Source organism: Zalophus californianus, chromosome 2 (genome assembly GCF_009762305.2).
Source record: "Zalophus californianus isolate mZalCal1 chromosome 2, mZalCal1.pri.v2, whole genome shotgun sequence".
NCBI classification, from domain to species: domain Eukaryota; kingdom Metazoa; phylum Chordata; class Mammalia; order Carnivora; family Otariidae; genus Zalophus; species Zalophus californianus.
In genome coordinates this window covers 203271525-203405709 of record NC_045596.1, presented here as the reverse complement: position 1 = coordinate 203405709, position 134185 = coordinate 203271525, and the positions used below count along the sequence as shown (strand labels likewise).

At 47.3% G+C, this 134185-nt stretch overlaps 3 protein-coding genes and 2 pseudogenes across 4 annotated transcripts; 3 read left to right on the top strand and 2 right to left on the bottom strand.

The window, feature by feature from the left end:
* Positions 1 to 14795: 14795 nt before the first annotated feature.
* Positions 14796 to 90813, bottom strand: LOC113936884. The gene is given in 5 exon segments (XM_035726291.1): positions 14796 to 17150; positions 17153 to 18017; positions 67082 to 67568; positions 85569 to 86098; positions 90734 to 90813. Coding segments are annotated over 4 exon segments (1980 nt in total). The 5' UTR covers positions 86054 to 86098; positions 90734 to 90813; the 3' UTR covers positions 14796 to 17007.
* Positions 14820 to 15683, bottom strand: LOC113933913 (annotated as a pseudogene).
* Positions 33961 to 35665, top strand: LOC113935267 (protein TsetseEP-like). Of its 2 annotated transcripts, none has more exons than XR_004819926.1 (3): positions 33961 to 34108; positions 34608 to 34734; positions 34995 to 35665. XR_004819926.1 is itself a non-coding variant. In XM_035726292.1 (3 exons), the coding sequence occupies exons 1-3, from the start codon at positions 33974 to 33976 to the stop codon at positions 35477 to 35479; spliced, it is 819 nt and encodes a 272-aa protein (XP_035582185.1). In that variant the 5' UTR covers positions 33961 to 33973; the 3' UTR covers positions 35480 to 35665. The 2 variants fall into 2 exon arrangements, 1 of the variants encoding a protein (XP_035582185.1); XM_035726292.1 differs by having other exon boundaries at positions 34536 to 34734.
* On the top strand, positions 70966 to 71603 carry LOC118356736 (enhancer of rudimentary homolog). Its single transcript, XM_035726293.1, has one exon. It carries the CDS (start codon positions 70998 to 71000, stop codon positions 71310 to 71312), a length of 315 nt encoding a protein of 104 aa, XP_035582186.1. The 5' UTR covers positions 70966 to 70997; the 3' UTR covers positions 71313 to 71603.
* Positions 90814 to 117190: 26377 nt separating the features above from the next.
* Positions 117191 to 120769, top strand: LOC113933880 (annotated as a pseudogene).
* Positions 120770 to 134185: the final 13416 nt, after the last annotated feature.

Below are 134185 nucleotides of genomic sequence, written 5' to 3'. Positions count from 1 at the left end.
CCAGAGAAAGGAGCTACCTGGAACTTAGGACAAAGAAGGGGAGTCTTCTACTGCTGTTGAGAAAATGGCAACGAATTCCCCAGAACACCAGGCCCAATAGATGCCCTGAGACTATGACACCACCAAGCTAGTTGTACACTGGGCAAAGGAGTGCCCTGGACACTGGGCTGAGTGGGAGTCCTCTCTCTGGCAGCTCTTCAGCCCAAGAAAGCAGAGGGCAATTGAGTCCTCACAACACTGGGCCAAACAGGAACCTTCAGACACTCCAACTCAGGTTGGCAGTGGGCAAAGGACTCACTTGGACAACAGGATGACTGGATTCCCTCCAAGTGGGGGCCCTTCAACTGAGGAGACAGCTGGCAACTGAGTCGCAAGAACACCAGGCCAACTGGGAGATCTGGGTCGCCAAGCCTTCTGATTCAGCTTGACACTGTGCCGAGTCTCTCGGACATCAGCCTGAGCAGGAGACCTCTGACCCAAAACCCTCCACCCCATAGAGCACAGGACAATTGGGTCCCCAGGACAGAGGTTGGCTGGGAGCCCTGTGGTCATGACTCCTCCATCTCAGCTCTGCACTGCGCCAAGAAGTCCCTAGAACACTAAACTGACTGGAAGCCCTTTAACTAAGGCGACCCCAGGACAAGTGAGTCACCAGTTCCCTGGGATAGACTTCAGCTTAAGGTCATTGTGGCTTGTCACCTGGGTAGCCCTCATCTTTTGGGGAATATCCCTCAAGAGGAAAGGATACCAAGCCAAAAAGTGGAGTCAAACCAAAAGTTTGGAGAGTTTGAAATAGAACTCATAGCAGGAGATGAGGTGGGGGGTTGAAACAGAACTCATATCAGGAGACGAGATGGGGACTGGAGGGAATTCTAGAAGAGACCCCAGGCCCTGAATACAGAGGACACATTGGCAAAGGTCCTCCAGATGAAGAAGAGGTGCTCCATCCTAGAAGGAGTGGTGGAGACCATAGGAAAACAAATCAAGTCGTGGGGTGAGAAGCAGGCTCAGGTCTATAAGGTAGAGACATTTTTTGGGTACATCAAGGACTTGCTGGAAGCTTTTGCCTCCCAGGCAACGGCATCCAAGTGGTGACGTCCCTGCACACTTCCATCCAAGATGCCATAAATGCGGAGCTTGGAAAAGTTTGGTCATCTCCAGGAGTGAGAGTTTTAATATTTTTCAGAGGCCTAAATAACTTAAAAACATTATTTCAGAATAAGTACAGGAAACAACCCGTGTGACTGTGATGTATAGCCTGGGTTATTCTCACTACTGTGCTTTGTAAGTCATCACGTTCTCCAGTTGGTGGGCAGTGGCCTCCACAGCTCTGAGAGAGTGTCAGTGAATTATGCAGAGCTGACCCTGAACACATCCTTCCTATCCCCATCAACACTTTTAGACATCCTGGTTTCTGGAAATCAAGGTCAGCTGCTGAGGTCATCCGCATTCTGAAGGAAGGAAAAAATAAGCTGTAATGTCCATATGTAGGTATTTCTGCAAAAATGATTTTTGTCCCTAGCCCCATCACACATGATGTGGCAAATTTGTGTTTGGGCCCTGGCATAAAGTTTGCAAACTCTGGTCACCAGAACTATTTCCTGACTGCATGTCCCTGTGTGATGCAGACCTCTGAACAGTAAATGTGACAAGATGAGGGAACCAGGCTGGAGGGCGGCCAGAAGCAGGGGACCATTCCCTGCCTCTGGATGATTTCCTCCTGTGGGTGAGGTAGGTATAGACTGGAGTAAGGAGCCTGGAGTGTGGGCTCTCTGCTCTGAGCCACAGAAGCACTGCAGAAGTTGGGGTAGACACAGATTACTACTTGCTGCTCCATGTGGAGGGGTGGATGGACAGAGTAAAGAAGAGAAGGAGACAGGAAGAGGTGCATATGGAATACTCGGGTGTCTGTGGATATGGAGGAAGGTGTCTACCTCTAATATGCAGAGCTGAGATTCTGCCATGCATTGGACAGAAGGAAGGAGGAGAGTAGGGTTCCAGGTTTGTCTTCTCCCTAGAGTTTGTCCCCTTACCTCAAGGTAGGATGTGGGAGCTCAAGTGCCTTGTGGATATCAATGAGCTGGGTTCTGCCTGTGGATATAGTGGAGGTGGAAGAGAGCCTAGAGCCATGGTTCCTTGGGGGAGCTCAAGGCACTCTGCTCATAGTACCAGGGCATAACCTGATTAGAGCCAAGAAAAAGCTGTCTCTTAGGGAAGGTCAAAATGAGGGGGACTTGGGATGAGAGAGGTTAGTATCTCTAAGATGGATGGTGTCTGAACTTATAGGAGGGCTGCTGCTTTCAGGAGCCAGTGGGGAGGCTGCTGCAGTCCGGGTCACTTGGATTTGATGGGGAAGTGGATCACAGTGTGATCCCAGAGCTGCTAACCTCTAGTGGCTACCTGCTCAGACCCCACTTACCAGACACATGTTTCTGGACACAGCAGGATCTTGGAGGTGCTAGGACCCCACTTTGGGGGTGTGTAGCAGAGCAATTCACTCCTTAAGCCACCATTCCTTCACCTGTAAAATGCCGGCAACTTTTGGGGGGTGGCTGTGTGAGCAGGATGCAGGAGACGGCAGGGTTGGGGAGGGGATCTCTAAGGCCAGGGGACGGATGCTGTCCAGAGGAGGGAGGGCAGGCTGTGAGCCAGGTCCTTGCCCTGTCAATTCCTTCCCAAACTCAGAACAGCAGATTCAGAAGAGCAGTCTGTGTCCTGCCTCAGTCCTGTCCCACACCTGGCCTTCTCGGCCCCTTAGGTACAGCACATCACAGCCCAGCGCCTGCCCAGTCACAGACCAGACCAGGTTCCTCCTGCCTCCTACACTGCTGCTTGACACCCACACATTAGGGTCCTGGGGAAGCTTGGAGCTTCCAGGAGCCAGGGTGGGACTGATAGCTTTAGGGAACTATGCTGAGGTGTGTTGACAGGTAGAGCGATCCTATAGGTAGGGAGGGATTTAGGTCCATTTAGAGATTCAGATAGTACAGAAATGTCCCATCGCAGAGGCACTCTTGGCTCATTTTGCCCCAAGGTAACATCCTACATCACTGCAGGACACTATTCGCACCAGGACACTGACAGTGTGGTATGATGGACATGTCTAGGTCTGTCACTTTGTCATGGACATTTATATATTCAACAGCACAATCCAGGTATGGAACTACTCTGTCAGCCCAAAGATCTCCTTCATGCTACCCATCCCTGCCCATGGCATTCACCCCTGTGTTTTACATTTTGGATATATTGGCATTTTGTTACATGGGGGAACTCCTACAGCTGTGACCGGTGATGTTGTTTGGTTTCATTTGGGATAATACGCCTGGAATCCATTCACGTTTTGTGTTATCCTAACTTTATGACTTTTTATCACTGATTTGGCCTCCCTAGTTTGGAAATGCCACAGTTTGTTCATCTGCTCCCCTTTTGAGGGATATTTTTGTTTCCGGGATTTAGAGACTACAAATAATCCCACAGTGAATATTTGGCATATTGTTTTGTGGGATCTTAAATTTTCATTCTTGAGAATAAAGGTTCAGGACAGTGGGTTTTTGCATTTATGTTTTGCTTTTGCATGAGCAGTCAAACTGTCTTACCAGAGTGACTGTTCCATTTACATTCCCACCAGCAATGTAGGAGATCTGGCTCTTTCCAACATTTGATGTTTTTACTCTGTTTTAATTTAACGAGCTTTCCTAACAGGTAGGTAGTAGTGATTACTCAATCAGGTTTTCCTTTACATTTCCCTCATGGCAACTAATGTATAGTTTTTCTTGTGCTTATTTGCCATCTGCATGTTTTCTTTGCTGAAATGTCTGTTCATGACTTTTGCCCATTTGCTATTTGGATAGTTTTTTTTTTTTTTTTCCTCTCCCCTGGTTGTGTTTTAATTTTTTATATATAGAAGTTCTTTGTCAGATAAGTGGTTTGACCTAGTCTATAGCTTGTCTTTTCATCCTCCTAACAAGATCTTTACAACAACAGACGGTTTTAATCTTGATAAAGTCCAGTGTTATACCTTATGAATCCTCCTTTCTTGTCTTGTGTAAAAATGCACCAAATGCTAAGTTTAGAAAATGGCTAAACATCCGTAATGTATTTTCTCACAGTTCTGCTGGGTAGTAGTCCAACATAAGGCACCAATGTGGTCAGGTTCTGAGGAAGCCCACCCTCCTGGAGGTTTGTTGATAACCACCTTCTGGCTTTGTGCTCACATAACCTTTCTTTGTAGGTGTGCATGGAGAGTGCAAGCTCTCTGTGTCTCTTCTCGTAAGCATGCTAACCCCATCATGAGAGTCCTAACCTTGTGACCTAACTCAACCTATGTTCCTCCCAAGGTGACAGGTCCAGTTTCATAGGGGTTAGAACTGAAACATGTGAATGGGATGGGGGACCGAATTTAGTCTATACCATGTGTCTTGATGACTGTATTGGGTTCCCTCTATTTGGGTCTTGTTCATTTTCTTAAATTTTAGGCTCATGTCTTTTGTCAACTTTGGGAGATGATCAGCTATGTTTTCTCAAAATATTCTTTTTTTCCTTTACATTTCTTTCAAATACGTTTTAATCCCTACATTTCTTTTTTTCTCATTCTGGGATTCTTGTGACATGAATAGATTTTTGTTTTTGTAGATTTTTTTCTTCTCTCCATTGTTCATATGAGATACTTTCTGTTGTTCTACCTTCAAGGTACTGACTCCTCTGTTATCTACATTGTCCTACTAAGCCAGTTTACTGCGTTGCAAAAAATTTAGTTATATTTTTTCAGTTCTTTGTTAATTACATTATTTTTTATATCTTTCTGTCCTGAGACTTACTTTCATTTGATTCCATCACAACTGCAATAGCTTGTGGAAGCATTTTTATAATGGTTCCTTTCAAACCCATTGGAAATCCGAACATCTAGGTCGTCATTGATCTTAGCGATCTTTGGATTGTGTGGCATGGTCAAGATGATATTTTTCTGGACTTTGGCATGGTGAATGTTCTTGATTATCCATCTTGCCTATTTGGGGTCTTATGTCATGTGACTCTGGACCGTCTTCATTCTGGTGTATGAGCAGGTGGTGGGTCTACAAGAGCGTGGCTAGTACGAGAAGCCCCAGTTATGTGCCCAAACTAGAAGAAGCAAACTGAAGTCTGGCCAAACACAGCCGTGAGGTTCCAGTGCACCTGTGGGGAATGTCACATCTTCCTGTCATTCTTACCAGAAGCCAGAGATGACGGCTGCAGTATCAACAAGACATTTCCCCCCTCTACTTTGAGAAAGAGGGATTTGGCCAGAATGACCAGCAGCCAGGGGAGGAGACCAGCCAGGACACCCTCAGCTAGTGAGGGGCACTGAGAGCATCCTGGGGAAAGTGATGGCCAGAGTCCATGAGAGAAAACGAGTACAAAACCAAGTCCAGAGAGCCCCAAGCTGGCTGGCAGTCAGGGCTCTGAATCTAGAGTTCGGCTTAGGGGGAAAGGGGCCAAAAGGAGAGATGGTGGAGAGGCGGAGGGATTCAGTAGAAAGAACGTGGATGGGCTGGGGAAGCCTCTGAATCCTTATCACCAGCTGGAAGTTGTGGGGTGGTCTGACAGGGCAGGTCTGTTGGATGAATGGATCGGCAGCATGCCAGACACCCCACTACTGTAGAGTCCCCCTAAATCTGTCAGGAAGAGTACACTTGTCTCCCTCCCCCTGAATACAGGTGAGAGACATCTCTTGACTACTCTAGTGGTCCAGGGCATCCTTGCCGGGGTCCCAGGGCTGGGAGCTGCCATGATGCCTCCTGGAGGCAGGGGGCTTTCCCCCTGGGTGGAGTGCAACCCCACATCGAGGGTGGGGCTATGTGAGTGAGGGGTGGGTGACTGAGGAAGGACAGCTGAGGTAGGCCAGGAATACCCAGGAGCAGTGGAAGGGAGCGTGTTGCTAGCTGCAGGGAGGGTGAAATTGGAAGGAGAAAGCCCTGGGGCCAATCACCTCAGACTTTGCAGATAAAGGGCGGGGCATGGACACGCTTGAAAGCTGTCCAAATGGTGTCCACGGCTCAGACTCCCTTCCCGGGCTCCTGAGGTCGTGGCATAGCAGGGGCGGGTGTCCTGTCCTGTGGCTAGGACGGCTGGCCTGTGTTGCCACCAGTCTGCAGGGTGGGCGGAAAACCTGTGGAGATGGCTTTTTCTTATCCAACTGATAAGAAAGTGTGGGCGCCAGTGCAGGGCAAGGAGCATAAATGGGCAGGGGAAATCTGATAGACCATGTTTCCTAGGAAGGAAGCACCACGGACCATCTTGTTGAGAGCAACCCCACCTCCAAGATGGTGTTTGGACCTGGGGAGGAGACGTCCATGGTGACACCCTCAATAATAGTTTCCATAGGAATTCTGAAGTTCCGTGAGCAGTTGGAGAACTGTGGGTTTCATCCATGGAGGTGGAAGGCCCAGGCAGGGGGCAGGCTCCACATTTTGAATCAGGGAATGGCACGCTCCAGCAACTTGATTCATCCAGCAAACATTTATTGAACATATGCTGAGAAAGAATATCAAGTAAACAAAACAAAATAACATGACAAAGCACTTAATTCAGCCTGAATGGGAGGATGGTGAGAGATGTGATGTACAAGAGTTTTAGGAAGTTAGGAACTTTGAGATGGCAGGTAAAGTCTATAATGACACTGAATTCTGAGATTTCTCAATTGGCAGAAGCTTTTCCTCTCATCTGAGATTGAGTATCAGGGAGGAAGAAGTGGTAGTAAGTTAATGAGCAAAGGTGTGGAGGATGCAGTCAGTGTGAGCCATGTAAGCAGTGAGCTTCTGCCAGCTGTCCAGGTGGGGCTGTCCAGTGGGTAGGAGGAAACATGGGTCTAACAGGAGAGGAGCTTGGGCTGGGCATTTTTAGGTTGCTTCAGTAGGGGTAATTTGAGACCTTAGGTTTATGTTTAAAAAAGCGTTGCATGGATAGTGGCCTACATGCTATAGTAGGCCATCTTCTCTCCAGCAAACAGAGTTGGAAACTAAAGGCACATATTAAATTTAGGAAAGACTTTAATGGGAGAAAATATTCAACCAGAAAATCAATTACAGAAAATTTTTATAAAATATTTATTCTGTGTATTTGTGGCTCCTATGTATAGTTTTACAATAATGACCTTTCAATTTCACATCTGCTGTGTCAGATCAGTTTTAAGGAATTACTCTTGAAAGCCTTTGGCAAAACTGAGCTTACTCTCTGCCTCCCCCAATATCCAGACACTACCTTTTCAAGTCTGGTGTGTGAGTTTTAGGCAGTAGGCAACTCTTCAGTAACAAAAGTTGCTCATAAAATCAGATCAGGGGTCTGGAATTACCCTTCGACTCAGATATCTAGAGGCTGGGATTCCATGATGTGTCATTTATCTAGTGGACAGTGGTCATCAAAATTTTAGGTGTAGGACCTCTTACTTCCTTCCACAGAAGAATCGCTTCCACAGAAATCCACTTCATGAACATGAGCAAGGCAGAGCACTCTTGTTGAATGGTTGAAGTGAGGATGATAATCCTAAAGTCCTTCCTAAACCCTCAAAGAATTGGACCCTGCCACCCAGACACAGAATGCTGGGGTCCTCCTGATCACAGATGGGAAAGCTGTGTGCCAGAAGACACTTCTTCAGACATGGACTTCCTCATGCTCCTGCAAAAACACCTATCTCTGTGGACTCCAATGGGCCCAATGCACTGACGGTACTTTTGCTGTCTCGGTTTCCAGCGCTGCCAACAGCAAATGGTGCCCTAACCACTATGCTCTCAGCATAACTTATCATCCCATTTTCCAAACTCCTCATTGGCCAGTGCTCCCCTACTCCCACTCCAATCCAGACACACACTGGCACACATTATCTTTCCACCCACTTGACTATTCTCTATTCTCAGCACGGAATTAGCTGCCCTCCCTCTAACTCACCAAACCTTCTTTCCAAACCTGCCTTAAATTCTCATTTGAAAAAGAGGCCCTTACTAGTGCTTTACCTGGTAGCTCTCCACTCCAAGAAACACAGTGGGCCTTCTTTACCTTCTTTTTCATGCTTCCTTCTTTTAAATGTATCCTCAGATCACATTCAAGCACCCTCAACAAGAGTATGGAACTTGGCTCATTTTATTTACACCTATTGCTTCTGCTTCCCCAGAACACTGCAAAGATGTTTTGTTTATTTCTGTCATTTACCCAGAGAGGACTGTTGAGTCTCCAAATGTAATTGTTGATGTGACTATTTCTTCTTTCAGCTCAATCAGATTCTTTTTCTTGTATTTTGAAGCTCTGTTTTTAGGTGTACACACTTAGGATTGTTGTATTTTCTTGGTGAATTGACATTTTTCTTAAGAATTATTTATTTTGAGAGAGTGAGAATGAGAGAGAGAGAGAGTACATGAGAGCGGGGAGGGTTAGAGGGAGAAGCAGGCTCCCCGCTGCACAGGGAGCCCGACGCGGGACTCGATCCCGGGACTCCAGGACCATGACCTGAGCTGAAGGCAGTCGCTCAACCAACTGAGCCACCCAGGCACCCCGAATTGACTCTTTCATCATTATGTGATGTTCCTTTCTATCCATGGTAAATTTCCTTCTTATAAAGTCAACTTTTTCTGATATTTCATTTATAGTCCTACTTTCCCCTGATACCTAACCTTGACAACCACTCATGTGTTTTCTTTTTTTTTTAATTTTTTTATTGTTATGTTAATCACCATATATTACATCATTAGTTTTTGGTGCAGTGTTCCATGATTCATTGTTTGTTCATAACACCCAGTGCTCCATGCAGAACGTGCCCTCCTCAATACCCATCACCAGGCTAACCCATCCCCCTACCCCCCTCCCCTCTAGAACCCTCAGTTTGTTTTTCAGAGTCCATCATCTCTCATGGTTCGTCTCCCCCTCTGACATACTCCCCTTTTCTTCCTCTCCTGTTATCTTCTTTTTTCTTTTTTCTTAAAATATGTTGCGTTATTGTTTCAGAAGTACAGATCTGTGATTCAACAGTCTTGCACAATTCACAGCGCTCACCGTAGCACATACCCTCCCCAATGTCTATCACCCAGCCACCCCATCCCTCCCACCCCCGACCACTCCAGTAACACTCAGTTTCTTTCCTGAGATTAAGAATTCCTCATATCAGTGAGGTCATGTGATACATGTCTTTCTCTGATTGACTTATTTCACTCAACATAACACCCTCCAGTTCCATCCACGTCGTTGCAAATGGCAAGATCTCATTCCTTTTGATGGCTGCATAATATTCCATTGTGTATATATACCACTACTTCTTTATCCATTCATCTGTCGATGGGCATCTTGGCTCTTTCCACAGTTTGGCTATGGTGGACATTGCTGCTATAAACATTGGGGTACACGTACCCCTTCGGGTCCCTACATTTGTATCTTTGTGGTAAATACCCAGTAGTGCAATTGCTGGATCGAACGGTAGCTCTAATTTCAACTGTTTGAGGAACCTCCATACTGTTTTCAAGAGGGGTTGCACCAGCTTGCATTCCCACCAACAGTGTAGGAGGGTTCCCCTTTCTCCACATCCCCGCCAACATCTGTCGTTCCCTTACTTGCTAATTTTAGCCATTCTGACGGGTGTGAGGTGGTATCTCATTGAGGTTTTGATTTGGATTTCCCTGATGCCGAGCGATGTTGAGCACTTTTTCATGTGCCTGTTGGCCATTTGGATGTCTTCTTTGGAAAAATGTCTGTTCATGTCTTCTGCCCATTTCTTCATTGGATTATTTGTTCTTTGGGTGTTGAGTTTGATAAGTTCTTTATAGATTTTGGATACTAGCCCTTTATCTGATATGTCATTTGCAAATATTTTCTCCCATTCTGTCGGTTGTCTTTTGGTTTTGTGGACTGTTTCTTTTGCTGTGCAAAAGCTTTTTATCTTGATGAAATCCCAATAGTTCATTTTTGCCCTGGCTTCCCGTGCCTTTGGCGATGTTTCTAGGAAGAAGTTGCTGCAGCTAAGGTCGAAAAGGTTGCTACCTGTGTTCTCCTTTAGGATTTTGATGGACTCCTGTCTCACGTTTAGGTCTTTCAACCATTTGGAGTCTATTTTTGTGTGTGGTGTAAGGAAATGGTCCAGTTCCATTCTTCTGCATGTGGCTGTCCAATTTTCCCAACACCATTTGTTGAAGAGACTGTCTTTTTGCCATTGGACATTCTTTCCTGCTTTGTCAAAAATAAGTTGACCATAGAGTTGAGGGTCCATTTCTGGGCTTTCGATTCTGTTCCATTGATCTATGTGTCTGTTTTTGTGCCAGTACCATACTGTCTTGATGATGACAGCTTTGTAATAGAGCTGGAAGTCCGGAATTGTGATGCCGCCAGCTTTGCTTTTCTTTTTCAGTATTCCTCTGGCAATTCTGGGTCTCTTCTGATTCCATAGAAATTTTAGGATTATTTGTTCCATTTCTTTGAAGAAAGTGGATGGTATTTTGATGGGGATTGCATTGAATGTGTAGATTGCTCTAGGTAGCATTGACATCTTCACAATGTTGATTCTCCCAATCCATGAGCATGGAACGTTTTTCCATTTCTTTGTGTCTTCTTCAATTTCTTTCATGAGTATTTTATAGTTTTCTGAGTACAGATCCTTTGCCTCTTTGGTTAGATTTATTCCTAGGTATCTAATGGTTTTGGGTGCAATTGTAAATGGGTTAGACTCCTTGATTTGTCTCTCTTCTGTCTTGTTGTTGGTGTATAGGAATGCCACTGATTTCTGTGCATTGATTTTATAGCCTGCTACTTTCCTGAATTCCTGTATGAGTTCTAGCAGTTTTGGGGTGGAGTCTTTTGGGTTTTCCACATACAGTATCATATCATCTGCAAAGAGTGAGAGTTTGACTTCCTCTTTGCCGATTTGGATGCCTTTGATTTCTTTTTGTTGTCTGATTGCTGTGGCTAGGACTTCTAATACTATGTTGAATAGCAGTGGTGAGAGTGGACATCCCTGCCGCATTCCTGACCTTAGGGGAAAAGCTCTCAGCCTTTCCCCATTGAGAATGATATTCGCTGTAGGTTTTTCATAGATGGCTTTTATGATATTGAGGTACGTACCCTCTATCCCTATACTCTGAAGAGTTTTGATCAAGAAAGGATGTTGTACTTTGTCAAATGCTTTTTCTGCATCTTTTGAGAGGATCATATGATTCTTGTTCTTTCTTTTGTTAATGTATTGTATCACGTTGATTGATTTGTGGATGTTGAACCAGCCTTGCAGCCCAGGAATAAATCCCACTTGGTCGTGGTGAATAATCCTTTTAATGTACTGTTGGATCCTATTGGCTAGTATTTTGGTGAGAATTTTTGCATCCACGTTCATCAAGGATATTGGTCTGTAATTCTCCTTTTTGATGGGGTCTTTGTCTGGTTTTGGGATCAAGGTAATGCTGGCCTCATAAAATGAGTTTGGAAGTTTCCCTTCCATTTCTATTTTTTGGAAGAGTTTCAGGAGAATAGGTATTAATTGTTCTTTAAATATCTGATAGAATTCCCCTGGGAAGCCATCTGGCCCTGGGCTTTTGTTTCTTGGGAGATTTTTGATGACTGTTTCCATTTCCTTAGTGGTTCTAGGTCTGTTCAGGTTTTCTATTTCTTCCTGGTTCAATTTCGGTAGTTGATACATCTCTAGGAATGCACCCATTTCTTCCAGGTTATCTAATTTGCTGGCATAGAGTTGCTCATCATATGTTCTTATAATTGTTTGTATTTCTTTGGTGTTGCTTGTGATCTCTCCTCTTTCATTCATGATTTTGTTGATTTGGGTCATTTCTCTTTTCTTTTTGATCAGTCTGGCCAGGGGTTTATCAATCTTGTTAATTCTTTCAAAGAACCAGCTCCTAGTTTCGTTCATCTGTTCTACCGTTCTTTTGGTTTCTAGTTCATTGATTTGTGCGCTGATCTTTATGATTTCTCTTCTCCTGCTGGGTTTAGGCTTTATTTGCTGTTCTTTCTCCAGCTCCTTTAGGTGTAGGGTTAGGTTGTGTATTTGAGACCTTTCTTGTTTCTTGAGAAAGGCTTGTATTGCTATATACTTTCCTCTCAGGACTGCCTTTGCTGTATCCCAAAGATTTTGAACAGTTGTGTTTTCATTTTCATTGGTTTCCATGAATTATTTTAATTCTTCTTTAATTTCTTGGTTGACCCATTCATTCTTTAGTAGGATGCTCTTTGGCCTCCATGTATTTGAGTTCTTTCCGACTTTCCTCTTGTGGTTGAGTTCTAGTTCAAAGCATTGTGGTCTGAAAATATGCAGGGAATGATCCCAATCTTTTGGTACCGATTGAGACCTGATTTGTGACCTAGGATGTGATCAATTCTGGAGAATGTTCCATGGGCACTCGAGAAGAATGTGTATTCCTTTGCTTTGGGATGGAATGTTCTGAATATGTCTGTGAAGTCCATTTGGTCCAGTGTGTCATTTAAAGTCTTTATTTCCTTGTTGATCTTTTGCTTAGATGATCTGTCCATTTCAGTCAGGGGGGTGTTAAAGTCCCCCACTATTATTGTATTGTTGTCAATGTGTTTCTTTGCTTTTGTTATTAATTGCCTTATATAATTGGCTGCTCCCATGTTCGGGGCATAGATATTTACAATTGTTAGATCTTCTTGTTGGGTAGACCCTTTAAGTAGGATATAGTGTCCTTCCTCACCTCTTAAATCTAGTTTGTCTGATATAAGGATTGCCACCCCAGCTTTCTTTTGGTGTCCATTAGCATGGTAAATAGTTTTCCACCCCCTCACTTTCAATCTGGGGGTGTCTTTGGTTCTAAAATGAGTCTCTTGCAGACAGCATATGGATGGGCCTTGTTTTTTAATCCAATCTGATAGCCTGTGTCTTTTGATTGGGGCATTTAGCCCATTTACATTCAGGGTAACTATTGAAAGGTATGAATTTAGTGCCATTGTATTACCTGTAAGGTGACTGTTAACTGTCTGTTGTCTGTGTTCGTTTCTGCTCTTTGCTGCTTTTAGGTTCTCTCTTTGCTTAGAGGACCCCTCTCAATATTTCTTGGAGGGCTGGTTTCGTGTTTGCAAATTCCTTTAGTTTTTGTTCTGGAAGCTTTTTATCTCTCCTTCTATTTTCAATGATAGCCTAGCTGGATATAGTATTCTTGGCTGCATATTTTTCTCGTTTAGTGCTCTGAAGATATCTTGCCAGTCCTTTCTGGCCTGCCAGGTCTCTGTGGATAGGTCTGTTGCCAATCTAATGTTTCTACCATTGTAGGTTACATATCTCTTCTCCCGAGCTGCTTTCAGAATTTTCTCTTTGTCTCTGAGACTCGTAAGTTTTACTATTAGATGTTGGGGTGTTGACCTATTTTCGTTGATTTTGAGAGGGGTTCTCTGTGCCTCCTGGATTTTGATGCCTGTTTCCTTCCTCACATTACGGAATTTCTCTGCTATTATTTGCTCCAATATACCTTCTGCCCCCCTCTCTCTCTCTTCTTTTTCTGGGATCCCAATTATTCTAATGTTGTTTCGTCTTATCGTATCACTTATCTCTCGAATTCTGCCCTCGTGATCCTGTAGTTGTTTCTCCCTCTTTTTCTCAGCCTCTTTATTTTCCATCATTTGGTCTTCTATATCACTGATTCTCTCTTCTGCCTCATTTATCCTAGCATTTAGTGCCCCCATTTTTGATTGCACCTCATCAATAGCCTTTTTGATTTCGACTTGGTTAGATTTTAGTTCTTTTATTTCTCCCGAAAGTGTTTCTCTAATAACTTCCACGCTTTTTTCAAGCCCAGCTAGTATCTTTAAAGTCATGATTCTGAACTCTAGGTCCGACATCGTACTAATGTCCGTATTGAGTAGGTCCCTGGCTGACGGTACTACCTCTTGTTCTTTTTGCTGAGGTGATTTCTTTCGTCTTGTCATTTTGTCCAGAGGAGAATAGATGAATGAGAGAACAAAATGCTAACAGGTTTACAACGTCCCCAGCAAATATACTGTATACAAATCAGAAAAGACCTGAAACCAGGGGAAAAGAAAGGGAAAGAAAGAAAAAAGAAAGAGAAAAAAAAAAAAGATAAAAACAAAGCAGAACAATACAAAAAAAGCAGAATGTGATCAAATATGATCAGGCTAGTGCATAGATCAGTGCCACACACTAGATTTTGGGCGTATTATGGTCTGTTAGAAAAAAGTGCCTCCTAAAATTTTAAAGGAAGAAAGACATATGTACAAAATAAGGGTTGATACAATGAACGGATGGAAGATGACTGTAAAGATGAAAATTATAAAAGATTTTATAGAAGGACTTGATAAGATAAGAAGTTGTTTGAAAAAAGATCTTTTATTTCCGTATTTCCTGACCCCGTCACTTGACTGCTCCATTTTTCCACCTTTCCAACAAATTCCTATGCCAATGCCCCGTGATTTCATTCCAGAACCCAAACAAGGAGGGAAGATCTCCCACCTTATTTCCAGAACATGACAAAACTCTTAAAACTCTTGAACTGGGTAAGTCCAAATGCTGTGGGGTGGATGTCACGCACACATTTACCTGCCGAAGCTGGTTAAAACTTTTACTCCAAGGAACAACATTTGAGAGCTTCCTCAAGAAACCCAAGCTCTGGATGTCAGAGTCATCACAGAGAACAGGCCCCCAGAGATGCTGGCTCTTCACCCTGCTTTCTTCCCCCAACCCTCCCTGGCCCTGCCTTACTTAGAACTCCCAGGGCTCTCTCCTTTCACACACACACAGGGAAGAACAAAATGTGGCCTCACTTCATGCCCAGCACCCCGCAGGAGAAGCTGCCGACCCCACCAAATCCTGGAAAGGGCCTGGCTGCCACTGGAACTCAGGCCTCCTCTCCCTCATCTCTCACAGCTCCTTCAGACAGGGCCAGGGAGGAAGGCAGCTGCCCGTGCCTGACCCGGAGCACATACTCCAGCACTTGAACCTTGCTGGTTCAGCATGGGCCCTGGGACCCCACGGGAACTCGTAGCGGTCAGGGTCACTGCCAGGCACCTGCCGGTACTCCAGGTAACCTTCCTGCACTCAGACTTTGGTGAGAGCTCCCTGGGCTCCCCATAGACGATGTGCTCCTGACCGGCATACACCCCCATGACCCCCAGCGTTTCCCACACCTCCTCCTCGGGGGCACGGTCACCATGCAGGGGGCTCACCCCCAGGACCAAAACCAGGAGGCCGGTCTTGGGCATGCCATGCTCACCGCTCAGCATCCCATCACAGATGAGACCCAGGACATTGACCAGGTTGTAGGAGTGGTCACTACGGTCCATTTTCTTCACGGCCATGAGAAAGACCAGCCGCATGCACTCGGAGGCTTGGCCCAAGATCACTGGGAAGTAGTCCTGGTAATCTTTGCTGACGATCTCGAGCATCTCTGCCTGGCGGGTCAGCTGCTTGTTGCGGTATTTGAGGAGCAGGAACTCCACCAGGGCAGCCACTTTCACGTGGAGTTTGTCCTGGAGAGAGGTTTGCGTGACTTCCGGCTCCTCCCAGGTGCTTGAACCCTCCTCATCTAAGCTGCTGGGACCTCCTCTTCCCCAGCCCCCGACAGCTGTGCTTCCACCAGGCCCTGGGCCAGGCCTGGGTCTTCCTCCATTAGGTCCTGACCCCCGGTTTTTTAAAGCAGGCCCCCAGCCTCTGTCAGACCAGGATGCGGACATCCTGACACACCGCCTGTGGACTTGGCACAAACAGGCCTCCCAGGGCGGACAGCAGGGGCAGGCTTCAGTGCGTTGTCCCTGTTCTGGAGTCCAGGTCCCTCCCTGAGCCCTCCCTCAGGGATCTCAGCATGAGCCGCAGCACCGCTGATGATGCGGTCTCTGCTGTCTCCAGGCCTGTTCCCGCAGACCAAAGCCCTCACTGCCATGAGAGCCACGGGCAAAGACTGTGGACGTCGCGTCAGGCTACACAGTCCAGGGATTCCCCGAGATGGATCCTTCGGGTCCCTTAGCCCTACCCTCTGTTCCCCATCTGGACTCCCTGGATGGCTGGTGCCCTCATCCCTGCTCCTGAGGGCCACTCCTCACAACAAGCGCTCAGTGTGTCTGGGACACAGTGCAGAATTCAGGACACACCTCATGTCACCGTTGTCTCACCCAGAGGCCTCCCAGGACTGATTCCCTACTGGGTCCAGGGTCCTTCATTCCTCCCTCTGGTCCTCACCTTGACTCCTGACAGAACCTGGGCCCTCCTGCCCCCGTCCCCACGCTTGTGTGCGCGTGCTTGCCTTTGGCATTTGCACAATGATGGTCGGGAAGGCATCAGAAGCAAGAACCAGCAAACTTCTATCTCTTCAGCTTCTGACCCCTGTTCCTTGCTTCTTCCGTTCTTGCGCCTCTCCAACCCATCCCTAGGGCAATGCCCTGTGATTTCGGTCCAGAGCCCAAGCAAGTAGGCAAGGTGTCCAGGCTGGTGTCCAGGGCATGAAGAAAAACTTTTTCTTAAAGGTATTTATTTATTTGAGAAAGAAAAAGCACACACAGGGAAGAGAGAGAAGCAGAGTCTCCACTGAGCGGGGAGACCCATGTGGGGTGTGATCCCAGGATCCTGAGATCCTGACCTGAGCCGATGGCAGACGCTTAACCAACAGAGGACCCAGGAACCTCATGAACATGATACAACTCTTAATTCTTGGACTGGGTAAGAACAAATGCTGCAGAGTGGATGGTACTCACACAATCAGCCCCTGAAGCAGCTGAAACCTTCTATGGCAAGGAATCCCACAGGAGAGCTTCCTCAAGGACACCAAGCTCTGGATGTGGGAGTCATCCCAGGAAACAACCCCCCCCCCACCCCCAGGAGGCTCCTTGCCCTGCTTTCTTCTCCCAACCCTCCCTGGCCCTGCACTCCTTAAAACGCCCAGGGCTCTGTCTTCACGGGCACACACAAACACACACACAGGGAAGAACCAGCAAGTGGCCTCACTTCATGCCCAGCACCCCGCAGGAGAGGCTGCCGAACCCAGCACAGCCTGGAAAGGGCCTGGCGGACCCCAGGGCTCAGGCCCCCTCTCCCTAATCTCTCACAGCCCCTTCAGACAGGGCCAGGGAGGAAGCCAGCTGACCGCGCCAGACCTGGAGCAAATACTCCAGCATTTGCAACTTGCTGGTTTCGGCATGGGCCCTGGAACCCCACGGGACCTCATAGCAGGAAGGTCACTGCCGGGCACCTGCCAGTACTCCACGTACCCTTCCTGCACCCAGACCTTGGTGAGGAGCTCCCTCGGCTCCCTGTAGATGACGTGCTCCTGGCCGGCATACACCCCCATGACCCCTAGCATTTCCCACACCTCCTCCTCGGGGGCACAGTCACCATGCAGGAGACTCACCCCCAGGAGCACCACCAGGAGGCCAGTCTTGGGCACTCCATGCTCACCGCTCAGCATCCCATCATAGGTGAGGCCCAGGATGGAGACCAGAATGTAGGAGTGGTCGCTGGGGTCCACTTCCTTCACATCCATACCAAAGACCAGCTGCAAGCACTCGGAGGCCTGGCCCAAGATCACAAGGAAGGCATCCAGGGCATCCTGGCTGACGATCTCCAGCATCTCTGCCTGGCTGGTCGGCTCCTTGATGTGATACTTGAGGAGCAGGAACTCCACCAGCTCGGCCAGCTTCCCCTGGAGTAGGTTTTGGAGCCCCGGCTGGGCTTCTTCAGGCTCCTCGCGGGGGATGGCACCCTCCTCATCGGACCTGCTGGAGCCCTGGTCAGGCTGGCTGCAGGCAGTGGCTGCTTGGGCAGTGGGGGAGGGGCAGGCACTCAGAGAGCTCTGGGGACGACTCTGGAACCCAGCAGCAGACCCCTCCTCCGAGGGGACCAGAAACAGGGCAGAGCAGGAGCCCGATGGGGCGGCGGACTGGGAGGAGGCCAAGGTGGAGAAGGAGGAGGGGGTGCGGGGGACCTTCTCCTCCCCAGCCCCCAACAGCTGTGCCTCCATCAGGCCCTGGGCCGGGCCTGGGTCTTCCTCCAGCTTCCAGAGCTCACTCCTCTGACCCATGGGCATGGTGTTTGTGTCGGGCTGAACCTGAAGAAAGAGGTGGGATGGCTCCTCAGGGTGCAGCCCAGGTAGCAGAGGCCTGAAGTCCTGGAGCTGACAGTGTGCTGCGTCGGACTTGGGTGCTGAGGGGTCCCCTCTGGGGTGGGACGGGCGAGCCCCTGGCTCCAGGCACAGAGCAAGTACCTCACCTTGACCACTGGCACTCACCTGCACCTCCCCTGCTCTGGGACCTTAGAGGCTCCTGCCTCAGACCTAGGCCTCGACTCTGAATTCTGGAAGCCCCTGGAGAAGAGGAGGAGTCAATTCGGGGTGCAGACACGAGCACAGCCCCCGGCCCCCAGTGGGGCAGGAGGGCTGGGGCGGACTCTGTGAGGTCCCCATCCGTCCAAGCTGGGTGGTCCCCTCCTTGGCCCCTCAGGGGACTGCTATTTCCCCTGGCAGGGCCTGGGCCGCACCCCCGCAGCCTGAGGCCACAGGATCACAGCAAGACCGCCCAGCCCTGAGACCCCACAGAAGGTAAGCCAGGGGGCCCACCTCTGCCCACCCCTGCCAGAGGTCTAAGGGCTCGTCTCGGGATCCCAGGGACGGCCAAGCTCGGGTGCCGTCTGTGCTGGGATGGGCGCACCTCTCCGTCTAGTCCTTGACCCCACGGAAGGCCTGGGAATACTCCGTGTTGACTGGAGGCCACCCTCCTGGTGCCAAGGCCTCATCTCTGGGAGACGCCAGAAGGAAAAGTCAGTTGAAATAACTTGGCCCACCGATCGCCGGTCTCCCCATGGCTGGCAGCAGCCGCAGGGTATGCCTGGGCCCTAAGGATCCTGCTGTGGGAGGCATCCCCTCATTTCTCATCTGCCCCCCACCATCAGGGCCAGACCCAGAGCCAGGGCACCTGCCTCCTCTGCTACCGGAGTCCAGACCCTCAGGCCCGGGCACTCTCCATCCTGAGAGGAAGGATCTGGGGAGGAGGAGGGACTCAGCCTGACAGGCCCCACCCAGGGTTCCCAGGGCCTCCAGGTAGGGGCTGCACAGACTTCTGGGCCATCCCTTCCTGGTCCCAAGGGGTTGGTGGGGAGTCACTCACTCCTCCGTCGGGTGTCCCCACACTGATTTCTTGGCAGGAGCAGGGACTCCTGTGTGTCTCCCAGGTGCGCTTCCCCAGATGACCTGACCCCGACCTCTCCCAGCATGATCCTCACCTCCCTGAGAGCTCCGAGAAGAGGGTGAGGAGCCAGCACGTCCTCATCCACGGCCACGTCTCCATCCACCCCCTCAGCCCCCGGCAAGATCCCAAAGGGCTGGTAGTGGGGACAGGCCCCTCTGTCCTGGGGTGGGGATGCCCTCAGGCCCACAGGACGCTAATCTTCTTTCTTCCTGCCAGGGCCTGCGCTTCTTCCAGGTCCCCAACGTGAGACAGAAGGCATGTGCCCCTCAGACCAAGACCTCAGCTCCCCGAGGACTCCCGCCTTCTGGCCCATGAGACGAGCGAGCATGCATGCCAGGTTGGGCCCCCGCTGACCGATCCTCCCTGGTTCAGGCACGGCCAGACTCCGGTGCCCTGGCTTCTTTGCTGAGATGGGGTGGAGGGGGTACGGCCAGTCCTCCCCCAGGGTCCTCACCCTGACTCCCAACCGGACCCGTGCCCCGCCCCCGCGACCCCGCACTCCACCCTCACACACACACAGGCCCGCCCCACCCCAGGCCCGCTCCTTCTCACCACAGGCCCTCAGGCTCTAACAGCCAGATGTGGACCCCTGGACAGGAGGCATGGGCTCCTTCTCCACAAGGGTCCTCCTCCATGGCCTGTCCGTACTGCGGCCCAGTCAGTCCTCCCTCTGGTCCTCCCCTTCCATCCTGGCAGGACCGGCTCAGCCTGGGCGGCCCTGAAGCCTGCTCCTTCCACCCAGACCCCAGGCTCTAGGAGACGTGGCTGGGAAGTCAGGGCACGCCCTAGGTGACCATCTGGCCCCGGGGCCTCCCGGGACCAAATCTGTTCTCTGTCCCCAATCCTGCAGTCCTCCTTCCGGTCTTCGCATTTCCACCCAGCAACACGTGGGCCACCGCCCCCCACCCGCATAATCGAGGTAGTGCTCCATCCAAACGGCCAGGGGTTCTCGGAGGCCCTGAGGCCAAAGTGGCCACGCACTGTGTGGTCTCTTCCATCCCAGGAGTCTCCCATGGCTGAATCAGGGCCGCGGTCCTGCGGGCTCCCTGGGGAGTCCCTTGGGGGTCCTCACTTTGAGCCCTGGCAGGTCCTAGGCCACTCTGGCTGCTTGTCCCCAAGCTGGTCTGCCATCACCAAGGCCCTCCCTGCCCTGAGCCCCCCGGGTTAAGTCTGTGGCTAACACGTGTGGCCACGAAGCCCAGGGCTTCCCAAGGCTGAGATGGGGTGTCCAGGTCTCTCGGGCCTTCTTCTGATCTCCACCAGGACTCCCTGGGTGCCTATGCCTCTGCCTGTCCCTACTGCCTGCGGATCGGCTCCTGGGCACCAGGGCATCCCGTGTCTGGGACACCGGATGGGCAAGTGGGGGACACACAAGCGCACGCATGAACACAATTGGGGTGTCCCCGTCCTCCACTCAGGCCTCTAGGGACTGACTCTGGGCTGGGGTCCAGGGTCTCTCAGTCCTCCCTCTGCAACTTCAGCGTAAACCCCAACAGGACCTGGGCCTGCCCCTCTGCCCCCTGAGCGAGGCCCTGCTCCTTCGATCCACCAAGGACCCCAGGTTCTCGGGAGACCCAGATGCAGAAGTCGCCGCACTGGCCACGTGTCCCCATCCCGCCCAGGGGGGGCTCCCTAGACTGACATCATGGGTGGGCTTCTGCGGGGCTCCCCTCTGTCCTCCTGCCGGGTTTATCCCTGGCCTCCCCAAGCCACCCCCCCAGCACTGGTTGACCAGGGCCCTCCCCTCTGCCCACATGAGCATCTGCTCCTTTCATCAGGGCCTCACCTCAGTCTCTCTGAGACACGGACTCAGAAGTCCAGACTCACCGTGTTTCAATCAGCCCCCCTCCCCCCAATGGACCTTCCCTGACTGAGGCTGTGCTGGGGTCCAGGTTCCTTCACTCCTCCCTCTGCATCCTCACCATAAAGTCCAGCAGGACAAGAGGCCTCCCCTCTGCCCAACGAGGGAGGCCCTTTTCCTTCTGCCAAGGCATCCAGGGTCTTTGAGACCCAGATGCGGAAGTCAGGACTCACCACGTGTTCCCAACACCCCCCCCCCTCCGCCGCCCCGGACCTTTCCAGACTGAGGCTGGGCGGGGGTCCAGGGTCCCTCAGTCCTCTCTCTGCATCCTCAGCGTGAAGCCCAGCAGGACCAGGGCCCGCCCCTCTGCCCACCCAAGGGAGATCCAGCAATTGCACTACTGGGTATTTACCACAAAGATAGAAATGTAGGGATCCAAAGGGATGTGCACCCCAATGGTTATAGCAGCAATGTCCACAACAGCCAAACTGTGGAAAGAGCCAAGACGACCATCGACAGATGAATGGATAAAGAAGATGTGGGATATATACACAATGGAATATTATGCAGCCATCAAAAGGAATGCGATCTTGCCTTTTGCAACGACGTGGATGGAACTGGAGGGTGTTATGCTGAGTGAAATAAGTCAATCAGGGAAAGACATATATCATATGACCTCACTGATATGAGGAATTCTTAATCGCACGAAACAAACTGAGGGTTGCTGGAGTGGGGGTGGTGGGGGGGATGGGGTGGCTGGGTGATAGACATTCCATAGGGTATGTGCTATGGTGAGTGCCGTGAATTGTGCAAGACTGTTGAATCACAGATCTGTACTTCTAAAACAAATAATGCAATATAAGTTAAGAAAAAATAAAAAGAAGATAGCAGGAGGGGAAGAATGAAAGGGGGGAAATAGGAGGGGGAGACCAAGCATGAGAGAGGGTGTACTCCGAAAAACAAACTGAGGGTTCTGGAGGGTACGGGGGTGGGGGGATGGGTAGCCTGGTGATGGCTATTAAAGAGGGCACGTTCTGCGTGGAGCACTGGGTGTTATGCACAAACAGTGAATCATGGAACACTGCATTAAAAACTAATGATATAATGTATGGTGATTAACATAACAATAAAAAATTTTAAAAAAACAAAAACAGCTCCTGGATTCATTAATTTGGTCTTCTTGGGTTTTGGTTGTTTTATAGTTTAAATTTCATTTGTTTTTGATTAATCTTTATTTTTTTTCTTTCTACTGGCTTGGTTTTTATTTTGTTTTCCTAGTTCCTTTAAGTGTAATGTTATGTTTTTTATTTGATATTTGTCTTGCTCTGTGATGTATTCCTGTACAGTTATAATGTCTCCTCTTAGAATAGTTTTGCTGCATTCCAAAGATTTTGGATCATTGTAGTTTATTTTCATTTTTCTCCATATATTTTTTGATTTCCTTTTTTAGTTCTTGTTTCATCTATTCAATATTTGGTAGAATGTTATTTAGCCTCCATGTATTTGTGCTCTTTCCATCTTTTTTTCTTGCAATTGCTTCCTAGTTTCATACCATTGTGGTGAGAAAAATGCATGATACAATTTCAATCTTTTTGAATTTGAGACTTTTTTGTGGCCTAACATAGGATCCATTTTGGAGAATGCCTCATGTACTGGAAAAGATTGTGTATTCCAATATTTTTTAAATGAAATGTTCTGAATATATCCGGTAGGTCCATCTGGTACATCGTGTTATTCAAAGTCATTGTTTCCTTGTTGATTTTCTGGCTAGATAATCTATCCATTGATGTGAGTGAGGTCTTGAAGTCCTCTATTGTATTACTGTGATTACCTTCCTTTATGGCTCTTAAGAGTTGCTTTGTGTATTTCAGTGCTCCTATATTGTGTGCATAAATATATTGTTTTACGTTTTCTTGTATCTTTCAGCACTTTTAATGTAACATGCCACACCTCTCTGGCCTGCAAAGTTTCTAAGAAATTTATTGATAGTTTTATGTCATTTCCCTTATATGTAAGTTTTCTTTTCTAGTGCTTTTTAAGATAATTCTCACTTTATCAATACTATTTTGCCATGAGGTGTCTTTGTTTGCACCTCCTTGCTTTGATTTTTTTGGGGGGAGGGTTTCTTTGTGCCTCCTGGATCTGGATACCTCTTTCCTTCCCCAAATTAATGAAATTCTCAGCTATTATTTCTTCAAATAAATTTTCTGCCCCTCTTTCTCTCTCTCCTTCAGGATTCTTTATAAAGTGAATGTTATTAATCTTGATGATACGCTGAGTTCCCTTCACCTTGTCACATACTTTATTATTCTTATTTTCTTTCTTTTTTGCTGTTCATCTTTGTTGTTTTCCATTAATCCTCCTTTAGCTCCCTGATCCATTCCTCTGCCTCATCTTATATGCTATTGCTTCCCTCTACTGTATTTTATTTCAGTTACTGAGTTCTTTATCTAAGTCTGGGTCTCTTTTCAATATGTTCTGTCTTTGTCTCACTGAGAGCCTACAGTCTTTTCTCAAATCCCATGAATATCTTACAGCCATTACTTTGAATTTATAACAGTCATATCGATTATTTCTCTTCATTTAGCAATTTGATGCAGTTTTGCCCTTGTTCTTTTGGGATATATTCCTCCATCTCATTATTATGTGTAACCCTCTGTGCTTGTTTCCTATGTATTTGGAAAATAAGCTACATTTCTTGACCTTAACAGTCATGGCTTTTTGAAGAAGAGGTCCTGTGTTGTCCAGCAGCACAATGCCCCGGTTCACCAGAACCAGGTACTCTAAGGAGGTCTCTATGTGGATTGTGTGCACTTTACCATCATGACTGACTAGAGTTTCCTTCAGTCCATTTGGCTGCAATTGACAACTGTGCTTGTTACACCAAGAAGGTTTTTGACCCTGTGCTGTGAAGGGACCAGCCTGCTCCAACATGTGCTAGAAGTTGGAAGGTGACAGCAGTCAGGAAAATGCCTGCCTTAAGCTCATGTGCAGGGGCTACTTGAAGGATGATATCCTTGCCGTGTGCCTTGAGGCTCCCAAAGTGGGCAGTAATAGCAGTCATACCTGCTATGGCTGCCCTTGCCCCAATTTTTAATTCTATCTCATTATGATAAGGAAAGCTAGTTTGTATGACTTTACCCTTCTTAAAATGTTGTTAATAAATGTTTACTGTTCTTATATAAGGTCTATCTTGGAAAATGTTCCATGTTCCCCTAGAAATCATGCCAAAATTTCTATATATATTTAATATCTCTGGGTTTGGTATACATATATTTATAATTGTGAAATGTCATTATTATTGTTATGTGTCCTTTTCCTTTCTTACAGTTTCATGTTTGTGTGAATTTAGTATAAATGCCACTGATCTCAATCGGTTTCTACTTCAGCACAGTCTATTTTTTTTTATTGTTTCATTAACAATCTATCAACGTCTGTCCTTAGAACTAAGGAGAGTATCCTGTAGGCAGCATAGTTATTTTCTCTTTTTAAATCCATTCCATTCTGTCAATCTGTATCTTTTGAATGGGACATTTAATAGGATTACTGGTGGGAAAATAACTCAATGCCTTTTTGTTAAGTGTTTTCTTGTTATAGCTATTGCTGTCCCTCATTACCTTTTTTAATGCCTTCATTTTGTTGATTTTTTTAATAATGGGATGCTTTTATTTACCTCCTATTTCCTTTTGTCTGTAGTTTATTGATACTTTGTCATTACCATAGTGTATTTGTTTGCTGGGGCTGCCATATCAAAGTATCACAACCTGGGTTGTAATTAATAATAGTTAATTTTCTCACTTTTCTGGAGGCTACAAGATGGACGTCAAGGGGTTGGCAGAGTTGAATTTTGTTGGGAACCCTTTCCTTGGCTTGTAGACATCCATCTTCTCTGTCTGTCTTTACACGGCTGTAACTCTAAAAGTGTCTGTATCTTAAACTCCACTTATATGAAATCACGTATATTGGATGAAGGTGACCCATATGATCCATGTTGACTTAATTGCCTATTGGAAGTACTATTTCCAAATACAGACACTATAAAATAATGGAGGTTAGGATTTCAACATATGAATTAAGAGGGGACCCAATTCAGTCCACAACACATGTGGATTACAAAAAAATGACTTCTACAATACATTACGTTACTGATATCATAGATGAGATTTTTGTATGTGTGGGTCCATTAATATGTATTTATAATAATTTTCAGGTTTGGTTTTTCAAATCTTATAAAAGAAGTAAAGGTGGACTTCTGTGTGTTTTGGTCAAGTTCTCCACACACAAGTCACTTTTAAATTTCCTTAGACTCTCATCCCTGCATTTTTTTTTCTAGAATTCTTGGATTTGTATTAAATGTCTCTTTGTTAATGTCTTGCTTCCCCCACAAATTGTAGCTCACTGTTGCTTTAATGATCCACTGCAACTGTCCCTGCCATCAGAGGCCTTCCAACTATGCCACTTTACCCATCACTGTTCTGAGCCAGGGACAGACAGAAATCATATGGAGATCCGTCCACAAGTCAGTACTTTATAAGCAAGTATGTTCTTCTTTTGTCTAAATGATGGAACTGAGAATTAAGAAGTGTCCTCCTGACTAAACCACACTGCTCCAGCTGGGGGTATGGCAAGGGGAGGCACAATTCCACAAAATTTCCCAACATTTTGAGTAAGGACTTTTTCTTGGTTAAGGATTCACGCGGCTTTTGCACCTTTTTAGCTGGTTTCTGGAGTTCTGACAAAACTATGTTTGTCCATATGTTGTGCTTTATGGAGTGTCTGTGGGAAATGAGGGCTGGCACATTCTAGCCCACCATCTTCATGTTTTGTCCAAGATTCAAGGGACAGATGTGTCAGCAAGGTTTTAGTATGCCTGAAAGAATGTCATCAGATATACTGATTTATCTAATCTGTTCTCCTCATGACACATCTGCTCTTACTCCCTTCCTAGGATGTGATCAAAGGAAACCAGATACTGTTCCATGTCTATATTGTCATTATTTGTGTGAATTTAAAGGGGCATCTGTATCTAAAGTGATCTCCTGACTTTCCCTTGGTATGGTTTTTGGGCTCAGACACCCAAATGTGTGGATGCAAACTGTGTCTCGTGTGGTAGAAAAACAGGCATTTGTTAAGTAAGGTTGGGAGTCTACCCTCCAGCTGGGAGGAAGTCAGCCATGAACAGTGATGTGATTGCATTGGGCTGGATATGTGCTTGGAGAAATTTGCTGTATATAGTAGGAAATACCTTCTTTAGTTTCAGAGTCTTGTCTTGGTGGAGGGAAAAGAATCTTCACAGTAACAATCACTCAGCTATCTGATAGGTGTTTAATCTGCTGAGTCCTCTGAGGTAAGTGAAAAGAAATTTGCAAATGACACTATAGATAAAGGGCTGGTATCCAAGATCTATAAAGACCTTCTCAAACTCAACACCCATAAAAAATAATCAAGTCAAAAAGTGGGCAGAAGATATGAACAGACACTTCTCCAAAGAAGACATACAAATGGCTAACAGACACATGAAAAAATGTTCATCATCATTAGCCATCAGGGAAATTCAAATCAAAACCACACTGAGATACCACCTTACACCAGTTAGAATGACAAAAATGGACAAGGCAAGAAACAACAAATGTCGGAGAGGTTGTGGAGAAAGGGGAACCCTCTTACACTGTTGGTGGAAATGCAAGTTGGCACAGCCGCTTTGGAAAACAGTGTGGAGGGTCTCAAAAAATTAAAAATAGAGCTACCCTATGACCCAGCAATTGCATCATGGGTATTTACCGCAAAGACTCAGATGTAGTGAAGAAAAGGGCCATGTGCACCCCAATGTTCAAAGCAGCAATGTCCGCAATAGCCAAGCTGTGGAAAGAGCCGAGATGCCCTTTAACAGATGAATGGATAAAGAAGGTGTGGTCCATATATACAATGGAATATTACTCAGCCATCAGAAAGGATGAATACCCAACTTTTACATCAGCATGGATGGGACTGGAGGAGACTCTGCTAAGTGAAATAAGTCAAACAGAGAAAGTCAATTATCATATGGTTTCACTTATTTGTGGAACAAAAGGAATAGTAGGGAGGACATTAGGAGAAGGAAGGGAAAAATGAGGGGAGTAGAATCGGAGGGAGAGTTGAACCATGAGAGACTATGGACTCTGAGAAACAAACAGGGTTTTAGAGGGGAGCGGGGAGGGGGGATGGGTTAGCCCGGTGGAGGGTATTAAGGAGGGCACGTACTGCATGGAGCACTGGGTGTTATACAAAAACAATGAATCATGGATCACCATATCAAAAACTAATGATGTAATGTATGGCGACTAACATAATAAAATTAATTAATAATAAAAAAAAGAAATTAGAGTGCTTTGATGAGTTTCCTACAACATATATTGAAAAGGAAAATATGCAATTATATTTAAAGAGATACATTTCAGTTTGATGATTATGTAGTGTGAATTCTATTATGCATCTGACATGCATTTACTCAAGTGGGAGTATTTCTTAGGTGGCTATGTTATCATCATATTGCTTAAGTGATTTATGTGAAAAGAATATAGAGTTAAGTATTTGAGATTTATTTGGTCTTATATCACATATGAGTCATCCCAGGTTTAAAGACAAAGGGGATGAAGACCACCTTGTCACAGTGAGATAGGGCCAGAGTCTGGTACCAGTGTGTACTTCTAATGTAAGAAAGCATGACCCTGGAACATCCTTGTATTCTTGATGGGGCTAGTGAACCATTTTTTTTCTAGTAAACATTTTTGATTCTTTCTTCTCTAAACCATAACATTTTGCATTATATTAAGCACAAATTCATATCTAACAATATTTTTGAAATAATGAAAATATTTAAAACAGGTAAAGTATTTCAGGAATTAGGAGCCCTCAGTTTTCCATTATCGACGGACAGAATAGCTTTCAGTCTCTCTTCTCATCCCCAATGTGACTGGGTAAAAAGTCCATGTGGTCACCTGTGGAAAGCTGAAAGGCCTAACCTACTCGTCAAACCCTTGCTGCCCACTGCTGGCCTGCCAAGAACCCTGTCCCCTCTCTCCAGAGAAAACAAAGTCACTCGGATTGAGGGGGGTGGATTCTCGCATTGTGACCAGCGAGGGTGGGGAGCAGAGGTTCACTGAGGTCTGGAGGGCTGGGTTCTGGGGTCTCAGAGCTCAGAGAGCACGTGACATGTCCCTTCCACTCACAGATGGGAAATGGATGTCCAGAGAGGGGAGGAGTTGGCCCGCAACCACAAAACCCCATCTCGAGCTCTTCTCCAAGTGCCGTTTCAGGGGACAATCCCCCATTTCCAGAAGGTAGCAACTGGGGTTCCAGGCCCCAGATAGAGCCACAGCCCATACCCCATTCGAAAAATGCCCAGGTTCTCCTGGGGCTGCATGCACCCTTCCACCCAGCGACCACACGAGCCATCAGTGGTGAGGTTGTGGACAGGGGACTCGGCTGCCAGTTTCTCCCGCTCTAAAAGGGGACAGTGTCCCGCATTCTGGTGGACATTACCACTAGGCACCACATATGTCCCCTGCACTTCAGAGACCACTGAGGAAATGACCTGCCGTGTCCCTACCCCTGTGAGAGCCCCTCCCATACTCACCTTTCTCTTTCAAGAATCCCCAGCCAGCCACCCAGCAGGCCTAGGGAACTCGAGGTGGGCCTGCGCTAAATTGGGGCAGGCAGCCCCTTCCGATGAATTGCCCACAGGGAACGGGAGGGGTGTTCTTCATGAGAGCGATGTCATGGTGATCTAAACTGGGGATGTATTTCTCATGAATGATGATTTTCTCAACATATCTCTCCTGTTGAGGCAGCTTTACTGGCTTTTCATTCCCATACACAATTTCCCTTGTTCCAAAAATCAGTCTCCAGTCATATACTTTTCTGTGGGCACAGAGGCAAGCCAGGTCATCCTCAGAAAGGACGGACTTGACAGAAACCTCTGGTGACCATGATCCTCAGAGCCCTCCTCAGCAAGGGCCTGGGACCACCCACTCATGGTCTGGTTGCCACAAAGCCCAGAGCCCCGGGGAGACTGCGTACAGAGAGTCCTGGAGAATGTCCCTTTCTGGGAAGAGCCTTTCTGAAGACCCCCCTCCACGTGCTCCCACACGTACTTTTTGGAGAGGAAGCAGTGGGCAGCCGTAAGCAGCCAATGGGAGTTCAGCAAGGTGCCTCTGCACGCATGGTACATTCGGTTATTATGGGACATGAATACCTGGAGGCTGACCATCCAGGGCCAGGCCCCGATTGTTGCATCCTGCCCTCCGACGACACGGCCACTTCCCGGTGGGTTCTGCCTGAACCATAACCCACAGGGGGCACTGGGGAGAGACCAGGGGCACAGTTCAAACCAAGAAGAGGCACAGCCTGTACTCGCAGCTGCACGATGGGGGAATCAGGGCTAGGGGGCTGGGCAAAGTGTGGCAACCGGGAGTGTGGAGGGTCCGAGGGGGAGCTGCTGAGGAGAGGTGCTGTCAGGGTGGTAGGGAAGCCAGAAGCTGCAGACTTCAGAACTGGTTTTGAGGAGTATGAGTTCTGGGGTCTTGTGGGTGAAGCCCCAAGGCGAGGAAAGAAGGCACGGTAGGAAGCAAGACGGATGATAAGGGCCCTAGAAATATGGGAGATCCCGAGGCAGGGGGGAGGCTAGAGGAGGTGAGAGAGAGGTGTAATGGCTTGAGGTCTTTAGAGCCAATTCTGGGCAGGAGACTCAGGAAAAAGCCACAGGGGTGTTGGGGCTGCAGTGTGGGGTTGGATGGTGGCAGGAGGAGGGAGAGTAGCCAAGGCAGGTCCAGTGATCCCAGGTGTGGGGAGCAGCGGGGGTCCAGGGGAGGAAGTTCTGGGAACTGGGGAGAGGCCACAAGAGTTTGGGGGTAACTTGGGGTCTGTGAGAGTCTAAGGTGGAGGCCCGACCCTAGAAGAAAGCTATGACAACACCCTGGGGTCTTTGGGGTCAGCCACAGGAGGAGCACCTCACTATCCGTGGGAAGAAAGGGGTTTCTAAAAATTGGGATTTGATGTGCAAGAGGCAGTGAGGTCAGTCTCTAGGTGAGGGAAGGGCCCCAGCGTCTGTGCTACGGGAGGCATAGCAGCCCGGGGTCAGCCCTGGGGTCTCTCAGCTGATGAAGCTGGGAGCAAGGATGGTCTGACTTGGGAATGTGGGTCGCACCCGTGAGACCCCGGGGACTACTACGGCCCAAGCTTGGCCTCCTTCCTAGTCCTGGACAGAGGGCGTCTGGGTGGGGCTTGCTATTCAGAAAACACCCTTTCCACCCCCCGGACGTGTCCCTTACACATACTTACACAGGCGTTATCTTTGGCAACCACAGACACTGCCAAGGCCAGCAGAACGGCAGTTGGCAGCATCTCTACCATACTCCTGCCCCAGCCCGGCCTGGAAGCCCAGTGACCTCACACAGCTCTGTGGCCTCCTGACCAATCAGCATGGCTACATCCCCCTCCCCCACCCCAATAGTCAGACCAGGCAGGAGCCCTTTAGCTTAACCGGTCCAGGCTGAAACAAGATGCCAGCTTTCTGTACAGGCTCCTCTGCAACCCTCGGGTGATGGGGGCTCATGTGCAGCCCCCTCCCTCTGTCCCAAGGCCAGGATCTTCATTCCCAGTTACCCTTTGAAGGCTCTGTATCATCTGAGGATCCAGTTTTGTGCAGTGTCAGGGTCTGCCCCTCATGCAAGCTGCAACCACAGTTCCTGTTCCAAATCATGGGTTGAGGGGCAGTTCTGTCCCTCTGTGTCAAGATGATGCAGCATGTCAAGGTCACAGGGTGTTGGGATCACCAGATTAATCGATCCTTGACCCTGTGTAGGGCAAATTGTCTTTCCCTCTTCCAAGTACATACTATCAGCACATTTTTCAAAGAGCCACTTTGAATTTCTCTAATTTAGGACTACAAAGCCCACCTTTCTATTCACTGCTGAGTATCACAGGGTCTGGGGTTTCCTACCTGAGTGTCTCCAGGTCTCCTCTCTGGGACCTACATGCAGGAAGATGTGTCTCCTATACCTGAGGGTCAGGAATTCTCACCACAATCACCTGAATATCCTGAGGTTTCATTTTTCTGATTGTCAGGAGACGGCATCTCACCGACGGGAGCATGACAAATGCTCACCTCACATACCTGCATGTGAAGAAGTTTCACCTTCCTGTAGGAGTGTGAGGAGATCACACCTCCACCTGCATGAAGGGCAGTGTGCCCTCCTCTCCCTGAGTGTAAGTTCTCCACCAGACCATCTGAGCATCAACAGGTTGTCCCTCGCCTACCTGTGTGTCAGGACACCTCATAGCTTCTTCCTGAGTGTTATGAGTTTTCAGATTGTCAATTGAGCTTTATTCTCCTACTAACTTTCTAACTGCATGTCACACTTTCTCAGCTCACATAACTTTCAGGAGGTCACATGCCCTTCAACTGAATATACAGTAGGTCTTATATATCTTTACCTGAGTATCAGGAGCCATCATCTCCTAACGCTAAACCTAACCCCTACCCCTACCCCTAGCCCTAACCCTAGCCCTAACCCTAACCCTCACCCCTCACCCTCACCCTCACCATAAACCCTAACCCTAAACGCAGACTGATCTTCTCCCTGTCCTGAGTCGGACTCCACTGATGCCTCCAGGTTCACTGGCCCAGCCCTGAACTTAGCTGGGCCCTGAGAGGGAGTCTGCATTCCAGGGCAGCTGGGTGGGAGGGGTATTCAATGACCTGTGCGTCCCCAGATGTCCTACCCACCTGGCCTTGCACCCTAAGGCCTGCCACCCAGGGTGGGTGTGATTGCGGGGCCCAGTGGACTTTGGGGCCACAGAGCAGTCAGCTGTGGTGAGGGAATGTGGGGGACCGGTCAGGTGCAGAGCCATGGGGCTCGTGTACATCTGCCACAGGGCTGGGTCACCGTACAGCTGCTGTGTGCAGGTCCCCTTTGCATACCTGGCCATGACACACCTGGCTGGCCCTCTCGGTGGGGAGGCCTGGGTGCCTGGTGCACCTGTCCCCCACCTACCCATGGAGGAGCGGCCACGTTCAAGCGTTTCCAAGTCCAACCCTCAGCGACAGTTGGGAACCTGGGTCAAGAGAGGCAGGGACTGGCCCAGGACAACTGAGGGGTGCAGAGCCCAAGGAGCAGGGCTGCTCTCCAGTCCTAGGCCAGACCCAACCCTCCCATGAGGTTCGCTTTGGGGGTGAGACCCCCTCAGATCCTCGGGGAGAGCTACCCACCATGTCCCATGTGGGGACATGACCTTGGCATCCCCAGGCATGTAGAGGCATGTGCACCTGCACACCCACACACACCACTCTGACTGCCCAGCTGGGGTCAGAAGGGGAGGGCACCCTGGGAACGAGGTGGGGACAAGGGGGAAAGAAGAAAGAGGTTGGAGACAGCTGGGCCATGGGGCAGGGCATCAGGACTCCTGGCAAGGACCCAGATCCAGAGCATGGGGAGGGGAGACAGGCCAGGCTGATGGTCAGGGGTCTCCAAGGGGCCAGGGGGTTGCCAGGGCGCTGGAAGATGACAGGGTCTGGGTTCCGGTGTCCACCTCCACCCTGCGAACTTGGGAGTAGGAAGAGATACCCACCCCCAAGTCCAGAGGGCTATAGCACAAAAGGCCTCAGCTTACTCTGATGTCACTTGGGCTGCAGAGATGTAGTGTCCCAAGGGTCCCACAGGCTTGTAGAAGAGCCTGTTGGCCTTGGATATCCATCCCCGACCCCCTGTGATCCCAGTCTTGGGAAAATGTTTTCTAACCCCTCGAGGTCCTTCTCAGCAGAGGACAGACTCGGGGCTTGGGGGGCTGAGGACCTGGCTACGCAGAAGGTGGCAGAGCACTGGGCCCCCAGTCTGGAGACCAAGGTCAGGGCCCTCCTTGTTGCAGCCTCAGGGTCCCCATGTGGAAGAGGATCCAGAATCACTGCTCCGGTCAGGTTGAGGAGGCCTTAGGAAGGAATGGGGCACCAGGACCGGAGAGGGAAACGGGGACAAGGGAGGCTTCTGAGGTTTCTCACATCGCCCATGGAACCCACAGATCCTGCTCCTGGGAGAGACAGACACAGAGACAGAGAAGGAGACAGAGAATGAACACAGGACAGAGGGAACCAGGAGAAGTCATAGACTTTCCTCCACCAGCTTGGAAATGACATCCCGGCATTTTGTGCCATTCTATTCCGGAGAGCGCCGTCACATAGGCCATCCACCCTGGAGGGGAGGGGATTCCACAGGGATGTGTGACCAGGATTCAGGGGTGCCAGGGGCCACTGTGGGGACTGCCCAGCACACGGGCACAGACGAGGCCCTGGGACCTGAGCCTAACCCTAATGGGAGCCCCTGGAAGTCTGTGTTGTGAGAGGACAAGGTCAGAATCAGTTCATTCCTACCTTCCCACGGGGGCTGGGACACAGGCAGGAGGGGGGTGGCTTTGCCTGGATCCCAGAGCAGACCCAAGCCCCTCTGAGCTGTGTTCCATGCCAAGCCCAGCTACTTGGCTCATCCTTGCATTGCCAAGTATGCACCAGCCTCCTGTGAAGGCAGGTATGGAACATGTGTAGAGGTCCTACCCCTGATGGCGTCCCTAGAAGTAGAAGCCAGAATACCCCGATGTGCAGATGGGGAGCCTGGGGAGGCCCCGAGAGGCACAGGGTCTGTCCAGGGTCATAGCCCTGGGCACACAAGGAGTCCGGCATGAACCCAGCTCTGTGCCCTCACAGCAGGGACACGGGCTGCACCCAGTCCTCCCGGGGGCTGTGGGTGGGCTGTGTGGGTGTCACTGTATGGATGCGGCATGCAGGGAGGGTGAGCATTGAGCAGCAGGGGAGGGGGGCCTTCGGGGGGGCTCTTGTGTGAGGAGGAATTTAGGTAAGTAGACTCCAGGCAGTGGTGACCTCACTTCCCTGACAACAGAGCCCAACAGAATTTGGAACCCTGGTAACCAGGCACCCATATTCCACAGACAGCCCCCTGCCCAGCTAATTTCCTTGGAGATCCTCAAACCAAGATGCTCACATGCTGCTTCCCGAAGTCTGGAAGCTGCAGGCGGAAGAAAGCGCGCCCTGCAGACGCTGTTCCCCAATGGGGATTTCATGTCAGGGCTCCCCACCGCCTCTGGCCATTTGGCCAGAAGGACAGAAAGGTGACAGCAGGAGGCCCAAGGACAGCCACCCAGCCCCACTCGCTCTGATGACCTGTGTAGCCCCAGGTGCCCTCCCTGTGTGTGTGTGTGTGTGTGAGTGTGTGTATGTGTGTGTAAAGAGGGGTTATACAGGGTGGGGCCACCCCGAGCAGGAGCAGGCTGATGGGGGTCAGCTACCCGGTGGGCAGGTCATGTGCAAGGTCAAGGCTGGCAGTATGGGATGGAGTGTGTGGGCGCTGCCTCTTCTGCCCAAAGTTTATCCCGATAGCCCTGCAGGGATGAGTCACTGCATCCCGGATGCAGGACTGTGCACGCACAGGTGTGTGTCTGATCTGGGAGCAGCAGGGGGACTGGGCAGGAGGACAGTGCGGATGGCCGGGCAGGGCTGTGGTGCCTCGGGGCCGGCTACCGATCCCTGTGTTTGCAGAAGGCCATGGAGGACATGGAGAGGCAGCTGGCATATATGCCCTCCTCCCTGACAGAAGGGTTGACCCCACAGGCATCCCGAGAAACAGGTGCTGGGGATTGCCGGGCAAGACCTCCGACACCATGCAGACCACTGTCCCAGGTGGTCGTCCACCGAACAGTGGTCCAGGAGCCGGAGCCCCCGGAGGCCGAGGCCGAGGGTGAGAAGGGTGGGGCTGGGTGTTTGTGGTGTGTGGGGACGGGTCGGCGCGGGCCCACAGGGAGGAGCCCCCAGAGGCTGGTGTGGGGCCAGGAGCAACGACTGGGCACAGAGCACACAGCAGGTGGACTGCAGTTGGAGAGACATCCCCGTGAGGAGTCCTTCCCGGCTGTGGCTTCTCTGGGAGACCCTGGGCTGGGCTCTGTCTCTGCAAAGGCCCACAGAGAGCAGGCACAGGGGTGAGCTTTTCTCCTCTCACAGATGCTCCACCACCTGAGGAGCTAGAGCCGGATCTGGAGGGAGGGCTGGTGCCTGCAGTGACTTCAGGAGGAGACCAGGAGCCGGCAGGTGACCCGGCACCTGCCCAAGGAGAGCCTGGCGCTGTCCAGGAAGAACTGGCACCTGCTCCTGCCCCAGCACCTGCCCCTGCCCCTGCTACAGTTCCTGCCACTCCCCCTTCCCCCACCCCAGCCCCTGCCCCTGCCTCGGACCCAGATCCTGCCCCTGTCCCTGCCCCTATCCTAACCCCTGCCCCTACTCCTGCTCCTGCAGGGCTCCCACAGCCACATCCAGAGCCCACATCCCTGCAGGGAGAGCTCCTTGTACAATTACCCTTAGTTCCATCGCCAGAACCCGAGACCCCGCCCCATTGTTTCATCCCCTCCCCCTGTGTTCTTTCTCTCTGGTACATATTAACTGATATTTTATCCTTACATGTCCTATACACTGTGTATTATTTGTTTTAAATAAAATTACTTGTTTTCAATTGAACACATCATGAGCATTAAGTACATGCCCAACGCTGTGCCACCACACCCCAGAATATTGCCGCAGAATATCTCATTCCCCAAAGGAGTCCCCGAAACAGAAGCCCTCCCTGCCCGTTTCTCCTCCAGCCCAGACCATGGCAACCCCTAAGCTACTTTCTCTCTCTGTTCCTTTACCTATTCCTGATGTTTCTGTAATTGGAATCACACAATAGGTGCCTTTGTGTCTGCCCCCCTATTTTCGAAGGGGACTCGTTTTCTTCTGTATTTATTTGTCATAAAATTTCCCTCATTTGATATTGACATCCCCGATGGATTACACATCAGATGTAATCATAGATTACATAGATTACAATTCCTAAAGGGAATGGTGGGCACTATCTCGGGCCGAGACCCGTGGACCTGCTGGGACACCACAGCCTGACCCCAGACAGGACAGGGCTGGTTCCTCCTGAGACCCACACAGAAACCAGGGAAATGCATAAAGCTGGAAGACACACCGCAAAGGACAAAAGCATTGCTCACAACCTAAGGCCAGAGAAAGGTTTCACCTGACTCTGGTCCAACCACGCTCCAAGTCACTGGGTTCCACAGGGACGGAGACCAAACACATGCAAGTCCAAGGTGGAAGAGTAGGCACGCAGGGAATATGGGTCAGAGATGCGGGAGCTCCTGGGGAAGGACTCCGACAAAGGAAACCCTATGGAGGCAGCGCTGGTCACCCTCAGACCGGCAGGTGTCTGGTCTGGGGACCAGCAGCCCTGGGGAGAACGTGAGGAAGTAGAGGTCCCCCAGAGAGAACGGTGACAGGCACCCCTGTCTGGGAGAACAGTGAGCAGCATCCATCCCAGGCCACAGGTGCACCCACCCTCAGCCTCGGACTCAGCCCCGGAAACTCTGCCTCGGTTTTTCACACACGTATTGTCAGGAGTGTTCATCACAGCGGTGCTGGAGAGAGCAGGGAATGGAACAGCACTAATGCCCAAGGAGATGGATGGGATCCACGGTCCCAGTTCTCATGATAGAATGCCCTGCAGCTACTGTCCCGGTGTCATCCAGGGCACAGGATCCAGGAAGCCCCTCCTGAGACCCACCCCTCCTGCCACCCTGCCCCTGGGAACATTGAGAATTGTTTGAGGAGGAGGGGGAGAGGTTCCAGGATGACAGCGGGTCCAAGGAGAAGGAAGGTCAGCACGGGGAGGACAGATGGACGTGCCCTGAGCCACCATCCAGGGCCCGGGCTGTGATGCCCTCGGACCTCACCCCAAATAAGGACTCCTGATTTATGGACCCAGCTTCTGTGGATTTACTCCCTCCCTCATTCATTCTCTCCCTCATTCATTCCCCACCACCAACCCTCCCCTCCCTCCCCCTCCCTCCCTCCCTCCTTCCTCCCTCATTCAGCAGAGGATCTGGGGTCCCTGCTGTGTACTGAGCATTGGGGCTTCATCAGTGAGCACCCCCCAACCCACATGGTCACGTCCACTGTGGGAAGTGACGGGGGCAGTCCTCAGGGCTAGCACTGGTGATGAGCACCAGGAATCGGCTCCTGAAAACAGGCCAGTTGCACAATGCAAAGAATGGAAGACCCATGCTTAGCACTTCCTCTAGAAATATCTAGTCCTGAAAAGTGATGAAAAGTAAGTATACCCTAGACTTCATGCGATGTGAGTTCTCCTGGCAGGTACCTACTGATTCCTAGAACCAACAAAGAGTAAATCCTCCAGTGTCGACTGCGGTGTTGTGACCCAACATTTCAGGTCAAATGCCAGCATTTCAGCCGACATCTACAGGGCCTCTGAGTTTTCCCAAGGGTCTCTGCGATTCTCTGATCCTTCCATCAACCTCCTTGGGAAGCTCTGTCCTGTCGTCTTCCTTGTCTCCTGCCTCTTCTGGGACCCTTCCGTGGCCTCCCCGCCAGGGCTACCCCCACCAGGACTCCCTGTGCCCCCTGGCCTGACACCCACATCCCACGCTGGGTCCTGTGAGCCCGGTGCTTTTTGCAAGGACTGTGTGCTCCCTCTGGGGTCACTTGCCATCTCCTTTGAAGTGGCCTGCCTCTTCCTGCACTACGTCTCCTCTGAGCAGTCTGTGAGGATGGACGGTGTCCGTGTCACAGGCACGGAAGCGAGATTCCAAAGGTCCAGGAGACCTGCTCCCAGTCCCAGCGTGTGGAGCCTGGGTCAAGGATGGTCCGCGAACAGAGGAAGACTTGGGCCCAGGGAGACTGAAGGAGGATGTGGCACAGTGAGCCTGCAGGAGGAGAGTGGGCACTGTGGCAAACTGGCGTACAGGCCTGTTGGGAGATCATGTCACACTGGCTCTGTCCCCAGGGCTGGGGGTTGTCAGGGTATCCACCCTCCGAGGCTGTAGGCTGACAGTGACTGGCAGGAGAGGAGGTGCACCTGATGCAGGAGAGAACCCTCAGGCAGAGAGGAGGGGGCAGGCTCTCCCCCAGCAGCAGGTGCACTGGGGCAGGCTGAGGGCTCATCCGTGGACAGCAGTGCCTGCAACTGGGGTCTCCAAACAGACCCCCCTCCTCAGGCTCAGCACAAGCTTGTCTGGATGGACTTTGTCTCCCAAATACAAAGTCTGGCCCAGGACCCTCCTCATGCCCCGACTCCCAATCCTTTGACCTCAGCTCAAGTGACAAGAAATGGCCAATAGTTTAGGTGGGGTTGGGTGCACAGGGACATTTGCTTTTCTGGGCCATGCTGTAACATTGCTGGCATTTTAAAGATCTCAGGGCTTTGATTAAAAACTAAAGGAATTTGCAAACACGAAACCAGCCCTCCAAGAAATATTGAGAGGGGTCCTCTAAGCAAAGAGAAAACCTAAAAGCAGCAAAGAGCAGAAACGAACACAGACAACAGACAGTTAACAGTCACCTTACAGGTAATACAATGGCACTAAATTCATACCTTTCAATAGTTACCCTGAATGTAAATGGGCTAAATGCCCCAATCAAAAGACACAGGCTATCAGATTGGATTAAAAAACAAGACCCATCCATATGCTGTCTGCAAGAGACTCATTTTAGACCCAAAGACACCCCCAGATTGAAAGTGAGGGGGTGGAAAACCATTTACCATGCTAATGGACACCAAAAGAAAGCTGGGGTGGCAATCCTTATATCAGACAAACTAGATTTTAAAACAAAGACTGTAATAAGAGATGAGGAAGGACACTATATCCTACTTAAAGGGTCTACCCAACAAGAAGATCTAACAATTGTAAATATCTATGCCCCGAACATAGGAGCAGCCAATTATATAAGGCAATTAATAACAAAAGCAAAGAAACACATTGACAACAATACAATAATAGTGGGGGACTTTAACACCCCCCTGACTGAGACGGACAGATCATCTAAGCAAAAGATCAACAAGGAAATAAAGACTTTAAATGACACACTGGACCAAATGGACTTCACAGACATATTCAGAACATTCCATCCCAAAGCAAAGGAATACACATTCTTCTCTAGTGCCCATGGAACATTCTCCAGAATTGATCACATCCTAGGTCACAAATCAGGTCTCAATCGGTACCAAAAGATTGGGATCGTTCCCTGCATATTTTCAGACCACAATGCTTTGAAACTAGAACTCAACCACAAGAGGAAAGTCGGAAAGAACTCAAATACATGGAGGCTAAAGAGCATCCTACTAAAGAATGAATGGGTCAACCAAGAAATTAAAGAAGAATTAAAAAAATTCATGGAAACCAATGAAAATGAAAACACAACTGTTCAAAATCTTTGGGATACAGCAAAGGCAGTCCTGAGAGGAAAGTATATAGCAATACAAGCCTTTCTCAAGAAACAAGAAAGGTCTCAAATACACAACCTAACCCTACACCTAAAGGAGCTGGAGAAAGAACAGCAAATAAAGCCTAAACCCAGCAGGAGAAGAGAAATCATAAAGATCAGAGCAGAAATCAATGAACTAGAAACCAAAAGAACAGTAAAACAGATCAACGAAACTAGGAGCTGGTTCTTTGAAAGAATTAACAAGATTGATAAACCCCTGGCCAGACTGATCCAAAAGAAAAGAGAAATGACCCAAATCAACAAAATCATGAATGAAAGAGGAGAGATCACAACCAACAACAAAGAAATACAAACAATTATAAGAACATATTATGAGCAACTCTATGCCAGCAAATTAGATAACCTGGAAGAAATGGGTGCATTCCTAGAGATGTATCAACTACCAAAACTGAACCAGGAAGAAATAGAAAACCTCAACAGACCTATAACCACTAAGGAAATGGAAACAGTCATCAAAAATCTCCCAAGAAACAAAAGCCCAGGGCCAGATGGCTTCCCAGGGGAATTCTATCAGACATTTCAAGAAGAATTAATACCTATTCTCCTGAAACTGTTCCAAAAAATAGAAATGGAAGGGAAACTTCCAAACTCATTTTATGAGGCCAGCATTACCTTGATCCCAAAACCAGACAAAGATCCCATCAAAAAGGAGAATTACAATTACAATATTGGCAAGAGTATGGTGAAATAGGTACTGTCTTGCATAATTTTTGAGTGCACAAATTAATAAGACTGTATTGCAAAGAAAGTTGGAAAACTCTATGAAGTTTCTTAAAAATATTCGTACTCTCTGTTTTCAGTGATAACACCTCTAGGAATCTATTCTAACGGTATAATGTTACATAAAACATATAATGCAAAAATATACTAATCTAAAGTAAAATATTAGAACCACAACAGACATATTCAGCAATAGGAAAAGAGTCAATAAACCCTGTGTATTGCTGACCATTTGAAATGTGCTGGTTCACTTATACACAAATTTTTTACACTTCACTGCTGTAAATGTATTTTCTCTTCCCTATGATTTTCTTCATAACCTTTTCTTCAGTTTACTTTATTGTAAGAATACAGTATAAAATATGTATAACATACAAAATGTGTTGAGTGTTTATGTTATCAGTAAGGCTTATAGTCAATAGGAGGCTACTGGTAGTTCAGTTTTGGGGAGTCAAAACATATATGGATTTTTTATTGCGTGGGTGTTGGCATCCTTAACCCTTCTGTGTTGCTCAAGGGGCAACTGTATTTAACATTATGTCATCATCGAATAATATTGTAATGCTAAATTGCAAGGTCAAAAGGACAAGTATTGGGAGCCTGGGTGGCTCAGTTGGTTGGGCGACTGCCTTCGGCTCAGGTCATGGTCCTGGAGTCCCGGGATGAAGTCCCACATTGGGCTCCCTGCCCAGCGGGGAGTCTGCTTCTCCCTCTGACCCTCCCTCTCCTCATGCTTGCTCTCTCTCTCATTCTCTCCCAAATAAATAAATAAAAAATTTAAAAAAAAAAAAAGGAAAAAAAAAAGGAGAATTACAGACCAATATCCTTGATGAACATGGATGCAAAAATTCTCATCAAAATACTAGCCAATAGGATCCAACAGTACATTAAAAGGATTATTCACCAGGACCAAGTGGGATTTATCCCTGGGCTGCAAGGCTGGTTCAACATCCGCAAATCAATCAACGTGATACAATACATTAACAAAAGAAAGAACAAGAATCATATGATCCTCTCAACAGATGCACAAAAAGCATTTGACAAAGTACAGCATCCTTTCTTGATCAAAACTCTTCAGAGTATAGGGATAGAGGGTACATACCTCAATATCACAAAAGCCATCTACGAAAAACCTACAGCGAATATCATTCTCACTGGGGAAAAGCTGAGAGCTTTTCCCCTAAGGTCAGGAACGCGGCAGGGATGTCCATTCTCACCACTGCTATTCAACATAGTATTAGAAGTCCTAGCCACAGCAATCAGACAACAAAAAGAAATCAAAGGCATCCAAATCGGCAACGAGGACGTCACACTCTCACTCTTTGCAGATGATATGATACTTTATGTGGAAAACCCAAAAGACTCCACCCCAAAACTGCTAGAACTCATACAGGAATTCAGTCAAGTAGCAGGCTATAAAATCAATGCACAGAAATCAGTGGCATTCCTATACACCAACAACAAGACAGAAGAGAGACAAATCAAGGAGTCAATCCCATTCACAATTGCACCCAAAACCATTAGATACCTAGGAATAAATTTAACCAAAGAGGCAAAGGATCTGTACTCAGAAAACTATAAAATACTCAGGAAAGAAATTGAAGAAGACACAAAGAAATGGAAAAACATTCCATGCTCATGGATTGGAAGAACCAACATTGTGAAGATGTCAATGCTACCTAGAGCAATCTACACATTCAATGCAATCCCCATCAAAATACCATCCACTTTTTTCAAAGAAATGGAACAAATAATCCTAAAATTTGTATGGAACCAGAAGAGACCCCGAATAGCCAGAGGAATATTGAAAAAGAAAAGCAAAGCTGGCGGCATCACAATTCCGGACTTCCAGCTCTATTACAAAGCTGTCATCATCAAGACAGTATGGTACTGGCACAAAAACAGACACATAGATCAATGGAACAGAATCGAGAGCCCAGAAATGGACACTCAACTCTATGGTCAACTTATCTTTGACAAAGCAGGAAAGAATGTTCAGTGGAAAAAAGACAGTCTCTTCAACAAATGGTGTTGGGAAAATTGGACAGCCACATGCAGAAGAATGAAACTGGACCATTTCCTTACACCACACACAGAAATAGACTCCAAATGGTTGAAAGACCTAAACGTGAGACAGGAGTCCATCCAAATCCTAAAGGAGAACACAGGTAGCAACCTCTTCGACCTCAGCCACAGCAACTTCTTCCTAGAAACATCACCAAAGGCACAGGAAGCCAGGGCAAAAATGAACTATTGGGATTTCATCAAGATTAAAAGCTTTCGCACAGCAAAAGAAACAGTCCACAAAACCAAAAGACAACCGACAGAATGGGAGAAAATATTTGCAAATGACCTATCAGATAAAGGGCTAGTATCCAAAATCTATAAAGAACTTATCAAACTCAACACCCAAAGAACAAATAATCCAATCAAGAAATGGGCAGAAGACATGAACAGACATTTCTCCAAAGAAGACATCCAAATGGCCAACAGGCACATGAAAAAGTGCTCAACATCGCTCGGCATCAGGGAAATCCAAATCAAAACCTCAATGAGATACCACCTCACACCCGTCAGAATGGCTAAAATTAACAAGTCAGGGAACGACAGATGTTGGTGGGGATGTGGAGAAAGGGGAACCCTCCTACACTGTTGGTGGGAATGCAAGCTGGTGCAACCACTCTGGAAAACGGTATGGAGGTTCCTCAAACAGTTGAAATTAGAGCTACCATTCGATCCAGCAATTGCACTACTGGGTATTTACCCCAAAGATACAAATGTAGGGACCCGAAGGGGTACGTGCACCCCAATGTTTATAGCAGCAATGTCCACAATAGCCAAACTGTGGAAAGAGCCAAGATGTCCATGGACAGATGAATGGATAAAGAAGAAGTGGTATATATACACAATGGAATATTATGCAGCCATCAAAAGGAATGAGATCTTGCCATTTGCAACAACGTGGATGGAACTGGAGGGTGTTATGCTGAGTGAAATAAGTCAATCAGAGAAAGACAGGTATCATATGACCTCACTGATATGAGAAATTCTTAATCTCAGGAACAAACTGAGAGTTGCTGGTGTGGTCGGGGGTGGGAGGGATGGGGTGGCTGGATGATGGGACATTGGGGAAGACGTGCTACGGTGAGCGCTGTGAATTGTGTAAGACTGTTGAATCACAGATCTGTACTTCTGAAACAAATAATGCAACATATGTTAAGAAAAAAGAAAAAGAAGAAGATAGCAGGAGAGGAAGAATGAAGGGGAGTAAGTCAGAGGGGGAGATGAACCAGGAGAGATGATGGACTCTGAAAAACAAACTGAGGTTTCTGGAGGGGAGGAGGGTGGGGGGATGGGTTAGCCTGGTGATGGGTATTGAGGAGGGCACATTCTGCATGGAGCACTGGGTGTTATGAACAAACAATGAATCATGGACCAGTACACCAAAACAAATTATGTAATATATGGTGATTAACATAACAATAAAAAATAAAATAAATAAAATAAAAAAAATATATGCAGCCACATGTGTGGTCATGGCATTTAGAACAAAGGCATCACTATGATTCAATGGGGTCGAGAACTTTTTCATCAATTAATGGTGTCCAAGCAACTGAATATGCTTGGGAAAAAAATGAACCTTGAGGCCGTTAACCAAATGGTGGAGTAGGAAGTTCTAGGAGGTCAACCCCCAACTGATATAGCCAGTAAACCAGAAAAATTGATCAGAATCAACTGTTTCCACACTCTGGAACCTGACTGGACACACAGCAAGCAAGAGAGCACTACGTGAAAGCGGAGAGCTGGTCCCAGGTGGAAGAGTGACAAAGGCCAAGCAGCTGCCACCACCCATCCCTCGGGCCTGCTGCGCTGACCTCGTGACCTGGGCTCGAGGAAACAGGCTAGGGCCAGGGGTGGCGGTAGAAAGACTGCCCTCAAAAAGTCTGGGTTGCATATTTTGCACATTTAGGTCTCAGCTCTCTCAGGCTTCAGGGTTCCCTTGCTGGCATCTGTCAGAGATTTCAAGAGCTAGGAACCCCTTTGCTTTTCCTTCCATTTTTGGAGCCAGAAACTTAAGGAAATCTTTGTCAGGTCACTGTGGTCTGACCACAGATAACAGAACAGAAACATCAGCGACCACACACAACAAGGGATACGCACTTTGCAAAAATAGTTCGGAAAAGTTACAAACAGATGACTCTAGCCCCAAACAAGCACAAACCAGCAATCCCTGAGGAGTGGGAGAACCTGATTTCTAAAGTTACCACATTAAGATACTCAGAATGCCTAATTCTCATTAAAAAAAAAAAAAAAAGCCAAAGCAAACAAAGAAATGAGAAGATATGGCCCATTCTCATGAAACAAAGAATTGGACAGAAACAATCCCAGAAGAAATACAGACATTGGAATTATCTTAAATGTGCTCAAAGAGCTAAAGGAATTTATGGACAAATAATTAAAGGAAATCAGGAAATGATATATGAACAAAATGAGAATATTAATAAAAAGACGGAAATTATGAAAAGGAACCCACAAAACTTCTGGAGCTGAAAAGCACATTAATTAAAAAAAAAAAAAAACCCTCACTAGAGGGTTCCAACAACATACTTGAGCAGGCAGAAGACAGGATCAACAAACTTGAGATAAGGCAATTGAAATTACCCAGTTGGAGAGGGGAAAAAAAAAAAGAATGAAAATGAACAGGGCCGGGGCACCTGGGTGGCCCAGTCATTAAGCATCTGCCTTTGGCTCAGGTCATGATCCCAGGGTCCTGGGATTGAGCCCCGCATCGGACTCCCTCCTCCGTGGGAAGCGTGTTTCTCCCTCTCCCACTCCCCCTGCTTGTGTTCCCTCCTTGGCTGTGTCTCTGTCAACTAAATAAATAAAATCTTAAAATAAAAGAAAAATTTAAAAAAGAAAAAAAGAAAATGAACAGGGCCTAAGGAACGTGTGGGACAACATAAAGCATACCGACATATGCATCGTAAAGAAAAGAGAGAGATTTGAAAAAATATGCCTAAAAACTTCCCAAACCTGCGGTATCTGGATGGCTCAGTCGATTGGGCATCCAACTCTTGATTTCAGCTCAGGTCATGATCTCAGTGTTATGAGATCCAGCCCCACATCAGGCTCTGTGCTCAGCACGGAGTCTGCTGTCCCTCTCCCCGTGCACACACACACACACACACACACACACACATGCTTGCACAGGTTCTCTCTCTCAAATAAATCTTTAAAAACAAAAAAATTAAAAAAAAAAGTCCCAAACTTGATGCAAGACGTGACTACACACACCTAGCAAGCTTAATAAACTCCAAGCAGGATAAACCCAGAGGTCAACACTGAGACAGATTATAGGCAAACTGGTGAAACTTAAAGATAAAATCCTTGATAAGACAAACAGCCACTTTCTCATCAGACACCACTAAAGTCAGAAGGCAGTGGGATGACATATTTAAAAAGCTGTCAACCAGGATTTCTACATCCAGCAAATGATCCTTCAAGAATGAAGTTAAGACTCCTCCTTCTTTATAACTTCAAAACGGATGGGAGGCACGTGGGGAGGGACTCATCTGCCCAGCTCCAGCAGATCCTGTCCAGAACTGAGCTGAGGGGTTTAACGGGGGATAAAAAGCAATGAGGGGGACTTAGAGCCGTACTGTGGGGAAATGAAATGTGTGTCCTGGATTTGAGTGTAGAGAGGAAAACCTTCCTCTGAATCCAAGCCACACCACATCCCTACCATCATGTTTGGGCAAGTGGTGCTCCAGGCTCTTGATTGGAGGCAAGGTGAGTCAGCGCTTAACACAGGGGGTCCCTGTGGGGTGTAAATGAGGGGACACATCCTGGCTGTAGCTGTGAATAATCATCTGGCTTCAACACACATTCCTGCAGCCGCATCGGCTCATCCTCCATGCACTGCCCCTCCTCTTCACCTGCATATGCCTCCACCACCCCACATCCTTAAAAGTGTCTGAGGAGAGGCCAGGGGCCTTGACTTTCATGGATTTTAGGTTGAAGTAGAGCATTTCAGGATGATGGGGGTTCCGTGAAGGGAGGAATCAGGGCTTTCCCAAAACGTGTCTTCTGTGATCGCTGACCACCGAGCCGCCTGGCTGTAGCCTACAGGATCGCACCTACACTGCAGGAGGCCCGTGTGAACCTCATCGACCTCGACTTATGTAACTCCACCCAGTGGTACAACGGCTGCATTCCTTCAATGTGTGGGCAGGGTACCCTGAAGGCAAGATCGACACCTGCCAGGTAACGTCCTTTCGGGCGCCCTTTCCCTGTCAACACCTCTTTTGTGAATCCCTGAACTCCACTCCCACCAGGGCCCTGCTTCAGTGACCCTTTCCCTGGTCCCATCTTGTAGCAGTGAGGATGGGAGGTGACACCTGGGGCCCCAACAAAGAACCAGTCACCACACAGAGCTTTATCCCACCGTGACACAGAGATCATACCACCCGAACACCACCCTGGAAGAGAAGGCTTACCTCTCCTCACCAGAATACAAAACCTTCCAATCCACTTGTACACACATGCCCATGCATGCATAAAGCCTCATACGTGGACACATGGGTGGCTGATCTTCCCTCCTCACTGCAAGGAGACCTGTGACAATCCATCCCCTTCTCACAGCCACCTGAAGCTGTTGATAACAACTCAAAGTTTACCACCACCACTTGTGTTCATGGCAGCAAGAAGCCATGGGACTGAAGAAACTGTCCTTCCAGAGCCTATGGCCCTTCTGGGCAGGGGAAAAGTGGCTCAGACAGAGAGTGACTTCTGTGTCCTTCTGGGCAGGGGGACAGCGGCGGGCCTCTCATGTGCAGAGACAACATGGCAAACACCTATGTGGTCGTGGGAGTCACAAGCTGGGGGGTAGGCTGTGCCCGAACTAAGCGCCCCGGATTCTACACGGCCACCTGGCCCTACCTGAACTGGACTGCTTCCAAGATCAGTTCTAATGCCTTGCACATGGCTCAACTGCCCACCCCTCCCCATCCGACTTCTCAAGCAATCCCGGCTAGACAACCCTCTGCCCGCCCTTCTGCTCGCCCTCCTTGGTACTTCCAATGCCCTCCTCGACCTCCTCCCAGCCCCCCTGCATCTCGACCTCGACCCAAACCCCGGCCCCAACCCTACCCCCACCTATCACTAAAGCTCCCCAAGTACTTTCTTTTGCCAAGAGACTACAGCAACTCACAGAGATCTTGAAGGGGAAGACCTTTTCTAATGCAAAGGGGTATTACAAAATGGAGACCACAGATCTCCCAGAACAGACCGCCGCCTCCTGATCCAACCCCACTCCCAACAGACCCAGTGAGCCCTTTACTCCCAAGAAAACAAAGATGAAATAAATAAATATAAACATAGATATATATCTATATATATCTATATTTATATTTGCTTTCTCGACTTCTACCTACCTGCCCTCCCCAACTCAATCCAAACCCTCCCCCAGCAAATCTGTCCTCCCTCTGTCACCCTCCAACAAGGTGGAATTGCTAGTGTGTCAGTGGCAATTGTGGTTTCCTAAATCTTGATTTTTGAAGTTGGAGCAAGGCGATCTGGGGTGACAGGCCAGGTATGGTCTGGATCTCACACTCAGAGTCTCTGCTTATTAAATCAGTGCAGGTGGGCCCTAGAGCACTTCTGTGAGGTGAGCTGACTCAGAAGGAGGGGTGTGGGTCTGAGTCCATTGGAAGAATGACCCCAGTCTGAAGTTTTGTAGCGTGGCCATCTGATGCTCAGTCCACAGGGCCAACCCCAGGCAGGAGTCTGCCCTCAACCAGAATTGGTTATGTCCATCTGTGAATTCCTGAGAAAGAGATCTCGATGGCCTCAGGTCAACTGCCTACTCTGGTCAGGGCCCAGATCAAGCCTAAATGCTGGATTAGCCACTTGAGAATTAAAGATGGCAGGCTCCAGAAAGAAACCCCCGGGCTCCTGGCTGGGCAGTTGCTGCAACAAGCAACAGTCTCATACCTGTTCACCTGTTCACTGTGTGCACATGTTTCAAGTGCAAGATGGTCCTATGTTCTGGTTGCAAAGACAGATGGCATAGGGTACAGGAGCATGAGGGAGGAACTTTGGGTGAGGAAGACCAAGGACCCTGTCTTTTCCTGCTGGGGTTGCAACAGGGACTGATGAAGCAGGCATGAGTATTTTCAGGATTCGTCAGCCTGTCTGGGTTCAAACACACCCCTGCTTTACCCCTCATCAGCTATGTGGCCTTGGGAATATGGCCGTAGGGTTGTGTGACAATGAAATTAGGACAGATGTGAAGCTTTCAGAGCACAGCGTGACACGCCATACATGCTTATAGATGTGGGCTCTAGAGCCAGCTGGTGATGCGATGCTGGGTAACCTTATACTTATGCAGGGGCACTCGGGTGTATATTGCCTGTGCCCTTATGAGCCACTTATGACTCTATGTCATCTCCTTACGGCAGCTATGTTCAGGGCCACACCTCCCATTCCCACCTGGAAAGACTATTTGACAAGTTGTATATAGGCAAGCTTTCTCACCAGTAAAACAGGACAAAAAAACAATCAATGTGAGACACAGTGTTCTGTAGGCCTAAGCTCTAATCGCTGAATGACAGGCCACACAACCAAAGACATCTAATGTGCATTCCTGATCACCTACCTCATGCCTCCACCTTCCCCTTCACTTTTTACCCTGCTGCAATCAGTAGCTTCCTCTTTCTCTCTCAATGTGGCATTCTCCAGACCCTCTTCTCTAGGGTTATTTCAATCTCTAGTAGTTTCAAGTATCTCCTAAATAGTGATGACGCCAAATCTGCACCTCCACCAACATTGCTTCCCTTGGCAGCAGACTCGGGCAATGTCCTACCAGATTTGGACTAGTAGGTTCTGCCACACAGGGACAAATAACATATGAAAAACGAATACGTAATTCTTGCCTACTCCAAACATCAGTTAGTGCCAACACCTAGTTGTGACATCATCTCTAGCTGTTTCTTTTCTCCTCACTGCCAAATATAACTTTTCAAACTGTACTAAGAACGCACAACAGCACCGATTCTGAGCCACTGGGGCACACAGAAATGATGCCTTCAGGCTCGATTCCCCATGAGCAGACCTTGTGCTGGGCTCAGAGGAAAGGAGACACAATGTTGGCAGAGTCTCCTGTGGCAAGAGCTAGGACGGGTGTGCACCCCGTCGGGGTGGAAAATGCCCACAGGACCCAGAGTTCCCTGACGGTACCGCTGCTCAGGTAGGGCTGAGCCTTGTTTACCCAGGTACCCTCATCTCATGACCTGTGTGTGGCAAGTGGTAGGTGGTTGGTGAGCACAGCGAGGGGCTGCCCCTTCCATCTCCCCCTGGAGCAGAGGGACCTGCTCCAAAGCCAAACCCAGACCTAAACTCCAGGCTCGAAGACCGTCAACAGCTGGCGCTCCGCCATCCACTTCGCAAGGCCTCTTTCATTCGACCAACATCTTTTGGGCACCCGACACATCTGGGAACCAACCTTCCCCGTCAGGCTGGACTGCCCTCCCCCCACACCGCGGAATGAACCCAGCGATCCGTGCTTCTCCCGCCCGGGGCCCAAGGACGGTGGATGCCAAGGCTGGGCCTGCCACCTGAGGGAAACGAGGTGCGACCCCGGACTCCCCCGGTGGGCCCGCCGGCGGCCAGCCATGTCCCAGTCAGCGCCCGTCCCCCGCCCCGCTCCGCCCCGGTCCCCGTCTCGCCCCGTCCCCTGTCCCCCGGTCCGCCCCGTCCCTGGTCCCGCTCCGCCCCGGTCCCGCCTCGGAGACCTCGGGCCAGCCGGGTTCTCTCGGCGCCGCACTCCGCTTCCGGCTCTGTTGGCGTCCTCGCAGCTGCTAGGCAACCGCACAAGGACCCGCAGTAGGGCTGCCCGGCCCGAGGCCTGAAGGACCCCTCCGGGGTACGGGCTGGCTAGCGCGGTGCCAGGAGGGAGGGCGGGAGGTGCCCGGGATGGCCAGGCCTGGGTAGGGCTGGTTGGCCGCTGGGTCGGCAGGCGGCGGGCGGGCCTCCTGCGGTGCTGAGGGGCGGGGACACGGGTAAATGCAGCTGGGCCGTGTTTCCCTCTTTGGTGTAGGCATTTGTAGTTTGTGGCCTTTTCATGTCTTTTTTTTTTTATTTTTTTATTGTTATGTTAATCACCATATATTACATCATTAGTTTTTGGTGCAGTGTTCCATGATTCATTGTTTGTGCATAACACCCAGTGCTCCATGCAGAACGTGCCCTCCTCAATACCCATCACCAGGCTAACCCATCCCCCTACCCCCCTCCCCTCTAGAACCCTGTTTGTTTTTCACAGTCCATCATCTCTCATGGTTCGTCTCCCCCTCTGACATACTCCCCTTTTCTTCCTCTCCTGTTATCTTCTTCTTTTTCTTTTTTCTTAAAATATGTTGCGTTATTTGTTTCAGAAGTACAGAACTGTGATTCAACAGTCTTGCACAAATCACAGCGCTCACCGTAGCACATACCCTCCCCAATGTCTATCACCCAGCCACCCCATCCCTCCCACCCCCCACCACTCCAGTAACACTGTTTCTTTCCTGAGATTAAGAATTCCTCATATCAGTGAGGTCATGTGATACATGTCTTTCTCTGATTGACTTATTTCACTCAGCATAACACCCTCCAGTTCCATCCACGTTGTTGCAAATGGCAAGATCTCATTCCTTTTGATGGCTGCATAATATTCCATTGTGTATATATACCACTTCTTTATCCATTCATCTGTCGATGGGCATCTTGGCTCTTTCCACAGTTTGGCTATGGTGGACACTGCTGCTATAAACATTGGGGTACACGTACCCCTTCGGGTCCCTACATTTGTATCTTTGGGGTAAATACCCAGTAGTGCAATTGCTGGATCGAACGGTAGCTCTAATTTCAACTGTTTGAGGAACCTCCATACTGTTTTCCAGAGGGGTTGCACCAGCTTGCATTCCCACCAACAGTGTAGGAGGGTTCCCCTTTCTCCACATCCCCGCCAACATCTGTCGTTCCCTGACTTGTTAATTTTAGTCATTCTGACAGGTGTGAGGTGGTATCTCATGGAGGTTTTGATTTGGATTTCCCTGATGCCGAGCGATGTTGAGCACTTTTTCATGTGCCTGTTGGCCATTTGGATGTCTTCTTTGGATAAATGTCTGTTCATGTCTTGTGCCCATTTCTTCATTGGATTATTTGTTCTTTGGGTGTTGAGTTTGATAAGTTCTTTATAGATTTTGGATACTAGCCCTTTATCTGATAGGTCATTTGCAAATATTTTCTCCCATTCTGTCCGTTGTCTTTTGGCTTTGTGGACTGTTTCTTTTGCTGTGCAAAAGCTTTTTATCTTGATGAAATCCCAATAGTTCATTTTTGCCCTGGCTTCCCGTGCCTTTGGCAATGTTTCTAGGAAGAAGTTGCTGCGGCTAAGGTCGAAAAGGTTGCTACCTGTGTTCTCCTTTAGGATTTTGATGGACTCCTCTCTCACGTTTAGGTCTTTCAAACATTTGGAGTCTATTTTTGTGTGTGGTGTAAGGAAATGGTCCAGTTTCATTCTTCTGCATGTGGCTGTCCAATTTTCCCAAAACCATTTGTTGAAGAGACTGTCTCTTTTCCATTGGACATTCTTTCCTGCTTTGTCAAAGATAAGTTGACCATAGAGTTGAGGGTCCATTTCTGGGCTCTCGATTCTGTTCCATTGATCGATGTGTCTGTTTTTGTGCCAGTACCATACTGTCTTGATGATGACAGCTTTGTAATAGAGCTGGAAGTCCGGAATTGTGATGCCGCCAGCTTTGCTTTTCTTTTTCAGTATTCCTCTGGCTATTCGGGGTCTCTTCTGGTTCCATACAAATTTTAGGATTATTTGTTCCATTTCTTTGAAAAAAGTGGATGGTATTTTGATGGGGATTGCACTGAATGTGTAGATTGCTCTAGGTAGCATTGACATCTTCACAATGTTGATTCTCCCAATCCATGAGCATGGAACGTTTTTCCATTTCTTTGTGTCTTCTTCAATTTCTTTCCTGAGTATTTTATAGTTTTCTGAGTACAGATCCTTTGCCTCTTTGGTTAGATTTATTCCTAGGTATCTAATGGTTTTGGGTGCAATTGTGAATGGGATCGACTCCTTGATTTGTCTCTCTTCTGTCTTGTTGTTGGTGTATAGGAATGCCACTGATTTCTGTGCATTGATTTTATATCCTGCTACTTTACTGAATTCCTGTATGAGTTCTAACAGTTTTGGGGTGGAGTCTTTTGGGTTTTCCACATACAGTATCATGTCATCTGCAAAGAGTGAGAGTTTGACTTCCTCGTTGCCGATTTGGATGCCTTTGATTTCTTTTTGTTGTCTGATTGCTGTGGCTAGGACTTCTGATACTATGTTGAATAGCAGTGGTGAGAGTGGACATCCCTGCCGCGTTCCTGACCTTAGGGGAAAAGCTCTCAGCCTTTCCCCATTGAGAATGATATTCGCTGTAGGTTTTTCATAGATGGCTTTTATGATATTGAGGTATGTACCCTCTATCCCTATAGTCTGAAGAGTTTTGATCAAGAAAGGATGCTGTACTTTGTCAAATGCTTTTTCTGCATCTATTGAGAGGATCATATGATTCTTGTTCTTTCTTTTGTTAATGTATTGTATCACGTTGATTGATTTGCGAATGTTGAACCAGACTTGCAGCCCAGGAATAAATCCCACTTGGTCGTGCTGAATAATCCTTTTAATGTACTGTTGGATCCTATTGGCTAGTATTTTGGTGAGAATTTTTGCATCCATGTTCATCAAGGATATTGGTCTGTAATTCTCTTTTTTGATGGGGTCTTTGTCTGGTTTTGGGATCAAGGTAATGCTGGCCTCATAAAATGAGTCTGGAAGTTTCCCTTCCATTTCTATTTTTTGGAACAGTTTCAGGAGAATAGGTATTAATTCTTGAAATGTCTGATAGAATTCCCCTGGGAAGCCATCTGGCCCTGGGCTTTTGTTTCTTGGGAGATTTTTGATGACTGTTTCAATCTCCTTAGTGGTTATAGGTCTGTTCAGGTTTTCTATTTCTTCCTGGTTCAATTTCGGTAGTTGATACATCTCTAGGAATGCACCCATTTCTTCCAGGTTATCTAATTTGCTGGCATAGAGTTGCTCATCATATGTTCTTATAATTGTTTGTATTTCTTTGGTGTTGGTTGTGATCTCTCCTCTTTCATTCATGATTTTGTTGATTTGGGTCATTTCTCTTTTCTTTTGGATCAGTCTGGCCAGGGGTTTATCAATCTTGTTAATTCTTTCAAAGAACCAGCTCCTAGTTTCGTTGATCTGTTCTACTGTTCTTTTGGTTTCTAGTTCATTGATTTCTGCTCTGATCTTTATGATTTCTCTTCTCCTGCTGGGTTTAGGCTTTATTTGCTGTTCTTTCTCCAGCTGCTTTAGGTGTAGGGTTAGGTTGTGTATTTGAGACCTTTCTTGTTTCTTGAGAAAGGCTTGTATTGCTATATACTTTCCTCTCAGGACTGCCTTTGCTGTATCCCAAAGATTTTGAACAGTTGTGTTTCCATTTTCATTGGTTTCCATGATTTTTTTTAATTCTTCTTTAATTTCTTGGTTGACCCATTCATTCTTTAGTAGGATGCTCTTTAGCCTCCATGTATTTGAGTTCTTTCCGACTTTCCTCTTGTGGTTGAGTTCTAGTTTCAAAGCATTGTGGTCTGAAAATATGCAGGGAATGATCCCAATCTTTTGGTACCGATTGAGACCTGATTTGTGACCTAGGATGTGATCAATTCTGGAGAATGTTCCATGGGCACTCGAGAAGAATGTGTATTCCGTTGCTTTGGGATGGAATGTTCTGAATATGTCTGTGAAGTCCATTTGGTCCAGTGTGTCATTTAAAGTCTTTATTTCCTTGTTGATCTTTTGCTTAGATGATCTGTCCATTTCAGTCAGGGGGGTGTTAAAGTCCCCCACTATTATTGTATTGTTGTCAATGTGTTTCTTTGCTTTTGTTATTAATTGCCTTATATAATTGGCTGCTCCCATGTTCGGGGCATAGATATTTACAATTGTTAGATCTTCTTGTTGGATAGACCCTTTAAGTAGGATATAGTGTCCTTCCTCATCTCTTAGTACAGTCTTTGTTTTAAAATCTAGTTTGTCTGATATAAGGATTGCCACCCCAGCTTTCTTTTGGTGTCCATTAGCATGGTAAATGGTTTTCCACCCCCTCACTTTCAATCTGGGGGTGTCTTTGGGTCTAAAATGAGTCTCTTGCAGACAGCATATGGATGGGTCTTGTTTTTTAATCCAATCTGATAGCCTGTGTCTTTTGATTGGGGCATTTAGCCCATTTACATTCAGGGTAACTATTGAAAGGTATGAATTTAGTGCCATTGTATTACCTCTAAGTTGACTGTTAACTGTCTGTTGTCTGTGTTCGTTTCTGCTCTTTGCTGCTTTTAGGTTCTCTCTTTGCTTAGAGGACCCCTCTCAACATTTCTTGGAGGGCTGGTTTCGTGTTTGCAAATTCCTTTAGTTTTTGTTTGTTCTGGAAGCTTTTTATCTCTCCTTCTATTTTCAATGATAGCCTAGCTGGATATAGTATTCTTGGCTGCATATTTTTCTCGTTTAGTGCTCTGAAGATATCTTGCCAGTCCTTTCTGGCCTGCCAGGTCTCTGTGGATAGGTCTGTTGCCAATCTAATGTTTCTACCATTGTAGGTTACATATCTCTTTTCCCGAGCTGCTTTCAGGATTTTCTCTTTGTCTCTGAGACTCGTAAGTTTTACTATTAGATGTCGGGGTGTTGACCTATTATTATTGATTTTGAGAGGGGTTCTCTGTGCCTCCTGGATTTTGATGCCTGTTTCTTTCCTCACATTAGGGAAGTTCTCTGCTATAATTTGCTCCAATATACCTCCTGCCCCTCTCTCTCTCTTCTTCTTCTTCTGGGATCCCAATTATTCTAATGTTGTTTCGTCTTATCATATCACTTATGTCTCGAATTCTGCCCTCGTGATCCTGTAGTTGTTTCTCCCTCTTTTTCTCAGCCTCTTTATTTTCCATCATTTGGTCTTCTATATCGCTGATTCTCTCTTCTGCCTCATTTATCCTAGCATTTAGTGCCCCCATTTTTGATTGCACCTCATCAATAGCCTTTTTGATTTCCACTTGGTTAGATTTTAGTTCTTTTATTTCTCCAGAAAGGGTTTCTCTAATAACTTCCACGCTTTTTTCAAGCCCAGCTAGTATCTTTCAAGTCATGATTCTGAACTCTAGGTCCGACATCGTACTAATGTCCGTATTGAGTAGGTCCCTGGCTGACGGTACTACCTCTTGTTCTTTTTGCTGACGTGATTTCTTTCGTCTTGTCATTTTGTCCAGAGGAGAATAGATGAATGAGAGAACAAAATGCTAACAGGTTTACAACGTCCCCAGCAAATATACTTTATACAAATCAGAAAAGACCTGAAACCAGGGGAAAAGAAAGGGAAAGAAAGAAAAAAGAAAGAGAAAAAGAAAAAAAAAAGAAAAAAAAAGATAAAAACTAAAACAAAACAATACAAAAAGGCAGGATATGATCAAATATGATCAGGCTAGTGCATAGATCAGTGCCACACACTAGATTTTGGGCGTATTTTGGTCTGTTAGAAAAAAGTGCCTCCTAAAATTTTAAAGGAAGAAAGACATATATGTACAAAATAAGGGTTGATACAATGAAGGGATGGAAGATGACTGTAAAGATGAAAATTATAAAAGATTTTATAAAAGGACTTGGTAAGATAAGTTGTTTGAAAAAAGAAAGAAGATTTAAGAAAAAAAAAAGGAAAAAGGCAGAGAATGTGATCAGGCAGGAGACTAGAACAAAGCCATACACTAGTGATTTAGGGTATATTTCTATCTGTTAGAAGAAACTGTACCTCAAAATTTTAAAGAGAGAACAACTTATATATATATGCCAAAAATAAGGGTAACTACTATGAAGGGATAAAATATGACTCTAAAAATGAAAAATGAAAAATGTTTTTTTTTTAAAAGGGATTTATAAGATGTTGGTTGAAAAAGGGAAAAAGAAAAATAAAAAAAAAGTCAACAAAAATTAACTTTGATGAAATAATGAATCATGGTAAAAAAAAAAAAAAAAAAAAAGCCATGAATCTATGTGCAGTATTCCCCTAGCGCTGGAGTTCTCCTATTCTCCTTGATCGATCAACTTGGTCTTGGCTTGCTGGCTGTTTGTGCTGATCTTCTGGGGGAGGGGCCTGTTGCTGTGGTTTCCAAATGTCTTTGCCGGAGGCGGAATTGCCCCGCCCTTGTCGGTCCGGGCTAAGGAAGCTGCTCCGGTTTGCTCTCAGGAGCTTTTGTTCCCTGCAAGCTCTCGGTACAGCTTTGGAGGACCAGGGCAGAAATGGTGGCCTCCCAATCTCCACTGGGAGGAGCCAAGAACTCGGGGCCCCGCTCCTCAGCGTGCCCCCAGAGAAAAGCAGTCACTTCCGTGTCCCTGGTCTCCGGCTGCACTCCGTGCTCACCCGGCCTGTGATCGAGCGTTGCTATCTCTGGCACCCGACCCCGCGCGGAGTCTCCAAACCCAGCAGATCCCTGCAGTGCGTTCCCGCACCGCTCCTCCCTGGGAAGGAAGGGGATTCTCCCCGGATCTGCTGCTTGTTGGGTCCCTGCTGGGGAAGCCGTGCCCCGACTGGGCCGCAGATCAGAGTTTATGGCAACCCCGAGCTGAGAGCCCGCACTCTGCTCCTATCTGCAGCCGGCTTCCCTGCTCTGATACCTGGGAGCTCTGGCGCACTCAGGCACCCCCGGTCTCTCTGTGACCCCAAGGGTCCTGAGACCACACTGTCCCGGGAGGATTCCACCCCCCGCTTAGCCACTGCAGCGACGTCCCTCCGCCGAGCCAACTTCTAAAAGGTCCGATTTTGTGCTCCGCGGCTCTATCACTTGCCAGAAGCGGCCGGCGGAGGCCCCTCCCCCGCCGTCTATCCTCCCGAATATCGCCTCAGATTCACTTCTGCGCATGCCCTACCTTCCAGTAAGTGGTCGCTTCTCTGTTCAGAGAGTTGTTGCTACTCTCCTGTTCGATCTCCTGTTGAGTTCGTAGGTGTTCAGAATGGTTTGATCCCTATTCAGCTGAATTCCTGAGACCAGACGAAATCTAGGTCTCCTACTCCTCCGCCATCTTGCTCCGCCTCCCCTTTTCGTGTCTTCTTTAGTAAAATACTTAGAAATCCCAGGGCGCCTGGGTGGCTCAGTCTGTTAAGCCTCGGACTTCAGCTCAGGTCAGTATCTCCAGGTCCAGGGCCGGAGCCCCGCCGGGCTCCCAGGTCAGTGGAGAGCCTGCTTCTCCCTCTCCCCCGCCCCTCCCCCTGCTCACTCTCTATTCCAAATACATAAAATTCTTAAAAAAATATTTAGACATCACGTACTTGAAAATTTCCTCAATTATCAGTGGCTGTATGAAGCAAAGACTAAAAGTACACATGAAAAGTGTAAAAACAAATTTGCATTTGGTTTGGTTGAATAACTTGCTCCTGATTATGTCCTCATCAAGGACGCGTAAGTCCTGTGCTGCATTATTTGGTTGTCACTTTCGGTTTTGTTAAATAGCCGAGGCCTTTGTAACTCTTACCACGTGCTGTCGGGCTGGGTCACTGTGTCTATGTCTGAAAATCTCTATATGAAGCACTAAAGTAGGATAAGAAATTACAGCAGCACCATTTTGATGAGTCCAAATGTTTTCAAGGTTGGAAATAAATCTTGACTCAGTGAAAAGAAGCTGAAGACATACAGAAAACACATAGGAAATGACTGAAGTGAGTTCTTCCTGCTCATTTACATTAGAAGTAATGAGCGGATGTCTCCAGTTAAAGGCAGAGCTCCAGTTAGGATTAGTTTTAAAAGACAAGATCCAGCTGCATGCTGTCTCCAGGAGGTTCACCTGGGACCCGGTGACACAAAGAGGGTTAAAGTGAGAGGGTGGAAAAGATCCTCCATACAGACATTAACCAGTGGAGACGTGGTGTGCCATCCCCATATCAGACAAGATGGACCCTAACTCAAGCCCCTTGGAAGAGGCGGGTGAGAGTGAGGGACTGTCTGGGCCGTGTTTAAGAAGAGAGACCCAGAGCCCCTTCAGGAAGCCGGTCCAAACGGGGTCTGACTGCTGGCAGTCTAAAGGTGCTGCTGAGAGAGATTTTCAGGGGTGTAACCCTTTCCCTGGGAGGTATGCAGAGGGATTCCACAGACCTGTGGGGCTCAGGCTGCCCTCTGCAGGCTGAAGGATGTGTGGTGTGCGTGCACAAGCTGGGCAGATCTGGGGAGCCAAGGAGCTGGAATAGGGCAGCTCTAGGGAGAGGCACTGCCCTAGGAGCGGGCTGCTTGGAGCACCGGATATCTGCCTAATTCCAAATGCACATATTCCCCCTAAGGCCCAGCTGGAGGAAGCTGCACATCCTTGCCATTATGGGGCTCCACAGACTCGCTGGGGTACCCTTCAATGAAACAGCTGGGAGCACTGATTGCTGTGCAAGTCAGCATCCCCAGTGTGCAATCAGTCCAAACGTGGAAATCTGCCACCACACAAGGATTTTCAGGGGTGTGCCCCCTCCTTTCAGAAAGTCACTTTGTTGTGGAGGTCGGAACTCCACTGGCTTGTAGGGTCCCGGACACACAAAACTGGTTGATCACTGCATACTGCACACACACGTCCCACACAGGGATGTACCCAGGGATCTGTACAGCGAGAAGTTCAGAAGAAGCCTGGTTTCAGGAGCGGGCAGTTGGGGGTACGTGGAATCTATCCATTTCCAAGCCTGTACTAACTCAAATGTACCTATTTCCTTTGAAGGCTGAGCTGGAGGAGAGTGGGCTTCCTTGGCCGGTGCAGCGGATTAAATGTTAGATAACATGTTATCTCCGTATAGTAGACACCTGTGAGGACTGATGAAGCTGGGGATCGAACAGGCAGATGGTCCTGGGGCTGATAGTCACATTAAAACTGCTGCCAAAGAAATAGTTGTGGGGCTTTGATCCCAACAGCCAGGTGACCAGCAGATGGGTTGGGACCAGGTTGTCCTCCACAGGCCTGAGAGACCCCAGCTGACATTGGCAGGCTGGGGAGGTACCTACTGCTTATGCACAAAATATGGAGGTCCAGATAGGCAGGGACCTGGAACAGGGCAAGAATCTTGAAAGGCTGGGTCTTGGGAGGGGGCTCTTGGGCCCACAAGAACTTACCCTATCCAACAAAAATGTGCTTTGAGACTGAAGGAGAATGGACTGCCTTTCCAGGACCGAGACGACTTGGGCTGCAGGAGTAATCCTCATGGGTACACCTGGGAGCTTTAATTACAGGTAAGCCCTAGAACCTAAGGCAACCATTCTGAATGGGCTGAGCTGTGCAGATTTAAAACTGAGACTCAGAAATATTTTAGGGGGATGAACTTTCCATGGAACGGAGACTATGCACATGGTTGGGAACAAGGAAACTCCAGGCCAGGGAAAAATAAGAAAGGGGTTAAAGTTCAGGGTTTTGGTTACAGTTTTGGATAGCATCAGGGATAGGATTTATGGTTTGGGGGTAGGATTTAATGTTAGGGTACGGGTTAGGGTATGGTCTAGGGTACGGGTTAGGGTTAGGCTACAGGCTAGTGTACGGGTTAGGATTAGGGTATGGGTTAGGGTTAAGGTACGGGTTAGGGTACGGGCTGGGGTACGGGTTAGGGGTTAGGGTTTAGGTGATGGGTATGGGTTAGCGTTAGGGTATGGGTTAGGGTTAGGGTACGGGTTAGGGTTAGGGTACGGGTTAGGGTTACAATATGGGTTAGGGTTAGGGTACGGGTTAGTCTCTGGACCGAGACTTGTGGGAATAAAGCAGTCAGGAGCCCACCTAGGGTTGGGGTTAGGGCCTAGGGGCATGGCAGGTAGAGCTCTCCTGCTCTCAATGCTTTCAGAAGTGTCAAATGGTGCATTTTGCTTTATGGTGTCAGTCTGTGTCCTCCTGTAATGCTCAGGTGGCCCAAATCCCTGGGGCATGGAGCCAGGGACCTAGGGAGAGACCTCTCAGAAGCCACGTGATGGTTAGGGTTAGGGCCCAGGTGCACGGCACCCCTGGTATGCGGGAACTGTGGCGAGCTTGGGTTGGGCAGTGTGTCTTTTTTTTTTTTTATCTTTTTAATTTTTTATTGGGCAGTGTGTCTTGAGGGCGGGAGTCAGGCTGAGTGTCAGGCTCAGGGTTTGCCTCCAGGCGGTGCAGAAAGTTCAGTTTCGCCGGGATGGGCATTCAGAGTTCTGCTCTGAGAGTTTCCCAGAGTTCCGAGTGGTGTGGTTTCCTTCTGGGTGGCAGCCCGAATCCCTTGATAATGCTCGGCTGTCCTGAACACCTGGTGCTTTGGAGCAAGGCTCTGGGGAGAGACGCTCAGAAGCCAACCTAGGGTTAGGCTTAGGACTTAGGGGCATGACAGGCCTTATGTGCTGGTGCTGTGAATGGCCTCAGTGGTCTGAGTTGAGGCCATGGGTCGGGGGGGACTGTCAGGCTCAAGGACTGCGGCCTGGGCACGCTGAAGTCGGGGTTCATTGGGATGGACCGGCGCAGTTCTCCTGCTTGGAATGCTTACTGGAGTTCCCCATGGCACGTTTTCCTTTTTAGTGGCAGGCTGAGTCCTCTGGCGCTGGTCAGGTGTCTGAAGTCCCTGGGGCTTTGGAGCCAGGCTCTGGAGACAGACCGCTCAGAAGCCAACCTAGGGTGAGCCTTAGGGCTGAGGGGCATGACAGGCCTGATGTGCCGGCGCTGTGATGAGCTTCCTGGGGACTGAGTTGAGGCTGTGGGTCGGGGGGAGTGTCAGGCTCAGGGATTGCGGCGTGGGCACGTTGAACTTGGGTTTTGTTGGGATGGACCAGCACAGTTCTCCTGCTCGGAATGCTTACCGGAGTTCCCAATGGCATGTTTTCCTTTGAGGTGGCAGGTTGAGTCCTCTGATACTTGTCAGGTGTCCCAAATCCCTGTGGCTTTGGAGCTAGTTCTAGGGACAGAGCGCTCAGAAGCCAACCTAGGGTGAGGCTTAGGGCTTAGGGGCATGACAGGCCTGATGTGCCAACGCTGTGATGAGCTTCCTGGGGACTGAGTTGAGGCTGTGGGTCAGGGGGGAGTATCAGGCTAAGGGATTGCGGCCTGGGAACATTGAGATCGGGGTTCGTTGGGATGGACCGGCACAGTTCTCCTGCTCGGAATGCTTACCGGAGTTTCCAATGGCACGTTTTCCTTTTTAGTGGCAGGTTGAGTCCTCTGGCACTGGTCAGGTGTCCCCAGTCCCTAGGGCTTTGGAGCCAGGCCCCTGGGGAGACAGACCCTTCAGAAACATCCATAGGGTCACCATTAGGGCCTAGGGGCATGGCAGGCCTGACGTGCAAGGTTGTAGCCGGCTCTGGGAGGTTTATTTTGAGGGCGAGGGTCAGGTTGAGCGTCAGATTTAGGGTTCACCGCCAGAGGGCGCCAAATTTGGGCATTGGCTAGGTTGGGCATTCAGATTTCTCTGGTTCTGAACGCTTTCCGGAATTGAAAGTAGTGTGTTTGAATTCTTTTTGACATTTGAGTCCTCTAGTGTTGCTCAGTTACAGCCACCCCTGGGACTCCGTAGCCAGGGTCCGAGGACAGTCCACTCAGATGCCAAGCTAGGGTGAGGCTTAGGGCCTAGGGGCGTGACAGGTCTGATGTGCCGGCGCTGTGATGAGCTTCCTGGGGTCTGAGTTGAGGCCGTGGGTCAGTGGGGAGTGTCAGGCTCAGGGATTGTGGCCTGGGCACGTTGAACTCGGGGTTCGTTGGGATGGACCGACACAGTTCTCCTGCTCAGAAAGCTTTCCGGAGTTCCCAATGGCACTTTTTCCCGTTTATTGGCAGGCTGAGTCCTCCGGCCCTGGTCAGGTGTCCCCAGTCCCTGGGGCTTTGGAGCCAGGCCCCTGGGAACAGACCCTTCAGAAGCCTCTGTAGGGTCACGGTTAGGGCCCAGGGGCATGGCAGGCCTGACGTGCAAGCACCGTAGCCTGCTCTGGGGGGTCTGTCTTGAGGGAGTGGGCCAGGTTTAGTATCAGGCTGAGGGTTGGCCACCTGAGGGCACCAAATTTGTGCGTTGGCTGGGATGTGCATTCTGAATTCTCTTGTTCGGAACACTCTCTGGAGTTGCAAGTAGTGCGTTTGAATTCCTTTTGGCATTTGAGTCCTCTGATGTCGCTCAGTTACTGCCATCCCTGGGGCTTTGGAGGCAGGCTTCTGGACACAGAAACTTAGAAGCCACCCTAGGGATAGACTTAGGGTGGGTCTAGGGTCATTGGAGTCCTGATTTGGCCACTCTGGGGCAAGCTTTGGGGTATGGGGGATCCAAGTTGGGGGTGTGGGTCAGGGTGAGTTTCAGGCTCAGGGTTCGTGGGCAGGGGGCCTTTGAAAGTGGCATTTCGCTGTGATGGGCATGCAGGGTTCTCGTACTCGGAAAGCTTTGCCCCGAGTTCCCAATGGTGCGTTTTCCTTCTGGGAGACAGGCTGCATCCTCTGGTATTCCTCAGGTGCCTCCGATCCCTGTGGCTTTAGAGCCAGGCCTCTGGGGCCATAGCCCTCAGAAGCCAGCGAGGGATAGGGTGCGGGCCTAGGGGCACGGCAGGCCCGACGTGCCAGCACTGTGGCCTGCTTCTCGGGGGTTTGTCTTGAGGGCGTGGGTCAGGTTGAGTGTCAGGCTCAGGGCTGGCCGCCAGAAGGCGCAAAATTTGTGCGTTCCTTGGGCTGGGCTTTCAGAGTTCTGTTCCGAATGCTTTCCTGAGTTCCCAATGGCGCGTTTTCCTTCCGGGTGGCAGCCTGAGTCCCTCGATATTGCTCAGGTGTCCTGAATCTCTGGGACTTTGGAGTCAGGTTCTGGGGACTGACCCCTCAGCAGCCAACCCAGGGTGAGGGTTAGGACATAGGGGCACGGCACGCCTGATGTGCCAGCGCTGCGTCAAGGTTCCCACGGGTGAGGGTCGAGGGTGTGGGTCAGCATGAGTGTCTTTAGTCAGCGTGAGTGTCTTGCTCCTCTTTTCGGCCAGGGGACCGCTGAAAGTGTGGGTTCGCTGGGGTGGGCATGCAGCGCTCTCCTGCTGTGAATCCTTTCCGGGGTTCCAACCAGCGGGGTTCCTTTCTTGGTGGCAAGCTGAGTCCTCTGGTATTGCTCAGTTGTACCCTGTCCGTGGGGCTCTGGAGCGAGACCTGCGGAAACAAGGCACTCAGGAGCCCACCTAGGGTCGGGGTTAGGGCCTAGGGGCACGGCAGGCATAGCTCTCCTGCTCTCAGCGCTTTCAGAAGTGCCAAATGGTGCATTTTGCTTTGTGGTGTCAGTCTGTGTCCCCTGGTATTGCTCAGGTGGTGCAAATCCCTGGGGCATGGAGCCAGGGACCTAGGGAGAGACCTCTCAGAAGCCATGTGAGGTTTAGGGTTAGAGTTAGGGCCCAGGTGCACGGCACTCCTGGTCTGTGGGAACTGTGGTGAGCTGGGATGGGCAGTGTGTCTTGAGGATGGGATCAGGTTGGGAGTCAGGCTCAGGGTTTGCTGCCAGGCGGCACAGAAAGTGCAGTTTCTCCAGGATGGGCGTTCAGAGTTCTGCTCTGAGTGCTTTCCAGAGTTCACAGTGGTGCGGTTTCCTTCCAGGGGCAGCCCGAGTCCCTTGATGCTGCTTGGGTGTCCCGGATACCTGGTGCTTTGGAGCAAGGCTCTGGGAAGAGACGCTCAAAAGCCAACCTGGGGTTAGGCTTAGAGCTTAGGGGCATGACAGGCCTGATGTGCTGGTGCTGTGAATGGCCTCAGTGGTCTGAGTTGAGGCCGTGGGTCAGGGGGGAGTGTCAGGCTCAAGGACTCCAGCCTGGGTACGGTGAAGTCGGGGTCCCAGATGTGTACTATTTCATGCAGATGAGTGTTCTCCTGGATGCCTGGGCCTGTTCTGGGTGCTGGAGATGTGGTCATCAAGAGACAAGTTGCGTCCTGTCCAGATGCAGTACTTGTCCCAGTGTGAGAGCACGGCAGCCAATCAGAGGGCAACAGCACCCGAGGGCGAGTGTTGTCTCATAAATGAGGTGGTCAGAGAAGGCTTCTCTCAAAGGTGGCCGTTGGCAAACAACAAAGACAAAAATTACCCAAAATACCATCAATTGCTAAGCATGGGCCATGCTCTGAAGTCTTCTTCCTAAAACCATCACCCCAGGACCATGAGACAACATGAGACAAGAGTGCAATCACGAGACGGTGTACAAAACCTCAGCACTCCTCCTACGCGCCGTCGAGACCTTCAGAGTAAGGAGAGCCCAGGGAGACACCACCCATCGTGGGGGACTCCAGGCGGTGTCCTGCAACGGCAAGCACGAGGGGATCTAGACAGAGCTCAGACAGGCTCGTCAGCTGTGACAGTGAGGATGGCAGCCACGGGGGACTCTCCTCCCAGCTCTTCCTCAAGTCTGAATCCACGCTAAGATGTAAAGGGTACCCTAAAGATGCTGTGCAAGAAAACAGCCATTTTCCACTGCTCTTCCCCAGGGTGAACGCAGGCCACCTGTGTCATTCCCAGCCCCTGAAGCCCAGGAGACCCCTGGGGCCAGTCGCTGCCCGGGCCACCTACACTGCACAGGACTGCAGAGGTCTCTGGAAAGTTCTTCCCCACCCTGACGCAAGGCAAACCCGGTCCTGTGGTGACACTGCCCCCTGCTGGCCACGCAGCTACCAACACGGCTTCTGGAGGACGGGGTAAATTTCTGAGATGTCAAGTCATGGTTTCCACCCCCACCGCTTCTGCATTTTCCACTGTGGGACAGTGAAAACACAGGTGCTGGAAACATCAGAGGTGACAGAGAGGGCCCGCCCAGGCCTCCTGTGGAGTCCCCAGCAAGCCAGACGCGGTCCTGCTGTTCTGCTCCCAAGCCCACGTGCTGGCCTCCCCCTGCCTCCCCTCCTCATCACCTGCGCCCTCATCCACTCCCGGGGCAGGGTGTCCTCACCGAGGGAGCATGGCACCTCTTGCTCCATGCAGATGCAGACATGCTCTGGGAACCCCTCCACCCCAGAGGCTAAAGTGAGCACCCGGATGAACACCCATCTGTCATCGTGGAGGTGGTCCCACTCCTTCCACACACACACCGTCTGTGACTGACAGGCGAGGCCACACATCCTGAATCTAGGTGCTGCTGAGAACGTGTCTGTGGATGTGGTGAAGGCCCAGCACCAGCTGACTTTATGTGAGGCTTCCCTGAGGAGGAAGACGTGCGGCCTGTGGTCAACAGCCTTGGCCTGTGCCCTTCCTGATGGCGGGCCCTGTGGAATCCACACTCACCTAGCCTCCTGCTGCTGGACCACGGCCACAGAGGCCCTGGCACGCACTTCCTGCTCCTCTCCAGCCCTGTCTGCACCTGGACATGCGGGGTCAGAGCAGGCCCAGCAAGCCTCTTCTCCCCTGCATGGAGTGTGCTGGCATCCCCCACCTGGCACGCGACACTCTCTCCGAAACCACCAGGTACACAGAAAACCCACGAATGTGGTGGACCATGAGAAGAGGGACTGTGGGGGCCCGGCACTGTGCCTGGCACGGGGAGTTCTCCATCAGCAGAATCAATGGCTGAAGGCGCTCTGCATCAGGCCTAACAGCCCCAGCCCCCCAGGGGCAAACCGCAGGGTGGAGGCACCGACGGCCTGGCCTGATGCCTCCCTCATCAGGGTCTTGGGTTCGCTGGTACTGCCCACCCTTCTCGGCCCCTTTATGGGCTTCCCAGTCCTGCCTTGAGAAGGGCCAAAGAAAAATCTGGAAATGCCAAAAAATTACCTGTTTACATTAATACTTCCAAAATTTTGGTGCTTATGGGACAGATCTATTTTCAGGTAAATTTCTTTTGAAACGTGAAGCCATGTAGAAAAACATCAAAATATTCATGTGTTAGGGAACCAGGTTACATATTAGCACTGAAATCAATCACTTCAGAACAAAAAGAAGCAAACATATCTCTTATTGTAACAGACATCCAGCAATCAAAGTCAATAAGGAAAGACTACTAGCCTGTTAGAAAAATCACAATAACACAGACATAAGATCACCTATGGGAAAATAATGTATTTTATGACTCTGCCATTCTTAAGATGGGTGCAGAAACAAACTTAAGGGGAATTTACCCAATTAAGGATTTCTGTAAAGGAGAATGACAGTCTGGCAGAGGTGGTAGCTTCTAAAGCCAACAGGGATGCATACCTACAACATGGACTGAACAAACAGCACAGCAGAATAAAAAAACAAAAACCACAGAATAGGCAATCCACAGAGAAACATGTGAAGCCCAAAAGCAAATAAGGAGCGTCAGATGCTCCACGTCACAATCAATCAGACATGAAAATAAAGACACCAGCAAGATGCCACCGGATACCATCAGGACGGCAAATCTGAGAAGTCAGATGACCCCAGGCTGCTGTGGGCGAGGCTGGGGCTGGGCCTGCGACCTGGGACCCTTGCGACCCCTGGCCATGCCCAGCTCCGTGCTCCCCAGAGACACTCGGAGGACAGCACACCTCACCAACAGTGGAGGCCTGCAAACCCACAAAAACTATGCTGCAGTTTTCAGAGATTCTGATTCCTAAACATGTCCCTGGAAGGCGGGCTGGGATGACCCAGACTGATGCCAAGGTCAGGGGTGGAGGGACTGGACACCCACCAGGGTGGGCAGCTAGGTGCCCTGAGTCACACAGAGGAAAGGGGGAATCGCCTACCGTGGAGCCTTCCTCTGTTCTGAAAGTGCCACCGAGCCTTGCTGAGCTCAGGGGAAACCCACACAGCCGTCCAGTGTGTGATACACCCGCGCTCCGGGACTCACACAGTCTGAGGTTGCAGGTACTGAGGAAAACGGTCTGAAGTGTTCTCATTTACAAACAAACGGACAGTCTGCACTGGTGCACAGAACCAGCAGATGCTATCAGCGACGCAGCACGTTAACGGTGTACCACAGGCCGCGCCCCTGGAGACCGACGCGCACTCACCCACCTGCCAGTCATAGCAGCCCTTCTCTGCTGGGGAAGACGTGCTGGCACTTCCGGGTGTCAAGCCACCTTCTAACAACTCCATCTTCTTGCTGAACTGCACCTCCAAAATGGGGACAGCCTCGGGCATCTTGGCGGATATCAGGTGATAAGCTATGTCTGGCTTCCCGATGAACCGTTGGCGGATGCTAATTTCATAAGGTGTGTGAACCTTAATGTCGTCTATATCTTCTCTTTCAAATCTATGCATGAGCAAAGAACTCGAGTCATGGATTTCCAACCCGGACACAAGGATGGTGAGACTTCCTGCTTTAACATGAGATGCTGTTCCCTGGGAGATAACAGCAGGAATTCGGACCACTACCCCTTCTTTTCCAAGAGCTTTGGGACTAGCCGTTGAGGTGCCCCCCTTGGGCTTTGTTTCTGCTGGCATCTTCCAAAGCTTGGAGCTAAAGGGCCACCAAGAAGGGGACTCCAGCTCCGTCGGCAACCTAAAAGACCAAACAAAACACAGAAACACAGTCAACTGAGTTTTAATGTTTTCCTGAAGACTGTTAACCATTTTGTAGTGTTCTTTTCCACAAGCACTCCGTGAAGCGGAAGAGCAGGAATTACTATCCGTGTGTTTTAGAAAAGAAAACTGAGGCTAAGAGCAGGATCTCGTAGGCCTACGGACACAAAGCCCATCAGTAGTAAACACAAAACATGAACACACGTCTTCTGACTAGAACGATGCCCTTTTCACATTGGACCCTGGGTAATTCTGACTCAAAACAAATCCTGACCTCAATCTGGAACTTTCTGCCGTAATCTCTCCTTTCCAACGTGGTAACAAGCATGTGTGGCTACTGGGCATCCAGAGTGTGGCTCATATAACGAGGGACTGAATTTTCAACTTAAGTACATGTGACTAGTGGCTACCACAGTGGATGGCACCACTGTAACGTACCCACGAATACAAAGAGATCTACCTTGTAGCAAAAGTAAAAAAGGAAGCAGGAAAAGAAAAGCAAAAGAACAAAGATCAAATGGTATCGACAGAAAATAAATATCAAGATGGTGGATAGACTCAACCATATTAGTAATTATACTAAATGTAAATAGACTAAATCCTCTAATTTAAAGGCAGACTCTCAGTCTGGATTAAAGAAAAAGCCACCAAGACACAGCTATGTCTTGTTTATAAAAGACACTGAAATATAAGGACACAGAAACATCAAAAGCAAAGGGACTGGAAAAAAGACATATTGTGCCGAAAATAAACTCTAAGACAGGGAGTGTTACCAGGGATAAAGACAGACAATACATAATAATAAGAGAGTCAATTTGACAAAAAGACTTAATACTAAACATGTATATCTAACACAATTTCAAAATTCATTAAGCAAAAATTAACAAAACTAAAAGGAGAAATAGACAATCACAGTTGTAGATTTCAACAAATTTCTCTCCATAATTAACACAGCAAGAAGACAAAAATGATGAGTAAGAATATAAACACTATTTAATCTACTCAGGCTGACTGGTATTTATGGAAACATCATCCAACCGCTGAATACACACCCTTTTAAAGTATATTCAAAACTTTAAAAAAGAGTATAACACGTCTCAATAAATTTCAAGTATACCATCTGTCCCCAAAGAAATGAAATCTGAAATTAATGACAAAAGACTAATAGAAAGTCCTCAAATATTTGGAGATTAAGCACAATTCTGAATAAAGGGAATTGGACAATATCTGAAGTGAATGAAACAAAACAATATGCAGGAAATGGCAGGATGCAAATAGAGCAGTCACGAGGAAAATTTATAGTTCTCAATGCATGTATCTGAAAACTTCTCAGAAAGGTTTATAATCAGTGATTTAAGCTTCTGTTGCGAAAAGTTATAAATTAAACCCAGAGTAGAAGAACGGAAAAGCAGAAATCAATGAAACTGAAAACAGAAAAAAGAAAATATTAACAAAGCCAAACGTTGGTTCTTTGAAGTAATTTTTAAAAATTAAACCCAAAAGTTGGTTCTTCGAAGTAATTTTTAAAAATTAAACCCTTACAAGACATGAACAAGAATAAAACAAAGAGGGGTGCCTGGGTGGTTCAGTCGGTTAAGCGTCTGCCTTTGGCTCAGGTCATGATCCCACGGTCCTGGGATCCCCCGCATCAGGCTCCCTGCTCTGTGGGGAGGCTGCTTCTCCCTCTCCCTCTCCTGCTCCCCCTGCTTGTGCCCTCTCGCTCTCTGTCAAATAAATAAATAAAATCTTAAAAAAAAAAAGAATAAAGCAGGACGCCTGGGTGGCTCAGTTGGTTAAGCGACTGCCTTCAGCTCAGGTCATGATCCCGGAGTCCCGGGATCGAGTCCCACATCGGGCTCCCTGCTCGGCAGGGAGTCTGCTCCTCCCTCTGACCCTCTTCCCTCTCGTGCTCTCTATCTCTCATTCTCTCTCTCTCAAATAAATACATAAAATCTTTAAAAAAAAAAAGAACAAAGCAAAGAAAATGCACATTACCAATATCAGGAATAAAAAGGGAGGCATCACCATAGATCCCCTGGAAAGCCTTCTAGGGGATATCATACCCAACTTTACACCAATAAATGGGACAACTTATATGAAATAGACAAAATACTCAAAACACCCAACCTTCCAAAACTGAAGCAAGAAGTAGTTTAAGAATATGAACACCCATAACAAAGTGGTAGCAAGAGAAATTTAGAAAAAAAAATCACATTTACAAATGTACTAAAAATAATAAAATACCTTAGGGATAAATTTAACCAAGGAAATGAAAGACTTGTACTCTGAAAATTATCAGACCTTGATTAAAAACAAACAAACAAACAACAAACTAAAGACGACACAAGGAAATGGAAATACGTGCTATGCTCATGGACCGGAATAATTAATACTGTGAAAATGTCTATAATTCCCAAAGCAATCAACAGATTTAACGCAATCCCTATCAAAATACCAAGAGCATTTTCCACAGAACTAGAAAAATACTAAAATTTGTATGGAACCACAAAAGACCTCAACTAGCCAAAGCGATCTTGAGAAAGAAGAACAAAGCTGGAGGTAGAGGTATCAGAATCACAGATTTCAGGATATACTACCAAATTGTAGTAATCGTAACAGTACACAGTACTGACACAAAAGCAGACACACCGATCAAAGGAATACAACAGAGAGCCCAGAAATACACCCACACTTACACGGTCAATTAATCTATGACGAAGGAGGCAAGAATATACAACAGGGAAAGGACAGTCTCTTCAACAAATGGTGGTGTGAAAACTAGACAGCCACATGCAAAAGAATGAAATAGGACTCTTTCTTACACCATACACAAAAATTAGCTCAAAATGGATTAATGGATTAAATGTGAGACTTGAATCCATAAAACTCCTAAAAGAAAACATATACAGTAAAATCGCCTTGACATCCGCCTTGGTAACATATTTATGGATATGTCTTTTTAGGCAATGGAAAGAAAAGTGAAAACAAACTGTTGGGACTACATCAAAATAAAAAGCTTCTGCACAGCAAAGGAAATCATTGACAAAACAAAAAGGCAATCTACTGAATGGGAAAAGTTATTGGCAAATGATACATCTGATAAGAGATTAATATCCAAAATATATAAAGAACTTATACAATTCATCACCAAAACAAATGAACAATCCAATTAAAAAATGGGCAGAGGATCTGAATAGGCCTTTTCCCAAAGAAGACATCCATGTGGCCAAAAGACACATGAAAAGATCTCAACATCACTCATCATCAGGGAAATACAAATGAAAACCACATTGAGATATCACCTCACACCAGTCTGAATGGCTAAAATTAACAACACAGGAGGGCGTTGCGGCTAAGCTCCTGTGCGGCGGCAGTGTAGGCAGCGGCTGCAGCAAGAGAGTTTGGCGCGATGTCTCACACCATTTTGCTGGTACAGCCTACCAAGAGGCCAGAAGGCAGAACTTATGCTGACTATGAATCTGTGAATGAATGCATGGAAGGTGTTTGTAAAATGTATGAAGAACATCTGAAGAGAATGAATCCCAACAGTCCCTCTATCACATATGATATCAGTCAGTTGTTTGATTTTATTGACAATCTGGCAGACCTCAGCTGCCTTGTTTACCGAGCTGATACCCAGACATACCAGCCCTATAACAAAGACTGGATTAAAGAGAAGATCTACGTGCTCCTTCGTCGGCAGGCCCAACAGGCCGGGAAATAGCTGAGTTAGAAGCAGTGGGGGCTGGGGGTGGGCTTGGAACACAGGTGTGTACAGCGTGCTGCAGTGGCGGCTCTGTATTATAGTAATCCTGTCTCCATCTTGGTGTACTCTAGCCAGGATGGAAGGTATTAGATGAAATGTGAGGATCTTGTTCAATCTGAAACCCCCATTGCCCCCTTCCCCTCCCTTTTTTTTTTTACTTAAACATTTTTATGATAATTTAGATGGAAGTTGTTTGTCAGTTAATCTTGGTTCCAATCCTTCAAACTGTTCATATCTACTTTATAACAGTCGCTGTACTAACCCTTCAGGTTGGGGTGGGGGGGTAGTGACAGTTTAGTTACATGCTCAAGATAAAGTCTTAGTGAAAAATGAATAAATGTTCTTTAAATTTTCAAAAAAAAATTAACAACACAGGAGACAACAGGTGTTGGTGAGGATGCAGAGAAAGGTGAACGCTCTTGCACTGTTGAAGGGAATGCAAACTGGTACAGCCACTCTGGAAAACAGTAGGGAGGTTCCTCAAAAATTAAAAACAGAATTACCATATGATCCAATAATTCCACTCCTGGGTATTTACCCAAAGAAAATAAAAACACTAATGATAAAGATATCTACACCCCTATCTCTACTGCAGCATTATTTACAATATCCAAAATACGGAGGTAACCCATGGGTCTCCCTAGATGGATAATGAAGATGTGACACACACACACACACAGTGGAATATTACTCAGCCACAAAAAAGAATGAAGTCTTGCCTTTCGCAAGCATGTGGATGGAGCTAGAGGGTATTAATGCTAAGTGAAATAAGCCAGAGAAAGACAAACACTACATGACTTCACTTATATGTAGAACCTAAAAAACTAAGCAAACGAACAAACAAAAAGCAGAAACAGACCCATAAATACAGAGAACTGATGGCTGCCAGAGGGGAGAGGGTTGGGGGAGGGGCAAAATGGATGAAGGGGAGTGGGTGATACAGGCTTCCAGTATGGAACAAATAAATCATGGAGAGAAAAGGTACAGCATAGGGAACATGGTCAACGGTATTGTAATACCAACACAGATGGAAGCTACACTTGTGGTGAGTATAACATTAATTTGTCAAATCACTATGTTGTCCATCTGAAATTAACAGAGCATTGTGTATCAACTATACTTCGACTAAAAAAAGGGGGGCATGGATGTCCACCCTCAGTTGGCTATACTGTGGTGTGCTTTCCCCAACTGGAGCAGTGTCAGAAAAAGTACATGAGGAGCCTCAACATCCACCCTTACCTGGCTGCAGGAGGACTCCTTCCCCTAAGTGGGATGGTGGTAGGGAAGGCCACATGAAGAGCCATCAGTAACAAGGGAAACCTTACTGGCTCAGTGGAGGGGGACGGTAACAAGACCCCCCCAATTCTCCCAGCTAGGGCACAGTTATGAGGAAGCTTGAAATCCCACTCCCAGCCAGCAGCAACAGGTGTCTGTTCCTATCCCAAGGCACAAACAAGGGCCACGTGGGGAATTGGGGCTCTCATCCTCACACGGCAGTAAGAGGAATCAGCTTCCCTTCTCCTTCCCTTCTTTCCCTCTTTCCTTTAAGAGAGAAAGAGAGAGAGTGGCGGAGGGAGAGAGAGAATCTCAAGCAGTCTCATCGCCCAGCATGGAGCGCAACGTGGGGCTTCATCGCACCACCCTGAGATCACGGCCTGAGCCGAATTAAGAGTCAAAGGGTTAACCCACTGAGCCACCCAGGCGCCCCAAGAGGAAATAGCTTCTTACTCCTGGGGCACCATGTCGGGGAAAGCTCTGCTAAAACAGAAAAACAAGATTCAGAGTCTTAATACCCAAAATGTCCAGGATACAATGAAGAATCGCCATGCCAAGAAGCAGGAAAATCTCTTCTTAAATAAAAAATAGAAGCAAATGCCAAAACCAGGATGAAACTGATGGAATTACTGGACAAGAATTCTAAAGCACCATCATAAAAGTATTTCCACAAGCAATTATGGACATGCTGGAAATAAATTAAAAACCACAAAGTCTTAGCAGAGATACAGAAGACACAATAAAGTATCCGGAAATTTTTGAACTTAGAAATACAATAACCGATAAAAAAAAATGGGTAGACGTAGACTGCAGCCTGAGATGACAGATAAAAGAATCTGTGAAATTAAAGATCAAAGAACAGAAGTTACCCAATCCGAACAACAGAGAGAAAATACTAAAAACAACAATGACAACAAACCCAAGGGTCCAAAACAAAAGACTGAACACTCATCACCACCACTCCAGCAGGAGAAGAGAAAGAGTGTGGGGCTGCAAAAGGACTCAAACAAATAATGGCTGAACATTTCCCAAGTTAGGCAAAAAAACACATAAATAAGCCGATAGAGTGAAAAAAAAAAAAAAAAACCTAATCAGACCCCCACAGCATAAAACCAAAGAAATTACCGTGAAGTTATGTTAAACAAAGAAAAGATCCTGACAGTGGCATGAGAGACCTCACCTACAGGAGAAAACCAGTTTGAATGGCAGCGCACTTCTCGTCAGAAACCATGGAGCCAGAAAGAAGTGGCGCAATGGTTTTCAGTGCTCAAAGAAAAGAACTGTCAGTTCAAAATTCCACAATGAGTGAAACTTTTGTTCAGGAATAAAGAAGAAATTGAGTTATTCTCGGAGGAAGAAAACCCACAAAGAAATTGCTGCCCTAAAAGAATGTCTTGAAGAAGTCGATGGATCAGAAAGGAACTGATAAGGGCAGGAATCCTAGAACATGAGGAAGGAGGGTAGAGAAACAGAAAGAGTACAGATATAGGGAAATAAAATGCACTTGCTTTTTACTTTTGAGCTGGCTAAAATATGTATGGCACTTGAAGTAAAAATTACAAAATTGATGTGGTTCTCAAATAGGTAAATGAAGTTAAGATAATTAACTTACAGAGGATTATATGAATCTGGTGGGGTAAACAGACATAAAGACAGTGGTTAGGTTTCTACACACCGCTCAATTGGGTAAAATGTCAACACCAGGGGTGCCTGGGTGGCTCAGTCATTAAGCGGCTGCCTTTGGCTCAGGTCATGATCCCAGGGTCCTGGGATCAAGCCCCGTATTGGGCTCCCTGCTCTGTGGGAAGCCTGCTTTTCCCTCCCCCACTCCCCTGCTTGTGTTCCCTCTCTCGCTGTGTCTCTCTGTCAAATAAATAAATAAAATCTTTAAAAAAATGTCAACACCAGCACACTGTGACCAATTATGCATATACAACATAATACCTAGAGTGTCCGATGAAGAATATATGTAAGGACTTACATTCACAACAGTGTAGGTAAGTCACAATGGAATTATGAAGTAATATTCAGGTAACCTACAGGAGGCAGGGGGGAAAAAAGAAATGAGCAACAGAGGTAACAAGTAACACAAAAAATAAAACAGCAGATTTAAGTGTTTTTACACCACACTAATAATTACATTGCTAGGATGGCAAAACTGCTCCAGGTTCAGTCCAATTTCTATCAAAATCCCAGCTGGCTCTTGTGCAGAAACCGGCCAGTTAATCCTGAAATTCATATAGAAATGCAAGGGACCCAGAATAGCCAACGATCTTGAAAAAGAATAAAGTTGGTTGACTCCCACTACCTGAGTGCAAAGCTTACTACAAAGCTATGGAAATGAAGATGGTGTGGTACTGCCATAGGGTCCACACGTGGATCAATGATAGAACTCAGTCTAGAAACAAGCCTTTACGTGCAGGGTCAGCTGGTCTCCAGCAAGGACAACAAGACAATTCAACGGGGAAACACTGAATTGAAATATTGCTGAGACTACTGGATATCCACATAAAAAGAAAAGAAGTTGGGCCCATTTCTCATACCATGAACTGCAAGTGGATCACAGACCTAAACAGAAAGGCTAAAAAAGAGTTAACCTCTGTGACTTTGGATTTGGCAATGAATCAGATATGACACCAAAGGCAAATGATGAAAGAAAAACAGATACACTTTAAATCTTTTAGGCCTGCATCCAGCCAGGTCTGGGCCACAGGCAGGAGAGATGCAGTCAGGCCCTGGGATGCTGGTATCTGGAGGAGGAGTCGAGGGTGTGGCCACGAAGAGGGCCCGGGTGCACGTGTGCCATAGTCCTCTCCCACGGTCAGACCACATGCTCCAGGGAGGTAAGTCTGCTTGGCAGTGTCTGAAGAAGGGAAACTGCAAAGCTCTGGAAAGCTCATTTTTTGAATATAAAAGATCAATGTTGGATGCTGGATCAAGATCGGGAGGAAGAAAAGGACATGTGGTACTGTTATGTTGAAACCACAATGAAAACAACAAAGGATTTTCTCTGGTCCCTTAAAACAGAGAAGCCAAAACAGGACACAGATGTTTTGCTACATCTGTTGGGTTGGACTAGTTTTTCCCACCATGAACATGGGAGAAACTGGATGAGTTCTGTTTTTGAATATATATATACATATATACACATATATATATATATATATATATTACATAAGTAAATGAATCTCTTCCTCTAAGTTATTTTGAGAAGAAAAAATTAACTGAACAGTTATGAGCTGGGAGCATCATAATGTGTTTTGAGAATTGTTCTAAAGCACAAAAGTGGGGCACCGGGATGGTTCAGTCCATAGAGCATGTGGCTCTTGATTCCTGGGGTCATGAGTTCAAACCCTACATATGGCACAAGATTAGTGTAAAAAAAAATCTAAAGCACAAAAAGTGGAAAGATTGTTATTTTCAAACTTGAATCTTCAACCAAATGACACAATTTGTACATCCTTTGTGAATATTATGAAGGCCACTGATGGGACTCAATTTTAAGTCTAATTTAAGTTTAAAATTGATAACATGCAGTCTGAGGAGAAAATGTCTATTGGGAAAGTTGAGGTAAAACTTTCTTTTACTCAATCTTTTTTTTAAATTATTTTATTTATTTATTTGACAGAGAGAGACACAGCGAGAGCAGGAACACAAGAAGGGGGAGTGGGAGAGGGAGAAGCAGGCTTCCCGCCAAGCAGGGAACCCAAAGCAGGGTTCGATCCCAGGACCCTGGGACCATGACCTGAGCCGAAGGCAAGCGCTTAACCAACTGAGCCACCCAGGCGCCCCTCAATCTCTCTTAATTAGTTCAAAAATAAATTGTGTTTGATTCCTTGGAGAAAAAAAAATTCTCTGCTTCAAAAAATATCTTCAAGAAAGTAAAATGGGGGCGCCTGGGTGGCACAGTTAGTTAAGCGTCTAATTCTTGATTTTGGCTCTTGTTCATGATCTCAGGATTGTGGGACTGAGCCCCGTGCTCAGTGGGGAGTTTGCTTGAGATTCTCTCTCTCCCTCCCCACTCCATATCTAAAATAAATAAATAAATCTTAAAAAAAAAAGAAAAGAAAATGACAATCCACAGAAAGGGAGCAAATATTTTCAAATCATGTATCTGATAAAGGGACTTTTATCCAGAACTCTGTAAGAACTCTTAACAACTTCTATAAAGAACTCTTATAAACTCCATAATAAAAACACAACCACATAAAAAATGCTCAAAGAATCTGAAAACAAAATACACATATGGACAAAAAGCATATGAAAAGATGCTCATTATCACTAGGAAAATGAAAGTCAACCACCCAGTGAGACACCACCTCACACCCACTAGGAGAGTTATAATGAAAAAGATAGATAACAAGTGTTGTGAGGTTGTGGAGAAACTGGAGCCCCTCATACATTACTGGTGGGGATGTAAAATGGTGCAGCCACTTTGGAAAACAATTGGTCAGTTTCTCAAAATGTTAAAGAGACCCAGGAATTTCCCTTCCAAGGGAAAGGAAAACAAACATCCAAAGCAGCACTATTCATAATAGCAACAAAGCAGAAACAAGAAAATGCCCGTCAAAACTGGTCGAGGGATAAACAAAATATGATAGATCATACAACAGAATATTAGCCAGAAATATAAAGCAACAGGGCGCCTGGCTGGCTCAGTCAGTAGAGCATGGGACTCTTGCTCTGAGGGTTGTGAGTTCAAGCCCCATGTTGGGCATGGAGCCTACTTTAAAAAAAAAAAAAAAAGAACAAATAAGAAGTAACAAAGTACTGATCTATCCTACAACCAGGATGAACCTCAAAAACATGATGCATATGTGACCTCTCTAGAAGAGACAAATCTACACAGAAAGAGTAGATCAGTGGTGACCTGGGCAGGGCAAGAACAGAGTGACTGCCAAAGGGCTTGAGGCAACTTCTGGGAGTGACGGAACTGTCCTAAATTTGGACTATAGTGATGTCTGCACAACTCTGTAAATCTACCAAAAATCATTGAATTGTTCAAATAAAATGAGTAAATTTTATGGTATGTAAATGAGAAGACTGTTTTAAAAAAATCTACAAAGACACCTCAGAATAAAACATCAGAATATCTAGGAAAGGGGGAAAACAGTAGCCACAATCCTACACAATTTAGCAATAACATACACTAGGAAGACAATGGAAAACATCCTCAAAGTCCTGAGCTACATAGGGCTCAACTGTGAAGAGCCAAACTGTCATTCAAGAGTGCCACTTTCCAACACGTGAACACCAAGGCCACACTATTTACTCACAGATGCCAATGGAAATACAACCAAACTACTTACAACTAGATTCCAGCAAACTCCTGATATCAAAACCAGGTTGCCAATTTGTCTTCATTTCATTTAAAGAGAGATACGGAATTCCAGGAAGTAGGAAGCAGTATAATCCAGATTTTTAGTATACACACAGACACACACACACAGACACACACACACACACACACACACACATTTGTTTTCTTCGAGTTCTATGGGGCCCTTTTGCTGCTTTTGATCGCAGAGAGGCTAGCATAGGGGTTTCAACCACCATGAACTGAAGCAGCTTTCCAGCTAGAGAATTCAAAGAGACAAGCCCTATTTCCTTTTCCCTTCATGGGAGCCAGATATCTAAGAATGGAGACACAAGGGAAGAGAAATTTCAATGAACACACACAAGAAAGACATGGTTCACAAAAATAGTTTGGAAAAGACTCAAAGCTCAACAACTCACCCAGAAGGATAAACTTATAAAGATCCACAAGGAGATACATCATAGTTAAAGTGTTGAAACCCAAAAACAAAAACAGAGTTTTGAAAGCAAGAAGAGACAAGCAACCTGCCACATTCAAGAGATTCACAGTAAGAAGCAGTCCAATGTAATCAATCAACCAACCACCAAGTAGCTGGCTGAGGAGCCTAGACAACACAGCCATACTGGAGACTCCGTGTTGCTCTCCAGATTGGGTGTGCAGCAGCGGCCGTGGCCAGGCTGGCCTTGGTGAGTTGAAGTCCATGTTGCTGAGACCCATTATGACTTCCATCTCTGTCACCGTGGTCACTTTGCTCATGGGCCTACTGGGCAACTGCAGGAGATGCTGGGGAAACAGGCTGGCTGGGATCCAGAGAAAAGGTCATCCTAGCCACTTGATTATCACAATCCTCCTCTGCTGAAGAGACTCTGGTGAGCGTTCACATGGGATACATCTTTGCCTTTTGTCCCACTCAGAGAAGTCTATCCATATACTTCTACCCCAGACCTCCCTGTCATGAAGTTTCCAATCATGTTTCTTCCATTCCCCAAACATCCAGCCAAACCACCGGCCACAGCCAATCAGTACGCAGTTGAGCCTCTAGCCGTTCCTCCTTCCAAGGAAACTGTTGAGCAGAGTACCACACAACGGTCACCAATCTCAGGGGCCTCCAAACACGTCTGCCCACAGCCATCTTGGAGTTACCACAGAACACAACATGGTCAAGCACTGGATGGAGCAATGCCTTACCCAGCTTTACTCACATGGAGAAGAGATGGAACAAAATCAGGTCCAACGTAGGCACTGGTACCTCACGGACATCAGGTGCCCCTGGCAGCTGATGCAGGACAAACGGCTTATGTACATCCCTCTAACGCTTCAGCTCAAGGACCAACCCCCCACCCCCCAACTATGGAGTCTGAAACACAGAAGACTGGGGATGTGCCTGAGAGCCACTCGCGTGCATGCTTCTGTAGAACAAAAGAGCACTGGTTGAGCTTGTAACAGGGAAAGCCATTTCCCTACTAGGGGATAAGGCTGGCACAGGCTATGTGTCCCAGGCCTAAAACCCATTCTTATGAGGCTGAGTGAGTCAAAAGACTTTATGCACAAGACTGCCTTTCCAACACAATGAATTTTCAGGTGCATGGCTTGAAGTTCAGCCCACTGGGAGGATTTCTGAGTCATGCCTGCATATTGCACAAAACCATCTGTAAACCAGGCTCCACAATTTTCCTCCTCAGTCAACTGACTGTAGAGTGTTCCCCAGGTAGGGAATGTGCCCTCGGTGCAGGCTGGGAGAGAAAAGGCGATATGGCAGGAGTGGGGGCCATGTGACCTAGCCTATGCTTTCAGGGCCTGCTAGAGCCTGATCTCCTGTATCAGGGCTCTGTTTTGAAATCCTACACTGTGACTCCCTATAAAGGTCCGCAAAGGCTCCAAAGAGCACCTTTGTCTACCGCAGATACTTGGAGCGCCACTGGATCTGCTGGATCATGTGGCCCAGGTGGCACCTGGACCTGCTACAGAGCCTTCTTATTCCAGACCCCACTCAAAACTAGCAACTTTTCAAGTCACTTGGTAACTGGCCAGAGTAGCACACCCAAATGGAGAGTATGTCGCTTCCAAAATGCTAAGGGGCTCACTAGGTGCCATGTCTCCTTTTAGTTTTGTTTTTACTTTTGTAAATTTTATTTATTTGAGACAGAGAGAGAGAACATGCACAAGCATGTGTGTGAGTGGGGGGGAAGAGGAGAGGGGGGAGGGAGAGGGAAAGAACCTCAAGCAGACTTCCAACTGGGTATAGAGCATGATGTGGGGCTCAATCTCATGACCCTGAGATCATGACCTGAGCTGAAACCAAGAGTTGGACGCTTAACCGACTGAGCCACCCAGACACCCCAAGTGTGTCTTCCTTTTGGTTGTAGGAAGAGCCAGATGCAAAAATCTATCCTTCACCATAAAGAAGATACTTCAGCAAGCCCCACTGGATCCCTAGAAATTTCAATGAGGATGAAAGTCCCTAATTTCTGTCAGATTTCTTTCCCACCTCTGACAAGCAAACATCTTTCCAGTGCATCTAGAGTAGCTGCTACTTCTTACTTGAGCCAGTCCGCACGGTATCCCCCATGTAATGGGCCAGCATGCTATCCTGTGAAGGGAGAGACAGACAAGGGCCCTGTGACATAAAGCATGACACAGGGCTGGAGAGCTGGTATACCCCTGAGGTGGGACGATACAATGCACTGCTGGCGGCTGAAAGCAAGCTGATCTGGTGGTCCTCCCTAAGAGCATTTGCCAGACAGACCACTGCAGAGCACGTTCCAGAGGATGTGTTCATTTGCTCAAGCATCGGGAAAAGCAACTGCAATGAAGAGTACCACCTGGTAAGTTTAAGACACTCCATCTTTGTTCTGCACCGTCGAGTGAGTGAGCTGAGTGCAGATGATGCAGGCTCACTATCCATGCACCCTTCCAGTCCTTGATGGGGGCACTGATCTCAGAAATCCCTCCAAGAAGAGGTTACTATTCTAGGCAGTCCAGAGGCTGCCACTTGGCTTGGCCACCAGAACAGCCCTCACTACACAGGCCAGGGAACCAGTGTGCGATTCTGCCTGCTGCTGGATGATGTGCTCCAGGACTGGGATGGGTTCGGGGCCTACTGGGCCCACTGTGACACTACAAGGCAGACCTCAGTTAGAACTCCACTGATCCCTTGACCCCCAGAAGCCCCTACTCTGACTGGCCTGCTGCCATCGGGTCAGTTCCAGCATCCAGGGGTCCCAAAAAGTCTGGTGGCTTCCTGCTCCCCAGGGCATGGCCACCCTGGTTAAATGCCACAAGTCCCGTGGGGGAAGGCTGGGAGAAAGAACAAGGTGTAAACTTTAATTAATTAATTAATAAAGCTTTTATTTATTTATTTGAGAGAGTGAGAAGGAGAGACAGTGAGAGAGTACAAGTGGGGAGGAGAGGGAGAAGCGGGCTCCCCACAGAGCAAGGAGCCTGATGTGGGGCTTGATCGCAGGACCCTGGGATCATGACCTAAGCCAAAGGCAGATGCTTAGCCAACTGAGACACCCAGGGGCTCCCAAAGGTGTAAACTTTTAGGAGCAAACTGGGGTCCTTCCGGCTTCCCCATCATTCAAGGGGTTTCGAACCTGCAAACTCGGTCTTCAAGTCTGGGAGCTGATTCAGGGGCCATGACTGCTTTTTAATTCAAGTTAGAGGCTTGCTCACTTGACCCGGCCAAAGTATGAACTGGGTCAACTGGGGCACCTGGGTGATCCTGGGGTCCTGGGATTGAGCCCCGCATCGGGCTCCATGTCCCTCTCCTTGCTCGTGTACCCTCTCTTGCTATGTCTTTCTCTGTCAAATAAATAAATAAAATCTTAAAAAAAAAAAAAAGAACTGGGTCAACTGCCCATCTACTTCTCCTCCAGGAGCACAGGTCTCTCGGGGTCAGAGTATTCTGATCACGGCTTTGGCTCTGCTGTCCATTATGGTGACCATCCCCACTTGTCTTCAGTGGCCAAGGGCCACTGCCTGGCCCAGCCACCCCAGAATCTAGTTATCCCTGCCTCAGAACCCTCTGTGTGGAAAAAGACAGAATTCCAGGGACCTCTGAAAACAGGCGTGAAGTTGGGCCTCAAACCCCAACAGACTGGAAGTTCATTTAACGAGAACCCACCTGGTGCTGCTAGGCCCCACCTCCGTCTGGTCACCACTGCAGGGGGCGTGGTGAGCTGCGAGCAGGAAATGGGAGCAGAGGCCTCCCCCAAGCCGGGAGGCACACCCCAGGCCCTTCCTGCAAGAGGCTTTCCAGAAAATCCTGAGAGATAAGAGGACAGTAACCCACAAAGTAACAACAGGCGGCTGCTATTCAAAAGAAACATTTGGGGATTAAAAAATAAATCTTAGAAATTAAAAATATCACAAAAATGGAAGGGTAGGAGGAAGATGAAACTCAAGAAATAGTAGAACAAAAAGACAAGGAAAAAATGAAAACGCTATCAGAAGATCAATCCAGGACGGCCGATAACCAGACAACGGGCATTCCAGAAGGAACACACTTTAAAACTGAAAGGCAGAACCGCATCACATGCTCACCGAACACCTGTGCCAACGACCCCCAAGAGCCAGGAGACCCCCGCGAGGAGCACTCGATGGCGGCTCTGTGGGAGCTCGCTGTGGAACCGCGGCACGTGTGGCCCTGTGCATGCCCCTCCAGCTTGGGCTTTTGCAGTTCAGTGCTCCCTGCATTTTTGCTACTTCACCCATTTAAAAACTCTTATAAATGTTGCTTTTGTACACATCTGCTTTCAACTTGGTTTTGTGTTATTAACATTGCTTTGAGGTGGATCCAAGTCAGTCTGTGCAGATCTAACAGGAATCAGTGCCTTGAATCCGAGTTGGCAGTGATGTGGGAAACAAAGGCAGAAGGAAAGGTAGATAAAATCTTTTGTCCTTCTAACCTGCAGCCTACTGACAAATACTGCGTTACTGTTAATGCCTGGCTACAAGGAAAAACCACCTTGGTCTGACAATAGCAAGGGCTCTGGTAACCCATGTCGTCCTTAGCAGATGAAGATCCTTTTGGAACCTCCCTTTACTCCCCACCCCACCCCAAAGTACAGCATCATTTGCTCCTCATACCCCCCAGCAGCAGCTCTTTCCGCCCACGGGTCCTGTCCCCGTTTTAATAAAACCACCATTTTGCACTGAAGACATCTCAAGAATTCTTCCTTGGCCGTCGGCTCTGGACCTCACCTCTTTCCAAAAACTACACAGTAGTGACTAATTACTGCATCCCCTTGAGGATCGACTGACTACAGCTGCCTCAGTGAATGTGCCCATCCACACACGCTGGGATTCGTCATGGGGTCTGTGCACCTTCGGCTTAGCTAGGTCTTGCCAGGGGCCGAGCCAGGTCCCATCAGTGACAGCAACACAAGACGTCTCGTCCCGACCCACACCCTGACCATCAGTCGGTGTTGTCCCACATCTGTACTTGTTGGTTTAATTTACCTTTCTCTAATTACTGGGGTGCCAGTACCTCCCTTTCGTGGGCTGGGCTCATCTGCTTAAAAACAAGGCCGTGTGCACTGGCCTCCCTGTGCCCCCTTCCCAGTGGCTGGGAAGAGTGCTGCCAACAGCTTCTGACCCAGCCACGGAGCCAACACGGGGCCCCGGGGCGTGACCCAGAGCAGAGCCTTCGACCTGCCTGGGACGCCGACTTTCCCCTGCACCTCTGTGGGTGGGGAAATAGCTTCCCAGCTTCTGTAAGCCACAGGATCTGAGGATCTCCGTGACGGCAGCCGAGCCTACACTCCAAACAATGGTCCTGCCCATTTTTCTACCGAACTGGCTTTTTCTCATTCTGGCATATGAGCTCTCTACCTAGCTGGGTATGAATCCCCGGGTAAGAATACAAGTAGATACTACAAGCATCTTCTCTAGCCTCAGGTTCATCTTCTCACTTTTGTGTTTGTTTGTTTTTTTTTTTTTTTTTTTTAGATTTTATTTATTTGACAGAGAGAAACACAGCAAGAGAGGGAACACGACCAGGGGGAGCAGGAGAGGAAGAAGCAGGCTTCTCGCTGAGCAGGGAGCCCGATGTGGGACTCGATCCCAGGACCCTGGGATCACGACCCCAGCCAAAGGCAGATGCCCAACGACTGAGCCACCCAGGGGCCCCATCAGTTGGCCTTTTGTTAAAAGAACATTTCTAAATTGCCAGATTGTTCTCCAAAAGGATTAACCAACAGACATTCCCAAATAGCAGTGTGTGAAAGTGCTTATTCACTATCCTCCAGCTGGTACTGTGTATTCTTCCTTTAATTCTTTTTTTTTTTAATTCTTATTAACCTGATCATCGAAACCTAGATTTTTATTATTTTAATATTGACATAGCCCCCCACTGGAGGGCTGGGGTCGGGCCTGCTCTGGGATGCCATGTGGCGACCCAAATTCCAGCTCACGTCTGAGTCCTGGGGAGGATTCTCTGCATGCCACCAGAAGGTGAGGGGAAGACAGCACACAGATGGTGTGGGATGGGAGGCTTTCAGAGACCAGGCCTGGAAGTGACCTACATCACTCCTGCCCACCACTCAGTCGCATGACCTCCTCTGCCCCATGATGGCACAGAAGGGCAGAAACTGCTCAGCTATGTTCCCAGGACCAAAACTCAGAGAGGTCTGAGCACCTTCCACCTCAGTTACCACAGGCACCCCTCTTAAGGGCAAGATTTGGGGCCGTTCCCTGCAGCACTAGGTCTTTCACCATGCAGGCACTTAGGAAAGAATATCCCAAAATAGCCACAGGTGGTAACTGCAGACTGGGGTCACTTGGGGCCAAGGGTTCTCGGCACCAGCGGGCACGTGTCCCTGATGTGAGATAGCGTTGCCTACGCTCAGGGCCCAACACGAGAGGCCGCCACCCTGTCATGAGCTCTGAGGCAGCCCTCCCAGGTGCTAAAATCCCTTTCACACTGCACACGACTTAGAGTCAGGGCAGTGCTTGGCAAACTGGGGTCTTTGGGACCCTCCAGGGGGGTCTGTTTCTTCACAACAGCACCACGACACTGCTCGGCTTTTCGCCCTCGCTCTCCTGCATGTACGGGGAGCGCCCGGAGGCCCCGGGACACAGGATAACCCGGAGGGGAGGTGGGGGGCAGGCTGCAGAAGCCGGTGGAAGGACCCGGCCATCTCTAACATGGCCCACTCTTCCCACTAAACATGTCTGCTTTATCAAAGCTATTTGTCATTGACAAAGTGACTTCCGTTACTAGGTCATGGGTTCATTATCGTACTTTTTCAATGGACAAATACTTTTTTAATTTCTTAGTTTTTAAAGAAATGCGGCAATGTCGGCACACACAGCCACATAAACAAAAGCTCCCTGGGGCCACCACTGTTTAGAAGACTGGAGGGGGTCCCTGGTTTGGGGACCCTGGTTTGAGCTTCAGCTCAAACCCTGCAACCACATGGCCGTGCAGAACAGCAACTTCATCTGTGTGACCTGGCCCCTCGGCCTGTTTCCCCCACAGGATGAAACGAGGTAGCCTTCCTTATTCACACAAGACTGGAGCTCTGCACCAGGCACAGAATGTGTCCCTCACCAACGCCCACCCGGCATCACTGCGCACGGCAGGGGCGTGACCCGTGTGTCCGAAACGCTCCCTGTACCTGTCAGCCACGTCCAGGTCAGATTCCATCTTGTCCAGGCCCTTGGTGATGCTATCCAGCTGCTTGCCCTGATGGTGGAGGACTTGGGCTGTCTCTTCCAGGCGATTCTGGGAACAGGCCATCAGACCAGTCAGCTGCTTCCCCTTGGTCACAGGGAGCGGTGCTTCCGACGGAGACAGCAGCAGCTCTCTCCAGAAATGCTCGATGATGCTGAAGACTGCATTCCGACTGGGCTGCAAGGAGCTGAACCAGTGCTTGAGGTGGTCCTTCTCCAGGACGGTGATAGAACTGAAGACAAAGTGAGAAGCCTCCTTCTTGATCTCAATCACACTAGACAGGGGGAAGCTGACCAGGGCCTCCCCGGTTTTATCAGTTGCAGATCTCAGGGAGTGAGAACTTAACGAAAGCTTTCCAGGAACCCATCGCTTCTCCGGTTCTAAGTAGTAGGAGCAAGGCCAGGAGTGCACACAGACCTCTCTGCTCATCTGGCTCCCGGGCTGGTCTGCCCCACGGCCACGGCCACTCTGCCTCTGGAGGAGAGGGACAGGTTAGCGGATGGGTGGGGCTAGCGCGTGTCAGCACACTTGAACCACAGACAGGAGGACCGCTCGGGGTGCTGAGTACACCGGGGACTCCCACCACCCGGGACTGGCAGGATGGAGGCCCACCCCACCCGAACCAGGGTCCACGGCTCGATGCGACTGCCACCCCAGGATCCTTCACAAGAACACCACTTCTGCTGTGACAGCCCCACCAATACACAGTCCTCTCATGTTCCTACGCTAACACTCTCCTCTTGAAATCTTCATCATAAAGGAAGTAATCCTACAGGCAGACCTTTCCCTTCTTGCATGGCCCACAAATTCATCAAGTTCTACGTAATTATCTAGCTCTGCATACGTATCTGTACGTACAGTTTTACACGGCTGTAAGTAGTGAAGGTACGCTGTTCACATCTACGGCTTTTGCATTTGCTAACAACGTTTGGGAAGTCAGGCATGGTGGATGTGAGGCAATCCTGACGGAACACCACGTGCGCCCTTCTCACTGACCAGATAAGCCCACAAAGCCAGGAAAGGAGGAGAACCTCGTGCAAGGTCAAACCACAGGTACGTGACGTGGACTTGGCTACAACTAGACTTGGGAATGCCTCGTGCACCTCCCTTGTGTGCAGAGGTCCAGCTGGGGCCTGTCTTCCACACACACCCCCGCCACGCTATGCGCACACACGGTTACGGCATAACCTCGTTTGTAAACACGGGAGAACAAATCACTGCTATTATCTCTTACGATACTGAGAAGTGTGGGAGTCTCTGAATCCTGGCCATGGCTTCGAGGCCCCACAGGCCATGTGGGGCGGCAGGCACCGAGGTGCCAACACTGACATCGTCCCTGGCTCCTGAAGCTCAGCGTCCACAGAAACCCTCTGCATTTGTTCACTGAGTTATACTTAAAAGACCCAGACTTCTCCACGATGCCACATCAAGTAACCAAGGCTGGGCAAGACAAGAAAAGAGCTTGCATGGCATGGAGCGTCCTAATTACACGGAATCCAAGTGCCTGGAGTGTCGGCAGACAGCAGGCTCGCCGTGTGACCTCAGGAGGGCTCTCTGAAGGGCCAGCCAACCCACAGTTCAGACCTGCTGAACACAGCACCGAGTTACCTCCTTGAGAGCTTTCACACATGTCCTACGACCACCTGGGGCACAGGTGCAGCACGGCGGCCTCTCCTCTGGGACGAGGTCTCTCACTGGAGAGAGGGAACCAGAAAGCAAACGTGTCCTGCTCAGACTTCTCTCCCCAGCAAGAGGGACATCCACCCAACACTGAAACAAACACAGACCACTGTGGCCTGCTGGCCTGGGACCTCTACTGGCACAGACCTGTGACGTCCCCCGCACAGACCCGCCAGGCCGTTGTGCCACCGGGCCTGACCCTGGTCCTTCCGGCGGAAGGGACCCTCCAGCCATTCAGCCACCCGACCACCACCAACTGTGTCCAACCCACAGAGAGAGTCAGGGCCTGTGTTGTTCACCACTGTCCAGTGTTGGGGAGCTTGCTGCAGCTAGAGGCTGAGTCCCTACTAACAAGAGCCTGTACCCCGGGGGGACTCCCGAGCTCCAAGCGAGATGAGACACACATGCTCCAGAGCGATGGAGTGTGGCACTGCAGGGTCTGAGGAGCTCCGCTCTGCCACGTGCTTTACAACCATAGAAAGTTCCTTCACCCTCTGGGCCTGTTTACCCACCACTCAAATGACTGAAGACCGAAGGACAACAGCAGCTCTGAAATATGCTAGAATTCAAAGAGAGGAGGACACTGAGGCACCTGGCTGGCTCGGTCGTTAAGCGTCTGCCTTTGGTTCAGGTCATGGTCCCGGGGTCCTGGGATCGAGCCCCAAGTTGGGACTGAAGGGTGCGGGGGTGGCTCTCTCACTTAACCACCCGACGCTTGATTTCAGCTCAGGTCTTGATCTCAGGGTCGTGAAATTAAGCCCTGAGTGAGGCTCTGTGCTGAGCAAGGAGTCTGCTTTGGATTGTCTCTCCCTCTCCCTCTGCCCCTCCTGCTCATGCCCACACTCTCTCTCAAATAAATAAACAAATCTTAAAAAAAAATGAGGTTGAATCATTGGAGAGGACAGAAATGAGAAAAAATTATCTGGATGAAGCTTTAAAGTTACCCAATTCTACTTAAAGGTGGCAGGCTACTCACATACAGTTAGCCCTATTCCCTCCCAAAACTCCATTAAAATAACTCTAGCAAGATTAAAAAGGCATAACCTCTTATTCCTGTTAATGGGAAAAAAACATGATGGTACTTCACAAAAGAGGATCTTTAAATGGCACGTGAAAAGGTGTTCAACACCTGATCTTGTATATACCCACATTTCAAAGCTTATGTTACATAGTGTGCTGAAGGATTTCCTGAAATAATGTGTCACTGGAGGAAATGGGCTGCCTACTGAAAAGAAAAGTGTGTGGGGGCAGTGCTGGGGAAGTGGTGATCGTGGTGTAATTCCATGGGTCAGTTGCTGAATAGCATTTCTTGCTGGCATCTCCATCTTGGGAGAGAGAAAAAGTTTAGCAGGAGAAAAACACCTGGAAATGAGGTGAAATGTAGTTGGGAATTTCTGCACAGAAAGTAAAAGTCTGTACTAAAATTCTGTATTTTTAATTTGGGATTTATTCCAGGATTTGATATATTCTCAGCAGTCACTGAGAAAATGCACTTCACAGGGGTAAGAACTGCAAAATAGTACTTTAAAAAACAAAACAAAAAATATGAATAATACCTGTCATATCCCTAATTACAGTTAAGACCTTATCAAGTGGCTTGAAAAGACAAAAACCCTTATTACATGATTCCACATATCTTAATTTTTGTTTTTAAAATTTCTTTTAAAGATCAAGAGGCACCTGAGTCACTCAGTCAGTTGAGCGTCTGCCTTCAGCTCAGGTCATGATCCTGGGGTCCTGGAATGGACAAGCATCAGGCTCTCTGCTCAGCGGAGAGCTTGCTTCTCCCTCTCCCCTCTCTCCCAACTTCTGCCCGCTCTCTCTCTTTCTCTCAAGTAAAGTCTTTAAGAAAGAAAAAAATAAAGATTGATTTTATTTATTTAAGGTGGGGAGGGGCACAGGGAGAGGGAGACAGAGTCTTAAGCTGACTCCAGCTGGGCATGGAGCGGGAGGCTGGGCTCTATCTCAGGACCTGAGCGGAAACCAAGAGTCAGCAGCTTAACCAACTGTGCCACTCAGGCGCCCCTCACATCCTTTCATTTTTAAAGTTGAGAACAGGAGGTTTTGGAAGGTCAATCTATAGTATTAAATAAAACAGTACCCACACCAGTATAATCCTCTTAAATCCGAACCCAAATTCTGGTTCCAGATACAAATAGCGCATTTATTTTTTGACACGTTCTAATAAAAGAAGTAAAACCTGTTTGTTTCAGACACAACTATGAGTGGATGTGCATACGTGTAAGCTTTAAAAGTAAATCTCAGGAGCAAAGGTAAAATTCTGAATCAAACACCTGACATCTTAGTTCAATCCCATAAAGCCTAAAAGCAGTAACTATCAAGCTAAGGTCAACATCACAAGTAGTCTCTAGTACAAAAGGTGCTCTAATGCATGCCTGCCTGGCCCTTTACAAAAAAAGAAGACGGAACTTTTCCAAATACCTGTATGCAACCTCCTGCAATAGCGTCCCACCCATTCTTGTCAGGGGAACTACACAAACGACCTTTCAGAAAGCCCACGGTGAGAAAGAACCAACGTAAAACCTTCCTGTTTCCAACCGGTTTCCTATAAAGTCACCAAATGGGGTGTGTTATTGAAAAAAGGAGAGCAATAAAAAAAAATAGCTCCCTTCCTAACTGGGGACATTCTTACATTCCTTTTTCTTGGTTTTGCCTTTGGACATTTCAAAGAAAACTTGTTGAACTCTTAAATATTTAAACCAGTATATTTCAGAAGCAGCAACAATCTTGAACGCAAATCCACTAAATTACTAGGCAATAAAGTAAATTTCGAGGATCCGTAAGTGAAAGAGTAAAACGATTCTTTAGTTCGTGGGAAAATGGGCCAACCCTACCGTAACGCAGTAAGGCCGCGTCCCGGAACAGTGCACGTTCCAAGAGAAACTTTTTCCAAACATAGAAATGAGGTCGGAGAGAGCCTCTGCGGTGCTGGATCCCTCACGAACATGAACAAACGTATTCGAAAGAGCAAAATCCGTGCGCTCTCCGTTCCCAACACAATTGCTATTGGTTGCCGACATTTTGTAAAGACTCCGAACTTTCACGAAGCTGTAAGGGCGCAAAACCACAGCCATTTTCCGAAGCCAAGTAAACAGCGCGCACGAGGCAGCAAGAAGGGCGGACAGGAAGGTGCCAAGTGCACGACCAAAGGGGTGGGGGGGCAGCGTCAGCCAGTAAATGGAGTGAAGGGCGCAGGGGGCGCGGAGCTCCAAGGTTAGGTTCCGTAAATATACAACGGGGGCTGGGAGAACAACTTCTCAAACTGTCCTCTCGCAATGGCTTCCTTCAACCAAAGTGTCACGTCTGACCCTCGGAGGAGGGCTCCGGCCGTCTCTGCCCTGCCCCTCCCCCCGCCCCGCCAGGCGCTCCCGCGACCCGCGCGTCCTTCCCCGCCGGCCGCCGCCCCACCTGTGCCTTCCAGACCTCGGGCGCTTGGGCGCCCCTTGGAGAGTTCCCCGCCTGGCTGCCGGCGGCCGCACCCCCGCGGCCTGCTCCCTCAGACGCGGCGCCTCCACGAAGCGCTGGGCCGAGGCCGGCCCGAGGTTCTCAGCGCCTCGCACGCGCGCGCGCCCTGACGCTGGGCCTCACAGAGCGTTCCAAGCCCTCGCTCTCGCGGCGGGGAGCCGCAGGCCGGCCTTCGCGTGACGCCCACTCGGGTGGCTTACCCTCCGCGGCCCCGCCTCAGGCCTTCCCACGCTGACCTTCTAGACGGTGTGTGAGGAGACGTCAGCCAGCTCCGGATCCTGGAGGACGCGGGCGGAGGGCTCCCAGAGAATCCCGTGAAGCGGCCGCTCCGCGCGGACGCCCAGTCCCGGCCTTCGCGCGCGTCGTCAGCGCCCGCGCTTGCGCGGTGTCTTTCTCCCCACCGCGAACCAAGGCCGCCGGAGGGGCTGGGAAAGAGCGGTGGGCCGTGAGAGCGGGCGCGGCTGGAGGGAGCAGCCCTGGACACAGTGCACGTGCGAGCACCAGGGCTGATTCTCCCAACTCTCCTGGAAGCCAGTCTTTGTTACTCATGTATTCTAAGACGGTTGCCGCCGATGGTAAAAGTCTCGAGGTGTGTGTGTGCGTGTGTCTGTGTGTGTGCGCGCAGCAGTACTGCCCATGTTACATTCCTGACTCCTCAGGATAAAGAGCAACTGTGCTGATACCATTTATGATTGTGGGGCTAAAAAGGGAGGATCAAAGTGAACATGCCTGACCTTGCTCCAAAACTTCTTTAAAATGACTAAAATGCTATAGATGACACTTTATACTCTTCAATAGACTTGCCTTTAGAAAACTATACATAGGGTGCCCTGAGCACTTACGCCTACCTAAGTGACTTGTTGAGGGATGGCAGTGACTTAATTCTACATGAAGTACTGACCTCAGTCAAAATTAGTTAATGATGAGGACTGTTGTGGGATCACTGGGTGAGGCTTTTAAGTTAGGGGCCATTTGGGAATTTCCCCCACTCGAAGAAAGGTAACAGTCATCCCAAAGAGAAACACCTGTTAGGAAGGTACACGTTAATACAAGGGTTTAAATTATTTTGCTCGTATACTCCCTAAAAGAATTCTGGAAACATGTGACGTACCTTTTCCCTCATTTTTAGATAGACCATACCTAAAAATTTTGATCTGATTTAAATAGTTGCAAACGATGCAAATTGTTCAATAGTAAATTGACAGTTTTATTTATTTTTATTTTTTTAAAGATTTTATTTATTTATTCATGAGAGAGAGAGAGAGAGGGAGAAGCAGGCTCCCAAGGAGCAGGGAGCCTGATGCGGGACTCGATCCCAGGGCCCAGGGATCATGACCTGAGCCGAAGGCAGACGCTTAACCGTCTGAGCCACCCAGGCGCCCCGTAAATTGACAGTTTTAAAATAAAACTGCTACATAACCCTTCTAAATGTAGCCAGTGTGAACCTAAATACCAGGCAATTTGATATCCTTCATCAATTTTTATAACTACATGAACAAGCTTTTCTTTAACACAAAATTTTACATCCTTCCTTTTCTTCCTGAAACTGTATTTCCATAGTTCTTCATGAAAACTTATCCCAATATAATATTTCTTTATTCTGGAAAGTCTTTTCTTGATCACCTATCAAACTTCTTTGCATCATAGGTACATAAATTTAAATCTAATTTTAAAATTTTGCAATAGCCATAAAAGTTAAAGTGTTTAAAAACTTGAAATTTCTAAATACAAGGTCATTATATATAGAAAACCGTAGAATTTACTACAAAGCTACTAAGTACATCAAAGTTGCAGGATAAAAGATCAACATACAAAAATCGATAGTATTTCTAAACACTAGCAATGAACGCTCCAAAAATGAAATTAAGAATGTCATGAGAATACCATCAAGAACAAAACACTTGGGAATAAATTTAACAAAATAAGTGCAAGACTTGTACACCAAAAACTACAAAACATTGCTGACAGTGTTTATAGAAGACCTAAATGAACGGAAAGACATTCCATACTCGCAGACAGATTTAATATTGCTATAATGGCAATATTGCCCAAATTGATCTATAGATGGAGCATAATCACTAAGAAAATCCCAGACAACTATTTTGCAGAAATTGGCAAGCTAATCCTAAACTCACATGGAAATGCAAGGGAGCCAGAATAGCCAAAACAATCTTGAAAAAGAACAAAGGGGAAGGACATTTTTTTTGTTTGTTTTGTTTCTTTTGTGTTTTGAGTTTTTATTTGAATAATACAGTGATTCATCACTTTCATACAACACCCAGAGCTCATCACTACAAGTACCCTCCATAACCATCACCCATTTTACCCATCCCCCTGCCCACTTCTGCTCCAGGAACCCTCGGTTTGTTCCTTATAGAGGAGTCTGTTTCCTGGTTTGCCTCTCTCTCTCTCTTTTTTTTCCCATAGGTTCATCTGTTTTGTTTCTTAAATTCCACATATGAAATCATATAGTATTTGTCTTTACTGCCTGACATATTTTGCTTAGCATAATGCTCTCTGGTTCTATCCACATTGTTGCAAATGGCCAGATTTCATTCTTTCTGGTGGCTGTGTAATATCCCATTATATAAATGTATCTATCATCTATCTATTCATCTATCTATTTATCATCTATATATCTCTATATATATCTTCTTTATCCATCCATCAGTTGATGTACATTTGGGCTCTTACCATAATTTGGCTATTGTTGATAATGCTGCTATAAACAGGGTGCATCTATCCCTTTGAATCAGTATTTTTTTTTAAATCTGCATATGTCTTTAGGTCTAAAATGAGTCTTACAGGCAGCATATAGGTGGGTCTTGTTTTTTATCCATTCTGACACCCTATGTCTTTTGATTGGAGCATTTAGCCATTTACATTTAGAGTAATTAGTGATTGATATATATTTAGTGCCATTTTATTACTTGTTTTGTCATTGTTTTTGGAGATATTCTCTGTTCCTTTCTAGTCTTTGTCACTTTTGGTCTTTCCTTCCCACTCAAAGTGTCCCTTTTAATATTTTTTTGCAGGGCTGGTTTAGTGGTCACGAACTGCTTCAGTTTTTGTTTGTCTGGGAGACTCTTTATTTCTTCTTCTGTTCTGAATGATAGCCTTGCTGGATAGAGTATTCCTGGCTGCATATTTTTCCCATTCAGCAGGTTGAATATATCATGTCACTCCCTCTGTCTTGCCGGGTTTCTGTTGAGAGATCTGCCAGTAGATTATGGGTTTTCCCTTGCAAGTTAGGGAAATATCTTGCTTCTTTTAGGACTTTTTTTCTTTATCACTATATTTTGCAAGTTTAACTACAATGTCTTAATGTTGGCCTGCTTTTCTTGGTATTGATGGGAGTTCTCTGTGCCTTGTGGATTTGGATCTCTATTTCCTTCCCCTGACTAAGGTAAGTTTTCGGCTATTACTTCCTCAAATAAACCTTCAGCTCCCTTTTGTCTCTCTTATGCTTCTGGGACTACTATGATACAAATGTTACTACATTTGATATGGTCACTGAGTTCTCTAAGTCTGCTCTTGTGATCCATAGCTTTTCTTTCTGTCTTTTGCTCAGCTTCATTATTTTCCATAATTCTATCTTCTGTTTCACTTATGTGTTCCTCTGCTTCTTCCATCCTTTAGGTCATTATAGCCAGTTGGTTTCAAATTTCAGTTATTGCATTTTTAATTTCTGTCTGTGGTAAGGGTCTTTCCAGCTTTTCTCAAGTCCAGTGAATGTCTTTATGATTGTTGCTTTAAGTTCTCCATCAGGCGTATTACTTATATCTGTTTCCATTAGATCTCTAGCTGTAATCTTATTCTTTCTTTTGAAATGAATTCCTCTGTCTTGGCATTTTGTCCAGGTCTCTGTCTTCCTCTGTGCATTAGAAAACCCTGTTATGTCTCCTGTTCCTGAGAGTAACGGCCTTAAAAAGGGGAGGCCATATAGTGTTCAGGGCCTGGTGCTCCAAGGAGTGTGTCTGGTATGTGCTGTTTATACTCTGCTGCTATGTTTTGGCTTTGGAGCAAAGCAGGCTAAAGCTCCAGTATTTGGGTTAGCCACGCTCAGCAGGTATCTCTGTGCCTATGCTGAGGGGTGGGGGAGGGAGATGGTGTCCACTGGATCTTTCATCACCTGAGAGGCAACTCTGCAAATGTCACTTCTCAGAGATGGACTCTAAGAAGAGTGAACGGTCTCTCACCATGAGCCTTTGGTGATGCTCAGATTGTGCCATGCACCCCAGGATTGCTTGCATGCCTTCTCTCCTGGAGTAGGGGAGTGCCGTCAGGACTCTATCCTAGCCAAGCCTGTGGACCTCTAAAACTCCAGTTTTTGAGCCCCACTGGTTGCGAAAACTCATGAAAATCAGCCCCTCTTGTTTACCCAGCCAATGGCTTTGAGGAAGTGTTCCCCTTGTGCATATCCCTGTGTGCTCCACTCTGTCTTGCTTGTTTCCACAACCACGGCCCCCTCCCCTCTGCAGCACCCATGATCCATTTCTCCCCTAAAGCCCATCTCCACACTTCCTACCTTCCTGAATGTGGCCTCTTCTTTCCCTCTAGCTGTGCAGTTTGTCAGTCCACAGGTCAATTTCTTGGCTATTCAGAAGAATAGATTTTTAATTATCAAATAGATTTGATAGTTATCTAGCTGTGTTTGAGGGATGAGGTAAGCCTAGGGTCTTCCCACTATGCCACCATCTTAGCTCCCCCCACACTTTATGATATCAAAATTTACTACAGAGCTTCAGTAATCAATTCAGTTTGGTACTAGCATAGGACAAACCTACGTAGGATAGAATTGAAAAATGGAACAGAATTAAGAACCCATAAATAAGCCCATTTACAGTGAACTGGTTTTCAACAAAAGTGCCAAGAAAATCTGATGGGAAAGAAATATTCTTTTCAACAAATAGAACAATTGCAAATTCATCCAAAAAAGGTGAATTTGGACCCTTATCTCATACTATACTGAAAAATTAACACAAAATGGATCAAAGACTTAACTGTAAGAACTAAAACTACAAAACCCTTAGAAGAAAACATGAGTAAATCTTCATAAACCTGGGTGAAGCAATGATTTCTTAGTTACCACCCCCAAAATATAGGCAATAAAAGAAAAATTGGTAAATTGTACATCATCAAAATTAAAACCTTTTGCTCTTCAAAAGACACCATCAAAAAATTATAAATAAGGGATGCCTGGGTGGCTCAGTCATTAAGCGTCTGCCTTCGGCTCAGGTCATGATCCCAGGGTCCTGGGATCGAGCCCCACATCGGGCTCCCTGCTCGGCGGGAAGTCTGCTGCTCCCTCTTCGACTCCCCCTGTTTGTGTTCCTGCTCTCATTCTCCCTCTCTCTGTCAAATAAATAAATAAAATCTTAAAAAAAAGAAATTGAAAATAAAACCCACAGACTGTGATAAATTATTTGCAAATTATTATATCTGAGTTGTATTTAGAATATATAAAGAACTATTATAACTTAATAACTAAAAAGGTATGTAATATAATTTAAAAATGGGCAAAGGATTTGAATAGACATTTCTCCAAAGATATACAAATGGCCAGAAAGCATATGAAAATATGTTCAATGTAATTGGTCTTTAGAAAAATGGAAATAAGGAACACAATATGTCATTATTTACCCACTAGAATATCTGTAATAAAAAAAGATAGATACTAACAGTGTGGACAAGGATGTGGAGAAATTCAAACCATCCTATATTACTGGTACAGTGTTAAATGATGCAGCCATATTTCGGTAATCAGTTTGACTGTTTCTTAAAAAGTTATATGTAGACTTACTTTATGACCTGCAATTCCCATCAGAGGTGAAGTTGTGTACATGTTTTCATCTCTTGGTTCAAAAAAACCAAGTGATGCTGCTGTTATAAAATTCCTTCCACTTTTCTTTATTTAGTTTAGGTGAATACTGTTTCTCAGCTTTCTCATCGATAAATGTTAAAATTGAGATAGAATTGGTGCTGAATCCTGTCTTATTCTGGAAATAGAACACCTATAATACATATAATACAAACAATACAAATACTGGTACACATATACAAAGTATCCAGGTATACTTGACAGAAATGTTCATAGCATTTTAAAAGGCCAAAAAGTAAAAATAACCCAAACAACAAGTATCAATCAACTGATGAATAGATTTTTGAAATTGTAATAAATCCATATAGTTGGTATTATTTGGTCCCAAAAATACTGCAACATGGATAAAACTCAGTGAAAGAATCCAGACATGAACATATATTATATGATTCTATTTTTGTAAAGTTTTTTAATGGCAAATAGAAAGTAGAGTAGTAGTTGCCTATGGCTGTGGTTGGTTATTGGAATTGACTGTAAATGGGCATGGGTTTTTTTTTTAGGTTGATAGAAATGTTCTAACATTAGATTGTGATGATGGTTTTATAATTCTGTAAACATAAAATTCATTGAATTGTACATTTAAAATGAGTGAAATTTATGGTATATGTATTATATTTAAAGCAGTTTGAAAAATACCTCCTGGGTAGAGGGATTATTATAATTATTTATTTATATGTATTTTATGTTTGGATAAATATTTATTGAACAAGAAGTATATATTTATTGGAAATATATCTTGAAGAGGTGACAAGGACTTTTTTCCAACTCATATATTTCTAGATGATTATCATTTATTTCTAAAATGGGACAGAATTCAGCTTCAATTCTATTCTAATTTTGATATTTATAAATGTAAAGGCAGAGAAATTCTGTCCACATAAAATGAACTGATTTAGGTTATCACTGGTGATATTACCTTTGCTCCCAGCTCATGTTAAACTCAATAGAATGACTCGGTGTAAAATAAAACTCCTGGTAAGTACAATATGTTGAAGACTAATGTGATGATAATATTCTAAGAGTTCCACATGAGGCTAGGTCTTCAATGTATGGAAAATAGGGAGTTGTTGTTTAACGGATGTAGTTTCAGTTTTGCAAGATGAAAAAGTTCTAACAACCGTTGCACACAACGATGTGAATATAGTTAACATCAATTGTACACTTAAAAATGGTTGAGATGGTAAATTTTACATGTGTATTTTCCTACAATTAAAAAATAATCTGAGAATCAGCTTTACACTGATTCTTTGAAGCAATAATGTAACATTAGTCTGTCTTGTGGCAAAATGCAATCTCCTTAAGAGCAGAAATACTGTTTCATCTATTTTATTTATCTTTGCATCCCCTACAGCTTCACTGCTCAAAGTGTGGTCCATGGGTCACAACATCAGGCATTGTCTGGGTGCTTGTTAGAAATGTACCAGCACCCCACATTTTGTGAGTCTACACATACTTTTAATAACACACCTGGGTGATTCACATGCACTTTATAAAGTTTGAGAAGCACTGTTCTACAGCACCTAACTCAGAAATATCAGAGAATATTAAAGTTTGGCTGTTGTTCATGGATTAGAATCTTCTATTGATAGCTGCATTTAACTTCTTTGCTCTAGGACTGCTGTGAACTTTAGATTTCACCAATACACATATGCTAGAAATAAACAGTGAGCCAAGATTTACATAAATTTAAAGTGGGATTTTTAATCACCTTCTATCTGATTCTCCGTCCTGCACTTGGAACAAAACATAAGTTGAAGATGGAACCATCTCTGCCACCCTCCCATTTTCTGTGACCACATAATGACCTCTATGTGGCAGTATAACTCTGAGAAACGTGCGGAAAAGTCCGCATTTAGACTCCAGTTACCATTTCTCAGCTCTGAGGTGTCTGTCCCACACCCACGTCGGGGGAAAAGACCATGGGTGAGACCTTTGATTACAGTTGGCAGAGACCCTCAAAGCTTTTCAGTCCTCCTCCCTTCTTCTTCTCTCATCATTCAACTTCACAGGCCAAGCTTTTGCCAGATCTGGCCATATCACAGTCCTACGTACCCAACCAACTCCTCTACCTCAACCTAGGATGCTTAACTAGAAAGGAACCAAGTTCACATCCAGGACTCTTAGCTCCTCCTCCTAGGACAGCACCTGCCTCGGGTCTGAGGGAGATGGTGGATGAATAGCCCTCACATGGAATCCTTCAGCAAGACTTCTCTTGAGCAACCCCCTCGTGGTGTTTCCTGAGACTCATATACGCTCCAGATATCACAATATTGAGAGTGGAGGATCTAGGCAGGAATGGTGTGTATCCATGGATACGTATCCCATGGTTGGAAAAGTCAACAATTAGTACATCCTCTGCATGTTAAACATGCTCTACTATCACACAGAGCTTTTGTAGCTCTGGGCTGGGGAAAATAGTCATTGCATGTGCTGACAGGACAACAGGACATGGTAATTCAATGCTACAGTGGCTGGAAAAAGAATTAGTATCTTGTATGTTATTGGACCTACACTTGTCAAAGCATTTTACATTATCTCATTTGATCCTCAAAAGACTTTGCAACATCAAATTGGACAGGCATGATTAGCCCCATTTTATAGAAAACTAACCCAAGTCTTGGCAAGGTTAGAGTTTGTAGCAGTAGTTGACAGCTGTGGCTTAAATTCACTCACTTCACTCATTCCTTGGCCATGAGCAAGTAACCTAATGTCTCTGGGATGCAGTTTCCTCATCTGCAAATGGGAAGGAAAATAATTGTGTCTCGCCCACGAGGTAGATGGTGCATGTGAAGACTAGAGCATAGTGGCTTCCTGAACACAATAAGAGGTGACACCTTCTAGCTACTATGATTACTGACAGATCACACAGCTAATGGGTGATCACAATAGACCTAAGACTCAAACCATCTTCTTCAGGTTCTAAGTCCAATAGTCTTTTCACTTTGCAGCAGTGTGTGTGATTTTAGACACATTTGCAGCATCATCTCCTTCAGGAAGCATTTTCTGATCCCATCCTATTCCTGGCCGAGTGCCCCAACACTCTTCCTAGTTGCATTCTGTACATCATTAGCTCTCCACACTGTGTATGAATCCACTGATTATAAGGTCCCTCAGAGCTGGGATCATGCCTCCTTATTGGTCTTGGTATCACCAGAGCTAGATCATGGCCAGCACAGAGTAAGCACAGTGTTTGTTAACCTGGACTCCAATATGGCTTAGTGATGTGGATTTTGACAGGAAGTCGTCTTGCATTCAATCTTTGCAGGCGAGATCACACTGTATCCCACTCTGCCTGTGTTTCTTTGCCCTTTTGTCTTTTTTAGCTCTTCTGCTAGAGGCCTATTTATTATCTCTGTCTATAATTCTCCAATTCTCATGCAGGGTTTGAATAAAATCACAGTTTAGCACCAGCTGTGTAGATTTCTACAACACAATATGAAGCTTCCACTTGCTGCTGAGAAAACACACAGATGCAATTTATAATCAGATTTCAGGGGAATGTGGCACGTTGTTAAGGTTTCATTTCTGGTCAAATAGGAGGGAGGGACTAAAAATGGGACTGCTAGAACAAAATGAAAATGTCAGGTGCTTAAAAGGAATCGCGAAACTCAGACTTCAAACAACTAGATGATGCCACAATGGCCTTTTATTTATTTTTGCTTTGTCTGTCTAATTTGGGGGAAGTGAATTATGTTTGAGCAAATCAAATTCACTACAGATTATACGTATATGAATACACAAAGATATACACACACGTATGGCTATAGATGTACGTATGCCTTTGTTTTCTGGAATTAGAAATGTTCATCCTATGTAGCAAAGCCTCGACATACAAGCCCATCGTGTCATTTAATCAGTGTTATTACTACAAATAAATTACTCAAATTTCTTACTGTGATATAGTAAAGGTCATAATCACATCCCATCGTCAAGCATTAGCTACTGCTGTTGTATACAACACACTGAAGGATGTGACCATTAGTCATTTATGAAATGGATCTCCATTCTAATAAATTAAGCAGTTTTAAGGAGGAATTTCGTAAGTTTAGGGCAGTATTTCAGGGCAACAATTCATTAAACAAGTATCAGCAATCTTTTTCTTCCATACTGGAAATCTTGTTGCTTTGGACAATATATTGAAAAAATAGCTTCTACTATTTTTGCAAGTCATCCATGAGAAGAAAAAACAAACAAACAAACAGTGATTGCTCAATTTGAAACTTCTAAAAGGTTGGAATATAATATTTAGAGCTAAATTAATATATGAAATACAAATAAAGTCTTTCTGGATTGGTACAACTGTTTTTAAGTTCTTCTATCCTTATGAGAATGATAATCCTGCTTAATTTAAAACATCACACCCCCTGCATTTCCTTAGTTTGAGAAAAGATAAGCAGTTTGACTTCACATATTTGGCAAAAGCATGGTTAGCTGATGAAAGGTGGGATGTGACATGTTAGTCAATGACAGCCCAAGATAACCATGAGATCATCAGAGTAGTTTTAAAATCAGTTGGTAACACAGTCCCATGGCGAAGTCAAGGGATAATTTTCTCAGACACCTAATGTTTCAAAAAATGTTACGCTATTAATTTTGATTATGGTCGTAATTTAAACTGGCCTCCAATTTAAAAATGATTACATAAAAGCATTGATTTGGTGTCTGAGACACATTTCCTCAGAAAGCACACTGAGGTGAAATGAGCAGTTTTTAAATGTGCAGTGTACATTGTCTTCACTTTAGAAAACCAGTAGGCAATACATTCTTCTCTTATGGATGCTAGCAACCCAAAGCTTTATTACGTTTGTCTTTACGTTACTATTATTATCACCTAATTTCTGATACTGGATTAGCTGCAGTATGATAAAAAAGAAAAGAAAGTTGTCTATTTTCTGTGAGTGACCCCAACAACGCTCAGTCTCAAGAAGAGAAATGCTGAAAACATTAACACCCGAGTTCTGCCATCGGGCCTTGAACATGCCCTTCTTTGACTGTGTGGTTAGAGAAATTTGCAATGAGAAGAAGAACTGCTTGACATCCTTCTGGTGGTCTTTTACCTAATATTTGCCCAGAGGCCAGATTTAATTTGAGTGATAGCTTCTGGGGTCTCAGTTTATGTAATTTTGATTGAGGTAAGAGCAAGATGGAGGAAGCACTCCAGGTTTAAGAGATGTCCAAGCTTTTAAGTCACGTGGGAGACTATCAAAAGAGTTCCATGTTTCAGGGGTTCTGGAAGGCAGGATTCTAGTCCTAGAACAAAGAATGAAAAAGAAAAGAATTCCGAATGAAAATAATCGAAGCTAAAACTCTGTTGGGAATTCAACAGTACAGTTCAGGAAATCTGTTTGAAGTATGAATAATAGGTTGTTGTTATGCGTAGTCTTAAAGCCTCTCAGCGGAGCCCCGATCCAAGTTTCATTTTAGACTCGACTTGTCCCTGGACTCCTAACTTGTTGTCACTGTAGAATACCAGACTGATAATTGCTGGGATTTTCCCGCTATTTCTTAGGAGAGGTAAGAATGTGAGGAGGTGAAAAAAGGACCTTAGTCAGTGATGTGCTACTAAGTGTTTAACAACTGGCTCCGTGAGGTGGGGTTGGGGGGTGGGGGAGTATGCCTCTATTTACAGACATAAGTTTATTATAAACCATACTGGTGTAAAGGATATGTAGCACACAATTTATTAATAATAATAAAATACATAATATTCTTTGTTGTAAATCAATTGATTCTTACAGAATGTTTTTGTTAATTTGTGCCAAACTCTTATACCTATAGCCAATCTACATTTGCCACTGAGAACCAGATGTGGTTCTTACATGAATGTTAGTGAATGTTTTCCTTTAAGTCAGTGAGTAAGACTAAGTAAAACAAGAAAGACATATATCTCGGAACTTACTTGTCAATGATTTGAGTACTGGAGGAAAACTGGAAAAATATCTCCTCAATTTTTTATTCACAATGTAATAACCAGACACGACATGTTTAAAAAATTTAATCTGTATTAGTTAAATTTCCTCTACCACTTTCTGAAGTCCAAACCAGGGATTGGCCAACGTTTTCTGCAAAGGGCCAGATAGTAACATTTTCGGTTTTTTAGTTCATAAGGTCTCTATCTTAACTATCTCTATTTGTACAACCCGGCCATCACAGTATGAAAGCAGCCAGAAGCTGCATGTAAGCAGATAAGCGTGGCTGTATTCCAGCCAAACTTTATTTGTGGACATTGAACTTTGAATTCAATGTAATTTTTATGTATCCGGAAATATTTTTTTTCTTTTGTTTTTTTCAACAATTAAAAATATAAAAACCATTTTTAGCTCATAAGCCATACAAAAACAGGCAGTGGGCTAGATTTGGTTTATGAGCTGTAGTTTGTCATTCCCTTAATTTTGTCTGGCCACAGAATAGTAAATTAAGCTCTGATTTGCAGCATTTGCCAATCCTGTGGTATAAAGATTACTACTATGGCTGATTGCAAGCTACCAATGTGACACCACTGAATGTTGGGAAGAGATGAGGAGTAGCACATTATATTGTATTTCCATCCCAAAGATAAAACAGGTAAGAATAACCTCAAGAGCATACATAATAGTAAAGTAATTTGAAATGCTGAGTTTTAAGTATTTATTACCTTACTTTTATATTATTCATTTATTTGTATGATTATATGATTTCATTTTTAATAATGGCAACAACCAACTTGCAAAATTCTCAAAAACTTAACAATTGGCTTCTGCAAGTTGGTACAAGCTGGTTTCCCAAGCACTTATTCTAGCGATACTGCAACTCTTGACTCTGATATTCCCCCACCAACACTGATTCTTCTTCTTCTTTTTTTAAAGACTTTATTTGAGAGGGACAGACAGACAGAGAGAGACAACAAGCAGGGAGAGGAGCAGAGGGACAAGCAGACTCCCTCCTGAGCAGGGAGCCTGATGTGGGACTCAATCCCAGGACCCTGACATCAGGACCTGAGCCGGGGGCAGACGCTTAACCAACTGAGCCACCCAGGCGCCTCAACACTGATTCTTCTACCATAGAAGCAGAATTACCTCTTAGAAGTGTCCACAAACTAGAGAGAGTGCAAGGAATCCTAGGCCGTGAGTCCATCTAAGAAGCTCTTGATGATTCTGCCTTCCACGGAGAAATGAAATGATGGAAACCTTCACCGCCACAGGTGCAGTGGGTCTTGACTTATCTCCCAAATGGAAGAATTGTTATAATAGTCATAATAGTTGACATTTCTTGAGTATTTACTGTGGACCACGCACTGTTCTCAACTTTTACCTGTCCCAACTCATTGGGTTGTCACTCAACCCCAAGACGGAGTTTCCATCATCATCATTTACATTCGAGGATAATGAGACACACAAACGTGAGGCTCCTTGCGGAGGTTACAGATGTGGAAAATTAAAAGTTCCAACTTCCCTAAACGCTAGCTCATTTCCTCTCTAAGTTGCGCTTGCAGAGATCAAGCATCTGTTTTTTATTATTTACTTATTTATCAATCCAATAAAAGGTTATCAGTAAAATTCAGTAGGTCCCAACCTGGACCATCATCTTTCCTCCCCAAATTTGTTTTCTCTGTTCTCTTTTCCACGTGCTTGCTGTTCCTGGTACTGACACGACACTAGGCACCCTGGCATCTTGGACTCTTTCCTCCTCATTCTACACAGCTGCCAATCCAGTCCATGGAAACTCCAATATTACTTATTGGGCCTTCTCCTTTTTATTTCCATTCTCCTTCTCATTGAGGACTCCGGGACCTCTCACTCAGATGATTGCAGAAGGCCCCTCACCATCTCCAAGTATTTGTTCCAAATGGCATACCGTGCTGCCAGAACATGGTACCAGTCTCTTGCTCATAAGCGATAATGATTGCCCACCGCCTACTCCTCAAAGCTCTCCCCTTCCTCCTCCTCTTGACTCCTTTTAAGCTGCAAGCTTACAGAACTTTTCACCATTTTTCGCAGACACTCCATGCTTGACCCACCTCCACGCCTTTGCTCAAGCTTCTGCTTTTGCTTGCAGTGCCCTTCTCCAGAACTCTGTCTGCCTGCTCTCTAGTCTTTTTTTTTTTTTTTTTTTCATTTTAAATGACCCAGAATTTGCTTGGTGTCCCAGCCAGAAGCAGCCTCTCCCTCTGCTGAAGTCCCATAGCATTTTTTCTACCTGTGCTTGTCTTGGGGCACTTTTTGCCCTCCCCACCCTAATTATTCTTTTTGTTTAAGATTGTACTTATTTATTTATTTTAGAGGGGGTGGAGGGAGGAGTGGATGGAGAAGGATAAGCAGACTCCACACTGAACTCGGAGCCTAACACAAGACTCAATCCCACGACCCCGAGATCATGACCCGAGTTGAAATCAAACCGACTGAGCCACCCAGGCGCCCCCATTTATTCTTCTTTGTTGTTTCTCTTCTCTCTCCTGCTTGACTCTGAATCCCCTGAAAGCATGATTAGTTTTCCACCTATCCCCTACGGTTGCTTGTGCACTGGGGGCTTAGCCAAGATCAGATGGGTGAATGAATAAAACCCAGCAAAGGCAACCTCTCCCACTTACTATTAATGTTGTTTAATATTCCTTTTGTGAAACATACCATGCACAATATAGAGCTGCATTGTCCAACATGGTAACCACCAACCGCATGTGTCTGTGGAGCACTTGAAATGTGGTCTAAGTCCAAAATGTACACTGGTCCAAATTGAAATGTGCAATCAGTATAAAATATATACTGTACTTTGAAGTCTTAGGATGAAAAAAAAATCTCAGTAGTTGTTTTACATGTGCAAATTATCATGCCTGCAATACACTGGGTTAAATAAAATATAAAAATTACCACCCGTTTATGTTTGCTTTTAAAAATGTGACTAGTGGAAAGTTTACAATTACATACATGGCTTACATTATATCTCCACTGGAAGCTCTGTTATAGAGTGTACTCATGATCTCCTTGAAATGTCTCTGTTTTCTAGACTGACAGTGTGTTGTCATGGAAAGGGTTCTCAGAACTTGTCCCAGTTCCTTAAACTTTTGGAAGCTTTGTTTCCTTGATTTTAAATTAGGGGTAACTGTGCCTTCCTGACAGGTGGTTTAATAAGGTAATATACATTAAGCTGCCTGACACTTTGTAGGTACTGGGTAAGTATGGGTTTTTTCAACTTTCTGGGCCAGCACAAACATACCACATGCATCATTCCCACCCATCGTTGCCAGTATATTAGTATCACTGCACTGACCAGTACTCACCATTGTTGTAGGCCAGCTCTATATAATCTTTCTATTATCTCTTACTGTTGCTTTAAGTCTCATACCCCTAGCAAGAATACATGGGAAATGCAATTGTTAACCTGAAAACAAGGAGAATTTGGAGACCTTATGCTGCTTACATTTTCAGGGTCTGGTTCCAAATTACAATGTAAGCAGCCTGAGGCTCACTTCTCTGGAAGAAAGAGATGTCCACATCTGCCACGTTGCTCAATTTGAGGGGGTCGATTCACATCATACAGTATCTTGTGTTGTACACCAATAGTACAGTGTGAAGGGTCCTTTGAATAACTTGCTGTTCTCATTGATATTATATGATTGATGGCGGGGGGGAGTAGGGAGATATGTACAAATTGTTCTTCATTTTAGGCAAGACCACGAACCTAGGTTTTGAGATCATTAAAGATTACAGGGTAATTATCAAAAAAAAAATGAAACAATTATCAGTGCTACATATAAGTGTCAACATTATTTTCAGAACAGATATTACCATTATAATATACTGATATTAATACTAACCAAGGATTTCTGGGAAAATTTTCCTTCATCACTAAAGGTTAGAGTTGTCATTGCTGTCATGTTCTATGGGGTTACATGTCCTGCATCTGCTTGTCTCTTTAACAGAAGGGCTTATATATCTAGAGAAGGTGAGGTCTTCACAATGGGAAGAGAAAGATTTTAAGTCTTCATTATCAGTGTAGAACAAGTAATTTTAGATCCCAAGATAACCTAACAATAGAGAGATGATGGTGTTTATCATCTTGGGCTGCTTGTGCATGAATATTATTAATCATCAACTTAATCCTGAATATCTTGGGACTGCAGCAGAGTTCCAGGATTGCATTTCTTAATGTCTTCATTACAGCTGTAAATCTCAAAATAAATACAATAATTACAAGGAAGCATCAGCAGCTGGGGCAATTAAATGCTAGTTGCCTTCTGCTATGCAGAGACTTGCATTAAGCAAAATGTGTGCTCTTCATTACAGAACAATTCTTTACAGATAAATGTTCCACAGTAGAAATGTCGCTCCTTCTGCCAAAGGAAGAAACTTATCAGGGAGGGTGCCATCCCTGGGGTCCCTGGATATCCAAATGGAGATGCTCAAGCTCAAATGTGAAAGAGAAATGGGACATGAAATCTTCAGGTCCCTGGGGCTCCACTAATCAGATGACTGGGCACAAAGATGGGTTTTCTCATTTCAGATTGAAGATGTATTTGCCACAGAAAATCAACCAAGTAATCAACAAATATTTACTGAAGACAAACCATCATCGTCCTTGTCATCAACTACAAAAACTTATTTTGTGTGTAACACACACATTACCTGGATTAGACCACAGAAGAGCAAAACTCTGGATTGTAATAGGGGAAACTAAATATGACTACAAAGATAATAACACAGAAATTTCAACAGAAAGTACTATACAGTAAGAGATATAGGGATAGCCACTTTAGTGGGCATTATTCTAGAGTCATGATATGTTTAATAAGAAATATAAGAACTGATCCCTGTGCTTAGGGAATCACAGTTTAATTGGGGGATGAACTAAACATAAAACTATGAGAAAGCAATAGGATATAAAGAGCTAAGTTACAGATGCAGAATGAAAACCTGTGAAGATTGGAAACAAAAAAAGAGAGCAGACTCTATGGCGTCAATAGTCAGGGGTGGCTCCATGGAGGGGAGAGAGTGCTTTAGAAATCCTTTAAAGTCAGAGACAGTTTGGATAAATGAAGGGGAGAAGGGAGAGTTCAAGGCTTCAGGTGAAAATATCTTTAGTTTTGGTAAACTTTGGAGAGTTGGTCAGCAAATCATTTATTCAACATCAGCGTTCTGATGGAGGAACTGGACTATTTTGTTCTATAAATTATTGAGAAAGGTTATTGAAATCTCTGAATATAATTGTAAATTTGTCTACTTCTTGTAGATTATATATGTTTTATCAGTTATATTGATAAAATAATTCACATACCATACAGTTTACCTGTTTAAACTGTGTAATTCAATGGCTTTCAGTAGATGCAGAGAGTTCTGCAACCATCACCACAACCAGTTTTAGAACATTCTTATTCCCCTACACTCCTCTAAATCCCCACCCCTTAGCTGCTAGGAACGTAAAATAGTGCATTCCCTCTGGAAATAGCCAGCTTCTCAAAAAATTAAACATAGAATGATCATATTACCCAGGAATGTCACTCTTAGGTACATATCCAGAAGACTTGAAAACAGAGACCCAAAGATACTTGGACACCAGTGTTCATAGCAGCACTATTCACAATAGCCAAAAAGTGGAAACAACCCAAGTGTCCATCAACAGATGAATGAGTAAACATGCTGTAGATACATACAATGGAATACTATTCAGCCATGAAAAGGAATGGAGTTCTGATACATGGTACCATATTAACGATCCTTGAAAATATTTTAAGTGAAATAGGCCAGATACAAAAAGGACAAATATTGTATGATTCCACTTACATGAGGTATCTAGAATAGGAAATTCATAGGGACAGAAAGTAGAATAGAGCTTACCAGTGCCCAGAGAAGGGCAGAATGGGGAGCTATTGCTTAATAGTTAGAGTTTCTGTTTGGAATCATGAAAAAGTTCTGGAATTGATAGTGGTGGTGGTCACACAACACTGTGAATGTCCTTAATGCCACTGAATTGTACACTTAGAAATGGTTAAAATGGTAAACTTCATTATTTATATTGTAATTAAAAAATTTACACTACAAAAAAGGCAAATACAAAAGGAATGCAGGAATGGAGAGAAGGAGGGACAGAAAAATAGAAGACAGATTTGTCATAGGTGTCGCCCCCTACATTGTGTGCCTACCCACGCGACTGGCCAAGTTCTGCTGGTGGGGCCGGGCTGCTCCGGATGTGGGTCAGGCACGCTGCTCCAAGTAGCTAGGCATCTGCACAGTTAACTTTCCTGAACAGGTGGCAATCCTGCAGTTTATGTACCCACTGGCATTTCCTGTGATTGGGCCAGTGTTGCAAGTGGAGAGGTTCATTGCTGGTGGTGCGCAGAGGCGGGTACCCAGACTGTAAGAATAGGAGAACCCCTTGAAGACTGATGCCAAGAATACCTTCAAAGAGAACTTCCCTGGGGATATCTTCAATGTGTCCACCTTTGACTGCTTCAGATCGGAAAAAAAATCTTTGATTCTTAGAGTCACTTACTTCAGCTATTCAAGGTGATATTGAGTAAGTTAAGAAACAGCTAGACTTACCAGAACATTTGGAGCTCAAAGAAGACAATGACTTCCAGGTTCCTAAAGGAAACTAATGAATGGCCACTGGGGAGAAATCATCTGTCTTATTTATTCATCCACTGCTTATAACTATGCAACTTATTTTGGTTATATTCCTAAAGCTGTGTATTCGTATAAAGAGTATAATGTATTTACCACATTATGCTTTAAGTTAAACCCATCATGTGTCAGTACTAAAAAGAGTCATCCTAAAAAAAAAAAAAAAATCAAGATTTTTTAATGTATGTGTTAGTTAAAAACACTTTCAAAGCTTTCTAAAATATACCACTAGAAAGGTCTTAAAACTGCCTTATGATGGAAATAAAATGCATCCTTTACTATAAAAGGCAAGTTTTTAATTTGAGTTGAGAACTGTAAAATCCAGCATGGATGCCATCGAATAGTACGCGCTCTAAACAGAGAAGGCTTAGAAAAGCAAATGCACTGAACAAAGGTTTCATGTTTATGACAAACCTAAGGGGAAAAATCCAGACTTTGTATTTTGTATGTATTTTGAATTAATGTTTTATTATTGACATAAAGACCTGTGACATTTCATTTTATTCAGTTCCTTCATGAGATCAAATCATTGTACCACAGTCCACGTTGGTATAGATCTACATCAATTCTAAATACTCTAGGTTCCATCCTTCTTCCATGTTTTGTCCATATATATTTTTTTAAAGATTTTATTTATTTGCCAGAGAGAGACAAAGCAAGAGAAGGAACACAAGCAGGGGGAGTGGGAGAGGGAGAAGCAGGCTTCCCGCGGAGCAGGGAGCCAGATGTGGGGTTCGATCCCAGGACTCTGGGACCATGACCTGAGCCGGAGGCAGACAATTAACGACCGAGCCACCCAGGCGCCCCTCCATTTTTTTGACAAAGTAAAATGACTTTTTCATTCCATAGTTCTCATTTTTGTGTTAATACTTCTCACTCCTTTGTCAGAGTACATATTCTTCAACATTTTCTTGACTTAGGTTCTTCTTTCCTTGAAATGACTGTCAGTGTCAGTCATTGTCCATTGAGATTATTTTGCAACCATACTTATGAGAGATTGACTGTTTATACCATTTCATCCTTTCACTGTATTAATGATGATGATCATGTATATCTGTATTGATTAGAAAAAAAAACTTTTGTCTTTAGGTTTCTTCGGGATTTAAATGAATAAATAGCAGTTCACTTATATATCCAACTCAAAGAACAGAGAATGCTTGTTTTCCCCCTGGGAAAACTATTTAAGGGCCAATTAAATTATGAAATATTTAGAAGGTTATTTATTTTAATGTAATGATGTGCTCCTAAGCAAGTCTAAGCTGTTATAGGTGTGTATGCACTGTAATTCGATGTCATTCTAAAGAGAGCTTGTATCTTGAAAGAAAGGCATAATAAAGTTGTAGTTAAAAAATCTTCATACTGATATATTTTTCTTCAACTATGTGATTTTTATTTAAAGATTTTATTTATTTATTTGAGAGACAGAGAGAGCACAAGCAGGGGGAGCAGCAGAGGCAGAGGGAGAAGCAGGCTCCCCATTGAGTGGGGAGCCCGACATGGGGCTCTTGATTCCAGGACCCTGGGATCACGACCTGAGCCGAAGGCAGACGCTTAATGGATTAAGCCACCCAGGTGCCACAACGATGTGATTTTTGATCACTTGAGTCTTTTTCTTTACACTGGTAGAAGTTTGAGATCACTGCATATTTAGAAGCTAAGATTACTGATTGCTTTGGGCTCCTGAAACAGTTGAATGTATCATCGTTCACCTGAGCGACAGATCTGGTGGGCGTCTTGGGGTGGGGGGAAGAAGTGTATAGAAGATACCTTTAAAGGTGATGATATTATAAATTAGTTTCCCTAATTTGCATAAATTAATGAGCTGATTGCACTAAAGACATTTCCAAAGTATATAGGAAAATATCTAAAACTGATGTTGAGGTGCCGGGACATGGATAAATGCAACTGGGTCGTGTTTCCCTTTTTGCTGTAGGAATTTGTGGCAAACAGAATAGCTTGTGGCTTTTACATTTCTTCCTTAGTAAAATATTGGTTCATCTCCCCCTCTGATTTACTCCCCTTCATCCTTCCCCTCCTGCTATCTTTTTTTTTCTTAACATATATTGCATTATTTGTTTCAGAGGTACAGATCTGTGATTCAACAGTCTTGCACAATTCACAGCACTCACCATAGCACATACCTTCCCCAATGTCTATCACCCAGCCACCCCATCCCTCCCACACCCCACTGCTCCAGCAACACTCAATTTGTTTCCTGAGATTAAGAATTCCTCATATCAGTGAGATCATATGATACATGTCTTTCTCTGATTGACTTATTTCACTCAGCATAACACCATCCCCTTCCATCCACATCATTGCGAATGGCAAGATCCCATTCCTTTCGATGGCTGCATAATATTCTATTGTGTATATATACCACCTCTTCTTTATCCATTCATCTGTCGATGGACATCTTGGCTCTTTCCACAGTTTGGCTATAGTGGACATTGCTGCACGTACCCCTTCGGATCCCTACATTTGTATCTTTGGGGTAAATACCCAGTAGTGCAATTGCTGGATCGTATGCTAGCTCTATTTTCAACTGTTTGAGGAACCTCCATACTGTTTTCCAGAGTGGTTGCACCAGCTTGCATTCCCACCAACAGTGTAGGAGGGTTCCCTTTCTCGACATCCCCGCCAACATCTGTCGTTCCCTGACTTGTTCATTTTAACCATTCTTATGGGTGTGAGGTGGTATCTCATTGAGGTTTTGATTTGGATTTCCCTGATGCTGAGCGATGTTGAGCACTTTTTCATGTGTCTGTTGGCCATTTGGATGTCTTCTTTGGAAAAATGTCTGTTCATGTCTTCTGCCCATTTCTTAATTGGATTATTTGTTCTTTGGGGGTTGAGTTTGATAAGTTCTTTATAGATTTTGGATACTAGCCCTTTATCTGATATGTCATTTGCAACTATTTTCTCCCATTCTGTTGGTTGTTTTTGGTTTTGTGGACTGTTTCTTTTGCTGTGCAAAAGCTTTTTATCTTGATGAAATCCCAATAGTTCATTTTTGCCCTGGCACCCTTTGCCTTTGACGATGTTTCTAGGAGGAAGGTGCTGTGGCTGAGGTCGAAGAGGTTGCTACCTGTGTTCTCCTTTAGGATTTTCAGGGACTCCTGTCTCATGCTTAGGTCTTCCAACCATTTGGAGTCTATTTTTGTGTGTGCTGTAAGGAAATGGTGCAGTTTCATTCTTCTCCATGTGGCTGTCCAATTTTCCCAACACCATTTGTTGAAGAGACTGTCTTTTGCCATTGGACATTCTTTTCTGCTTTGTCAAAGATGAGTTGACCATAGAGTTGAGGGTCCATTCCTGGGCTCTCTATTCTGTCCATTGATCTATGTGTCTGTTTTTGTGCCAGTACCATACTGTCTTGATGATGACAGCTTTGTGATAGAGCTGGAAGTCCGGAATTGTGATGCCGAGGGAGTGGGATTTTTTTAGATCACTGTAATAGTTGGTCCCCCAGGGGTGGGCAAGTCCTGTTCCGCTGTTGAAGTTGTCTCTAGCGGTTGGAGTGTGTATTACAATCCCATAGGGAAATGGCAGGGGGGCTACAGTGGTCGGCAGGCTATTGTTAATTGATGATTTTTATGGGTGGGTTCCATATGATGAGATGTGAGATCTTATGGCTAGGGATCCTCATTAAGTGCCCATAAAGAGTGCTTTTTCTGAGTTTAATAGTAGATATACTTTTATTACTTTTAATAGCCCTCCTTCTTCTTGGTACCCCAATGAGCAGTGCATTACAATGTTGCCTGCATTTTATCCGTGTGTGGATGAGTGTTTGAGAACGGAAAATGTTGGCAATGCCTCTACAAATTGTACACTGGAACATCCAAAGAATAAAATTGTATTTTTGACAAAAAATAGGAAGTATCTTCCTGTGATTCTTAGTTTAAACCAGGGGAGGGGGCCTTTTTGTGGTATTGGTAATGAGTACCATAGTCCTTCCTAGGGAACATTATCAGACTCTATTGGGAACTTGGTCTTTGTTATTGTGGAAGAATCAGGAGTCGACAGATTATTTGTCTCCTGTTTCATTTTCCATGAACATTTCCACAATATTTGGTTTCACATCTCTGCCATTGTGAAATCATCCCAGATTTGGCAGCAGCTCACCCTTCTGTGCAAAGGGTATGTTTGAACCAAGAAAAAAAGCAGCTTCTGGGTGACTGGGAGACTCTAGGATCAGAATGCTGTTGGTAGGCAGTTACTGTGACCCTAAATTCTGAACAAGCTCCTGACACCCAGACTAAATAGATTTCAGATTTAGAAACTTCAGATAGAAATTTTGTGTCCATGATGAAAACTAAAGAACACGTGTGATCCTTAAACCGAACTCTAACCCTTAACTTTAACCCTAAAAGCTAACGTGACCCTAAACCCCAAACTGGAACCCTGAATCTCAAACCTGAAACTGAACCCCATAACCAAACTCTGAACCCAAGCCCTGAATCCAAGCCCTGAACCGAAACCCTGAACCAGAACTCTGAGTCATGAGCCCTGAACCCAAACCCCAGCAAGAACCCAAACCCAAATGTGACCTTAAACTTTATCCCCTAAGCCCTAAGTCTTAAACCCTAAATCATAAGCCTAAAGCCCTAGGCTCTAATCCTAACCATTAACCTCACCCTCACCCAAAACCCTCACCCTCACCCTGATCCTAAACCCAAACCTTGATCTAGAACTCTGACCCAAACCTGAACCTGAACCCAGACCCAAACCCTTGACCACACTTTGTTTATGCATTCACCATGGATGGACATTTGCATGGTTTCTACCTTGTGATTATCGTGAACATTGTTCGGGTTTGGGGGCTAGGGTTAGGGTCTTGGGCTGGGGTCAGGACCAGGCTTGAGATCAAGTTTGGGTCGGAATCATGTTCAGTCAGGGCCAGGGCACTGTTAGAGTCAGGGACTGTTGTCATTGCGTATTGTTTCCAATTAATTATTTCTTAGCTATTTTTGGAGAAGTTGGGGGATATTGGGCTCCATTCAGCTTGAATTTTCAGAATTTAATGGCTTCAACTGGACCCAGGGAGAGAGCAGGTGTTTCCATTGAACGGGGAGCTCACCTTGTCCTGCACTGCCTCCCCCGCCTGCAGAGGGCGCACGACCCCAGCTCCCGCCCGGAGCCCAGAGCTCGGCCTGCAGCCGTCGTGACAGGGGCGGACCTCCTCAGAACCTGAGGTGGAGGCTTCTGGGGGCCGTGGGGCGCGTCCACGCTGCCAGGAGCCCGGCCTCCTCAGGCCCCGCCGCGGGAGGAGAAGGTGAGGACAAGCCGTCTGAGCGGGGACCGCGGAGGGGGCCCGAGCTCACAGGACGCAGCGGAGGAAGGGCGGGTGCGCAGACCGTGGGGTGTCCGTGGCTCTGTGTGCGGTGACGTGGGGTCCCCGCGGTGCCGTGCGCGGGGCTGTCGGGGCTCCCCTCTCTGGCCTCGGATCCGCTCCGGCGGCCCCCGCGTCCGTGTCCACGCGCACCCGGAGTCGGTTCCTGGGCTGCTCCCGCGGTCTGCGGTCCGGGCCGGCCGCCCGCCGCTGTGCTCCGGCTCCCCCGCCTCGGCCCCGCGGCTCCTCCCCGCGTCCACACCCGCGTCAGGGCTGTGGGTTCCGTGTCTGCGAAGACCCCGCTGGAGGCCCGTAGCGGCGGCGCGGACTCTGCGGACGGCGGGGGGAGAGTAGACATGTCCGCAGCGTCCGCTCTGCCCTGAGCGCAGGGCGTCTTCCCGGCGTGTCTCCCTCGACGTCCGCGGTCCGTGTCTCACGGGGTCGGAGAGCAGGTGTGTCGGCTCCTGGGGACGTGTGCTGCTCGGTGTGTGGTTCTTCTCGATGCGGCTGTGAAGGAGCCTGTGCTCCGCGGGTCTCGTCCTGACGGTGTGTGAGGAGCGCCTGGAAGTGCACCGGATTTTTGTCTCTCGGTTTTGCTCCTTGCCAACTTATCGAATTTATCCGTCCTGTTGACCTTAAACTGAAAGTGCCGGTCGTTTTACCAGCAAAATGGGTTTCTTTGGGAAGAGCAGAGACTTGCCGTCCGGGACAAGCCAGCTCCGGCCACATCGCGGACGAGAAAGGAAGGAGAGGAACAGCATGTCGTGGGGAAGGAGGAGGAAGCGGGGGGCGCTGTTCCGACGGGAAGTCCGCCGGAGAGAAGCAGGCTTCGGGGTGACGGCGGCTCGCCCCCCTGAGCTGCAGGGAGCGTGGAGTTCCTGGAGGAGCGGACACCTGCGTCCTCCGCTCCGGGGCCTGTGACCGATGGGTGTCTGCTGTGGAGGCTTCCGACCCCGGGCCTGTGACTGACGGCCGTTCCCGTCACTGACCCTGAGTGGCGGGCTCCCCGCTCCGGCCTCCCTGCTGGCGTCCCCAGTCCCCTCTCCTGAGGTGCCCGTCTTGCATTTTCACAGTTCTAACCAGGTTTTGGGGGAGGGTTGTGGAAAATGGGAATTCCAGATCCCACTGCTTCTGCTGCACCCGAGACACAGGGGCTGCTGATTGAATCCTCCCGCGAGTCTCTCGCTACCACGTGGCCTCCTTCAAGGGGAGTGGGCTCTCCGCGGTGGGGGAACCGGGTCTGGGAGGGCGCGGCCTCCGTCACAGTCTGGTGTCGTCTCTGCTTCCGTGACCTCGTGCTGACGTGGTTGTTTGTAGAGTCGTGGACTCTGCGGTGATTTCAGAGTGCGGTCAACCTGTCACCGCAGCGCAAATACGCTTTATCTCCACCACTCACCCCCAGCTGTCGTCTCCTTACCACATTTACCACACGGGGTGCTTCAGGGCGTGTTACCCCAAACAGGGACACTGTCCCGTGGAACCACCACAGAACCCTGAATGAGGAAATCATCGCGGTTTCCACATTTTAACCCAGACCACAGGCCCACTTCCACTGTCACCACCTGCCCCATGGTCTGAAAAGTCTTTCTCCATTCGGATCCAGGTTTCTTTTTCTGGAGCTGCTCCCAAGACTTTCCGTTATTTGCAGAACGCTGAGGGATTGAAGGAGCACAGATGGCTCTAATCTGAGTGGTGTTTTCTGTCTGGCTTCTGTCACTTGGGCTGTTTTCAGTGTCCATCCACGTTGTGACATGCGTCAGTCCTTCATCCACTTTTTCACTGTGGCTATTAAATAGTCAATTAATAGTCAATTTAATTAGTCAATATTAATCAATTAATTTCACTTCACTATTTATTAAACATAAATAACCTTTACCACCTAAAACATTTTAGGTACACAATGCTCTGGCCTTAGCTGAGTTCCCACGGTTGTACCTCATTCTCCAGAACATGTTCATTCTTCCCGAGGGAGACTCTGTATGGATTAAACACCCAACTCCCCATGATTTCTCTGGAGAAGGGTCTATCCAAGTCCTTTGTGTATTTTAAAATTAGGTTCTCTTTTTGTTGAGGAGTTGTAAAAGCTCTTTACGTATTCTGGACAACAGTCTCTTACTAGATACATAATGTACAAATATTTCCTTCTGGGGGCTGTCTTTTCACTTTCAGGATAGTCACTTCTGATGTACCAAGATTTTTAATTTTTTCCAACATTTGTTTTACTAGCGCGAGAGAGAGAGTGTGCGAGCGGTCGGGGGCAGAGGGAGAGGGAGAGAGACTCTCAAGCAGGCCCTACACTCAGTGTGGAGCCTGACATGGGGCTTGATATCACGACCCTGAGATCATGATCTGAGCCAAAATTAAGTTAGATGATTAACTGACTGAGCCAGCCGGGCATGCTGAAAAGATTTTTAATTTTGAGGATATTATTTTATCTATTTTTTCTTTCTTTTCTTATGCTTTGGTGTCAGAGCTAAAAGCATTGCTAAATCCAAGGTTATGAAGATTTATCCCCATTTATTTCTTCTAGAGTTAATAATTTTACCTCTTACATTTAAGCCTTTACTTATTTTGAGCTAACATTTCTATGTGGTATGAGGTAAGGGTCCAGTTTCATTCCTCTGCACATGGATAACCAATTGTCCCCCAAGTAATGTTGTCCACCCTTGTCAAAATTCAGTGGACCATAGAAGAAGGGGTTTATTTCTGGTCTCACTTAAATCCCACTGATCTGTATTCATACCTTTTTAAAAGGGTATGCAGAACAATAAAAATTGTTATTTTATTTATTTAAAAAAATTTTAATTAATTAACATAATGTATTATTTGCTTCAGGGTGAATGCATACCTTTACGACAGTATCACAACGTTTTCTTGACTGTTGCTTTGTATTAGATTTGAACTTTGGAAGTATGACCTTTCACCTTTGATTTTCTTTTTCAAGATTGTTCTGGCTATCTTGTGGTCCCTTGAAATTCCATATGACTGTTAGGATTTGCTTGTGCATTTCTTCCCAAAGGCCTTTGTGAATTTTCTTGGGAACACATTGAATTTCCACATCGCCTTGTGTTCTACTGCCATCTTATTAATAGTATGTCTTTTCATCACCATAGGGTGTCTTCAGAATTATTTAGGTTTCCCTTACTTTCTTTCAGCAATGTTTTGTAACTTTCAGTGTAGAAGATGTGCACCTTGAAGACATCTATACCTAAATATTTGGTTAATGTTGATGTTCCCTAAAATGGAATTGTTTTCTTAAATTCCTTTTTGGATGATTCATTGCTAGCGTATACAAATAAGAGAGATTTTGGGTATTGATATTTTGTCCTGTAACTTTGCTGAATTATGTAACTGACTGTAATCATTTTTTGTTGATTCTTTAGGAAGCTCTGTATAAGATGATGTCATCCCTGGTCTCTGAATAGACAGAGTTCCAGTGTTTCCTTTCACATGTGGATGCCTTCTTTCTTGGCTTATCCTTCTGGGTAGAACGTTCAGTCCAATATTGAGCAACAAGTGAAAACCAGCATCTTGTCCTTGTTCCTGATTTCAGAGTAGAGCTGTCCATCTTCAGACTTAAGCATGGTGTTTGCTAGAGATTTAATGAGAAAATTACTCCTTATTCCTGCTTTCATGAGTATTTATATCAGCAACAGACGTTGGACTTTGGTTAGAACATTTTCTGCATCAATTAATATGACCAGATGATTTATTAAAAATTCATTGTGCTGTATAACATTGCTTGTTTCACTCTATTGAATAACCTTTGAGGTGTTTGTGCAGACTCACTTGCTTAGGATGCACAGTCTATGAGCTCTTGGTTTTGCAATTCTTCTGATCTGGCTTCTTACATCTCTTTTAAGAAAGGTACAGGAATGTATTTTCCTGATTTTGTGGGGTTGGTAATAGTGGTTAGGGTTAGGGTTAGGGTTAGAGTTAGGAGTTAGGGATTAGGCTTAGGGTTAGGTTCTCCCTGTCCTCTGGTGCACAGAACCCATTCTCCTCTGTAACTAGAGTGATATTTTCAGAACATAACCTTTGGGCCTCTCTGTGGTCTGCTCCCCCCCTGCCCGTCCTCTCCAGCCTCACCCCTTCCACCGTGCCCCCCTCTTCTGTGGGCCACCCAAGTGTGTTCGTCCCACATGTGTCCTGGGCCTGACTACAAGCCTTTGCTTTTGCTCTGCCCTCTGCCGGGATCACTCTTCTATCCCCCTGCTTCATATCTGGCTTGTTCCCCCATTGGGGAACAAGGCATACCCACCTTCCCTGTGTGAACTATTTACTAACCTGCTGGGTATGGGGCAGGCACAGGGAAGTAGCCTTAGCACCTACGCAAAAACATCAGTCTCAGAGGGGCTCACCACAATTGCCTATAATGGGGGAGCTGCTGTCCTCACAGCGGGGAGCAGGTAGTACCCTTAAAGGGGGACCAGCCATGGGACATGGTTGGACAAGACTTCCAACCTTTTGGGGCCGGGGAGATGTAGACTGGACCTAGAAGCTCACACCCTTGGATTCAAGTCTGGGGCCTAAGCAAGCCCCCTCTTCTTCCTGGTGTCGTCTTTGGCCTTCCCTGTCCACGGGCTGGACCTGATTCCTGATGTGGCAGAGTTTGAGGGTGACCCCTCCTAGGAATACCAGTGGCTTACTGAGCACCTTATCAGCAGGATGCCCAGCAGCCTTCCAGGGAGGACCCTACAGGAAGTGGAGACAGGTCTGTGGGGGCCAGCGGCAGCCCACTCAAAGCAAAGTGGGATGGGTGGCCGGCCCTGCTGATTCTAGCCACTCTGTAAGACAGAAATGAGGGCTGTGCACAAAGGTGCTTCCTTCCTGGAAGGTGGGGATGGGATCTGGGGGGGGGGGGCAGTGGAGGGCACCTGCAGGGTTTACCCAGGAGCTCAGCACAGGGGGAGTGTTCCTGGCTCCAGCATGCTGACTGTGGGGCTGCATGGGTTTCCAGCCTCCGAAGCCTCAGGCTCCCCTTTGGAAGTCAGGCTGCTGATAGCCCCCATCTCTGGGAACAGACATTAGGGAGGTCCTGCTGGCAGATTCCCTCAGGAAGGTCAGGAGGTGGCTGCTGCTTAAAGCAGCCCAGGGCCCACCCCCTTGAAGAAGGTGCACATGTCCATGGCCCCCAACTCTGGTGTCCTGCTGCCAGCCTCTGGCAGTGACCCTCTTCCTGCCCTGTCCACTGCCCCTGTGGATACGTGGTCTTCCTGGAGCTGTTCCTGCAGACGGCAGAGAAGCACTTCATGGTGGGGCATGGGGTCAACTACTAGTTTTTCACCAATCACCCAGCTGCCCGGCCCCGTGTGCCCCTCCAGGTAGGCCGGAGGGTGGTGGTCCTCATGGTGGACACAGCATCACTTACTACATCTTCACCGACCAGCTGGTTGCTGTGCCCCGTGTGCCACTCTGGGAGGGCCGGAGGGTGGTGGTCGTCGAGGTCCGCGGCGTCCTGCTCTGGCAGGATGTGTCCATGTGGCACAGAGCGATGATCAGCCGCTTCTGCGAGCAGCACTTCCTCTGTGACGTGGAAGACCTGGTGTGCGTGGATGTGGATGCGGGAATGAAGTTCTGGGACCATGTGGGCATGGAGATCCTGCCTCCCCTCTTTGGCACCCCACACCTCGGTTTCTACTGGGGAGCCCATGAGGACTTTAGCTATGAGCGCTGGCCACATTCCCAGACCCACATCCCCAGGGACGAGGGCAACTTTTACTACATGGGGGCCTTTTTTGGGAATTGGTGGTGGAGATTCCCCGACTGACCTCGGCCTGTCACCAGGCGATGGTGGTCAACTGGGCCAATGGGATTGAGGCCATGTGGCCCAATAAGTGCCACCTCAAGAGGTACCTGCCGGGCCACAGGCCCACCAAGGTGCTGTCCCCAGAGGACCTGTGCGCCCCACGGCTGCTGGGCTGGCTGCCCCATCATTCTCCGGGTCATGAAGAAGCTGAGATCCATGGCTGTGCCCAAGAATCACCAGGACACCCAGAACTCATGAGGGGCTGCCCCCAGAGGCCATGCAGGACCCAGGGCTGCTGGCCTGGCCCCTGGAGGACCTGCAGGACCTGAGGCTGCTGGGCTGGCCCCCCATCATTCCCTGGGTCATGAAGAAGCTGAGATTTGTGGCTGTGCCCAAGAGTCACCAGGACATCTGGAAGTCATGAGGGGCTGCCCCCGTCTCCATCAGGGGGTGCTGCCTTGAGCGGAGCTGTCAGAGCAGATTCCTACTTCTGTCCCCTTGAGGGAAACTGTGGAGCCCAGCACTGCTTGCATGGGCACGCCAACGCCCCAGCCACCCCTGTGCACAGGAGGCCTGCCTGGGGGCACACGTTCCTCTCTTTGTGGTCACTACATTTTGATCATTTGGGGGTCATTTGCAACTGTGAACGGCTCCAGTTTTATGTCAGAGGTTTTTCTGTGTCAATGCTGAGCAACCATCTTAAAAAGAACTATTGAGTGAAAAGGTTTTCTCCGTGGTTCTAAACAGACATCACCTGCTGGGGCTGGGAGCAGTCCTGTAGCAGCCATGGACCCAGAACGGGTGCTGGCTGGGTCTTCCCTCCCAGTCCTTACACCTCACCACAGCCAAGGGGCATCAGGGTCAGGGTGCGCCGAGCCACCTCTCAGACCCCCCAGTGCCCTCACCACCAGAGGCCTTGGCCGTGGCCACTAGCTCGGCCTTCAGGAGCATGGGCTATATAAGGTTCCTGCCTTGGTTTTAAATGGCTATTTCTGTGCTGGTGTTTGTGAAATGTGGGCACTCGCTCTGTCTGGATGCGTGTCCCTTTGGATTCCTCAGTGCTCACCAGTGGGTTTGCACTTGTGCACTTTTTCCCCACCAGCTGCCTGCACTGTGTCTTAGCAAGCATTTACTGAGCTCAGTCACCCAAAAAGGGGCAGAGCGTGAGAGCGAGAACTAAGATACAGGCTCCCTGCTCCTGGGCCCTCCAGGGACTCACGACGGCCCCGACATCCTGACTCACTTCTTTTGTATTGTGGTATAATGGACATACACCTGATACCATGAAGCGTGTTTCAGTGGCAATAAGTATATTCCCTGTTCTGCACCGGCTACCTCCATCCATCGCCACAATGTTTTCATCATCCCAAACTGAACCTCTACCCACGAGACCCTAATCCCCCATTCCCCTTCCCCAGCCCCGACACCCAGCAGCTCCTTCCACCTCTGTGAATGGGAGTGCTCTCCATCCCTCACAAGTGGGGTCCTCCACTGTCGGTCCGTTAGGGACTGGCTTATTTCACATGGCATAATGGCCTCAAGGTCTGTCCCTGTGAGCCTGAACCTGACCCACTCTCCCCCCAAAAGTGTGGCTCAGCCCTCTCCTGTCTGAGCCGAACCTCCTCAGTCCCCTCTGCTCCCCTCACCTTCCTCCTCAGCCTGAAGATGATCCCAGCCAGTCTGCAGCTTTGAAGACCTGTTCAGTCTGGATGCCAGGCACATAACCCGGGGGCCCCGGTCCTCACCTATACCCCATCTGTCTATGTCAGGTGCCTGCCTCCCTCCCCCAACTGACCACTGCACCTCCCACAGGTGTCCCCATCTCAGGAGAGGGAAACGCCAAGTCCAGACCCTTGGAGTCCTCTGGGACTTCTTGCTTGCTACCAACTCTCCCAGTAGTGAAGTGGCTACTGGAGGACATTCAATGTCCAAAACATTTAAAGGCATACGTGAGTCTCTGCTGCCTAAGGCAATGGATAACAGTTGGGGCAATTAGAAACCAAGCAGAATCACTGGAAGAAAGGCTGAGGAATGAGGAACTTTAGGGAAGAAGGGTCTGGAAGCTCTGATGGACACTACCTCACCTTCAGATGCTCCTCAGTTACTCCTGTGCCTCTGGTATCTTCCTGGAAAGCTGACATGGCTGTTTTCAGACAGCTCGTCCAGCAGTACCCTCAGTTTCTGGGAGGCGGATTTGCTGGAATCCGCAGTGTGTCCTGCTGCCCCACCGGGATTGCGTTTTGAAGGTGCTTTGTCCGGGCATCTGAGGAGCCAAGACTGTGGGTCTGTGACCTGGAGGGATTCTGAGCAGAACTGGTGGGATGGGAGGGCTGCAAGGCCCAGAGGCAGGTTTCCAGAAAGCCGACTGGGGTCCGCGGCATCCTACCGTTTTTGAATCAAAGCCCTGAGATCTTTAAAATGCCAGCAATGTTACAGCATGTGCCAGAAAATCAAATGTCCCTGTGCACCCAACACCACCTAAATTATGGGACATTTCTTGTCACTTGAGCTGAGCAGAAAGGATTGGGAGTTGGGGCTTGAGGAGGGTCCTGGGCCAGACTTTGTATTTGGGAGACAAAGGCCATCCAGACAAGCTTGTGCTGAGCCTGAGGAGGGGGGTCTGTGTGGAGACCCCGGTTGCAGGCACTGCTGTCCACGGATGACCCCTCAGCCTGCCCCAGTGCACCTGCTGCTGGGGGAGAGCCTGCCCCCTCCTCTCTGCCTGAGGGCTCTCTCCTGCACCAGGTGCCTCCTCTCCTGCCAGCCACTGCCATCCTGCAGCCTGGGAGGGTGGATACCCTGAGTTCCTCCAGCTGCTGGGGGGGCACCTGCCCCCTCCTCTCTGCCTGAGGGCTCTCTCCTGCATCAGGTGCACCTCCTCTCCTGCCAGTCACTGTCAGCCTACAGCCTCAGAGGGTGGATACCCTGACAACCCCCAACCATGGGGACAGAGCCAGTGTGACATGGTCTCCCAACAGGCCTGTACGCCAGGTTGCCACAGTGCTAACTCTCCTCCTGCGGGTTCACTGTGCCACATTCTCCCTCAGTCTCCCTGGGCCCAAGTCTTCCTCTGCTCGCGGACCATCCTTGACCCAGGCTCCACACGCTGGGACTGGGAGCAGGTCATCTGGACCTTCTGGAATCTCGCTTCTGTGCCCGTGACATGGGCACAGTCCGTCCTCACAGACTGCTCAGAGGAGACCCAGAGCGGGAAGAGGCAGGCAAGGGAGATGGCAAGTGACCCCAGAGGGAGCACACGGTCCTTGCAAAAAGCATATATATATTAAATAAATAGTTCAGAAAGTGGAGGATAAGGTGTTGTAGTCACAAGAAAAGATTAAATGCTTCATTCAGGAAAATTCCTTCATCCTTCCTCATAAAAATCTCCCCAGGCCTCTCTCATGGAGGCAGAGGACAACGTCAATGGTTCCTCCAGCTTCAGTGGGACGTTGTCAGCCTTCATGACTGGGGCTGGGCGACAGTGACCTGCAGACCCGCTGAGGCCCTCATTTCAGCTGTGCCTTATGTTCCTGAGCTCTGCCTTCTGGCGCCTCTGCCCCTGCCTGGGACTCGGGAGGGACAGGCTGCCCTCCTCTGCAGGGCCCTCCTGCCTGCTCTCGGGGGACAGTTCCTACTCAGTGCCCCTACAATCCACAGCCTTCCCCCCACCCCCAGCCTGTGCCAGGCTCTCCCACTCCGGGAGCATCTGAGGCTGAGAGTGTCTGAGTGTCAATTCAGAGGCCTGTGGGTCAGCTCCTGCTTTTCTTGAAGACCTGGTTGTGGAGGGACAGCCTCCAAACAATATTCTCTACTCCTATTCCTTAATTAGTCCTTTGGAAATTTGTGCCTGAATACTGTATACCACTACCTATTATTTTTTTGGTAACGGCTTTAGTGAAATATGATTCATATACCATACAAAAAAAAAAAAAAAAGAGTTGCACGTTCCACCGACTGAGCCAGCCAGGTGCCCCAAAAGGTTTGGGTTTTGACAAACGCATAGTGGCAGGTATAAATCATGAAAATATCATGGATGTCACTCTCAGATCCTTATATCATCTCTAGTTTTGCCTTTTCCAGAATCTCCTACAAATCGGGTCACTCAGTGTGCAGCCTTTTCAGACTGGATTCTTTCACTTAAAAAAATACATGTAAAGTTCCTCCATGTGATTGTATGGGGTGATGGTTCATTTCTTTTTATTGCTGAATAGATTAACAGGAGAAAAACCAGTCAAAGTTAAATATCATGCATATGTCCTGTATTCATGGGAGATACCCAGGAAAATGGAGTAATTCCTTGAAGTGGCCCAGCCCTCACCCTAAATGCTATCTTCAGCTAAAGACCAAAAGATTTTGGGTGGTGGGAAGGTCAGTTAAGGGATGTTATCAGGTGAGTACAGTAAACGAGGGTATGGTTGTTACACAGCTTTAAGTCTGTGCCTTCTCTTTTGGTAAGAGTTTCTTGAGATTTAGTAATTCTGTTCCTGATACAGAGGGAGACAGGCTTACAAATGGGGCGTTCCTTTATAAGTGTACATTTCACTCACCAAATGGCAACTTTTACCCAGTTTTCAGAGATTCTCCCATGTCTGGCGTTTCTTAAAATTAATCAGCCCAAATATCCCTTGTGCCAAAGAGGTATATTTTGCAATGCATATTCTGCTTCCTTCACATGGATGCACTTAGTTTGCTTATGGATTCATTTATGGAAGGACATCCTGGTTTCTTTAAGTTTGTAACCATTATGAATAGAGCTACCGTGCATAACTGCATGTGAGTTTTTGTTCGGAAATAGTTTTTCAAAGCAGTTGCTAAATACTAGAAGTGCAATTGTTGGATCTTAACATGAGACTTAGGTTTGGAAAAAATGGTCAAAATGTCTTCTGAAGGGACAGTTGCTGCCATTCCTCACCTTCCAGCAATTGGTGTTCTTGTTTTTGGAGTTTAGTATTTGTGATAGGTGTGCAGTACTGGCTGTCTCACTGTTGTTTAAATTTGTACTTTCCTAATGATGATGTCAAACATATTTTTGTATGCTTATTTTGTATCTGTATATCTTCTTTGTCCAGGCATCTGTTCAGACCCTTACCCATTATCAATTAGGATGTTTGTTTCCTTATATTGAGTTCTGATAGTCTTTTGTATTTTTTGAATACAAATCTTTTACCAGATTTGCGCTTTGCAAATATTTCCTCCCAGTTCGTGGCTTCTCTTTTAGTTTTCTGAGCAAGGTCTTTCACAGAGCAAATTTTTTTTTAAAAGATTTTATTTATTTATTTGACAGAGAGAGACAGCGAGAGAGGGAACACAAGCAGGGGGGGTGGGAGAGGGAACACAAGCAGGGGGAGTGGGAGAGGGAGAACCGGGCTCCCCGCTGAGCAGGGAGTCCGATGTAGGGCTCGATCCCAGGACCCTGAGATCATGACCTGAGCCGAAGGCAGATGCTTAATGACTGAACCACCCAGGTGCCCCACTAAAGTTTTAATTTTAGGAAGTTCATGTTATCAATTTTTTTCATTTGTGGATTGGCTTTTGGTGTTGTGTGTTAAAGCTCATCACTGAACCCAAGACCATGTGGATTTTCTTTTTTTACTTTTTGTTTTTTGAAAGATTTTATTTGTTTATTTGACAGAGAGAGAGAGAAAGAGAGAGAGCAAGCACAAGCAGGGGGAACAGCAGGCAGGGGAGAAGCAGGCTCCCTGCTGAGCAAGGAGCCCGACGCGGGGCTCGATCCCAGGACCCTGGGATCACGACCTGAGCCGCAGGCAGCCGCTTAACCCACTGAGCCACCCAGGCTCCCCCTTTATTTTGATAGTTTTACATTTTAAATTTATCTACAATTTTGAATGAATTTTGGTGTAAGTTGTAAAGCCTGTGTCTGCATTTCACTTAATTCCGTATGGTTTCTAATTAATAGTTTCTATTTCTGGGGAAGTCAGGGGATAATTGGACTCCATTTCAGTTCGAATTTCCCAAATGTAATGGATTCAGCTGGACCCCAGAAGGGACAGGTGCCTCCACGGAACTGAGTGCACCGCATCCTGCACTGCACCCACCTCCCGCAGGGGGCGCCCGAGTCCCGCCCCGCGACCCGTGCGGGGCATGCGCGCTCAGCCCTCCTCCTCCCGGGCGAGGACAGGTGTTCCAAGGCCTCAGGACCGACCCACTGTGCTGACGCCCAGGCTTCGGGAGGACTTGGGGCCTCAGCCACGGTCAGGAGCCGGCCCCCTCAGGACCCGCTGTGGAGACTTCGGGAGGACGTGGGGCCGCGTCCACGCTGACGGGAGCCGGCCTCCTCAGGACCCGCTGGGGAGACATCGGGAGGATGTGGGTCCGCGTCCAAGCTGACGGGAGCCGGGCCCCCTCAGGACCCGCTGTGGAGACTTCGGGAGGACGTGGGGCCGCGTCCACACTGACGGGAGCCGGCCTCCTCAGGACCCGCTGTGGAGACTTCGGGAGGACGTGGGGCCGCGTCCACACTGACGGGAGCCGGCCTCCTCAGGACCCGCTGTGGGGACTTCGGGAGGACGTGGGGCCGCGTCCACACTGACGGGAGCCGGCCTCCTCAGGACCCGCTGTGGAGACTTCGGGAGGACGTGGGGCCGCGTCCACACTGACGGGAGCCGGCCTCCTCAGGACCCGCTGTGGAGACTTCGGGAGGACGTGGGGCCGCGTCTACGCTGACGGGAGCCGGCCTCCTCAGGACCCGCTGTGGAGACTTCGGGAGGACGTGGGGCCGCGTCCACGCTGACGGGAGCCGGCCTCCTCAGGACTCGCCGAGGGAGGAGGAGGTGAGGAGAAGCCGCCTGAGCGGGGACTGCGGAGGGGGTGCGAGCTCACAGGACCCCGCGGAGGAGGGGCGCGCTGTGTAGACGCCGGGGCTCTGTGCGCGGTGACGCGGGGTCCCCGCGGTGCTGTGCGCGGGGCTGTCGGTCTCCCCTTCCTGGGCTCGGATCCGCTCGGGGGTCCCGGGGCCTGTGTTCGCGCGCCCCTCGGATTCGGTTCCGGGGCCCCGCAGCCGGGCTGCGGTCAGGCAGCGGCCCCCCGCCGCGGCGCTCGCGCTCCCCGGGCCTCGGCCCTGCGGGTCCTCCCCGCGGCCGCGCCGTCGGGGTCGGGGCGGGGCTCCGCCTGCGGCACGAGCGTCGGCGGCTCGGCTTCTCGGGGCCGCGCGGACGTGGTGGTTTGAAGAGGAGCCGACTCTGCGGGAAACCCGCCAGCGCAGCGCAGCCCCTCCCTCTCCGCACTCAGACCCCAGCCGCGTGTCCTCGCCGCCCGCGGGCTGCCTCAGGGCGTGTTACCCCCGACGGGGCGCCGTCCCGCGGACCCGCCACCGAACCCTCAGAACGTGTCCGGTGCGCAGTTCCCGGCCGTAGCTGGGGTCCCGCGGGGGCACGTCGTTCTCCAGAACTTCTTCCTTCTCCCCGAGGGCGGCTCTGTCTGCGGGAGACCCCAGCTCCCCGTCCCCTTCCCCTCGGCCCCGGCAGCCACATTCTACTGTGTGTCTCAGGACACTTCCGGTAAGTGGGACCACAGGGCGTCTGTCCTTCTGTGACTGGCTGATGTCGCTCAGCGTGATGACTTCCCGCTTCATGCGTGGTGTCGCCTGTGTCAGAGCCCCCTTCGTTTTTAAGGCTGAATCGTGCTCCGTGCTGTGTACACCGCGTTTCGTTTATCCATTCGTCTGTCAGTGGACACTTGGGTTGCTTCCCCCTTTTGGCTGCGGTGAAAAATGCTGCTCTGAATAAGGGTACTTCTCCTTTCAATTTTGGGGTATGTATCTGGGAGTATAATTGTTGAACCATATGGTCATTCTACTTTGATCTATTTGGGTAAATGCCAAAATATTTTATACGTAGCCTGCACCATTTTTCACAAGCAAGGTGTAAGGGTTTCAGTTTCTCAACATCCTTTCCAAAATTTGTTATTTTAGTTTTCTTGAAAATAGTGATTCCGTTGTGTGTAAAAGGACATCTAACTGGTTTAAATCTTCATTTCCATAAAGACTAAGGATGTTTAACATCTATTCATGTGCTAATCACCATTTGTATGATTTCTTTGGAGAAAGGTCTATCCAAGTCTTTTGTCCATTTTAAAAAATGGGTTGTCTTTTTGCTGAGGAGTTGTAAAAGCTCTTTACATATTCTGGGCAACAGACTCTTATTAGATACATAATGTACAAATATTTTCTTCCATTCTGGGGGCTATCTTTTCACTTTCCAGATAGTATCTTATGATGTACAAAGATTTTTTTTTTTTTTTTACATTTCTTTTTTAAGAGTGAGTGAGTGTGCGAGTGGTCAGGGGCAGAGGGATAAGGAGAGAGAATCTTAAGCAGGCCCCACACTCAGTGTGGAGCCTGACGTGGGCTCTATCTCATGACCCCGAGATCATGATCTGAGCCAAAATTAAGAGTCGGACACCTAACCAACTGAGCCACCCAGGCACCCAGAACAGATTTTTAATTTTGAGGATATTATTTTATCTATTTTTTTCTTTGCTTTCTTACGCTTTGTTGTCAGATCTAATGGCATTGCTAGATCCAAGGTTATGAAGATTTATCCCCATTTATTTCTTCTAGAGTTTATAGTTTTACCTCTTACATTTAAGCCTTTAATGTATTTTGAGTTAATGTTTATATGTGGTGTGAAGTAAGGTCCAGTTTCATTCCTCTGTACATGGATAGCCAATTGTCTAGCACCCTTTGTTGAAAAGACCCTTCTCTCCCCCAGTGTAATGTTGTCCACCCTTGTCAAAATTCAGTGGACCATAGATGAAGGGGTTTATTTCTGGGCTCTCAGTTAAATCCCACTGATCTGTATGCATATCTTTTTTAAAAAATTATTTTATTTCTTTATTTTTAAAAATGTTTTAAATTTAAATTCAATTAACGTATAATGTATTATTTGTTTCAGGGTGAATACATACCTTTATGACAGTATCAAAATGTTTTATTTACTGTTGCTTTGTATTAATATTTGAACTTTAGAAGAATGACCTTTCACCTTTGATTTTCTTTTTCAAGATTGTTTTGGCTATTTTGTGGTCCCTTGAAACTCCATATGACTGTTAGGATTAGCTTGTGCAGTTCTTTCCAAAAGCCTTTGTGAATTTTCTTGGGAACACATTGAATTTCCACATTGCATTGTGTGCTATTGCCATCTTATCAATAGTATGTCTTTTCATCGCCGTGGGGTCCTCAGATTTATTTAGGTTTCCCTTTCTTTCAGCAATGTTTTGTAATTTTCAGCGTACAAGACTTGCATCTTGATTACATCTGTTCCTAAGTATTTTGTCAATGTTAACGTTCCCTAAAATGGAAATGTTTTCTTAAATTATTTTTTGGATGATTCATGGCTAATGTATACAAATAAGAGAGATTCTTGTGTATTGATATTAACTGGCTGTAATCATTTTTTGTTGATTGTTTAGGAAGCTCTGTCTATAAGATGATGCCATCTCTGGTCTGTGAATAGACCTAGTTCTACTGTTTTCTTCCACATGTGGATTTCTTGTCTTATCATTCTGGGTAGAACTTTCAGTACGATACTGAGCAATGAGTGAAAGCCAGCATGATGGACTTGTGTTTGATTTCAGAGTAGAGCTGTCAGTCCTCAAAATTGAGCATGATGTTTGATGAGAGTTAGGGTTGGGGTTAGGGTTAGGGGCTAGGGTTAAGGGTTAGGGTTAGGGTAGGTGACCCTGTGACCCATGAAGGCCGACAGTCAGCATGCTGGCGCCAGGAACACTCCCCCTGTGCTGAGCTCCCGGGCAAACCCTGCACGTCCCCTCCCCTGGCTGACCTCCTGCAGGTTCTGTCCCCACCTGCCATGAGTTGAGCACCTTTGGGCACAGCCCTTGTTTCTGTGCCCTACAGACTGGGTAGAATCAGCTGCATGGGTTTCTAGCCTCTAAGCCTCAGGCTCCCCTTTGTAAGATGGGGTCCTGATGGCTCCCATCTCTGGGAGCCAAAGGTAGGGAGGCCCACCAGCAGACGCGCTCAGGCCAGGCCAGGAGGGTGACTGTTGCTTAAGGCAGCCCAGGGCCTGCCGCCTTGAAGAAAGTGCACACGTTCACGGCCCAAGTTTTGGGGTCCTGCCGCCAGCCTCTGGCCGTGACCCTCCTCCAGCCCTGTCCCCTGTCCCTGTGGATACATGGCCTTCCTGGAGCTGTTCCTGCAGACAGTTGAGAAACACTTCATGGTGGGACACAGGGTCACCTACTACGTCTTCACCAATCAGTTGCCCGCAGGGCCCCATGTGCCCCTCCGGGAAGGCCGGAAGGTGGTGATCCTCGAGGTTCCTGGCACCCAGTGCTGGGAGGACGTGTCCATGCAGAGCACGTGATGATCCGCCGCTTCTGTAAGCAGCTCTTCCTGTCATCGCGCGCTGAAATAAAGTTCTCAGACACCAATCTCAGCGGCCATGCAGGGCTGCCTCTGCAAGTAGGGCAGCAGCAGCTGGGTTCTGCACATCGCTTTTACGTCATTTTTTATCAGAAAAGCAAGGGCAGATGCCTCAAAGCGTGGGAAAGGAGGACAAAGGGATGGCAAGTATGCTGAAGCTGTGAAGCAGGCTTGCACTCTCCCGTACGCGCAGGCACGCAGGGAGGCCGTCATGGGATCGGGGAAGAGTGGGATGTTTGTGCTAGCAAACGCCAGGTGTAGGAAGGGGGGCACGGAGGGTTACATTCTTTCCTGGCTCCTAACCTTTTCTGGGGGGTCGGTGGTAGAGGTTCACCAACTGACCTTGGCCTGTCACCAGACAATGGGGGTCAACCTGGCCAATGGGATCGAGGCTGTGTGGCATGACGAGAGCCACCTGAACAGGTACCTGCTGAACCATAAGCCCATTAAGGTGCTGTCCCCAGAGGACCTGTAGGACCCACAGCTCTGGGCTGCCCCGGAGGACCTGTGGGACCCACAGCTGCTGGGCTGCCCCCAGAGGACCTGTGGGACCCACAGCTGCTGGGCTGCCCCGGAGGACCTGTGGGACCCACAGCTACTGGGCTGCCCCCCATCATGAAGAAGCTGAGATTCATGGCTGTGCCCAAGAATCACCAGGACGGCAGCAGTGGTTAGTACTTGAGGAGTCGTTTTGGTGCCCACCGGGTCTTTCACTTGAGTTAACAGATGAGCCCAAAAGAAGGACGTCTTCAGTTAGGAAGTATAGACGAAGGTCAGAGTGGAGGCGGGCAAAGGCCTCTTTCAGAGAGCAGGGAAGCTCTGAGCTGCTTCTATACACCTTGCCCTGCTCCTCGCTTCCAGCTGCCTGGCCCTGAGTACTGTCCTTTCAATGAATTGGTCATCTAGTAAGTAACATGTTTCTCTGTTCCATGAGCCACTGGAGTAGATTATTCAAACCTGACGAGGTTGTGGGGACCTCCAATCTGTAGCCCATAGCTTGGAAACAGGGGTGACTTCTCTGCCCAGCCACTGGCTGACCACTAAGTTAACAGCACAGGGATTCAGTAGCCATACACACAGCAAAGAATACAGACTTGACAAAGTTAGTTCAGAAAAGTCACTAAACGAACAGTAGCAACTACAACGAGCAGCAATCATGAAGCCTGGTGTGGGGAAGGTCTGATGTTCAGGATGCTTCCATTATAATAATCATAATTACACCCTGGACTTGTCACTGGGGCCAAGTCCCCTGGCTGGGGGCCAAGTAGCTCCTACATGTTCCACGTGCCTCTCTCTGGCTCCTCCAGCCATGCACTGTCCTGTGCTCCTTCCCAGTACAGGTCCGTTTTCACCAAAGCCAGGAAGATGGGATGGCGTTTTCTGACTCCCCAACCCCCACCCCACAGTGTTGCAAGAGAAGAAAAAGTTTTCCTCTACCCTCTTAAGGTCCCTGGCTGAGTCTGGAAATTGGCAAAGACAGATGAACAGGAGAAAAGCAAGCAAAATGTATTGATTGATTTGGTGGGAGCCTCACAAGACCATGACGACCAGCAGAGGTGACTGGAGCAGACAGCTCTTCTACCTTTTAGACAAAGAAGCAGTAAGTGTGTGAAGAATTGACAGACACAGGGGTTTGGACTAGGGCCCGTAAACGGTAAAGAATTTAACTAGGAAGATAAGGGTTCGTTTAACCAGGTGTGTTCATACAGACCCCGTGGTCCTAAATTCCTTGACTCTGGTGATAAGCATGTCATCCCTGTGGTCCGGGGAGAGAAAGTTCCACATGGGAGTATTCTGACCTGCTTAAGGGAAGAAGGGCTGATGGCTGGGGGTCAGAGAGACCTTCTTGCTTCTGCTCTATGCAAAAGTTCTTTTAGCTTCTATCTTTAATTTGCCAAGGTGCCATATTTGGGTTAGTGTGTCCTGACCCTCACTGGCCTGGTGCTGTAATCTGTCTCCTAGTATCCAGGATGTTGGGTGTGCTGCTGTGGAGACCTCCCAGCCCTGGGGTAGCCCCTTGTCCAGGGAGGCACCTGCCTCAAGGGGAGGGTTGCTAAGGGTGGCCGCCCTTCCTCAGGGAGATTGGGTGGGAGAGTGCAGATCTTACTTCGAGAAACTGACTTCATTTCCTAAAAAGGTCTAACTGATAGTGGGATCATACAGGAGTTCTATGTTTAGTATTTTGGGGAAAATCCATCCTTTTCCCAGCATGGCTGTGCCAACCAAAGTCATTTTCGGATGATTTTTACCTATAAACCAGAGATTTTTCAAGAACTTCTGCAGCAGAGAACATGAGGAGAATATTTTCATGACCTTAGACAGGCAGAGATTTCCCAGGATGCAAAGTATACTGACCATAGGAACAAACCGGTGACTTAGAAACTATGAAGTGAAGAACTTGTTCTCCTTCCATTTCTGGCTAGTGTGCTGGTCTGTGGCTCGATCCCACCTCAGGCAGCTGGAAGGTTGACCTCCCAGGTCAGCTACCACTGAGATGGCTACTGTTTCTAGAAATTCTTCGGGGTGTGGCCAGGTTTCCCCACCCATGCACTGATCAAATTGGCGACTTCTAACAGTGGAGCCGTGGGTCCTCCAGGCATGGTCCCCCACAATCCCCCAGTAAAGCCATCTCACTGAGGGTTTAGGGGGATGGGTGCTGCCCCTAGGCAAAACTGGAGATTCTCACTGTCCCTACCTGGCCTTCAGATGCTCCTCAGTTACTCCGGTGCCTCTGGTGTCTTCTTGGAACCCTGACCTGTCAGTTTTCGGACAGCTGGTCCAGTCGTACCCTCACTTTCTGGGAGGGGGATTTGGTGGAATCTGCAGTGTGTCCTGCAGCCCCACCAGGATCGCTTTTTGAAGGCACATCATCTGGGCCATCTGAGGAGCCAAGACTGTGGGTCTGTGGCCTGAGGGGATTCTGAGCAGTGCTGGTGGGATGGGAGAGCTGCAAGGCCCAGAGGCAGGTTTCCAGAAAGCTCTCTGGGATCCCCGGCATCCTACCGTTTTCGAATCAAAGCCCTGAGATCTTTAAAATGCCAGCAACAGTACAGCATGGGCCACAAAAACAAATGTCCTTGTGCACCCAACACCACCTAAACTATTGGCTATTTCTTGTCACTTGAGGTGAGTATAAAGGATTAGGAGTTGGGGCTTGAGGGGGGGGGGTCCTGGGCCAGACTTTGTATTTGGGGGACAAAGGCCATTAGACAAGCTTGTGCTGAGCCTCAGGAGAGGGTCTGTGTGGAGACCCCAGCTGCAGGCACTGCTGTCCACTGATGCCCCCTCAGCCTGCCCAAGTGTCCCTGCTGCTGGGGGAGCACCTGCCCCCTCCTCTCTGCCTGAGGGCTCTCTCCTGCACCAGGTGCCTCCTCTCCTGCCAGCCTGCGGCCTGGGAGGGTGGCTACCCCGAGTTCCTCCAGCTGCTGGGGGAGCACC

Coding starts and splice junctions, on each gene's coding strand:
- LOC113935267 (XM_035726292.1), top strand. CDS start 33,974: ATGCTCACATGCTGCTTCCCGAAGTCTGGAAGCTGCAGGCGGAAGAAA. Junction 34,109..34,535: donor TTGGCCAGAAGGACAGAAAG/GTGACAGCAGGA, acceptor CTGTGTTTGCAG/AAGGCCATGGAGGACATGGA. Junction 34,735..34,994: donor CCCGGAGGCCGAGGCCGAGG/GTGAGAAGGGTG, acceptor CTCCTCTCACAG/ATGCTCCACCACCTGAGGAG.
- LOC118356736 (XM_035726293.1), top strand. CDS start 70,998: ATGTCTCACACCATTTTGCTGGTACAGCCTACCAAGAGGCCAGAAGGC.